At 38.0% G+C, this 144,179-nt stretch overlaps 1 protein-coding gene across 1 annotated transcript; it reads right to left on the bottom strand.

Annotated features, from left to right (window-relative positions):
• Nucleotides 1-33,691: 33,691 nt before the first annotated feature.
• Nucleotides 33,692-116,269, bottom strand: BARD1 (BRCA1 associated RING domain 1). Its single transcript, XM_082689109.1, has 11 exons — nucleotides 115,979-116,269; nucleotides 104,316-104,372; nucleotides 99,044-99,192; nucleotides 85,505-86,439; nucleotides 76,710-76,790; nucleotides 74,815-74,987; nucleotides 54,978-55,086; nucleotides 48,953-49,085; nucleotides 48,308-48,400; nucleotides 37,039-37,136; nucleotides 33,692-36,014 (listed from the first exon to the last, which is right to left on the bottom strand). Exons 1-11 carry the CDS (start codon nucleotides 116,119-116,121, stop codon nucleotides 35,682-35,684), a joined length of 2,304 nt encoding a protein of 767 aa, XP_082545235.1. The 5' UTR covers nucleotides 116,122-116,269; the 3' UTR covers nucleotides 33,692-35,681.
• Between the last annotated feature and the right edge of the window lie 27,910 nt (nucleotides 116,270-144,179).

Raw genomic sequence — 144,179 nt, 5'->3', positions numbered from 1 at the left:
ATTAAATACCTGTGAATAAGATCATACTTAATGGTGAAAGACTGGTTTCCCTTTATGATCAAGGTAAGTATGTCCACTCTAGCCACTTCAATTCAACACTGTAATAGCATTTCTACCTAGGGCAATCAGGCAGTCAATCAATTAATCAGTCATTATAAAAATGAAAAGCATCCAGATGGAAAGGAATAAGTAAAACGTTCTCTATTCACATATAAAACTATCTTGAGTATAGACAATTATAACAAAGCCACAGATAAACTATTAAAGCTAAAAAATGAGTTTAAAAAGGTTGCAGGATACAAAAGCAGTATATAGAAGTCAGTTGTATTTCTATACCTTAACAGTAAAAAAATGAGGAAAGGAAGTTAAGAATTACATTTTCCATAACATTAAAAGAAAAAGAACTACTTAAATATAAATTTAGCAGGGAGGAGCAAGATGACAGAGGAGTAGGAGACCTAAATATCATCGGGTCCCAGGAGTTCAACTAGATAGTTATCAAAGAATTCTGAACACCTACAAACTCAACAGGAGATTAAAGAGAAAAACAGTATTTCTAGGAACAGAAATTGAGCACTTTTTGGAAGGTAGGATTTGTGGAGAAGTGAATCTGAGGTGATATCCAGGAAGACAGACCTTGTGGGAAGGGCTGCCTCCTGGCAAGCAATAGAGCAGTGGAGCACAAAATTGGAATTCTTACAAGTCTGCTCCACTGAGGGACATCATACCAGAGGCTAAGCAGGGGATAGAGCCCTTGCAGGGACAGTGTGGTCTCAAGACCCACAAGGGTCACAAAAAGACCAGGGGTGTCTGAGTGTGGCAGAGCTCCTAGGTATCAGAGCAGGAAAGCAGCTGCAGAGACGGAACTGAGAAGTGGGATTTCAGCTCTGGATTACTTTAAACCGTGATCCAAGGTACAGTCAGATGATTGCTCTTCGAGCAGGGACCCCACAAGTGGCAGATCCAGGGAGAACCCACTCTTTACTCCTCTGAGGGGAGCAGTGTGGGAGTATACTGCAGGAATCTGCTGGGTTTGGACACTCCAAATGGGGCCGTGGGCCAGAAACAGAAACTCCCGGTCACAGACCAGGTTAGCATGGAATGTGGCTGGAAACTGGGAGGTGGGAGTGATTGAGAGCTTTACCCTCCCAAGGGAGGGACCCCAAGTGCTCAGCTCCTATAGGGCCAGAGATTGGGAAGCCACCATTTTCATACTAGTCCTCCAAAGTGTATGGAAAGCCTGCAGTGAACAAAAACTCCCAAAAGTGAACCTAAGCAGATTACTTGGCCTGGTCCCTGGCAAGGGCAGTGCAATTCTACCACAGGCAAATACATTTGAGAATTACTGCAAGAGGCCCTCTCCCAGAAGATTAGTATGAACAAGTTCAAGAATCAATGAGAACTGTGGAACTCCAGAGCTAGGAGAATGCAACACATAGAATTCATGGCTTTTTTCCCATGATACTTTAATCTTTCAAAGTTAAATTTTTTGGATTTTATTTTTTTCTTATTCTATTTTTTTTAGTTTTCCTCTTTCCTATTTTAACCTTTTTTAACTATTTTAATTTATCAATACCCTTTTAAAACTCTTTTTACATTTTCATTGTTATAGTCTTATTCTTTTTTTTTTTTAATATAATTTTTTATTTTTTATAAACATGTATTTTTATCCCCAGGAGTACAGGTCTGTGAATCAGCACTCACCAAAGCACATACCCTCCCCAATGTCCATATAGTCTTATTCTATCACTTCATTGTATTTAAGATTATTTTTGTTATAGATATAAGTGTTTTTTTCTTTAAAATTTTGGGATACAGTTTCTTCAACAGATAAAAATATATCTTAAATCTAGCACATGGCTTTGTTCTAGTCCCCAGCCTGATCATATTCTCTCCTTTTTTTTTCTTTTTTTCAACCAACTTCTTATCATATCAATTACTTTTTTTAAGAATCTTTTAAATTTTCATCCTTATAATCATAGTCCATCCCTTCATTGTGTTTACCCTTATTTTTGTATATATACTAGTTTTTATTTCTTTATATATGGCTCTGTTCTATTCACCAGATCATTATATATATATATATATGTATATATTTTTTTTTTCCTTCCATCTTTCTTCCTCCCTCCCCCTCCCTGGTTTTGGGTGTTTTGGGTGTCTTCCGATTTGGTTATATTTTTCTGGGGTTGCCACTACCTTTTAGTATTTCCTTCTCTCATTCATCTACTCCTACCTGGATAAAATGACAAGGTGTAAAAGCTCACCAAAAAAAAAAAAAAAAAAAAAAAAAAAAAAAAAAAAAGAGGCAGTACCAATGGCTAGGGACCTAATCAATACAGACATTGGTAATATGTCAGATCTAGAGTTCAGAATGTGGTAGCTGGACTCGAAAAAAGCATGGAAGATATTAGAGAATCCCTTTCTGGAGAAATAAAATCACTTTCTGGACAAATGAAAGAACTAAAATCTAACCAAGTTGAAATTTAAAAAAAGCTATTAATGAGGTACAATAAAAAATGGAGGCTCTTACTGCTAGGATAAATGAGGCAGAAGAGAGAATTAGTGATATAGAAGACCAAATGACAGAGAATAAAGAAGCTGAGGAAAAGAGAGACAAACAACTACTGGACCACAAGGGGAGAATTTGAGAGATAAGTGATACCATAAAATAAAAAAATATTAGAATAATTGGGATCCCAGAAAAAGAAGAAAGAGGGAGGGGGCAGAAGGTATACTGGAGCAAATGATAGCAGGAAACGTCCTTAATTTGGCAAAGGGAAAAAGCATCAAAATGCAGGAGGCACAGAAAACCCCCCTCAAAAACAATAAAAATAGGTCCACACCATGTCATGTAACAGTAAAACTTACAAGTCTCACTGACAAAGAGAAAATCCTGAAAGCAGCTCAGAACAATAGGTCTGTAACACACAACAGTAGAAATTTAGATTGGCAACAGACCTTTCTACAGAGACATGGCAGAGCAGAAAGGGCTGGCATGATATATTCAGAGCACTAAATGAGAAAAACATGCAGCCAAAAATACTATATCCAGCTAGGCTGTCACTGAAAAATGGAAGGAGAAATAGAAAGCTCCCAGAACAAACAAAAATTAAAGGAATTTGCAAACACCAAACCAGCCCTACAGGAAATACTGAAAGGGGTCCTCTAAGCAAAGAGAGAGCCTAAAAGAAACAGACCAGAAAGGAACAGAGACAATATACAGTTAACAGTCACCTTACAGTCAATACAATGGCACTAAATTCATCTCTTTCAATAGTTAACCTGAATGTAACTGGGCTAAGTGCCCCAATCAGAAGAAACCAGGTATCAGAATGGATTTAAGAGAAAACAAAACCCATTAATATACTGTCTGCCAGAGAGTCACTTTAGACCCAAAGACACCTCCAGATTTAAAGTGAGGAGGTGGAAAACAATTTACTGTGCTAATGGACATCAAAAGAAAGCTGGGGTGGCAATTCTTATATCAGATAAATTAGATTTTTAAGCCAAAAACTCTACTAAGAGATGAGGAAGGACACTGTATCATACTTAACGGGCCTGTCCAACAAGAAGACCTAACAATTTTAAATATCTATGCCCCAATATGAGAGCAGCCAATTACATAAACCAATTAATAACAATATCAAAGAAACACATCAACAATAATACAATAATAGTAGGGGACTTTAACACCGCCCTCACTGAAAAGGACAGGTCATCCAAGCAAAAGATTAACAAGGAAATAAAGGCCTTAAATGACACACTGGATCAGATGGATATAACATCACATATATTCAGAACATTCCATCCCAAAGCAACAGAATACACATTCTTCTCTAGTGCACATGGAATAGATCATATCCTGGGTCACAAATCAGGTCTCAACCAGTACCAAAAGATTGGGATCATTCCCTGCGTATTTTCAGACACATGCTGCACATGTCTGCATATTTTCAGACACAATGCTCTGAAACTAGAACTCAGTCACAAGAGGAAAGCTGGAAAGAACCCAAATACATGGAGGCTAAAGAGCATCCTATTAGAGAATGAATGGGTCAACCAGGAAGTTAAAGAAGAATTCAAAGAAATTCATGGAAACAAATGATAATGAAAACACAACAATTCAAAATCTTTGGGACACAGCAAAGGCAGTCCTGAGAGGAAAATATATAGCAGTACAAGCCTTTCTCAAGAAATAACAAAGGTCTCAAATACACAACCTAAACCTACACCTAAAGGAGCTAGAAAAAGAAAAACAAAGAAAGCCTAAACCCAGCAGAATAAGAGAAATAATAAATAATAAATAGCAGAGCAGAAATCAGTGAAATAGAAACCAAAAGTATAGCAGAACAAATCAATGAAACTAGGAGCTGGTTCTTTGAAAGAATTAACAAGATTGATAAACCCCTGGCCAGAACGATCAAAAAGAAAAGAGAAAGGACCCAAATTAATAAAATCATGAATGAAAGAGGAGAGATCACAACCGACACCAAAGAAATACAAAACAATTACAAGAACATATTATGAGCAATATATGCCAGCAAATTTGACAATCTGGAAGAAATGGATGCATTCCTAGAGACATATAAACTACGACAACTGAACCAGGAAGAAATAGAAAACCTGAAGAGACCCATAGCCAGTAAGGAGATTGAAGCAGTCATCAAAAATCTCCCAAAAAACAAGAGCCCAGGGCCAGATGGCTTCCCAGGAGAATTCTACCAAACATTAAAAGAAGAATTAACTCCTATTCTCCTGAAACTGTTATAAAAAATAGAAATGGAAGGAAAACTTCCTAATTCGTTTTATGAGGCCAGCATTACCTTGATCCCAAAACCAGACAAAGACCCCATCAAAAAGGAGAATTACAGACCAGTATCTTTGATGAACACAGATGCAAAAATTCTACGAGAATACTAGTCAATAGGATCCAAAAGTATATTAAAAGTATATTCACCAGGACCAAGTGGGATTTATTCCAGGGCTGCAAGGTTGGTTCAACATCTGCAAACCAATCAATGTGATATAATACATTAACAAAAGAAAGAACAAAAAACATATGATCTTCTCAAAGATGCTGAAAAAGCATTTGACAAAGTACAGCATCTTTTCTTGATCAAAACTCTTCAAAGTGTAGGGATAGATGGTACATACCTCTATATCATCAAAGCCATTTATGAAAAACCCACAGTGAATATTATTCTTAGTGGAAAAAAAAAAACTGAGAGCTTTTCTGCTAAGGTCAGGAACATGGCAGGGATGTCCATTATCACCACTGCTATTCAACATAGTACTAGAAGTATTAGCCTCAACAATCAGATAACAACAAAAAATCAAAGGCATCCAAATTAGCAAAGAAGAGGTCAAACTATCACTCTTTGCAGATAATATGATACTGTATGTGGAAAAAACAAAAGATTCTACGCCAAATCTGCTATAGCTTGTACAGGAATTCAGTAAAGTGTCAAGATATAAAATCAATCCACAGAAATCAGTTGCATTTCTCTACACCAACAAGACAGAAGAAAGATAAATTAAGGAGTCAATCCCATTTACAGTTGTACCCAAAACCATAAGATACTCAGGAATAAACCTAACCAAAGAAGCAGAGAATTTGTACTCAGAAAACTATAAAGTATGCATGAAAGAAATTGAGGAAGACACAAAGAAATGGAAAAATGTTCCATGCTCATGGATTGGAAGAACAAATATTATGAAAATGTCTATGCTACCTAAAGCAATCTACATGTTTAACATGTTCAATGCAATTCCTATCACAATACCATCTTTTTTTCCCAAAGAAATGCAACAAATAATCCTAAAATTTATATGGAACCAGAAAAGACCTCGAATAGCCAGAGGAATGTTGAAAAGGAAAGTCAAAGTTGGTGGCATCACAATTGCAGACTTCAAGCTCTATTACAAAGCTGTCATCATCAAGACAGTATGGTACTGGCACAAAAACAGACACATAGATCAATGGAATAGAATAGAGAGTCCAGAAATAGACTCTCAAATCTATGGTCAACTAATCTTCAACAAAGCAGGAAAGAATGTCCAAAGGAAAAAAGACACTCTCTTCAATAAATGGTGTTGGGAAAATTGGACAACCATATGCAGAAACATGAAACTAGACCATTTCCTTATACCACACACAAAAATAGACTCAAAATGGATGAAGGACCTCAGTGCGAGAAAGGAATCCATCAAAAATCCTTGAGGAGAACACAGGCAGCAACCTCTTCGACCTCAGCCGCAGCAACATCTTCCTAGGAACATCGCCAAAGGCAAGGGAAGCAAGGGCAAAAATGAACTATTAGGATTTTATCAAGATGAAAAGCTTTTGCACAGCAAAGGAAACAGTAAACAAAACCAAAAGACAACTGACAGAATGGGAGAAGATATTTGCAAACGACATGTCAGATAAAGGGCTAGTATCCAAAATCTATAAAGAACTTACCAACTCAACACCTAAAGAACAAATAATCCAATCAATGGGCAGAGGACATGAATAGACATTTCTGCCAAGAAGACATCCAGGTGATGTGGATTTTCATGTGTCTGAAAATGTCCTCCACGTCAGGCTCCAGCATCAGGGAAATACAAATCAATACCACAATGAGATACCACTTCACACCAGTCAGAATGGCTAAAATTAACAAGTCAGGGAATGACAGATGCTGGCAATGATGCAGAGAAAGGGGAACCCCCCTACACTGTTGGTGGGAATGTAAGCTGGTGCAACCACTCAGCATGGGGGTTCCTCAAAAAGTTGAAAATAGAGCTATCCTATGACCCATCAATTGCACTACTGGGTATTTACCCTAAAGATACAAATGTAGTGATCCAAAGGGGCATGTGTAACCACCCAAATGTTTATAGCAGCAATGTCCACAATAGCCAAACTATGGAAAGAACCTAGATGTCCATCAACAGATGAATGGATAAAGAAGTGGTGTGTATATATATACAATGGAATACTATGCAACCATCAAAAGAAATGAAATCTTGCCTTTTGCGATGACATGGATGGAACTAGAAGGTATTATGCTCAGTGAAATAAGTCAATTGGAGAAAGACTATTATATGACCTTCCTGATATGAGGAAGTTGAGAGGCACATTTGGGGGGTTGGGAGGTAGGAAAGGAACAAATGAAACAAGATAGGATTGGGAGAGAAACAAAATATAAGAGACTCTTAATCTCACAAAACAAACTGAGGGTTGTCAGGGGGAAGTGGTAGGGAGAGGGTGGTGGGGTTATGGACATTGGGGAGGGTATGTGCTATGGTGAGTGCTATGAAGGGTAAACCTGACAATTCACAGACCTGTGAATTAATATATGTTAATAAAAAATATGTTAATAAAAATATTAACTAATATTTTATATGTTAATAAAAAATAATAATATTTTTATTATATGATAAATATATGTTAATAAAAAAAATCCTGAGGTTGGCAGTTCTGAGCAGGTATAGGCTCTCCACAATGTCATCTGGGATCCACAATCATTTTGGCTTCCTAGTCCCTGATATCTGGGTGTCTTCCTTGTGTAGCAAACCTAACCACTTAGAACAGTAAGATGAAAGAAGACAAGAAGGCTCTTGTAAAGCACATACTTCTTGTGATTGACCATTAGTATTTAATCACACAGCTAACTGCAATGGACACCTGGAAATGCAGTCTTTTAGTTAGGCTAAAAGATTATAAATCTATACTAAGGAAGGAGAAGAGAATGAATTATAATAGGCAACAACTAAAATTCTCTGCTATGAAGAGCAGGTGTAACAATAATCAAAATTTCTGTCAGCCCACCAAGTCTAACCAAACAATGAGCATAAACAATTTAAGTTTTGGGGGTGCCTGGGTGGCTCAGTCAGTTAGGTATCCGCTCGACATCTGCCTTCAGCTGGAGTCATAATCCCTGGACCCCACATCCAGCTCTCTGCTCAGCAGGAACCCTGCTTCTCTTTCTCCTTCTCTCCTTCTCTCAAGCTCCACACCCAGCTCTCTGCTCAGCAGGAAGCCTGCTTCTCCTTCTCCTTCTGCCTGCCACTCCCCCTTGCTGGTGCCCAATCTCTCTCTGTGTCAAATAAATAAATAAAACCTTTAAAAAAATATATAAGTTTTTTCTTCTGTTTTAATGTACTGATGGTAAGTACTCTGCAGCATTTACACATATTTTTCCAAAGCTATGTGCCACATCAAAAAGTTACAATGTTTATTTGTTTGTTTAGAGAGTACAAGTGGGTGGGAAAGAGAATCTCTAGCAGACTCCATGCTGAGTGTGGATTCTGGCAGCAGGGCTCAGTCTCATGACCCCGAGATCATGACGTGTACCAAAATCAAGAGTCAGATGCTTAACCGACTGAACGACTCATGTGGCCCCCCAAAATCATAATGTTCTATGTATATGAACCCTGTTTTAAATCAATAAGCAATGAACAAGGATGTTTTGAAAAAGCAAGTAATCTAAGTAATGGCAGAATCTGAAATAATGTTTAGGATGCCATGACAATTTCTCACCAAACATGGAGAATTGTCTCCCCAGCATGGATTAAAGATGGCTATAAATTCTTCAATCCTTCATTCCATTGAGATGTGGGCTTTATTTCCCTTCCCCTGGATCTGAACTGACCCTATGATAGGCTTCAATCGATAGAATGCAGAATGATAATGTGTAACTACTGAGACCAGACTTCAAGAGATTTTGCTTCAAGAGAACTTTCTTCCTTCACTGCTTAAAATACTACTCTCTTTTGGAAGTCAGCTGGAATGTCCTTAGAAGTCTAAACCAAATCTAAGTTGAGAGGCCATATGGAGAAGAACAAAGACACAAGGGGGTTCTGTAGTCAATACCAACTGCCAGTCATATAAGCAATTTGTATTAAAGGACCCAACCCAGTCAAATCTACAGTATCTGCAATCTCAGCTGATACCATACTGCACAGAACCATTCAAGTGAATCTAATCAAGCCCCAGCTTCATGAAATATGACCCAGTTTTTAAGCCAAAAGCCAATAAGTTTTATTACAGTGATATGTAACTGACACACATACGCCCTCCCATGTTAGATAAGTGGGAAAATGCTATTTGGTTTTGTCTTAAATTTTAAAATTTTGTTGCTTTTTAAAATGATTCTTAAACTTGTTTAAATTGGGAAAACTTATCTTCATGAATCAAAAACTGTGTCTTCTCATCTTTCATTCTATAGAGCCTACATATGACTAGTAGTAGACCTGGACATCAGGTAAATATTTACTTAAGAAACAATGCTTTTTCACAGATACACATTTATAATATCAAAAGTAAATACAGTGTAAAGACTTTTTTTTTTTTTTCAAAGATTTTATTTATTTGTCAGAGAGAGAGAGAGAGAGAGGGAGCGAGAGCGAGCACAGGCAGACAGAATGGCAGGCAGAGACAGAGAGAGAAGCAGGCTCCCTGCCGAGCAAGGAGCCCAATGTGGGACTTGATCCCAGGACGCTGGGATCATGGCCTGAGCCGAAGGCAGCTGCTCAACCAACTGAGCCACCCAGGCGTCCCGAAGACTTTTTGATTAATGTAAAAATCTTAATGAAAGGCTTATTCTTTTGGAGATTATTTTGAGGAGAATGATGTTTATGGATGGAATGTTTTCCTTCATTAAAGAATCATAAGAAAAAAGAAAGGAAAGGTAGAAGAAAGAGAAAGAAAGAAAGAAAGAGAGAGAGAGAGAGAGAGAGAGAGAGAGAAAGGAAGAAAAACAAGGAAAAAAAGAAAAACATTCTTGGTAATCACTTACCATCTCTATGTTAGTCATACTGAACTGACCTTTGCTTTCTGACTACTCTTCAGAATATATTTCCTGAAATCTTATAGTCTTTTGCAAGTTTACAAGTTCATAGCTAAGTTCTGATTTCACATATTTTTATTACACTGTAAAGAACAAAACTTCAGACTACATACATATTTTAGATCCCTTTCCTGTGATTACTTTGTGAACTTAATATTCTATCCCACTTAAACTTCTCTTTCTAATTCTTGAAGGAGATACTGAATCCATTCATGATTGAGACTCCAATGTAAAGATTAATCTTGATTGCAATTTGTGATTCTCCTATACCACAAAGATTATATAATTATGAATAACTCAAGAAAATATCCTTTATATTCTGTTGTAAAAAAATTATGAGCCTTAGAAATAAAACATATTCATTGAATGATATCTCCTTATTTAAAAATGTAAATAAGATTTTTCAATAAATAACTACTACCTTAGAATCATATGAAGAAAGAATAATCTAAGCTATTATCAGACCTGCATCATAGTTGTATGTACAACAGAAATATTCCATAATTTTAATAGAGTAGAAGGCATTTATTAAAGATATCATTCATTTGATTTACCTTGGGTTACATGGCATCTATAAAATATTTCAAATTTAGATAGGTTGTAAATAATTTGACAATAATATTATAATTATTGTAAATGTATATCTTGGAACTGGAGAACTTCTGGAAGTACAATTCATCTCTAAAATAGCAGACTTATTTGATGTCAAAAACCCTTCCCATTTCTTTTGACAGCCAATAACTTTGTCTGCCTTGGTCAAGTACATCTATCAGCTATTTTCCCCCCAAAAGAATAAACCTGAATTTAGAAAAGCTAGTATGTTGTCAGAAGCCTCCTAAATTATAATTCCTTACATCTACAGAGGACCTAACAATTTACACATGCATTATTACTTGATATACAAAGCCACTCTGGGATAGTAAAAGACTACTTTTTTTTGACATAGGTCAAAAAATGAGACTCTGAAAGGCCTTGTACTGGTTGACAGTAAATGGCCCAGTGGGATGTCAACCCAGAACTTTGACTCCTGGTCTAATGCTGTTGCTACTATATCATGCTGCTTCAAAACACAAAATATACTTTAGCTTGAGGGATTGATAGCAGAACCTACAACTGCTGACTTGAAGAGGAAAGTGTAAATTTATTTTATGTGATATTAGAAATTATAAAATACTGTAAAGGACAGGGATATAAAGTGTGGTTATTGAAAAATGAGACTTTACAAAAATGGTGCTCACAAGAATATATATTTCCTTCCCATGTGTCTTATGATTCACATCTGTTTAGTGTACTCACCAAAAAAATGAATTTTTCACTACCACCTCCTCTGCAGAACCAAGGTTGCTACAGAGAACAAAACACGTGCTATCTTTTCTCATGAATCAAAAATATTATTAAATTCTGATTTTAGAGTCACCATGGTCAGCAATGATACACAAGTCAAAAGGAACCCCTCATTATTAAGAAGAAATGTTTTCAATGCCATGTTCTTAATATATAAAATAAACATAAATAAACATAAATATTTGGAAAAATTTTCTATTTCAAATTTGTATAGGAAATACTTAAATTTGTTCTGGTAGAGACAGAAATGCTTGATATCTTCAGTCGTGGATATGAGAGTATGCTCTGAGATAAGAGTGGTAGTCACCGATCTTATTATCAAGAGATGGGTGATTTAATTTAATACATCCTTGACTTTTATGTGGCAGAAATATGTAGCAAAGCTCCAAGAAATTGAGGAACATTGTACTGACCCAACCATGCCTAGCAGCGATTTGAAATTAGGGAGAGCAGAATCCTTCAAGCCATAGAGTACATCTACATAAATACCAAGAGTTTCTGTATGATTGCATCAGTTCTTATCTTAATAATAGCAAAAACCCAGCAGCTGAAGCCAGCAAACTCCATCAATGCCACAGTGAAACTGGCTGTACTCATAATGCAAAAAACAAATACGCCTATCTTTCTCCGAGGATAATGACAACTCAAGCCTATAACATTAAAAACTTGGTTCTGGATTTTTTGCAAAATCCAGATAGCCCCGCACTTAAATATTTCTCCAAATTGTTTAATGTTCTTTTTTCACTAGATGGGACAGATTTTTCCTCTTTTATGTATTTTTATTACTAGTATATTTTACCTAGTAAGCAAAAATCTTCTCTGAAATGACCCATATTATGAAAGGATAAAAATGAATTTTATAAGATCAGAGGCAAAAAAAGTATATACAGGCCACTGTCCTCTCTCAAATGCAGGCATACTAAAATCACATTACTTTCATATTTTAAAGCATAAAGGGGAAAAACCATAGTTATCTATTTCAGCCAGGCCATCAGCGATGAACTTGGACATTATTCTACATGGGTTATATTTCTGTTTCATCCATCTTGCATTGGAACTCTTGAAGATTCCTTTATTACTTAACCTCTCAGAGCCTGTCCCACTTTAAAAATGGACAAAAATAGTAGTGAGGAAATTAAGGCTGCTCTGAGAATTATTTAGCACATGTGAAGCAATGAAAATGGTGTCTGGTCATGGTAGGGCATGCAGCAAGAAAGCATTCACTGCTAGGATCACTACATAGTCCTAGCTTTAAGGAGGTATGTAAATTAGATCACAGTTCTGTAAAAAGAGCCAAAGGATTATTGATTTTCACCAGAAACAAAGTAAAAAATTTAGCAATTATTTGATAGCTACATTGAGTAAATGTTGAAGTAAAACCCAAAATCTGGGGAGAAGGGTAGGGAAGAAAGAATGAAAACCAATAATTTATAGGGAAAATTTTTTAAAAAGTATTATTGCTCTTACTAAAGTAGGCTTTGGATAGCTTTACAAAAGTAGACAATTCCAAGAGTCCTGTGAAATACATTTTCCTCTTGGATGACAAAGCTAGAAAATGAGAGTACTGAAGATCAGATATTTGAGACTGAATGTCACTGAACAGATGACAATGGGTACAAAAACAAAGCAAAGCAGACAAATGGTAGTATCAAGGTAAATGGAAGTCTGGCAAAAGCAAAAAAAAAAAAAAAAGTAAGTAAATGACAACACAATCTTCTGTTCAATACATAGGAAAAAGATGGAGGAAATGAAACAGAGGAACATGGGGTGGGGGGGAAGAGACAGGTCAACCATAAAACAGACTCTTTACTAAGGAGAACAAACTGAGGGTTGCTGGACAGGAAGTGGTGGGGTGGAGGGGAAGGTGGGTTAAATCTGGTTAAATCTGTGATGGGGTGTAAGGAGGGCACTTGTGATGAGCGCTCAGTATTGTAAGCAAATGATGAGTCACTAAATTCTACCCCTGAAACTAATATTACACCATTTGTTAACTAACTTGAATTGAAATAAAAACTTAAAGAAAAGAGAGAGATGGAGGCAGACAACTTATAATAAGAAAAAAAAAACTATTAAAAATATCTGGTGACAGAATGGCAAGAAGAAAACACTCAAATATAAAACAGAGAAAAAGGAAAATCTGATAATCAGGAGGGAAAAACTCTGAGCTCCAGTTCTGTAGCACTTTTGCTTACATGTGATACAACATTTTAAACAAGACAACTGAAGTAGTGTGCTATTTTTAGAGATCCTGAAGATCACCTACAAATGGAAATGATTTATAAAGGAACAAAATTTTGGAAAAGGTTCAAAACAAAAGGAGGAAATGGCTCAGGATCAAGATTCTAATTCAAGATTTCCTGACATTCAGCACATGCTGACAATTTTAGTTGGGATGGTCCCATTAAAGACAAATTTAACTCTTAAATTCCTCTTTTTTGTTTTATGGATTCCTTTCCTTCAAAATTTATTATATGATATTTAAGATATTCCATAGAGATAACCACCTGAATATGATATTTTCTATAGATTATTTACTATCCAAAGTAGGCTCAGTGACTTATTGTATAGATGAAAAGTCACAAGATGACAAGCTTATCTTTCAGTAAACAGGCTTATCTTACCTGCCGATTCTTTCTTTTTTAAAGAGGTATAATTGACATACAACACTATATTAGTTTTAGGAGCAGAACATGATGATTTGATACACACACACACATAGAAATGATCACCACAATGAATCTAGTTACCATCCATCTTCATATGGTTATATACTTTTTTTCTTGTGATGAGAATTTTTAAGATTTATCCTCTGGGCGACTTATAAAAATGTACTACAATATTATTAACTATAATCACCATGCTGTACATTACAACCCCATGACATTTATTTTATAACTGGAAGTTTGTACCTCTTTACCCATGTCATCACCCCTCAAACCCCCTCCCCTCTGGCAACCATTTTGTTTTCTATATCCATGAGTTTTGTTTAATTTGTTTTTAGGTTCCATATGTAAGTGAATTCATGCAGTATTTGTCTTTCTGACTTATTTTACATAGCAAAACACCCTCAAGGTCCATCCATGTTATCACAAGTTGCAAGATGTCATTCTTTCTTACGATCAAGTTATATATATATATATATACATATAGCCTTTGATGGACACAGGTTGTTGCCATATCTTGGCTATTGTAAATAATGCTGCAATGACCTTAGGGTTGCATTTATCTTTCCAAATTTGTGTTTTTATTTTCTTTATATAAATAGCCGGAAGTGGAAATCATACATAGTTCTATTTTTAATTCTTTGAGTAATCTCCATACTCCTTTTTATAGTGGCAGCTCCAATTTGCATTCCTACCAATGATGCACAAGGGTTTCTTTTTCTCTATACCTTTTGTGAATAGTCATTCTAACAGATGTGATGGGATATCTAATTGGAGTTTTGATTTGCATTTCCCTGATAATTAGTGATCTTTTCCTGTGCCTGTTGGCCAACTGTAGGTCTTCTTCAGAAAAATGTCTACTCAGATTCTCTGCCTTTTTTAAAATCTTTTTTTTGGCTTTTTGCTGTTGAGTTGTAGGAGTTCTTTATATATTTTGAATATTAACCACTTATTATATATATGATTTGTGAATATTTCTCCCATTCAGTAGGCTGCCTTCTCACTCTGTTGATGATTTCCTTTGCTATGCAGAAGCTTTGTTGGAGGTGGTCCTGCTTGTTTATTTTTGCTTTCATTGCCTTTGCTTTTAAAGTTAGATCCAAAAAATCACTGTCAAGGCCAATGTCAAGGAATTTACCATCTGGTTTTTGTTTGTTTGGTTGGTTGGTTGGTTTTGGTTGAGTTTATATTTATAGGTCTTACAATCAAGTCTTTAATACATTTTAAGTTAATTTGTGTGTATAAGATCGTCTAGTTTCTTCTTCTTCTTCTTCTTTTTTTTTTTTTTTTTTTTTTTTTTTGCATGTGGTTGGCCAGTTTTCCTAATGCCATTTATTAAAGAGACTATCATTTTCCCATTATATATTTTTGGCTTCTGTGTCATAAATTAGCTGACCATACATGGATAAGTTCATAACTGGACTCTCTGTTCTGTTCCATTGATCTATGTGTCTGTTTTTATGCCAATACCATAATGTTTTTGATTACTACAGCCTTCTACTACAGCTTGAAATCAGAAAGTATGGATGTCTTCAGCTCTTTCTCAAGATTGCTTTGGCTATTTGAGGTGATTCATGCTCTACACAAGTTTTGGGATTATTTATTCTATTTCTGTGGAAATGTTTTTGGAATTCAATACATGTGGCATTAAATCTATAAATTGCTTTGATTAATATGAATATCTTAACAATATTAATTCTTCCAATCCATGAGCACAGAATCTTTCCATTTCTTCAATTTCTTATATCTTTTTCAATTTCTTCTGTCAGTGTTTTATAGTTTACATCGTACAGATCTTTCACTTCCTTGACTAAATTTATTCCTAGGCATTTATTATTTTTTATATCATTGTAAGTGATATTATTTTCTTAATTTCTCTAATAGCTTATTGTTAGTATATAGAGATACAACAGATCCTTGCATTCTGATTTTGTACCTGGAATATGTACTGAATTTATTAGTTCTCAGTTTCTGTGGGTAGTCTTTAGGGTTTTTTATATACAAAATCATGTCATCTGCAAACTGTGACAGTTTTACTTCCTTTCCAATTTGGATGCCTTTTCTTTTTCTTGTCTAAGTGCTCTGGCTAGGACTTTCAATACTATGCTAAATAAAAGTGGTAGGAGTAAACATCCTTGTCTTGTTGATGATCTTAGAGGAAAGATTTTCAGCTTTTCACCACTGAGTATGATGTTAGGTGTGGGCTTGTCATATATGGCCTTTATTACATTGAGGTACATTCTCTCTATTTCCACATTGTTGAGTTTTTATCATAAATAAATGTCGATTTAGCTAAGGGACATTTTAGGGTCCCTGGATTTTTTTTTTTTTTCTTTCTCTAGGGCTAGCAGAAGAGGAAGTGATGCCTTACGTCTTTCTTGAATTTTACCCAGCATATTCCCCTGGCCTCAGTATAAAGGGCTGGGACCTGCAGTAGAGGCATGTAGGGTATTTTCCATAATGATGATTTCAGCAAGGATGACCTCATCATCACATTCAGGGATATTTTTTTCCCCACAAACCTTAGGGGAGGGCCACCCTCAGCTAAATCCATCTTTGTGCCTTCAGTTTCTCCCTCTAGGGAGCTCAGGAACAGGTGGACTGAGTTATAAATTTCTGTATATTATATAGACAGGTATGGCTGGCTCCTCACTGTCTCCCTCCTTCTCACGTGAAGGAAATAAAGGAGGAGCCTTCGGCAAGAATGCCCACTTGCCCACAAAATTCACCCTCCAGACTACTCTGTAGGCATAGGTCCCCACATGAGAAATATGACACTTCAAATCCTCAGCCTTTTTCTAAACTAAGAACTAGTGACAGCCAGGGCACAAGCATATTCCTTGCACCTTCCCTACATCTAAGAGAATGCAGGGGAAAATTGTAATAAAAGCTGGACCTTCCCTCCAGAGACTTTTTTAGTCCTTTTGTATTCCATGAGAAGTTGTTTTTTAGGGGAACAGGAGGTCGGAAAAACTGCATTTCAGAAATGCTGTCGTAATGGTTTTTAACACTTTTATTCATCTTACTGGCGCTATTTTGTAGGATAAGGAACAACGCTGACAGGTTTTGTGGGAAATTTTTTAAACACTTTTTTTAAAAATCACAGACTTCTATTTTTATGTTTTAACATTTTCTTTCTTTTTTTTTTTTTTTTTGTAACTGGAACCACGTAACAAGTATGGGGAAAATTGTGCCTTGTTTCAACAGTTTTGCTAATTTTTAGGCTGAAAGATGAAAGATGCCTAGAGTTTACCTTGTAGTGAATTAAAATCAGTATTTCTCTTTAAAAGGGGGTAGTGCACCTGACTGGCTCAGTCTGTTAAGTGTCTAACTTTTAATTTCTGTTCGGGTCATGATCTCAGGTTGTGAGATTGAGCCCCAGTTCTGTTGGTCTCAATACCCAATATGGAGCCTGTTTGAGATTCTTCTTCCTTTTCTTCTTTTCTTACTGTCCCTCCTTCCCATGAGCATGTATGAACTCACATACACACATTCTCAAATAAATAAATAAATAAAGTTGAATTTTGTCAACCTTTTTTGCATCTATATAATTTTTATCCTTCATTTTGTTAATGTGGTACATCACCTTGATTGATTTGTGGATGTTGAATCATCCTTGCATCTCTGGAATAAATCTCAATCATGATGTATGATCCTTTTAATGTATTGTTGAATTCAATTTGTGAAAAAACTATGTAAAGAATTCTGTTAGGACTTTTTGTGTCTATGTTCATCAGAGACATTAGCCTGAAATTTTCCTTTTGTTGCAGTGTTTTTGTATAAGTGTAATTCTGCCCTTGTAAAATGAGTTTGGGAGCATACTCTTCTCTTCAGTGTTCTGGAAGAATTTGAGAAGGATGGGAATTAAATCTTTGAATGTCTGGTAGACTTTAAAAGTTAAGTTGTCTGGTTCTGGACATTTATTTGTTGGGAGGTTTTTTATTATCGAGTCAATCTCCTTACAGGTAACTGGTCTATTCAGATTTTGTATTTCTTCATGATTCGGTCTTGGGAGATTATATGTTTCTAAGAAATTATTTCTTCTAGGTTGTCAAATTGTTCATATATAATTGTTGAAAGTAGTCTTTTAAGATCCTTATCTGTGGTATCACTTGTAACTTCTCTTCTTTCATGTATTTATTTAAACTGTCTCTCTTCTTGGTTAGTCTAGCTAAATGTTTATTAATTTTGTTTATCTTTTCAAAGAACCAGCTCTTAGTTTCATTGATTTATTCTATTGTCTTTTAAGTCTTATTTCACTTATTTGCACTTTAATCTTTGTTATTTCCTTCCTTCTACTCACTTTAGGCTTCATTTGTTCTTTTTTGTTGTTATTCCTTTAAGTATAAAGATTGTTTCATATTTTCTTGTTGTTGTTGGATTTTTTTGTTTTTTGTTTTTTGTTTTTTGAGGTAGGCTTGCATCCTATGAACTTTCCTCTTTGAACTGCTTTTGTACAGATTTCAAACAATAAACTTTTGAGCATCTGTATCTCATAGATTTTGGTATGTTGTATTTCCATTTCATTAGTATCAAGGTTTTTTTGATTTCTACTTTTATTTCTTTATTGACCCATTGGTTACTCAGTAGCATGTTGTTTAGTCTCCACATACTTGTGATCTTTCCAGTTCTCTTCTTATAATTGATTTATAGTTTCATACCACTGTGGTCTGAAAGAAATGCTTCATATGATTTCAATCTCAAATTTATTGAGTCTTGTTTTATGGACTAACATACTGTTTATCCTAAGAATGTTCCATGTGCATTTGAGAGAAATGCATATTCTGGTGCGACTGAATGGAATGTTTTTTATCTATGAAGTCCACCTATCTGCCACTAAAGGCAGATCCTTCTTTATTGATTTTCTGTCTACATGACCTCTCCATTGATACAAGTGGGGTAATCATGTCCCCTACTATTATTGTATTGCTGTCAATTTCTCCCTGTAGATCTGCTAAAATTTGCTTTATTTAGGTGCTCTTATGTTTGAATACATAAATATTTACAAATATCATATCCTCTTGTTAGATTGACCCCCTTTATCATTAAGTAATGCCCTTCTTTACCTTCATTACAGTCTTTGTTTTAAAGTACACTTTGTTGGGGGCACCTGGGTGGCTCAGCTCATGATCCCAGGGTCCAGGGATTGAGCCCTGCACTGAGCTCTGTGCTCAGTAGGGAATCTGATTCTCCCTATCCCTCTGCCCCTGTTCATGTTCTCTCACTCATTCTCTCTTTCAAATAAATAAATAAAATCTTCTTAAAAAATAAAATAAATTCTACTTTGTCTGAAGTAACTAGAATTACCCCAGCTTTCTTTTTGGAATTTTTTTTTTTCTATCCCTTCACTTTGCCTGTGTTTCCTTACATCAGTAGTGAGTATTTTATAGGCAACTTATACAGGAGTCTTGCTTTTTCTTTGTTTTGTTTTTTTATCCATTCAATTACTCTCTGTCTTTGGATTGTAAAATTTAGTTCATTTACATTAAAAGTAATTATTGATAGGTACGTACTTATTGCTATTTTGTTGTTTCCTGGCTGTTTTATAGTTCCTCTCTTTTCCCTTCATCTTCTCTTGCTTTCTTCCCCTCTGGTTTGATTTCTTTAATGCTATGCTTAATTTCTTTTCTCATTATCTTTTGTGTGTCTGCTATCAGTTTTTGTTTGTGGTAATCATGAGGCTCATACATAAGATCCTATCTAAACAACAGTCTATTTTAAGTCAATAGCAACTTACTTTTTTTTAAAGATTTTATTTATTTATTTGACAGAGATCTCAAGAAGGCAGAGAGGCAGGCGGGGGTGGGGGGGGGGAGCAGGCTCCCTGCTGAGCAGAGAGCCCAATGTGGGGCTTGATCCCAGGACCCTGGGATCATGACCTGAGCCAAAGCCAGAGGCTTTAACCCACTGAACCACCCAGGTGCCCCAGCAACTTACTTTTTATGAAGGAGCTGCTCAGCTAGTTTTCAGTTTTTTTTCAGAGGAATTATCCCATATGTAGCTGTAGACTCAGTGTGTTCCAGGAGGAGGTGAATTTAGGATCTTGCTAGGCTGCCATCCCGGACCATACCCTCCACCTTCTGCATACCTGCCAATTCTTAAGAAATTATTATAGTGTAATATAACAAGACACAAAAAATTATTCTAAATATTTAATTAGTCCTTTCTTCCTTTTTCCTCAACCATGGTTATAGGAAATCAATAGGTTTCTACTTGATATTCCACTCCCCAAAATACCCAGTTGGTCATCAATTGGCCTTATCTTTTTGGGGGTTATTACTGATAGCTCTTTCTTAGGCTTTTTAAAATTCCCCATTACCTCCCCTACATCTAGATGACTTTCATTTGCCATTTAGACAACCTCCTATTAATACTGCCTTTATTTCTAGGTTACAAAATTTATAAGTTTTAATAGTTCTACCTAAAGAAAAAAGTGCCTGGCCAAGAAACATTAGATTGAAAGACTTGCTGCTTAAAAGATTATCCATGAAGTACAGATATTTTGTATATAAAGTACTACAAATAGAATCAGTGGGCTTATCAGGGTAGGAAATGATTCAATCATTCAAGGGCTCAAATCCCATTCAGAAAAGAAACTATGTGTATGTTCTGTTGGTAAGTTGCCCAAGACCCACATGACTAATCTTTTTTTTCTTTTTTATCAAGCATTACTATCAAAGGGCCACATTACACCATTTTAAATAAGGGTACTCCCAATTATTTACAAATGGCATAAGTAATCTAAACATACTTTTACTAACTATATGTAAAATGTATAATTATATATGACTACATATAAAAGGTATTCAAAAGAATGAGTATCTGGGCACCTGGGTGGCTCAGTGGGTTAAAGCTTCTGCCTTCAGCTCAGGTCATGATCCCAGGGTCCAGGGATATCGGGCTCTCTGCTCTGTGGGGAGTCTGCTTCCTCCTCTCTCTCTGCCTGCCTCTCTGCCTGCTTGTGATCTCTGTCAAATAAATAAATAAAATCTTTAAAAAAAAAAAAAGAAAGGTATAAGTATAAATGGTTAAGACATGGGTCCACTGTCTTCACTTTCTTGGGCTGAAAACCACAGAGTAATCTGACATAACACTCAACACAATATATGGCAAGTGAAAATGACTTCCTAGGCAGAGGAAGCTCTAAACCAAGTGCCTGCAGATGGGCATAGACAAGAAGGGAGGTGCTGATTCACACCTTGAAACCCCACTCTGAGGGAAAATAATTGCCATCTAAGAATTATTTATTAAAGCAAAGTCACAGGTAATAGCAGAATGAAAACATTTTTCAGCCAAAATATATGCAAACTGTATTTTTTCTTGTGAAGGTGCTGGAGGATATGCTTAATCACAATATAGGTGTAGAGCAGTAAATAGGGGCCCTCTCTTCCCCCAATAGGGAAGAGAAGCAAAGGGGTTTCCTACAATCTGGAAAAGCAGGGGAGTCACAAGATAAAAACTTTGCAGATTTCATTGGTAAGCAGTCCACACTATAGAGAGAAGACAGAAGCATTTAGGAGGTATGTTTCCAGGAAAAAACAAGCCAATCTATTACCTAGTTTTGTCTAGGAGAAATATTAAATTGTGAGACTTTTTTCAAAGATGTCAGAAAGTAGTTGAAAGTAGTTGAAAATGTAGACATGCATTTGTAGTTCAAACCTGTAGACAGAGGTTTAGAAACTGATAAAAAATGTAAGAAGAACAAAAAGGTTTACAAAAAGGAAATGCAATCACTACAAAAAAACATGGAGGAGCAGGGACTATAGTCATCCATAGTCATCATTGTGAAAGCCCTGAGAAAAAATTTATCTGTTTGGAATAATTTAGAAAGGAAAGAAGGAATCTTAGAGTGGAAAGAAGAAAAAAAATCAGATACCATAATAGGAAATCACAGTCGTTTAAAATACATTAATCAAAAGAATGCAGTAACCCATACTTTCTTATGTAGAAGGCAAATACCAGTATAAACTACAAAAAGAGTACAAAATGATTATTTCTGAAGAGAAACTAAGAAAGATGTACAAGAGAGTGAAGCCTTTTAGTCTAAATCTCCTAGCACTATTTCACTTTTTAAACTATGTATACAAATTACTTTTCTATAAAATAGAACATTTCAAAGTATCAACAACTCATTTAAAAAACATTTTTTTATTGGTACGTGGGTGGCTCAGTCAGTTAAGCAGCCATCTTCAGCTCAGGTCATGATCCCAAAGTCCTCGGATAAAGCCCTCCACTGGGCTCCCTGCTCACTGGACAGCTTGCTTCTCCCTCCCCTTCTGCCTACTGCTCTACTTGTACTCTCCCTGTATCTCTCTGACAAATAAATAAATAAAAATCTTTAAAAAAAAAAAAAGCAAACACATTTTTTACCTTAAAAAAAGAATACTTCCTTTAATGACTATATCTGAATTCGTAGAAAACCAGCATGAATATTAAAATGATGCCTTTTTTCCAAAAGGTGGATGAAATAAAGCTGGACAGCTTTAACTAATGTTTAAATTATCTTGAGATTAAATTTGCTAGCTTAGCAAATTAAACACTGATAGCAAAAGACTCATTTTCTATTCATGGCTTCAGCAAGCTGCATTTCCTATTTCTGACTTGTCTTCTTAATTAAAAGAAAAAATAAAACTCTCTAATAAAATACTGATAAAGTGTCATTCTTGTGAAAGACAAGAAGTGTCACTCAAGGGGAATCAAAAAATGCTTAGTGAATATCATGGTGAATACTAAGTCATCCCATCCTAAAAATGAGTCCCAGGTGCCCTTCCAAAAAATACTTGATCATGTACAGAGCAAACAATGGTTGCGTCTTCTCCCAAGCAGGTGAGGTAGACTTGTAGAAGTATGTTCTGGCATGGAAAAGCCCAATCGTGTTCAGGTTTTTACCAACACATTCCTCCTGCACAGGTCACAGGTATGACTCACCGAGAACAATGCCTGTGAAATCTTTACTTTCTATTTTACTTCTTTACTTTTTTGACTCTTCTAGAGCTCAAGCCCCTTGAGGGTTGTAGCCATGTCTTATTCACCTTAGTTGTTCCAAGTAAGCAGCACAGCTTGATACCCAGTAGTTTCCCAATAAAAATCCAATGAATCACTGTAAAAATTTGTTAGTAAATCAGTATCAGACTCTGAACCTCTTTTGAAAATGTAAAACCCAATCTTTTTTTTTTTTTTTTTTAAACAAAACTCAGCATGCCTGGGTGGTTCAGTGGGTTAAGCCTCTGCCTTCGGCTCTGGTCATGGTCTCAGGGTCCTGGGATCGAGTTCCACATCAGACTCTCTGCTCAGCGGGGAGCCTGCTTCCCCTCCCCCCGCCCGCCTGCCTCTTTTCCTAAGTGTAATCTCTGTCAAATAAGTAAAATCTTTTAAAATTAAAAAAAAAAAAAAGACAAAACTCATATGTGCAACTGCTAGTGAATCTTTGCACAGCATTTTGCACCTGGGTGGCTCACTGGGTTAAAGCCTCTGCCTTCAGCTCAGGTCATGATCCCAGGGTCCTGGGATCGAGCCCCACATCGGGCGCTCTGCTCATCAAGGAGCCTGCTTCCCTTCCTCTCTCTGCCTGCCTCTCTGTCTACTTGTGATCTCTGTGAAATAAATAAATAAAATCTTTGAAAATAAATAAATTAATAAGAGGATACCTTCTGAAAGTCAATTGCCTACTCTTTGTGCTTCTGTCACATATCTGCAAAAGAAGGGTCAATAGGAAAGAAAAATCTTTAGATTTCATTTATTTTTAAGAATGTATTAATTCCCTTTTAAAATAAACATCACACTTGCTAATTATTACTTCTACTGTCCAGAAAAATAGTCTGAACTTACTACCAGGTATCAGACTTTAGCTCTCACAGGGCAAGGAAATGATTATTACAATGAGAATAGTGATATTACTGCACCTGCATCATCTTCTACTTCAAGTTCCACATGCCTCAGCTTTAAAAATGTAGGTCTTGGGAAATCAGACACATTATATATATTACACGGTCACATTTACACACACACACACACACACACACACATTCTGCACTGCATTAGGTACCTGAATCGAAAATATAGTTTCACAAGGAAATTTTCAACAATAAATGGTGCCAAGAAGTGCCTTGCAACTGTGGTAAGTACAGACATAAAAATAACCTAGAGGGGTGCCTGGGTGGCTCAGTGGGTTAAAGCCTCTGCTTTCGGCTCAGGTCATGATCCCAGGGTCCTGGATCGAGCCCCACGTCGGGCTCTCTGCTCAGCGGGGAGCCTGCTTCCTCCGTTCTTTCTGTCTGCCTCTCTGCCTACTTGTGATCTCTGTCTGTCAAATAAATAAATCTTAAAAAAAAAAAAAAAAAAAAAAACCTAGAAAGCATTTTCAAATACATTTCTCCTTTCTACACCTTCCCTATCTTGAAGTCTTTCCTTTTTGTTATTTTTGTTATTGTTGTTGTTCCTCCTCCTTTAACTCCCAACTGGGAGGACATGGTCTGCCAGTTGAGAATCATTTCTGTACTGAGCCACAATTATTGACTGGAATATGTCCTAAACTCCTGGCATGCTGTGGGGACAGCAACAAACATATAAAGGTCACCTACATTTTTAAGACATGGTTCAGTTTGGTGATGAATACAGCCTAGCTGATAAACCAACTTCACCAACTGATGTGGCTGCCTGAAACCAAAGTTGAAAAACATTTTAAGACCCTTTTTGGATTCAGAAACAGATGTAGTAATTAGGAAGGTCTGTTGAGGTAGAAGTAGGGGCTGCAACATATTTGGGATAGATGCCATCTCCCCTTCTAGATGTCATAGGCCAGTCCACTAAGTTCATTCAAGGTAAAGATCACAGGCTCCTTTAACAGCAAACACTTCAATTTACTTGAAGGAGTAATTAGGTTGGGAGGCAGTTTGGCAGGAAGAAAGGAACACATGTGCTTCATCTGGGCCCTGCTAACAATGAGCTATATGATCTAGTTTCTGGGCCAGTTTCCTCATCTTAACACAAGCAAAGTGATCTCTGAGGTTTCTACCAAAAGGTCTAAGATTCCTTTTTTCCTTTTTCTTTTTCTTTCTGTAGTTTCTAACCCATGAGAGCAGGAGTGTTTAAAACTTACATTGAAATCTCATCAACTCATGAAAATCACAGCAATCAATTAAGGTTCATTTTCTAATATTTGTACTTTAAGCATAACCAGAGGCCTTAATTTAAATGGGTAGGGTGTGCCCTGCATTTTGTAGAGATGGTAATGACAGATGGTGACTTAGTTTGACATTTTAAAGAAAACTTCCTCCTTCCCCCAGGAACAAAACTTATCATAACAATATTTATACAGATTTATCTATGATTGAAACATTCCAAATATGAAAGAGCAGGGATTTAGTTAAATTAGTATACATCTTGTTGATAGGCTACCATACCATTATTGGAAATTATACACGAGAATGTTTAATTATACGGGAAAATATGGGAAGTAAAAGTATATTTGGGGTTTAATCCTTTAGGTATAAAAGCTACATGTGTATGAGCTTGAGGAGGAAAAAAAAAAAAAAAAAGACAAGAATGTTTTTTCTGGGTTATAGACTAACTCTAGATGTCCAAAGCCAAAGTAAGTGAATAAAGGGTTACATATCTCTAGTGTGGAAGCCAAAGCAGTCCTGGTATCCAAAATAAATGTATGCATAGGATGAAGCCTAAAAAAAAAAAAAAAAAAGTTAGCTGAATGGGTAGGAGAGGCCACACAGATGGAGACACTTCACTCAGTGATGGAGAGAGAAGTGAAGAGGTGAAAAATTAGTCAGAAAGGCTGGGTCCTAGTTGTTTAAGACTAAACCCAGCATAAGAAGAGAAATAATAAAGATTAGAGTAGAAATCAATGAAACAGAAATGAAAAGAAGAGTAGAACAGATCAACAAAACTAGGAGCTAGTTCTGTGAAAGAATAAATAAGATTGATTAACTCTTGGACAGACTTAACAAAAAGAAGAGAAAAAGGACCCAAATTAATAAACTTATGTATGAAAGAGATCAAAATGAACACCAAAGAAATACAATTAGAAGAACATATTATGAGCAACTATATGCCAACAAATTAGGCGATGTGGAAGGAATGGATGAATCCCTAGAGAAGTATAAGTACCAAAACTGAAACAGGTAGAAACTGAAAACCTAAACAGACCTATAACCAGTAAGGTAATTGAAGCAGTCTTCAAAAATTTCCCAACAAACAAGAGTCCAGGGCCAGATGGATTCTTAGGGAAATTCTACCAAATACTTAAAGAAGAACTAATACCTATTCTTCTGAAGTTGTCTCAAATAATAGAAATGGAAGAAAATCTTCCAAACTATTTCTATGGGGCCAGTATTACCTTGATCTCAAAACTAAGCAAAGACCCTACCAAAAAGGAGAATTATAGACCAATATCCCTAATGAACATGGCTGCAAAAATCCTCACCAAGATACTAGCTAACAGGATTCAACAATACATGAGAAAGATTATTCACCATGACCAAGTAGGATTTATTCCTGGGCTGCAAGGGTGGTTCAAAATCCCTAAATCAATCAGTGAGATACACTACATAAATAAGAGAAAGGACTAGAACCCTATGATCCTGTCAAGAGAGCAGAAAAATCATTTAACAAAGTACAGCATCCGTTCTTGATCAAAACCCTTTACAGTGTAGGGATAGAGGGTACATACCTCAATATCATAAAAGCCATATATGAAAAGCCCACAGCAAATATCATTCTCAACGGGGGAAAACTGAGAGCTTGTCCCCTAAGGTCAGGAACAGGTCATGGATGTCCACGCTCACCACTGCTATTCAACATAGTACTAGAAGTCTTAGCCTCAGCAATCAGACAACAAATAAAAGTCATCAGAATTGGCAAAGAAGTCACACTCTCACTCTTTGCAGATGACATTATACTCTATGTGGAAAACCCAAAGGACTCCACCCCCAAATTGCTAGAACTCATACAGGAATTCAGCAAAGTGGCAGGATATAAAATCGACACACAGAAAGTGGTTGCATTCCTATACACTAACAATGAGACTGAAGAAAGAGAAATTAAGGAGTCAGCCCCATTTACGACCATATCCCAAACCAAAAGATACAGAAAAGGCAAAGGATCTGTACTCAGAAAACTATAGGACACCCATGAAAGAAATTAAGGAAGACACAAAGAAATGAAATAACATTCCATGCTCATGGATTGGAAGAACAAATATTGTTAAAATATCTATGCTACTTAGAGCAATCTATAGACACAATGCAATTCCCATCAAAATACTACCAACTTTTTCACAGAGCTGGAACAAATCATCCAAAAATTTGTATGGGATCAGAAAGGACGCGGAAGAGCCAAAGGAATGTTGAAAAACCAAACAAACAAAGCTGATGGCATCACAATTCCAGACTTCAAGCTCTGTTACAAAGCTGTAATCATCAAGACAGTATGGTACTGGCACAAAAAACAGAAACTTAGATCAATGGAACAGACCTGAAATACTGGAAATGGACCCTTAACTCCATGGTCAACGAATCTTTGACAAGGAGGGAAAAATAGCCAATGGAAAATAGACAGTCTCTTCAACAAATGGTGCTGGGAATTTTGGACAGCCACATGCTGAGGAATGAAACTGGCATCTCCTTACACCACACACAAAAATAGACTCAAAATGGATGAAAGACCTAAATGTGAGACAGGAATCCATCAAAATACTAGAGGAGAGCACAGGCAGCAATGTCTTTGACCTTGGCATCAAGAATTTCTTGCTAATTCTAGGAACAGAAAATCAACCACATTCTGGAAAATAGGACATGCAGAGAAGTGAATCCAAAGCCATGGGAACACAGACTGCAGGGGCAGAGACCAGCTCCTGGCAAGCAGTTGAGCAGCAGAGCACAAAATCATAATTCTTAGAAGTTTGCTCCAGTGAGGGATGTAGCTCCAGAGGCTAAAACAGGGTGGAGCCCTCACAGCAACAATGTAGTCTCAGGACCCATGAGGACACAAAAAGACCAGGGGTGTCTGAGGGTGGCAGACCTTCCAGGTATCAGAGCAGGGAAGCTGGCTGGAAAGACAGAGCCGAACTATGGGCTCTCAGTTTGGGATTGCCTTAAACTGTGATCCAAGGCACAATCAGACCACTGCTCTTTGAGCAGGGACTCCACAAGCCACAGATCTGGAGACTCCCTTCCTTCCTCCTCCGGGAGGAGAGGCATGGGAGTGGACAGCAGGAATCTGCTGGGCTTGGAGATGCCAAAGGGACCATGTACCAGAGATAGAAGTGCTCAGTCACAGGATGGGTGAGCTCAGAGTGCGTCCAGAGACCAGGGAGTTGGGAGGGGTTGACTGCTTTTTTCTGAACACGCATTGAGGAGTGGAGGCCCAAGCTCTTGGCTCCTACAGGGCCAGAAATTGGAAGGCCACCATTTTTATTCTCATCCTCTGAAGCTCTGTGGAAAGCATTCAGGGAACAGAAAGCTACCTAGAGTGAACTGGAGCAGATTACTTAGACTGGCCCGTGGCAAGGGCGGTGCAATTCCACCTTGGGCAAAGACATTTCAGAAGCACTGCAAACAGGTCTCCTCCTCTAGAAGATCAGCAAGAACATCGGGCCAAGACCAGGTTCATGGATCAATGAGAACTGCAAAACTCCAGAGCTAGGGGAAAGCAAAACATAGATTTCATGACTTTTTCCTCATGATCCTTTAGTCTTTCAAAGTTGAATTTTTTAATTTTATTTTTCCTTATTCTATTTTTTTAATATTGCCTCTTTCCTATTTTAACATCTTTTAACTATTTATCTTATCAATACCTTTTTAAAAATCTTTTAAATTTTTCATTGTTATAGTCATCTTTATCCTTTCATTGTATTTAACCTTATTTCTTGTATACATATAGGGTTTCTTCTCTTATAAATTTGGGATACAATTTCTTATAATAGATCAAAATACACCCTAAATCTAGCATATAGATTTGTTCTAGCCTCCAGCCTGATCATTCTTTCCTCTTTCTTTCTTTTACAACCAACTTCTTATCAATTCCTTTTTTAGAATCTTTTTTAATTTTCATCATTACATTCATATTCCATCACTTCATCAAGTCTACCCTTATTTTTGTATATGTTTTTTCATTGTTTAAAATCTGGGGAAATAGTTTCTTCTAACAGAGAAAAATATACCCCAAATCAAGTGTATATAAATTATTATAATATTAACTATATATTATATATAATTATTATATATAAATTACATATTATACTATATATGATATATATGTATAAATATATTTTTTCTTTTTCTTTTTCTTTTTTCCCCCTTACCTCTCTCCCTAGTTCCAGGTCTCTACTGATTTCGTTAGTGTATATTTTTCTGGGGTCATTGGTAACTTTTAGTATTTTGTTCTCTCATTCATCTATTCCTACCTGGATAAAATGACAAGGTGGAAAAAAGAACAAGGGGCAGTACCAATGGCTAGGGACCTAATCAATACAGACATTAGTAATACGTCAGAACTAGAGTTCAGAATGATGATTATCAAGGTGCTAGCTGGGCTAATAAAAAGCATGGAAGATATTAGAGAATCCCTTTCTGGAGAAATAAAATCACTTTCTAGACAAATGAAAGAACTAAAATCTAACCAAGTTGAAATAAAAAAAGCTACTAATGAGATGCAATAAAAAATAGAGGCTCTTACTGCTAGAATAAATGAGACAGAGAAGAGAATTAGTGATACAGAAGACAAAATGACAGAGAATAAAGAAGCTAAGTAAAAGAGACATAAACAACTACTGGACTACAAGGGGAGAATTCGAGAGATAAGTGATACTATAAAATGAAAAAATATTAGAATAATTGGGATCCCAGAAAAAGAAAAAAGAGAGAGAGGAAGGTATACTGGAGCAAATGATAGCAGAAAACTTCCCTAATTTGGCAAAGGGAAAAGGCATAAAAATGCAGGAGGCACAGAAAACCCCCCTCAAAAACAATAAAAATAGGTCCATACCATGTCATGTAACAGTAAAACTTACAAGTCTCACTGACAAAGAGAAAATCCTGAAAGCAGCTCAGAACAATAGGTCTGTAACACACAGCAGTAGAAATTTAGATTGGCAACAGACCTTTCTACAGAGATGTGGTAGGGCAGAAAGGGCTGGCATGATATATTCAGAGCACTAAATGAGAAAAACATGCAGCCAAAAATACTATATCCAACTAGGCTGTCACTGAAAAATGGAAGGAGAAATAAAAAGCTCCCAGAACAAACAAAAATTAAAAGAAATTGCAAACACCAAACCAGCCCTACAGGAAATACTGAAAGGGGTCCTCTAAACAAAGAGAGAGCCTAAAAGAAACAGACCAGAAATGAACAGAGACAATATACAGAGTTAACAGTCACCTAACAGGCAATAAAATGGCACTAAACTCATCTTTTTCAATAGTTATCCTGAATATAACTGGGCTAAGTGCCCCAATCAGAAGAAACCAGGTATCAGAATGGATTTAAAAGAGAAAACAAAACCCATTGATATGCTGTCTGCCAGAGAGTCACTTTAGACCCAAAGACACCTCCAGATTTAAAGTGAGGAGGTGGAAAACAATTTACCATGTTAATGGACATCAAAAGAAAGCTGGGGTGGCAATTCTTATATCAGATAAACTAGATTTTAAGCCAAAGACTATAATTAGAGATTAGGAAGGACACTGTATCATACTTAAAGGGTCTGTCCAACAAGAAGATCTAACAATCTTAAATATCTATGCCCCAATATGAGAGCAGCCAATTACATAAACCAATTAATAACAATATCAAAGAAACACACATTGACAATAATACAATAATAGTATGGGACTTTAACACCGCCTTCACTGAAATGGACAGGTCATCCAAACAAAAAATCAACAAGGAATTAAAGACCTTAAATGACACACTGGACCAGAAGGATATCACAGATATATTCAGAACATTCCACCCCAAAGCAACAGAATACACATTCTTCTCTAGTGCACATGGAACATTTTCCAGAATAGATCATATCCTGGGTCACAAATCAGGTCTCAATTGATACCAGAAGATTGGGATCCTCCTACCATATTTTCATACACAATGCTCTGAAACTAGAACTCAATCACAAGAGGAAAGCTGGAAATAACTCAAGTGCATGGAGGCTAAAGAGCATCCTATTAAAGAATGAATGGGGGGTGCCTGGGTGGCTCAGTGGGTTAAAGCCTCTGCCTTCAGCTCAGGTTGTGATCCCAGGGTCCTGGGATCATGCCCCACATTGGGCTCTCTGCTCAGCAGGGAGCCTGCTTCCCTTCCTCTCTCTCTGTGCCTGCCTCTCTGCCTACTTGTGATCTCTGTCAAATAAATAAATAAAATCTTAAAAAAAAAAAAAAGAATGAATGGTTCAACCAGGAAGTTAAAGAATTTAAAAAATTCATGGAAACAAATGAAAATGAAAACGCAACTGCTCAAAATCTTTGGGACACAGCAAAGGCAGTCCTGAGAGGAAAGTATATAGTGATACAAGCCTTTCTCAAGCAACAAGAAAGGTCTTAAGTACACAACCTAACCCTATACTTAAAGGAACTGGAGAAAAAACAGCATTTCGTTACTTTTATTTCATCATTTTATGAGGCCAGCATTACCTTGATCCCAAAACCAGACAAAGAGCCTATAGAAAAGGAGAATTACACACCAATATCTTTGAAGAATGCAGATGCAAAAATTCTCACCAAAAGACTCGCCAATAGGGTCCAGCAGTACATTAAAAGGATTAGTCACCACAAACAAGTGGGATTTATTCCTGGGTTACAAGGTTGTTTCAACACCCAAAAATCAATCAATGTGATACAATACATTAATAAAAGAAAGAACAAGAACCATATGATACTCTCAATAGATGATGAAAAAGCATTTGACAATGTACAGCATCCTTTCTTCAAAGTGTAGGCATAGAGAGTACATACCTCAATATCATCAAAGCCATCTGTGAAAAACCCACAGCAAATATCATTCTCAATGGGGAAAAACTGAGAGCTTTTCCCCTAAGGTCAGGAACTTGGCAGGGATGTCCACTATCACCATTGTTATTCAACATAGTATTAGAGGTCCTAGCCTCAGCAATCAGACAACAACAAAAAAGGCATCCAAATCGGCAAAGAAATCATTAATTCTCACTCTTCACAGACGATATGATACTTTATGTAGAAAACCCAAAAGACTCCACTCCAAAAGTGTCAGGATATAAAATCAATCCACAGAAATCAGTTACATTATGAACAGCAAGTCAGAAGAAAGAGAAATGAAGGAGTCAATCCCATTTACCATTGCACCCAAAACCATAAGATACCTAGGAATAAACCTAACCAAAGAGGCAAAGAATCTGTACTCAGAAAACTATAGAAAGAAACTATAGAAAGAAATTGAGGAAGACACAAAGAAATGGAAAAATGTTCCATGCTCACAGATTGGATGAACAAATATTGTGAAATGTCTATGCTACCTAAAGCAACGTAAATGTTTAACCGACAGAGCCACCCAAGCGCACCCCTCCGTCTTTGTTTTAATAGTTTTTTAAAGAACTTAGTTTTCATTTATAATGTGCTCATACATGAAGTGCACAACTTGTAGTTCAAACAAAATAGTGGCTTACAGTTATTAAATAAAATAAGCACCACTTCCCACCATTTTGTGTTCTGGTTAGAGAATACACATTTGTGGCTGTCATGAGGTCCACGAACCTTCAGATCACAACGGACTTTTTCTGCCCCAACCCAAGGAAGTAATTACAGCTAATGTGCGATGGGACCACCCCTCCCTGCATTTTCTTATTCCCACAGAAACATCAAACCTCGAAAAAGATAATCTTCACCTGTGCAGAGGTCACTTAATCACCATATTCACAAAGCAGGTTCAAAAGAAATCAAGACAGGTGGAATAAATGGTAAATCTTTTCTATAAAAATCTCTTAGGTGAATCACCAAAACCATCTCACATTGCTTATTTATCCTCAACTCACTCATAATTTTAATATGGTTCCTGGGTTTCATTCCTTAGCAAGTCAAAAGAAAAAAAAATTAGATAGGGTGAAGTATTAATGGAAATAGGTAAGTGGGGATATCAGGGGGCTCAGTTAGTTAAGCGGCTGCCTGGGACTGAGCCCCACATCAGGCTCCCTGCTCAGTGGGGACTCTGCTTCTCCTTCTCCCTGTGACCCTTCCCCTGCTCGCTGGCTCTCTTCAAATAAATCAGTAAAATCTTTAAAAAAAAATTTTTTTTTAAAAGGAAATAGAAAAGTAGCTTTAAATTAGCAGCTGCCAAGGGAAGAAGCTACAAAATGCAGGCATTAAAAAGCAACCAGGTGACATTGTGGACAAGCTGACGACCCTCTGGCTTTAATGGAACCTTCCCCTGCTCGCTGGCTCTCTTCAAATAAATCAGTAAAATCTTTAAAAAAAAATTTTTTTAAAAAGGAAATAGAAAAGTAGCTTTAAATTAGCAGCTGCCAAGGGAAGAAGCTACAAAATGCAGGCATTAAAAAGCAACCAGGTGACACTGTGGACAAGCTGATGACCGTCTGGCTTTAATGGAACCATGAAGGAATCACTGTGTAGTCAATGACCCTCCTAATGATGATTCCAAACTATCAAGGTTACATTGTACTCAGACAATTTATTTAAGGTGGTAAAGTATCTAATATAGTTAAGAAATATTTCTATCCAAAATGAACTACAATGTGTTAAGTGTTCCAAAAGATAAGCTTTTGTTAGCTCAAAGGTCTCCTCCCGGGTCTTACGGAGTCTTACTCTTCCATAGCCCAGAATAAAAGTAAACTACTTCTATAAGAAGATACACAAATACAGAAACACAAATAACTTTAATGATTTATAGTCAAGAAAAGGGAAGCTTGAATCTGTGATTGAAAAAATGCAAACAGTTACAAGCATACCTACACAGAAATTATAAGGTTCAAGAGCTTAACATCAACCAACTGCTGTCAAAATAAATATTTAAAGAAACACAAAATAAAACCGCTTAATTGTGGGGGACAACAGGGAGGGGGAACATAAAAGGAAATGAATGGAGACCAGGCAGCAACTCCCAAAGTTATTTTACAAACAGGAGTCCACATCAGAGGAACAGACACAAACCTGTCTAGGAATGTGACCGATGAGACAACAGACAGTGACCAGAAGTCAGTTATATATCAAAAATGGCAACCGAAATCCGGAGAGCCCTGAATTATTTAATCCAGACATTATCTAACCCCTCGGATTTGCTTGGCGCTCTGGTGTTCATCATTCTCCATTAGAATGAAATGTGGGACAAACACATTAGTGGTTGGAGGGGGCTGCAGAACTAATCCACCCACGAGGGTTAGGGTCCACAGTGTATCAGTGCATTTATATAATGTGTTTCTTGATATGGAAACGTGACATGTTAAAGAAGGAACTACAGTTAAGATTTATTTTGAAATAATCAGCAGAATCTCAAACTTGGAAGTAAATGAATCTCACTGTGTTCCTTCACTTCAGATTCTCATCGGGTACTTCACAAATCTCCAGCCTCAGGGACCTAACGTGGCAGGTCCCACAGTGTCTCCCTTCCCATGTTTCAGAAGTATATTCAGTTTCCAGGAAGACTTATTAAAGAATTCTTCTTACAAATATTTTTAAGTGAGCTCATTTATCTTGTCAATTCATGCACAGACGCGGACACTCCAATCAGAATAACCTCCCCAGGACTCCCCGGCTCGGGCGCGCCTCCTATTCTGCAGCCCTGCCAGCCATGGGATGAGGAGCCCTTCCTACTCCTGCGTTTAGACTTATTCTGATAGCCTTTTGTACCACCTGGACAAAATCTGTTCTCATCAGATAATCCCCAATTTCTGCCTCCACAGCAATCTAAAAATGGAAAATAAAAAGCTTCACAAAAGAAGAAATTAAGACCTTCCAAAACAATTATTTTAGCAATATGTAGTGAGGTCTACCAGCAAAAGGACTGGCCCCTAATTTAATTAACATCTGATCGACAATTTACTAGTCTGGTGAGACCTAAGGAATACTGATACTAAAATGTGTTAGAGAAAATGCTCTACGTATATATACATATACTGTAGATAATAAACACAGTCATAAATTGATAATTAACTGTAAGCAAGTATATACAATAAAAATAGGTACCACGAGTCCAATGTTGATTTTCACCACCAAGGAAAAATGCTATGGTTTAAATCATGATTTCTTGATGACTACATGAGATAAAAAGGGATAAAAACGTAGGAACTAAAATCCACGTAAATTTTAAGAAACTAAACACAACATAAGATGAAGACAACTGTAGATAGAAGAATTTAACACCTATGGTGGTACATTCAGACCAGGTACTCTACTACAATAAAGCCAGAATCAGTTATTTGACAATATTCTTTGTTTACTAAGGATGGCAAATACTTTTGCTCATGGCAAGCGTGGACTGTTTTCATCAAAGAACATATTAAAAGGCTGAGATAGTAACGATACTGCTTGTATTTTAACCAATAGTTCTGGTACTCTCTCATTAATCTTTGATAGCTGATTATTTGAATAAAAAGACATGATGAATCAAAACATACACCAGTTTTAAAAAGAAAAATCCTTCAAAGCAATCTCAGCATCTAAATGGTAAACACAGAACGAATTCCAATTCTGGCATGGTAGGTTTTGTTTTCTTTCGTTTGTTTAATTTAAGGAAAAAGTATGTATGAACGAGTCTACCGATTTATAAAAACGTGAATGATCAAAACAGTGCAATGGCTGGGTTCTCGCACCATGTGAGTTCAATCTGAAACATTCATCTGGTACAATATTCAGCTGTCAAGAGGGAGCAGCTCAAAGGACATCACACAATCGATAAACCAGCTGGAAGGAGCCATCCAGACTTTGCCCTGCCGAACCCTCTCTGGGCGATGATTAGACAAATCTTCGTAGATGATATACTGTGTGCAGAAGCGCTGATCGGAGTCCGGTCTCGCATGATACGCAACCGTATTGATGGTCTGAGTCACGTCACTGTCTGGCTTGGGCTTTCTACTGAGGACCTGGCCCCCAGCTGCGGCGACAAGCTTAATAAGGTTGTCCTTTGGATGGTGTTTGAAGGTTCCCCCAAAATAGAAGTAGCATCCATCAAACAGCTTTGGCAACTGAAATAACATGAAAAGGCTCGTTAAAAGCAGATCAAAATATTTTAAAACACTGCATATGAATGAGGAAAATAAAGATAAATAGTCATGAGCTGTTAAGAAGCTGCAGGATCAACTGTATTTCAAGTACAGTATTTAGGTCAAGAAAAGTACTTATGTATTTATAGGTTTCCTTGTTATAATTTTTCTCCTAAAACTCAGTCATCATTTCAGGAACTTTATACTCCTCAGATTTTAGGTGTTAGGGGGAGTGTGTATGTTTCTGATCCACACACACGTTTTAAAAAGCAAACAGAAACTGTTCATCGAACTTTACAGAATGTTATCACATTTGGGGGGACTCAAAGCCCACAAACTCCTAGGGGATCTGAAATGTGCTTCAGGGATACACAGCTATAGTTAATAAAATTATACGCGTAACATCATTTCTGTGGCTGTTGCCCCAGTTCTGTCCATACTTGCTCAGGTCCCTACATGTGACCAACCTCGAGTTTCGAGGACAGCCCTGGTGGGCACGTGGTCTCCAAGGTTCCAGATACATCTTCCCTGGGGTCCAATATACTATGAAGGCATGGTCAGGCATCCAATTAGCTATGAGATACACCACAACTGCCTTTTATGAAAAGTTTTCTTTGTCCTTTCTAATATATATACACACACAGGATAATGGAATATTATCCATTAAAACTGCGATACGTGACAATACACACATATGGAAACTAAACCCAAGCAGCAGCCGTAAGTCCTCTTTCAAGTTACTCTCTGTATCTGAGACTTACCTCAGATTCGGAAAGGCTTATGGGAAGGTTCAAGATGCCAACAATCCATTAACAGAATGAAATTATCACCTTCTGGATTCTACTGCTCATTGTGATCATCTCTCAGAATCAAGTGCTTGAAACAAGCACAATTAAAATTTTAATCAGTCACCTGTACTTGCTGAAAGGGCAAGAGACATTTTTCCTGATGGCGATACTATTAAGTTACAATAAGACCAACGAAAGTAGTATCAAAACACAAATACCAGCTGCTCCTTGTTGAGCCTGCTTCGCTGTGGTCCTTCAGGAATCTCGTATTTTTCCTCCCGTTCACATGCTTTTCTCTGGAGACATGTTTTCACCCCTAACAAAAAACAAGGATAAAAGCAAAGTAAGTATCAAGTGAGTATTTGTTTCTCACTGAAACAAGTAAATGACCTAGGCGATTTATTGTAACTATTGTTCTGAAACAGAAAAAGAAACCTTACTTATGCTAAAACAAAATGGTAATAAAAATGGTTTTCCATATTAATATAAGAAATCTTTCCTTCAGAGAACTGAGCAATGAAGTGCACTGAACACTAATTTTAGTTTCTCTTCTGAAAACCTAAATCAATATGCTATTTCACATGCAACCATAAAAATCTAAATTTTTATTTATAGCAATGACAAGAAGGAGGGTGCATCAAAAGTCCCTCATATAGTCCAGCCCACAATGATTTAAACTTGAGGGCTGATCTGCTGCGCTGCTCGTTTCCAGAGTCCTAGGTCTAACCTTCTGTTAGTCTCTAAAGTGAGCTGACAAAAGGAAAAGTGTTTCCGCCCACAGCACCTAGCTCAGACGGCCACCCAGCAGAGACTCAAGAGTGCTTGTTAAATGTTAAGCAAAGCTTGGGACACGCTTGGAATTTGACAGGTACACAGCTGAAGTCTCCAGTCTAGAGATGACTTGGTGAATATTTCAAATGCTTTAGAGCTGCTTCAATAGAGATGTTCCAAGATACTGCTTAATATATAAAAGTCGCGAGATTTTAACTGTATTCTCCATCTCTCCAGAAGCAGAGCTTTGTCAAGAGACTCAATTTATTTATTCTTAACTTGGGACTGTTAACGCATACTCAAATTCAACACTCCAACTTGGGATAGCTATAATTCCTTATCATGTGATTCTTAATTTGTTAATTTTGCTTATGTTTTAGTATCCCTTTCCTCCAATGTTTTTAATACAAAAACCGTATTTAGCCAAGTTTGTTATGCTGAACTTCAGAATCTTATTATTCTAACTTATCATAAACACAATTGTTCTGTAAAAATTGCTGGGTTTCTACATGTAATAAAAACTGCATCTTAAAAATACAATTTTTAGGGGCGCCTGGGTGGCTCAGTGGGTTAAGCCTCTGCCTTCGGCTCAGGTCATGATCTCAGGGTCCTGGGATCGAGTCCTGCATTGGGCTCTCTCCTCAGCAGGAAGCCTGCTTCCCTTCCTCTCTCTCTGCCTGCCTCTCTGCCTACTTGTGATCTCTCTCTGTCAAATAAAATCTTTAAAAAAATATATATATATATACATATATATATATATAAAATTTTTAGTAACTGCCCACTGTATAAAAAACTGTCTTTCTAATGGATCTCATATTAAAATATATACTGTATACTGAAAATGAGTCTCACTATTTTTGAGTAGGTCTAAGTATCATACCAGACACAATGCCAGTGTGCGTACATTGCATCATATGCTGTTTCTAATATTTAAAACCAAACTAAAAAAATTAGCAGTCCAGCTCAGTCATGGACTTACCTTAAACTCATTATTTTACATGTAAATTCTTATTTTTACTTTTTATCACTTAAGCATGTAGTCCCCTTCCTAAATCTCCTTTCCTAACGACACTCGCAGAGCATTCATACCAGTATCTTTAGATGAATGAACATGACAGCATATAAAGCCAAGGACTGAATACTCCTGTAACTACTGTAACAAATGAAGAGCAAATGTCTTAATCACAGAAATAAATGGGCTGGGCTTATGCTTGCTGCTTATCCATTTTACAAATTCATTTGGTTAATTATTTAAAAAAATAATTAAAAAACCATATTTAAAAAAATCCTGGCGATATGCTGCTATTAGCTTCAGTCACCAGATACAGGAACGAGAGAAGTGTAGGATCTGACAGTCACAGTTAGGGCAGCAGTTCCATGGGAAGACGCCAGTGCTTCTACTGCGTAACTGCCTCAAGTCATAAAATTTACAGCTTTATAGCAGTTGTTCAATAAATTTCTATAGAGTAAGAAAGAAAAATCCGGTGCTCTAATTAGTGCGTTGAATTAAGAATACATTCTTCTGACATTCTCTTATTCTAAGCAACAATCTGCCAACTCTGTCTGTGCTAATTCATTATCAAGAAGAAAGAAAATAAAGCATTTTTCCTTCTGAAAATTAAGGAACAGTGTGTAGGTCTTTAAAAACATGCTTGAATGGTGACTAAGTGTTCTGTTAGTTGCTGTCATAGCATAGAAAACATCAAGAATTTTTTGAAGCTTTAGGAGTGACCTCATCTACTCCAAGGGTTGTAATTTCAGTGCCCACAAAGGTAAAACGTGTTATGTAAACATATAAGGAACACGATTTCCAGGGCCAGGAAATCATGGCGACTGTAACCAATAGGAAAATGAACCTCATACATAAAGACACAAAACATAAGGAAAAAAAAAGACACAAAACGAAAATGGTTTACTGGACTGAGCTGTCCACCTAAATTGTATTTACTTTGGCCCTTAGACTACCAATCTGAAATGCCCGATGCTTCATCATCTAATCAATCTCTTCATTTCAGATAAGAAACTTAAATCTTTTTTTTTTTTAAGATTCTATTTATTTATTTGAGAGAGCAAAAGCAGGAGCGGGGGAGGGGCCGAAGGAGAAGGAGAAGCAGACTCGGTGGACCCTAAGCAGGGAGCCTGATCTGCGACTCGATCCCAGGACCCCAGGATGGTGACTTGAACTAAAGGCAGACGCTTAACCAAATGAGCCTCCTTGGTGCCCTGAAACTCAAGTGTTAAGAGATCTAGTCAGTTTTCTCAGTGACACAACTAAGAACAAAAACTCAGATATCTTCAACTCGTAGATCAGTTTTTTAGTCTTTATTCTTCTTTAATCTTTTTTCTTTATTTTATTAAAAAATAAAGCATCTAAGGAAATGTCAGGTATTCTCTAGTCAGATTTAACATATTATACCTCTCTTACAATAAGTCCCATAACCATTCAATAGACAACTAAATAGAAGGATCTTCATTTTTAAGAGATTAACAAAAAAGTGTACCAAATGGCAAGAACTGGCGAATGCCGTGGGAGAGGAGGTGTGGGAATAACATGCATTTGGCTTTGTCTTAGTGAATCATTAAGTTTATTGCTACTCTTTCTCAACACTTACTTATTGACATTTATGATAATTACATATCAATTCATAACAATTTTCTAGTGAACCTCTTTTGAGATAAACTACCTTGATCTAAACAAGTTAAAGAAAAAAAAAAGAAGAAGAAAAGGATAAGATTCTTTCTTTCTTTCTTTTTAAGATTTATTTATTTGACAGAAACAGCAAGAGAGGGAATACAAGCGGGGGGAGTGGTAGAGAGAGAGGCAGGCTTCCCACAGAGCAGAGAGCCCAATAGGGGGCTGGATCCCAGGACCTGTGGTGAGAATCTGAGGCCAAGGCAGAGGCTTAAGCGCTGAGCCACCCAGGCGCCCTGAGGAAAATAGAATGCTTTAAAATAAACTTGCAACAATTTAAATGTGATACGTTAACATCATCAATGGACTTGAAAGAATCTACCTGCCAAAACATTACCAAATTAACAAGTCGAGATAATGGATGGTATTTTAATATTTTATTTACTCAACAGAAGTTAAACTGTAGCAAGAAAGTTCTTAAATCTATCTTCCATGTTAAACAGAATATCAGAACTTTCATAATATTCATTGACATAAAGTAATCCAAAGTAAACATACACTTATAATCCTTAGTCTCTATATATATATCAATTTTTAAATAGGCCATTTTCCACCAATTAAAAGATACTTCTTAAAACTTAACCAAAAATGTTTTATTTGTAATATTTATTTACTAAAGTTGGTATTATTCCATCATCAGACACTAAAACAGCTTAGCAGAAAGATGGATACTTTTTCTCTCTTTTGAAGAAGTCCAAAGCATATGCAAGACCGCTTACTGGCTTTTCAGCTAATAATTTCCAAACCAAAATGACTTTAAATGAACATGCTATGTTATTTATGTAAACACAGATTTCTACATATGCCAGAATGATACATACATTAAAATGTGTGGAGCCACTATCCTTGTAAAAAAGTTCATATCCTTTCTTCCTTTTCACATGTTCCATTATGTTTTGAGATTTTGACGGATGCTATCACTTTGCAGAAATATAGGAATGAATTACCTCTTTTATTAAAATTCAGACATTCTTTTAGCCCACACATATTCCTGATCATGTCTACCACTTCAGGTAAGCTTTCCTTTGGCCCTGATTTATTACTTTTTTATATACAGGTAAGGAGCCCAATTCCCAAAGTACTGCTTAACTCCAAGTCATTAAAAGTAGCTCTGGCTACCTTAGCAAAGCCTGGAATTTTTGCAAACTAATGCAGCTTATGAATACTGGGCTACAATAATTTTTTAAAAAGAAGCTTGTACTACACAGAAAGGTATTCCTTTATCTTAAATCTCTAGTAACCACTCTTACCTCCTACACCTTGTAATAGCACATATATCAAAAAATGTGTATTTTCTTGAACTGATGATGTTTATGAATCTATACTAATCTTAACCACTTTTTTCTACTTTTAGAAGGGAAAATATAGTTTTAAATCATGGAAATGGGAAGGAGTAGGAAAACTGGTTCCTAAATCCAGTTACATACAAATGACTATAAAATACAATGAAGATGGAATAAAGCTTTAAAACGAAAATCTATTAAATGTCCAAAGTGGGAAACTAAACTTCTATGGAAGGTCACAGAATCTACTCACTTTTGTCAAAACCTAGAGCAGTAAATAAACCCCTATTTTAAAAAACTGCTATTTTTCTGAAGCCACTGGCTATCCATAATTGAAATAGCACTGAAAATCAAAATTAAATATCACTCTCAGCCAACACCTAAGTCCCAAATAAATAAAAATAAAGAATCAAATATCATTCTATGTCAAAATCAAAAGTCCTAACAAATATATCATTGATCCAAACCGGGTATTTATGAAGCTCAAAGTAACAGCGTATTAGTAAAAAAGACATTGAGAAATTCCCCCTCTGATTCTATTAAAAATGAATATCCAAGCTGTACAAAGAAAATAATTTATTTTTTAAGTGCTTTTCTATTGGACTTTTTAGGGAAAGAAGCTATGATATCACTAAACTTTAGAAAAAAGAAAATCATCACAGGAAAACTTTCAGAACAGTGACAAAAACAAGGGAAAAACAACTTACACTCTCCCTGAAATTTCTGAAAACCTGGCACTGGTACAAGAAATAAGCCCAATATTATGAAATGCCACAGTATAGAGTGCAAAGACAATGAAATGAAGGATGAAAATATAAAATAAAAGCTAAATGTATCACTCATGCCATCATAAACTTCTAGACTAGGGATATCAGAAAATGCTATCACAGTTCATTAAACTTTGTAATTCTATATAAATACCATTAACAAGTGGTTATTTCTGGCTACTTTTTAAGCTAGTATTCCAATTACAGACATATTTATATATAATATATTTCTTCATAGGACAGTATGCTGAATTCATTTTACTCAATGCATATTGAAAAGCAGATCAAATTCTACCACAAAAAATATATTACATGCTGTATTGGGGTGGCTGGGTAGCTCAGTCGGTTGAGTGTTTGACTCCTGACTGGCTCAAGTCATGGTCTCAGGGCTATGATCTCAAGGTTGTAAGATCAAATCCTGCCTCAGGCTCTGCACTCAGCCAGGGTCTGCTTGAGATTCTCTCCCTCACCCTCTGCCCTTTCCCCTACTCACACAAACTCTCTCTAAAATAAATAAATATATTTAAGTATATAAATATATATTACAGGCTGTATCACAAGATTTTATTAGGCAAAATTTGGGTATCGATTCTAAAACCTCATATTATGAATAATGCCAATATCCCTTTTATTTTTTTAAAGATTTTATATATTTATTTATTTATTTGAGAGAAAGAGAGCATGAGCGAGCATATATAAGCAGGGGGAAAAGCACAGGGAGAAGGAGAAGCAGACTCCCCACTGAGCAGGGAGCCCAATGTGGGGCCCGATCTCAGGACCCTGAGATCATGACCTGAGCTGATGGCAGCTGCTTACCTGACTGAGCCTCCCAGGTGCCCCCAAATAATCCGCTTTTTTAGAGTTGTGGTTCAAGACTAAACTTCTTTCCTTTTTTTTTTAAACGCCCCAAATTTTTCCTTAATATAATAATTTAAAAACTCGTATTTGGTGTTCTTTAGTCATACATTTAAATTTTAAGTATGTATATCAGAATTTCTGTTTTGACTGGTAGAACAATCATCACAACAAAACATACCTGCTAGGTCTACAGAACTATACCCAAAAGATTGGGTGTATCTGACTACAGCAAAGCACATACACAAGTGCTAATTCCCATATAAAGACTGAAGTCCTTAGCCAGCCAATTCATCTTTGGAAAGTTGGAAAAGAAGACAAACTTTCTAAATATCATGACAGCTTGAGAAGCTGAGTTTCTTCCTAGAGCACCTGGATTTCATTTAAAAGACACATGGGGTGTTTTCGTTTTTGTTTTTGTTTTTCAGAGAGAGAGAAAGAGCAAGCGGGGGGAGGGGTTAGGAGCAGGGGTGAGAGAGAATCTCAACTCCACCCTGGGCACAGGGCCTGACACATGAGCAGGAGCTCAGTCTCACAACCCAGGTGAAATCAAGTCAGATGCTTAACTGACTGAGACCCGAGGCACCCCAGACACACATCGTTTTTTAAAAAATGTCACGAAACAGGCCTCTGCTTATCAATCCACCCGTGTTTTGTCTTAACTGTCCTTTGCCTGTATGCATTCACTCATTTAGATAACGTTAAAAGTGAAGAGATAATTGTTTTATGCTTTTTAAAAATTTCAACAACCCTGTTTTTTATAATACTTTTTGTCTTAATAATTATCACATAAAAATATGAAGTTTTTCAGAGAATATAATTTAAACATTTCTTAATTATTTCCGATTTAAGGTTATCCCCCGTATGTCCTGCTATCGGGAATAACAATGAAAATAACTTTTTTCTTTCTTCTGTATTTCTTGCTTAGGACAAATCCTCAGAAGTGGGACTATTAGATCAAAAGATTTTTTTTTTTAGTAATTCCTACAGAATCTTTTGTGAAGGATTTCAGTAAACATGAAGTTGCCTATCAATTTTAGTTGATAGAAATGCTTTAGTATATTTATTTTCTTAAAAATTCACAAACTCTAAGTAGAACTAAATAGATTCTATTCTATTTTATTGAATAAAATTTAAAGAAATATATTTAAGTATAAGTCTGTTAACCTAAATATGAGGTTATTTATAATATGAGAGGATAAGGATTGTCTTAGGTTCCGTCCTCCTCAACTAAAACAGAAACAAAAAAAAACCCATCCTATTTGGCACTTCCTCACCTCAAAGACACCAGTCCAGAGTAAAATGTTTGGCACATTCCCATGGCAATGCCCTCCACTGCTAAGGACTTTCAAAACTTCTCCAGCAGCTAAACTTAGAGGAGAATGGGAAAGAGGGAGATATTATTAAAGAAAAGATGACAGCCATCTGCTCTCCTCTTCACATTGAGATGAGAAGTGAAGAGGCAGAATTAAAAAAAAAAAAAAGAAAGGTCAGGCTAGAGGAAATTTTGAAAGCAGTGTACTAAGAGGAAAGGTCAATAGAAGCTATGTCCTCTTTTTGAAGGTTAGTTTACATGTTTAGGATGTAGTTCCATCGTATTCACACTCTAGAAGGTGAATAAAAATCACTTATTCATGTATCTTCTATTTTTTCATTCTAATCATGTCTTTAATTACCCAGATTCACCCTTGTACGATGATGGTTCTAAGTTGCATGTGACAAATTAGCACCAGAACCAGGACTTAAGCAGGAGCTCAGCTTTACATTTAATCTTAAAGGCACTTTCCTATCTGTTATCTCCCATTTCTGTAGAATATGTATAAAATAAGATGAAACAAATGGCTGGCACAACAGTATAGGTAGAGCCTTGTCTCAGAATCTCCACTGGTCTATCCACTAACTGCGACACTGTAATATACTCTTCACATATAATGTGGGAAAATAAGAGACAGTAACCAATTAAGACAAAACATGGTCAAACAGAGAATTTCCAATAGCTAAACTTAGAGAACTTAGAGAACTGTTAATTTGTTTAAATTCATTTGATTTGTTACATTATTTTGGTAATTATCTTCAGAGAAAAGTTTAGATAGAATTTCATCTTCAACCTACTTGGCTTATGGAACGTCCCATGAAAAGATAATACTGAAGTTTCCATATAGTTAAACAAGTCAGGATTTTGTCTACTGGCAAGCTAACTGCTATCTTCAACCACAAGACCTACTTTTAATAAATCCTAAATCTTTACAATTAATTTTGAAAGCTTTGGTCCATCTCATGTTTCTTCAATACACATTATTTGTTTCAGAAAGTTCTGAATAAATCTGAACATTAAAAAAAAAATCAGGGCGCCTGGGTGGCTCAGTTGGTTAAGCAACTGCCTTCAGCTCAGGTCATGATCCCAGCGTTCTGGGATCGAGTCCCACATCCGGCTCCTTTGCTCAGCAGGGAGCCTGCTTCTCCCTCTGCCTCTGCCTGCCATTCTGTCTGCCTGTGCTTGCTCTCTCTCCCTCCCTCTCTGATAAACAAACAAACAAATAAATAAATAAAGAATCAAACTGACGTGTCTGATACAAAAACAAAAACAACAAAGTGAGAAATATATATTAGGACAGAAAGTATTTGCAGTTTCTTGTCTTCTCTTGATAAACCCAGTGACTATTTACAGTAATTGTCCCAAACCCTGACCCTACTTCTCTCTGGATTCTTTGTTAGAAAGTACAAGAATATGAACTTTTAAAGAGATCTCATACGACAAGAGCACTGGGTGGCTCAGTGGGTTAAGCATCTGTCTTTAGCTCAGGTCATGTTCAAAGGGTCCTGGGATGAAACCATGTGAGGCTCCTGCTCAGCAGGGAACCTGCTTCTCCCTCTCCCTCTGCCTCTGCCTGCTGCTCTGCCTGCTTTTACCCCCCCCCCATCTGTGTGTCTAATAAATAAGTAAATAAATCTTTTAAAAAATAAAAAATTTTTAAAATTAAAAGAAAAAAAGAGATTCCACACATCCTGGAGGGTGTTATTCACCACTGAGAGCATCCCCAAATAGCACACTACTGAGTCAGCTTGAGTCCATCGTGATTCTATAAAAATGACAGGCCAAGCCATTAAAATGATAAAACTTCCATTTCCTAAAGAAGGCAGATTTTATGGAAATGAATCATGTAGCCTGTATATTTAACCAGATACAAGTTAAGCATATTCACAAGAACAAGACTTAACTGGCAATGCCTTAACATTCAAAATTTCACATGCCTTCTTTATTGTTAAGACTTTGTTATTACGAAAATCTGTTCCTTCCCATAACCACTGGCAAAGCCTCTGGAGTAGGTTCGGTGAAATAGCATCTACAGTCATAAAACCAAATGTTTTAAACACTGAGACCTAGTAAGACTTACCACAGATTAAAAAGGGAAAAGAAATTCAAAAGTAAGAATGAGACAGAAGGGGAAACTTTTTTTGGGGGGGGGGATATGTACATAATCAGTCAATCCGACAGCTTATCATACTCCTTGAACTGGTGGTCATAACCAGGCCAGACTAATCACAGATAGGATGATCAGAGACAAATGACAGTGCTGGTCACAGACTTAGCTGGATCTAACCCAGCAGTGGAGACGGGCATCACAAGGACAGGAGTAGTTGCATTTAAAAAGGACATGAATACCAAGTACTAAAGGGAAACTGTTCTACAAACCAAATTAATTTCAAACTAGAGATCAAATTAATAACAATTAAGATCTTGATAAATCAAGTATTTCTACCATAAAAACTTCAAAGCACAAAGCCATAACATGGAGTTTTTAAAAACTAATTCTAATCCAATCTTTGCTTCCTAAAAAGAACATTTCATTAAAAATACTGGTTATCCTTTATTAACTTTTTAATTTGGAATAATTAATCACAGGAAGATACACAGAAATGTGCAGGGAAGTCCCATGCGCCCTTCTTCTGGTGTCCAATCTAACTCCCTATATGCAGTTAGATCACAGGATCAAAACCAAGAATTTGACACGAACACAATCCACTGAGCTCCTTCAGATTTCATCAGTTATACATGCACTCTGGTCTGTGTGTGCACACAGGCATGCAGATCTGTACAGTGCAAACACATACGTAGCCCTGTACGATATAACCACCGCCAGGATCAAGATACTCACCCCCATCATCACAAGACCCCTGTGCACCCCTTTATTGCCATTATTTTCTTCTAATAATTAGTTCAAAACACAGGTATACCCACTGTCCAATTTTAGCCATTGTATGCAAAGCAGATACTTTAGCTAATGACAAATAGGAAATAACCCTGTATGAGCTTTTTCTCTGAAGTCCAAAGTGAATCCAAGGATAAGTAAAGCAAGTAAGTGAGAGCAGGGAAGGTAAAAGGCAGTTCTCAGAGTAGTGGTGCTTGACCATCAACAAGAAGCAGGTAAGGACAATACAGCTGCAGCAGAGGTGTGGGTAACAGCCGGTGTAATTGCTCCAAATCAGGTTAGTACAAGGCAGTCTAGACTTCCAACAGTTTCCAAAAATACACTGGATCAGCTAAGAAAGCATACACAGTTTTTAGAAATCATAAAGCGAGGGGTGGCTGGATGGCTCAGGAGGTTAAGCATCTGACTCCTGGTTTCAGCTCAGGTCATGATCTTAGGTGGTGAGATCGAGCCCCAGGTCAGGCTCCACACTGGGCATATAGCCTGCTTGACTCTCTCCCTCTCCCTCTATTCCTTCCCCACCCCTAAAAAAAAAAATCATAAAACAAAAGCCTTAAACTATTTCATATCATAGTAGTATATTTTAAACATGTGTTTATTAAGTTAAATATATCGTAACAATGATATGTATTGCTTAAGCTTCAAAGTCTACTATATAATACATTTATTCTTTATCAAAATAGTTCATAGTGTATAAAAAAAGACTTTAAAAAAGACTAAAAAGCATTTCTGTGGTCACATCAAGAACATCTAGATGGTACCAATAATAGAAGCTTTTTCAAAATGCAGTGACTAACCAGAGGTTAAAAAAAAAAAGGTCCTTAAATAATTATTGGCAGTAGAGTACCACACAAAATGAAATTAGTCAACTTAATTCATTCTGTCATTCTCCCAAGTCCAGTACTTACATTCAAATTTTAAGATCCAACATCCATTGAGAATCCCAAGCATACATTTTAGGGTACTTTGAACTGTATCCCCAGGAACAATGACATGAGTCACTAGAATACAAAAAAAAAAAAAAAGAGAGAGAGAGAGAGAAAGAGAGAAACAAAGATATAAACCAAAATAATTCTCCAACTATTATAATCTGTACCTCATAATCTGGATTTTCTTCAAAAGCAACAATCTTTATACTACTTTTTAAATTTAATATCATTCTCCATCCTAGCCAACAACATGAAAAATCAGATCATAAACCAAGAAACTTAAAGCCATATTAGCAAACATATTTTTCTCTTATTTTCAAACTGTAACTAAGAATTAAAGCGTTACATTGCACACAATTTATTTGTCATGAGTGAACTCAAAAGTTTGCTTTTCTGATGCAGTTCTGTCCCAAAATATGTGCAAAGCTTTAAACTTCTATTTCCTAACTAAATTGGGCCTATAAGTAGTTTATAACTATAAACACATTTTTGACATATTACAAGATTCAAAGTATACTGCCGATCCCCAATGGTTAAAACATATAAATTATCAAGGGAGGTCTACAAAGGCATTACTTATTTAAAAATTTTTTGAACCAAAAGTAAGTATATAAATCTCCTCACCTGTATTGTCAAATTCAGCACATTTTTTAGCCTTAAGAATTGCTGCAAGCTCACTGAGCATTTTTTGCTGTTCTGAAGAAAGTCCACTGCCTATAAGCACAAGAGGTCCATCCCTACGCTGACCAGTGTTCGTCTGTTAAAGGAGATACCACAGAGTTAAAAATCATTTAAAGACTAGAGAAAGATATTAAATGACTTGCACTTGATAGAAGCTTGAGACTCTGTTCTTATCTTCCTTTATCTAGTAATTCCCCACAATTTCCATCAAATTGTCACTCAGAGCCTTAATGCTCAATACATTTTATTAGTCCTTTATTTTTTCCCCAATAAAACGCTATTTGGAATAGCAATCTAAATCCAGGGCATCTTGTTTTCTTGATTCTACATCGGATCTCTGTAGGGTTTTACAACTTCATTCTGTCACTAGGAAGCCTTTTTTTTCTTAAGTAACCCAAAACACTAAAAAATATCAATTCCCTATCTCCCCTCCACTAACTTATTCCACTAAAGTTAAAACTCAGTTTGGTCTTTTTATTTTAAACTGAGATTATGTGAAAAATCAAAGAACACTAAAGCTTCTAATTGCACTGAGCTCAAAAATCACAAACAAACTCTTAACATCAAAATAGCTACCTACTAAAACCAAGAAAATTAAAAGAGACAAGGAAATACAAAAGTTAGATCAGATTCACCAACAGTAATAACTCAACATAGCTCATGAAAAGTAAAGAACCGCTCTAACAATGACCAATATTTTCACTTGAAGAGAAAGATACAGAACTTACATGAGACAACGAGAACAAAAATAAAGAGAAGACACCAGTGGGTAGAATTTGAGATTAGAAGTGAAAGATTCAGGATGCCTGGGTGGTCAGTTGGTTAAGCTGCTGCCTTCGGCTTGGGTCATGATCCCAGCATCCTGGGATCGAGTCCCACATCGGGCTCCTTGCTCAGCAGAGAGTCTGCTTCTCCCTCTGCCTGCTACTCTGAGTGCCTGTGCGCTGGCTCGTGCTCTCTCTCTCTCTCTCTGACAAATAAATAAATAAAATCTTAAAAAAAAAAAAAAAAAGTGAAAGATTCAAAGAAACAATGAGATGGATAATACCTCCACCACCAGCCAACAGGACTTAACGAATGGAATTGGAATGAGAGTTAGCCACAAGCTACCTGATACAAGACAAGTAATGACCCAGCAAAGAAGAAAAGAAAAAGCAAATCATCATCACAGTATTAGAGGACAAAAAGCCAAACATAGTACTGTAATTTTCAAATAAAAGACATAGGGCCCTCTGACATGTGTGACTTTATATGCAGAGGATTTTTCTGGATTGTCAAAAGCTCTAAAGAACACGAGTAAAACACTGAAGGTATGATCACTAGCACAGTTCAACATCTAGATTCAAGAAAATTTTGTATTTAAATATTCACTTTACATATCAGAGTAGTGATGATTCAGTCTGATGCCCTACAGTGAAACATCTAAGTTGTTTAGCTACATCTATAAACAGATCGAACTCATTCACTGAAATCTATTGATGGATTCTACTACTTATTAAGCAAGTATGTATACAAGATTTTTTTTTAAGAGATTTCTATAAAAGGTTTTTTTTAATGGCAATATTTAGCACTTAAAAGTTCAGCTTCCTGAATTACTTATTTATATAAGGTTCAAGGGGTAAAGGTTTTACTGGACAAGTTTACACACATTTACATCATATTTCTATATATGTATCTTTCCTATTCTCTAAGTTGTAAGGTGATGTAACCATGTCTAACCTAAACACTAAATATTCCTTAAGATGGAAATAGTGCGGTACACTTTACGGATCATCATCACTAAATAATAGTAAAAAATAGTAATTCAAAAATTATAGTTATAATTATACAAGGAAGTGCCACAAAAATAGCTCTAAATGCAACACATTGCTTTCTAATTTATATAACTCTACTTCAGCTAAATGAGTTCTCTGCACAAAACACAAGAGTGAAAAGATATCAATTCTAAATATAGCATATGATACTATTTCCATCAACCCCAGAAAAAGCACCAAAGTGGGTCAAGCATTTTCCTATCATAGTTTCTACATTTGAATAAAAAATAGAAACTGGCACTAATTTCTCATAGTTAAGAAATACTATTTAGAAAAAAAAAAAAGCAAACGGCCATCAAAGCTACACATTTGATTTGGAACAGGAGGTAAGGGGTGGGCAAGGAATTTGGTTAGAATAAACAAAGATCTTAGGATCACGAGGTTCAAAAGATGTTCAGAAAATATCCCATGGGTTCAGTACCTTGATTTTCTAGATATTTGTTACTATGTAAAATGACATTAAATAAACTTTTTTATAAAAAAGATTTCATTTATTTATTTGAGAGAGGGCAAGAGAGAAAGAATAAGCACAAGCAGGAGGGCAGGCAGAGAGAGAGGGGAAAGCAGGTTCCCTCCCGAACAGGGAGCCTACCAAGGGGGCTTCATCGCAGGACCCTGGGATCATGACCTGAGCTGAAGGCAGGTGTTATTAACCCACTGACTGATAGATTTCAGACACCCAGTAAGTATTTGTCAGATACGTGAACACATTTACCATCATGCCTGCATTGCTGTTTCTCTTAGAGCTGATAAACATTTCTCAATACCCATGCCATTCTCTTAAGGCCCTGAGATAAGGAGGTACATTCGAAGAAATAAAAATTCAGAGTCTTGGATCTTTTGGTATCTGCGCACTTGGCTGTGGGGATGTAAGAACGACAGAGGAAAAAATCCGATAAAATAAAATATATTTTGCCAGATTAGGGGTACGGGAAAAGAAAGGTTGGGAGGACAGGAAGGCACTTTGGCATGTAAGCTATGGCAGTACAGAGCCCTCCCTGATAAGACTACCCCAGGGTTGGATGCCCTGTGTACACCCAGCTCCTTGCAACTGTTCCTGGCAGAGAAGACAGCCAGCGTAGAGGACCTGGAATCGGAACGTGTTTGGTGGATTCAAGAAACAGTGAGGCAGCCCAACGTGGCTGAAAAAGAGGGAGTGAAAGGGAGTCTGGCAGCAGCTGAGGGAAGAAATTCCAGAAAGACACAACCCTTTCAACTTAGGACTTCCATCCATTATTTCTTCCTTAGCCAAGAACCTACCACCACGATAGTAAGGAAGGATATTCTCTGGCCATGTCCGTGTGACATGGGGAAAATATAAGTCTCTTACATTTAATAAAAACACAACGGTAACTGGACAGTCGAACCGAGAGGAGGATAACCAATTTCCTCTTCTCTGAAAGACAGCACCATTTTCACAGTCCAACAATCCCATAATGACATCCTTATTTTTGACACATTTAAAACAATTCTTCTCCAGTTTTTCATAAAAGCAACACTGACAAATGACAATTTGGTTCTTAGTTGTATGTTCTGCCAGGAGAGTCCAAGTCCAAATGAATAAAATAAATGCCAATTTATTTTGCCATATTAAGTGTGATGGGACTGAGGGGGTACTGACCTAAGATATAAGAAACTCAAGTTCTAACTGATCCATTCAAATAAAAAAAACAAACTTGCTTTTTCTTTTTTTGTAATGGCTCCTCAACCATGAGCAAATCAGACTAGGTTTCAGCGTTCTCATTTGTAAGCTAAGAAAATTAAACTGCTGATTTCTACATTCTCTTTCAGTTCATTATCAAAATGCCAGCTTGGTGCCCACTTGCAGAGCTGACATCCAGGAGGAGGAGGAGACAGAGAGGTCTCAGGGTACAAAGGTAACTGACCTGCGACAGCACCTACAGCCCTCTTCCGTACCTCGGCTCACCTCCTCATCCTCAACAATGAGATCAATCACTGTGCCACTGCCCTCACTAGACAAGACGTGCAGGGCCTCTGCGCACAGACCTCAACTCATGCCCTTCTCTCATCTTCCCCTGTCTTGTTCGTTGCAAGGTGCCCATCACACGCCTCTTGAAAACCACTTCTCTCCCTGCCCACATCACCCGACCCTTCCACAGCAGGGCTCTGACTACCACACAGCTTCACACCCCGTCGGCCAACTGCGAGCTGTCCTCTGCACTGGAACTCACCGAGACTGCCCCACTGAGTAGGGCAGTAATGTCCAAACTCCTCCTCAGGGAACCCAAAGCCTTTTACAATCTGATCCCAACCTTGCTCTTGACCTCCGGTTCCTCTCTCATACTACACCTTGTGCTCCTCTCACACTCAATCTAGTTTCTCAGATTTCAAAGGTCCTTTACACCTTCTTTTCTTTCAGCTGTTGCTTCCTTAAATGTGGACGGCCATCCCCATTTTGCACACCTGGTCCCAGTGCGGCAAGCTCACTGGATCCACGCCTCACTCCCTCCACGCTAACAGAATCCCAGTTTTTACTGATATATCCGCTCTTCAAGGACTGACCCCGTCTTCGAAGACAAGGTATATCAACACCAATTGTGTGACCAGTTCTGACCAACAATACATAAGGAAAGTCCAGTAGCAGGCTCCTGGGGAAGGTTTCAGACACTCGACACTGTCCCATCTACAACCAACAACCATGGCAATCATCCTATAACCACTGAGGGGAGATGAGCTCTCAAGCTGACGATGGTAATGCAGAAAGACAGAAAGAAATTGGGTCTCTGCAGCAACCATTTAATTGCTGAACTCACCAAGGAAAGCTCTCCTCTACTGAGATTATCTTTATACAAAATAAAACACTGCCTTGAGGCATTTGAGTAAATGTTTTGTTATCTGCAGCCAACATTCTATTAGACACCTTGCTGAAACTTTTACAAGTTTACATGCCTTCTCTGTCACCTTTTCTGTGAAGCTCTTCTGATCCCTCCTGAAGCCAGCTTCTTCTTTCTCTGTAAATCTATTGTACGTTTTTATGACTTCTATTATAAATTTACTTCAGTACATAATGAACTTTTTTCACATCTATAGTCCCCACTAAACCATAAGTTCTTAAGGAATAAGTTCTTTCCACTTTCCAGCTTATAGCTCTTTCCTAAGCTACAGACACCAACCTGTTCAACATGCTTGCAGCCTTACAGACATAAAATTGGCAGAGAATTACTGATTTCTTTCCCCACACCTGGAAACAACACCGGCATCTGCCCCACGGCTGAAGTCACACCAGCTCTATTTACCCACACTGCATACAGAATCCATCAGAAAGTGTGTTGCCATTATCTCAAAAATATACACTAAACCTCATCACTTCTCACAATCTCCACTTGTTACCTCAATCCAGAGGATAATATCCCTTCTTGTCACAGTGCATCGGGCCTCCACAATCGTCCTGGTTCTTCTGCTCTTCTCCTACCCGTCTCCTTACTACAACGCAGCCAGAGTGAACTTTCTACAACTTACATCGAATCATGTCATTCCCTTGCTTTAAATCCTTCAGTGGCCTCCATTACTCTTGGACACTGACTGACTAGTCGCCAGCAAGTATGACCTTCTCTCTAACCTTTAAGCACACCAAGCTCATCCACAGAGGGACGACAGGGAACACTATAGGGAACCCCTTTCATCCAGACAGATGTTTCCCTGGATGCCTCCTCCTCCTCATTCAAGTTTCAAATCAAACAGCTCTGTGCAGGCCCTCCCCAAGGACACAGCTAAAGCAGAGCCTTTCCTGGAGTCCTCAACCTCCGCTCAGTTATACTCTACAAAATCTCCAAACCACACATTTATAAGTTCCTGAGATTATTCCATTTATATAGGCTTACATATTGACAGTCTCGCCCTTTTTTTTATCTCTCCTGACAATGTTTGCTCCTTAAGACTAGGGCTCCATCCATCACATTGGCTGCAATGTGAATGCTCCCTAAAACATACAGGGGGCTCCACAAAATACTTGTTTGACTTAATCTGATTATAACTGTCTTTGATTGAATTCACAATTCCTAATACAAAAGAAGTGTTCAATAATTGTTCGGTGATTGAAAGTAATCTGCTAACTGGAAATTTTCCTATTATGTTCCCTTCACAACCAATTTCAATAAAAGACATACATTTCCCAAAGTCTAATCCATACTTACTACCGAGCAATGGCGAGTGGATGATGAGTCATTCTTCTCTGGTAGCAACAATAGTGATTTCATATTTTCACCGTCTGCATAATCCACAGGCCGCAAACCAAATATGTTACTGGCAAAAATAAGTGCAGATGGGTTTAAGTAAATAAAATGTGTGACTTGATTTTTAACTAAATGGATGCACCAGGGGAAGAATTTTTTCAACCTCCTTAATAATATACAACTTTTCCTAAAATAAATGACTCCGAATTCACACAAAGCATAAGGCTCAAGTATCCCAAGCTGCTGAATTCAATGGAAAAAAGTTGTGAAATTTCAATTTGACATCAGACCATTCTAGGAGTATTTTTAATTGAATAGATTGTTAGATACACATGAATTTTTTTACAACTCTGCATGCTTCTGTATTCATATTCACATTTATAATATAGCTTCATAATCATTAATCACCAAGGGAAAAATGCTTTCAAATGCAAATAAAAATAATTTACCATAGCTATTATAAGCTCTATATTCTAGATAAACAAATGCAGAAATTAGATAAATACACAGGACAGACATTCAGATCTGCAGAAAGAAAAGCATGTCACATAATAAATAAATGAATAAAGCAGAGAGCAGGGCACTTTTAAAATTAACTTTAATACATATGTACATTGTATAGTAATCAAGCCATCTAGAGAATCAACTGGTGGTTTCGGAAAGAAGTGGACACAGACTTCTCAGCATGTACTAATTCACAAGTCACAGAATATATTATGCTGGAAGAGAATTCAGAAACAGTACAAATCTGCTATTTCATAGATAAGAAAACAGAAAGAACAAAGTTCCAATGACTTGACTAAAAGCTGTGTCTTTCTTGTGTATTCCAATAATGGTCAATATTGGCCATGATTAGTTTCTTTTGTCTACTCTTCCACTTCCTTTCATATGGCTTCAGAATAATTTAAAATATACAAAATGTAATTTATTATGACAAAAAGTTTCCTAAAATGACCATTTCTTTTATGAGCTTTTATGGTTTTTAAAATTATGGTATATCCAAGTAAAGGCTGTTAAAGTGCATGTGAACATGCAATGTGTTCAACAGGACACAAGACGATGAACACGGTACAATGGTACAATAAACGATCAACATGGTCCTTCTACACAATACCACTTTTTAAAACTATACTGAATGTCCAGAAAAAGATCTGCAAGGGAACAGTGGAAAGAAGAGGAAGGAGGAAGGTGTCAACTCTGATGCTGTGTGAACGGCATAGAGATGAGGGACAGAAGCACCAATTTGACTTGGAGACAAGGTCAGACCTTGGATAAAGTGGTTTTGATGGCAGAGCAGGAAGAGATAGCGAGTGCATGAAGCAATAAACCACAGTAACTGTTTCTCTAGTGAGTGCTACTCATAACTATCAGTTTACTCATTCCTCTTGGGATGTGCCCACAAATATCAATAAATCAGTACTCTCAGATTTCCCTTTAGGCCTAGGTTCAAGAATTTGCAACCTTTCTCTGGCAACGGTCCTTCTCCAGCCAAGAACTGTATTATGTTTCGCTTTCTGGTTTACAACAAAGTGACAAGCTATTGTGCTGGACTTGGTATCTTTCCAAATTCCCATACATTTGAGCAGACAATCTCAGTTTATTTCCAAATGCAGCTGATTTCATCCATTATCCTTGATCCTTCTTAATTCCATTCTCTTAAATTACTGTGCTTAGAGGCCAAATATACAACCCCCTCACACATATATTCTGCGAGTATGCCAATCAAAAGAGAAATCCGAGATAATTAATCAATATTCTAGGTCTTAAACCACCAAGCACAAAAATGAATAATCAACAAAAAAGATATCACATTATATGGCATCAAAAAAAAATCACAGTATACCAAAGGACTTTTTAAAAAATACAAATGTAAATCTCATACTTCAAAGAAACAAAATGTCAGAGCCTAAGCAAGTATGTTCATCAACAGTAACTACAGTATACTTGTTTTACACAGATAGGAATAAGTCCACTATGACAGCACAAAACATCATTAATGAAAGTACTTCCCAAAAGTACCATCAGTAGCCAGTGGGTTTCAAACAAAAAGTAACCAATGAAACAACAGTCTGAACAAGTGAGATGCTCCTACTGTCTAAAGTTTTCCTTCATAAAATGGCTGGCAGGATTCTAGTTTACATTTCGAGTCCTTACACACAAAGCTCACTATCTCATACAGTCTTCAAACATGCGCTTGGGCTCCTGCTTATACACAGCCCGCTAAACCCTAAGCCCTCCTGTATTGTTAATGAACTGGAGAATGGCACAGACAAATGCTACAGATGGAAAGATATTCAGTTAAACCTCAGCCCTGCATCACAGGAGATGGAGCCTATTAAATCCTGTCGTGTTTCTGCTCTGTTGTGGACCACTGAAATCTGAAATGAGAATCAAGTTCTTATGTGGCACCTTCCAAACCCCACAGCAAGAGGAGACAGGGCGTACGATTTCTCCTTTATCACATGGGCACAAAAAAGTCGCACGACTTTTTTTCCCCATAATGATAGATTTCAATGGACTAACACTTTCTTTAGACTTCATGTAAAAAACAAAACAAACAAACAAACAAAAAAACGGTTTTAAATGTACATACTGAGGGGTGCCTGGGTGGCTCAGTCAGTTAAGCAACTGCCTCATGGCTTCGGCTCAGCTCGTGATGCCATGGGAGGGGAGACTGCCGGACATTCTCTCCCTCCTCGCACTGGCGCTTGCTCCCCCTCCATCTCTCACTCTCTCAGGTAATGATATCTTTAAGCAAATAAATACATAAATAAATGTACATACTTAGCTTTACCTTCTTTTTTGCAAAACGGTAACATTTGGAAGAAAAGTCACATGCCGTTAGGTGCACAGAAGACTATCGATGTGACTGATTATTAATTGAAGATAATGAGAATAACTTTGCTCACTAGGGTTCTTTTTGATTACTAAGACTAATGGGAAGAAGTTCTTGTTAAAGAATTGAACTGTTGTGTTTAACACTGCAGCTTAACCCCAAAGGCAAGAGTTCAGAATACAGTATAACCGTTTAGTGTCCTTTTTACTCAAGAATATGGTAGAACCTGCCCCTAGCTAGACCCAAGAGAAGGCTTACCACTCAAAAAGGGGGGGGGGGTATGGACAAATTCAAATTTGCACATACACATACAGAGCATCCAGTCCCAAACATTCATGCAAAAAGGCATTTTTATTAATACTAAACCTATCACTCACGACAGGCTACCAAGACAGTTCATGAATGAAATCCTTCATGAATTCTATAAAATTGCAAACACACAGACTTTAATTTTTCAAGTCACTTGGCTTGCTGTGAAGCAGGAAAGGCACAGAAATTCAAAAGAGCAACTTTTTTTTAAGCTATGAAACAAATTATGTTATAGCAGATTAATTTTTTTAAAAATTAACTAGGGCAGTGGGACAATTAACAGGTCCAACGGTCCATGTAATATTTTCTAATTACAAATTCTACACCCTTGCAAAAAAACTGTGTTAATGTCAGAACAAGTACCAAATTCTAAGCTTTATACATCTCTTAAAAAAAAAAAAAAAAAAGCATATGCTATTCTCCATATACTCAAAGTGGTTCTGATGGGATGAAGAATTTTTTTTTATGTTTGCGGGGGATGAACTGAAGGCAGAAGAGGGACAACCACTGAGGTTTTAGCCAGTCACCAATATAAATATTCTCAGACAAAAATGAAGCACAGATGATATGAACCTTTTTATCTGAGGTTGAAACAGAAGTCATTTTCCCTCTTGCATAATGGACTTTTATTTTAGTGCATAAGAAGGAAATTTTTCATGTAAAACCCAAGTAAAATCAGAGTTAAGTGAAGTAATACTGCATTCAAATGCAAAATTTTATCTTTAAAAGTGGCAGAGTTTGCAGAGCCGAAACCCCAAGCACGTAAGAAAGTATTCTAAGTGGAGAGTGATGTAAAAAACAGTAAGGTGTTAGATTAACATTAAATCTAAACAAAAGATCAAGTCTGAAGTAGATACATATAACCTACTATATCCATATTCCCTCTATAATCTTAAAGACTTAGGGTCCCAAAATCTTGCAGTAGGAAATTCATAGTTCAGGTATCATAGCCTCCACGAGAAAATACAGGACTGGGTGACTTCACTGGTGAATTTATCAAAGTCCTTGTGTTTTTTAAATTAAACAGTGAAGATGATAGATAATATGAATGATAGTACTGTATGTAGTTAATTCCTAGTTACCTTGTCTTGCCTTACTCGTAGGTTTCAAGATTTCCCTGCATCAGTATTCAGTAAGATGCTTTTAGATTCGCTTAGCTTTGCAATAAATCATATTCCATTCTTTCTTTTCCTATACCTGGCCTTCCATAGGTATTTAGAGCCTAATTACATTTCTGAGTTGTTGACTCTCTCCATATCCTGAACTTCCAAAAAGATTGTTATTTTCACATTTTAAAAGTATTACCGGTGCCTGGATGGCTCAGTGGGTTAAAGCCTTTGCCTTCGGCTCAGGTCATGATCCCAGGGTCCTGGGATCGAGCCCTGCATTGGGCTCTCAGAACATATCAGAATATATAGCTTTCTAATCTGGATCCCTTAGTCCTCATATACAAGCTTTGCTCCCTTCTAAAGAGAACCAAAAATAAATCCAAGGCCGGATTTCTGTCTCAGATTTTCTTCGTCCTACTAGGGCTAAGTTACAAAATTTTTTACCCCTCTCTATAAGTTTGCTTACACACAACTGAAATAATTCAAGTTAAATTCTTATAGTAGCATAAAACGTATAAAGCCAATCAAAAAATATCAAATGTTGGGACGACTGACTGGCTTGGTCAGTAATGCATGTGACTCTCGATCTTGAGGTCTTGACTGCAAGCCTCACACTGGGTGTAGAGATTACTTAAAATATATATATATTTTTTTCTATATTTAGTATAATATATATACATATATATATAATCTATATTTGGTATAAGGACATACGTCTTCCATCAAACATGCTTTCAAGAGAAACTACATTAGCCATGACTTCCTTATGTCTGTAAGTGCAATGAAAATCAATGGACTCAAGATAGGTTTATATGCCTCCTTTAGCTTACAGGGTCCTCAAGGATATGGAAACAAAGACAGTATTTTTTTGGCATTCAGTACTCAAGAGCTATCACAACATTTGACTAAAATATACAGAGGCAGACCCAAAGCTTTATAGATTTGAGATACTCTGCTATACATATGAGAAATATAATAAAGACAGTAATTTCCTCAAATATTCTGTCTCACTGGTGTGCCCTGTGTTAAGAATCAGTAAGATGATCTTCATGGGTCTTCTCTTAAAAATCATAGCCTTAATGGTGAGTGCTGTGAAATGTGTGAGCCTGATGATTCATAGACCTGTAGCCCTGGGGCATTATATGTTTAAAAAAAAAAAAAATTCAAGTAAAAAAAAATCATAGCCTTAGATAAAACTGCAAAATAGTTTACGGGGACTGTTTAAAGACAAATTTAATGAGATAACAAAAAATCCATCTTCTCTTTAAACCTGTATTCTACTATTAATATATTACTACTTGAGAGTGATAACTACTAATAACAAAACTGGAGAAATCTCCAAATATTATATACTATGCAAATTATAAAACTGACAGTGGTGTGCCAAATGGAGGGACAGTTTATTTCTGAAAGGTATTCCATTCATGTTCGAGTAACCAGAAAAGGTAGAAAGCATCCTTGATTATCTTTAAGGAAGTGCAGTGGGAGACTGGGAAGATGGTGAAGTAAAAGGATTCTAAGATCAATCACCTTGTCTCATGGATACAACTAGGTAACACTCCTGTCAGTGTAAATAACCCAGAAAACAACCCAAAGACTGGCAGAACAAACCCCACAATGAAAGACAGAAAAGGGGTTAAGAAGAACAGAGACTGGGTGGGAGGCTAATCAGACCATTGCATCCCTGAGAGGGAAGAAGCCATGGGCATAGAGGAGGGAGAAAAAAATAAGACTGTCACCAGGGAGCTCACACAGGAAAGACAATTCCCCATAACATTTGATTCTGAAAGTGAGATCTTATAACAAGAGGGAGTTAAAGCCTAAAATTTTAAAAATCAGCCAACTGGAGTCTGGGAGAGCACAAAGGGCATTAGAAGTAGAGTTCCCACCCTTAAAGAAACATAATGAACAGCCAGGGGAGATAAAGCATAGAAGCACCATTTTAAAAACCATTGGGGGGGGGGGGACCATCTGGGGAATACCAAGAGTTATTTACTCATCTCAGAGTGGAGGGAGTTTCACAGGGAGACTGCACCAGGAACAAAGGAGTCATTTTTCTCCCCTGCCACCAGGCACAAATGAACTGCCAGCCACGTAGGGGAAACAGCACAATGCCAACATTCACTAACTTGTTTTAAGAAGTCCCGCCCCCTGGAGCCCATCTTATCTCAATCTCAGCCCCTCCAGAAGACCTGTGCAAGCCTTGCCAACACCATCTCCCTACCCGTACTCATTGCAGGGCCTTGGTCTGAGGAGTGGTGGAGAGCCCCCATGGACTACCATACACCCTATTAAAACTACGTACCTCACCCTAGCTAGGGACCCAACAGTGCCCACAACTGCACTACAGATGACTAGATTTGAGGGGAAAAGTAGCCAGGAAACAACATCAGGGTTCATGCTACATACACAGGAGACACTCCAGAAGGGCCAGGTTCTGGGGAACAGGGAACACTGCAGTGCAGGGCACTATAGGACCTCTTCTTCACAAGGCCACTACTTTCAAGAGTAGGAGACACAGCTGATTTCCCTAACACACACAGACAGACAAAGAAAGTCAGACAAAATGAGGATACACAGAAATATGTCCCAAATGAAAAACGGGACAAAACCACACAAAAGACGTAACAAAAACTGATATAAGTAGTATGCCTGATAGAGAATTTAAAGTAATGATCATAAAGATACTCACTGGACTTGAAAAAAGAGTGGAGGACATCAGTGAGACCCTTAATTAAAAGATAAAAAAGAACCAATCAGAGATGAAGAATATAATAAATGAAATTAAAAATACACTAGGTGAAATAAACAGCAAGTTAGAGGAAGCAGAAGAATGAATTAGAAACTGGGAGGTCAGAGTAATGGGAAGTAATCCAGCTGAGCAGGTGAGAGGAAAAAATTGGGCAAAACTAAAATAGACTAAGGAAATGCAATGTCCATCAAGTGTAATAACATTTGTATAGATACACCAGAAGAAAAAGAGAAAAAAAGGAGGCAGAAAATTTACTTCAAGAAATAATCACTGAAAACTTCCTTAATGTGGTGAAGGAAACAGATATCCAGATCCATCCAGTGGGCACAAATATTCCTCCAACAACATCAAACCAAGAAACTGCACACCAAGACACTTAGTAATTAAAAGGGCAAAAAAAAAAAGGTGGGGGGTACCTGGGTAGTTTAATTAGTTACTCAGCCAACTCTTGATTTCAGCTCAGGTCATCATCTCAGGGCTGTGTGATCAAGCCCCTAGTTGAGTTCAGCACTCAGCGTGGGGTCTGCATGAGATTCTCTCTCTCCCTCTTCCTCTGCCCCTCCCCCTGCTTGCGTGAGCATGCACTCTCTCAATAAATAAATAAATAAATAAATAAAATCTTTTAAATAAAATAAAATGGCAAAAAGTGATAAAGAGAGAGTTTGAAAAGCAGCAAGAGAAAAGAAGATAGTTACATACAAGGGAAAACCCCATATGGCTGTAGTGGATTTTTCAGCAGAAACTTTGCAGTCCAGAAAGAATGGCATGATAAATTCAAAGTGCTGAAAGGAAAAACTCTGAAGCCAAGAATACTCCATCCAGCAAGGCTATTATTCAGAATAGAAGGAGAGAAAAGGAGAGATTCCTAGACAAACAAAAGCTAAAGGACAAGTTCATAACCATTAAACCAGCCTTATAAGACTGTTAAAGGAAACTCTCTCAGTGTCAAGACAAGACCACAAGTAAGGGTAAGAAAAGTAGGAAGAACAAAAGCACTAAAAATAAATCAATCAAGGGAATTAGAAAATAAAGTAATATAAAGTATAATATCATATTCCTAAAATGGGAATGGGGGGGAAGAAGGATTCAAACTGAAATGACCATCAACTTTATGCAGACTACTATATACAAAAGGTATTACACACAACCTACTGGTACCCACAAATAAAAAATCAGTAATAGAAATACAAAATAAAAAGAAAGGAATTCAAGGGTATCACTAAAGAAAACCATGAGAGAAGAAAGCAAGAGAAGAAAGGTTCAGAGAAGAACTACAAAAACAACCACAAGACAGGTTAACAAAACAGCAATAACAAATACGTACCTATCAATAATTAGAATGCAAAAAGACTAAAGTCTCTAATCAAAAGATGGAATGGGTGACTGGAATGGTTTAAAAAAACAAGACCCATCCATATGCTGCCTATGAGAGACTCCTTTCAAACCTAAAGACAAATGCAGATTGAAAGCGAGGGGAGACAGAAACATTTATCATGCCAGTGCATGTCAAAAGAACGCCAGGGCAGCAATACTTGTGTCAGACAAAATAGACTTTGAAACAAAGATTGTAACAAGAGATAAAGAACATCATATAATCATTAAGGGGGCAATGCAACAAGAAGATAAAGTGATTGTAAATATTGATGCATCCAACATGGAGGTATCCAAATACATAAAACAGTAACAAACATAAAAAAACTAATCAATATAGTGATACAATACTAGGGATTTTAACACCCACTTACGTAAATGGACACATGACTGAAACAGAAAATTAACAAGGAAACCGTGAATGACAAACTGGACCACATAGATTTAACAGATATATTCAGAACATTCATCCTAAAACAGAATACACATTCCTTTCAAATGCACAAGGAACATTCCCGGAATAGGTCACATAGGTCACAAGTCTCAACAAATTCCAAAATATCAATGTCATACCATGCATCTTTTCTGACTGTAACAAAATGAAACTAGAAATCAAACATGTGAAAAAAATTAAGCAGAAATACAAGGAAGTTAAATCAAATGCTACTAAATAATGACCAAATCAACCAAGATATCAGGTAAGAAATCAAAAAGTACATGGAGACAAATGACAATGAAAACACAATGGTCCAAAACCTTTCAGATGCAGCAAAAGCAGTTCTAAGAGGGAAGCTGACAGCTATATAGGACTAGAAAAGAAGAAGCAAGAAAGCAAGAAGCAAGAAAAATCTCAGATACAAAACCTAACCTTACACTTAAAGGAGCTAGAAAAAGAATATATAAAATTCAAACCAGCAGAAGGAAAGAAATCATAAAGATTAGAGCAGAAATAATCTATACAGAAACTAAAAAAAAGAACAGGTCAATGAAACCAGGAGATGGTTCTTTGAAAAGATCAACAAAGGTGATAAACCTGTAGCCCGACTCATTAGAAAAACGAAACAAAGAGAAGATAGGGCTCAAAAAAACACAATCACAAATGAAAGACAAAAAATAACAAATGACACCAAAGAAATAAAGGATTGTAAGAGAACATTATGAAAAATTATATGCCAACAACTGGACAACTACTGATAACTAAATTAAGGTCACAGGATACAAAATCAATGCACAGAAATCTTTTGCATTTCTATGTACTAATAATGAAGCAGCAGAAAGAGAAATTCAGGAAGCAATCCCATTTACAACTGCACCCCAAAAAAATCCATTTATGATAAAAACCCTCAACAAACTATGGTTAGAGGAAGCATACCTCAACAATAAAGGCCTTATATGAAAAACCCACAGCGAACATCATATTCAATAAGGCAGAAACTGAGAGGTTTCCCCCAAAGGTCAGGAATAAGTCAAGGATGCCCACTCTCACCACTTCATTTGTATTCAACATAGTACTAGAAGCCCTAGGCACAGCAATCAGATAACAAAAAGAAATAAAAGGCATTCGAATTGGTAAGGAAGAAGTAAAACTTTTGCCATTTGCAGATAACATGACACTATATATAGAAAACCCCAAAGACTCCACTGGAAAACTACTACTTTATACTACACACAAAAATAAGGCCAAAATGGGGTGCCTGGGTGGCTCAGTGGTTTAAGCCTCTGCCTTCAGCTCAGGTCATGGTCTCAGGGTCCTAGGATCGAGCCCCACATCGGGCTCTGCTCTGCAGGGAGCCTGCTTCCCCCTCTCTCTCTGCCTGCCTCTCTGCCTACTTGTGATCTCTCTCTGTCAAATAAATAAATAAAAATCTGTAAAAAAAAATAATAAGCTCAAAATGGATTAAAGACCTAAATGTGAGACATGAAACCACAAAAATCCTCTAAGAGATCCCAGGCAGTAATGTCTCTGACACTGGCCATAGCAACATCTTTCTAGGTAGGTCTCCTGAGGCATGGAAAACAAAAGCAAAAATAAACTACAGGGACTACAGCAAAATAAAAAGCTTCTAACATAGCAAAGTAAACATCCAACAAAAAAGGAGAACCTACTGAAGGGGAGAAGGTAATTTGCAAATAACCTAACCAATAAAGGGTTATATTATCTAACTATATCAAGAACTTAGATAGCTCAACACCAAAAAACCCCAAATAATCCAATTAAAAGTGGGCAGGAGACATGAACAGACATTTCTACAAAGAAGACACACAGACGGCCAAGAGATGTATGAAAAGATGCTCATCACTGATCAGCAAGGAAATGCAAATCGAAACCACAATGAGGTACCACCTCACACCTGTCAGAATGACTAAAATCAAAAACACAGGAAACAAGTGTTGAGGAGCATGTGGACAAAAAGGAACCCTCTTGCACTGTAGGTAGGAATGCAAACTGGTGCAGCCACTGTGGAAAACAGTGTAGAGGTTCCTCAAAAAATTAAACATAGAACCATCTCACAATCTGTAATTGCACTACTATTTACCCAAAGAATATGAAACACTAATCTGAAGGGAGACATGCACCCTTATGTTTATGGCAGCATTACCTGTAATAGCCAAACTATGGAAGCAGCCCAAGTGACCATCGAAAGATGAATACAGAAGATGTAATGTGATACACACACACACACACACAAATATTATTCAGTCATTAAAAAAAAGAAAATGATCATGCCATCTGCAAAGGGCATGGATGGATCTAGAGTATCAGGCTATGTGAAATAAGCCAACACGAGAAAGACAAATTCTGTATGATTCCACTCACATGCAAAATTTAAGAAACAAGCAAACGAACAAAGAAAAAAAAAAAGAGAGACAAACCAAAAAACTATCTCTTAACTAAAAGGAACAAACAGATGACCAGAGGAGAGGTAGGTGGGAAGACGAGTAAAAGAATGCACTTACCTTGAGGAGCACTGAGTAGTACATGGAATCACTAAATCTAAAAAACTACTATTTTAAATTTTTAAAAAAGTGTAATTTTTTTTAAAGATTTTATTTATTTATTTGACAGAGAGAAATCACAAGTAGACAGAGAGGCAGGCAGAGAGAGAGAGAGGGAAGCAGGCTCCCTGCTGAGCAGAGAGCCCGATGCGGGTCTCGATCCCAGGACCCTGAGATCATGACCTGAGCTGAAGGCAGCGGCTTAACCCACTGAGCCACCCAGGCACCCATAAAAGTGTAATTTTAATATCAAAATCTGTAGGCAAGATTTAATAAAAGATTATCTTTTATTAAAGATAAAAACAGATCATTTCAACTTATAATTATAAATGCAAAAATACTAAATAAAATTCTAGCAAACTGATGTAAAATATTTGTTTAAAGAATAAGCACACTGGTAGATCACATCCTTGGTCCTAAATCAGAACTAACCGGTATCAAAAGATTGGGATCATTCCCTGCATATTTTCAGGCCACAATGCTCTGAAGATAGAACTCAACCACAAGAGGAAGTTTGGAAAGAACCCAAATACATGGAGACTAAACAGCATCCTTCTAAAGAATGAATGGGTCAACCGGGAAATTAAGGAAGAATTGAAAAAAAACATGGAAACAAATGATAATGAAAATACAACAGTTCAAAATCTGTGGGACACAACAAAGGCAGTCCTGAGAGGAAAATATATAGCGGTATAAGCCTTTCTCAAGAAACAAGAAAGGTCTCAGGTACACAACCTAACCCTACACCTAAAGGAGCTGGAGAAAGAACAAGAAAGAAACCCTAAGCCCAGCAGGAGAAGAGAAATCATAAAGATCAGAGCAGAAATCAATGAAATAGAAACCAAAAAGACAATAGAGCAAATCAACGAAACTAGGAGCTGGTTCTTTGAAAGAATTAATAAAATTGATAAACCCCTGGCCAGACTTATCAAAAAGAAAAGAGAAAAACCCAAATAAATAAAATCATGAATGAAAGAGGGGAGATCACAACTAACACCAAAGAAATACAAACTATTATAAGAACATACTGTGAGCAACTCTACGCCAACAAATTTGACAATCTGGAAGAAATGGATGCATTCCTAGAAACATATAAACTACCACAACTGAACCAGGAAGAAGTAGAAAGCCTGAACAGACCCATAACCAGTAAGGAGATTGAAACAGTCATTAAAAATCTCCAAACAAACAAAAGCCCAGGGACAGATAGCTTCCCGGGGGAATTCTACCAAACATTTAAAGAAGAACTAATTCCTATTCTCCTGAAACTGTTCCAAAAAATAGAAATGGAAAGAAAACGTCCAAACTCATTTTATGAGGCCAGCATCACCTTGATCCCAAAACCAGACAAGGATCCCATCAAAAAAGAGAGCTATAGACCAATATCCTTGATGAACACAGATGCGAAAATACTCAACAAAATACTAGCCAATAGGATTCAACTGTACATTAAAAGGATTATTCACCACAACCAAGTGGGATTTATTCCAGGGCTGCAAGGTTGGTTCAACATCCGCAAATCAGTCAATGTGATACAACACATCAATAAAAGAAAGAACAAGAACCATATGATACTCTCAATAGATGCTGAAAAAGCATTTGACAAAGTACAGCATCCCTTCCTGATCAAAACTCTTCAAAATGTAGGGATAGAGGGCACATACCTCAATATCATCAAAGCCATCTATGAAAAACCCACCGCAAATATCATTCTCAATGGAGAAAAAACTGAAAGCTTTTCCGCTAAGGTCAGGAACACGGCAGAGATGTCCATTATCACCACTGCTATTCAACATAGTACTAGAGGTCCTAGCCTCAGCAATCAGACAACAAAAGGAAATTAAAGGCATCCAAATCGGCAAAGAAGAAGTCAAATTCTCACTCTTCACAGATGATATGATACTATATGTGGAAAACCCAAAAGACTCCACTCCAAAACTGCTAGAACTTATACAGGAATTCAGTAAAGTGTCAGGATATAAAATCAATGCACAGAAATCAGTTGCATTTCTCTATACCAACAGTAAGACAGAAGAAAGAGAAATTAAGGAGTCAATCCCATTTACAATTGCACCCAAAACCATAAGATACCTAGGAATAAACCTAACCAAAGAGGCACAAAATCTATACTCATAGTAGAAAACTATAAGTACTCATGAAAGAAATTGAGGGAGACACAAAGAAATGGAAAAATGTTCCATGCTCCTGGATTGGAAGAACAAATATTGTGAAAATGTCTATGCTACCTAAAGCAATCTACACATTTAATGCAATTCCTATCAAAGTGCCATCCATCTTTTTCAAAGAAATGGAACAAATAATTCTAAAATTTATATGGAACCAGAAAAGACCTCGAATAGCCAAAGGGATATTGAAAAAGAAAGCCAACGTTGGTGGCATCACAATTCCGGACTTCAAGCTCTATTACAAAGCTGTCATCATCAAGACAGCATGGTACTGGCACAAAAACAGACACATAGATCAATGGAACAGAATAGAAAGCCCAGAAATAGACTTTCAACTCTATGGTCAACTCATCTTCGACAAAGCAGGAAAGAATGTCCAATGGAAAAAAGACAGCCTCTTCAATAAATGGTGTTGGGAAAATTGGACAGCCACATGCAGAAAAATGAAATTGGACCATTTCCTTACACCACACACGAAAATAGACTCAAAATGGATGAAGGACCTCAATGTGCGAAAGGAATCCAACAAAATCCTTGAGGAGAACACAAGCAGCAACGTCTTCGACCTCAACCGCAGCAACATCTTCCTAGGAACATCGCCAAAGGCAAGGGAAGCAAGGGCAAAAATGAACTATTGGGATTTCATCAGATCAAAAGCTTTTGCACAGCAAAGGAAACAGTTAACAAAATCAAAAGACAACTGACAGAATGGGAGAAGATATTTGCAAACGACATATCAGATAAAGGACTAGTGTCCAAAATCTATAAAAACTTAGCAAACTCAACACCCAAAGAACAAATAATCTAATCAAGAAATGGGCAGAGGGCATGAACAGACATTTCTGCAAAGAAGACATCCAGATGGCCAACAGACACATGAAAAAGTGCTCCATATCACTCGGCATCAGGGAAATACAAATCAAAACCACAGTGAGATATCACCTCACACCAGTCAGAATGGCTAAAATCAACAAGTCAGGAAATGACAGATGCTGCCGAGGATGCGGAGAAAGGGGAACCCTCCTACACTGTTGGTGGGAATGCAAGCTGGTGCAGCCACTCTGGAAAACAGCATGGAGGTTCCCCAAAATGTTGAAAATAGAACCGCCCTATGACCCAGCAATTGCACTATTGGGTATTTACCCTAAAGATACAAACGTAGTGATCCAAAGGGGCACGTGCACCCGAATGTTTATAGCAGCAATGTCCACAATAGCCAAACTATGGAAAGAACCTAGATGTCCATCAACAGATGAATGGATCAAGAAGATGTGGTATATATACACAATGGAATACTATGCAGCCATCAAAAGAAATGAAATCTTGCCATTTGCGACAACATGGATGGAACTAAAGCATATCATGCTTAGCGAAATAAGTCAAGCAGAGAAAGACAACTATCATATGATCTCCCTGATATGAGGAAGTGGTGATGCAACATGGGGGCTTAAGGGGGTAGGAGAAGAATCAATGAAACAAGATGGGATTGGGAGGGAGACAAACCATAAGTGACTCTTAATCTTACGAACAAACTGAGGGTTGCTGAGGGGAGGGGGGTTGGGAGAAGGGGGTGTGGGGTTTTGGACATTGGGGAGGGTATGTGCTTTGGTGAGCACTGATTCACAGACCTGTACTCCTGGGGATAAAAATACATGTTTATAAAAAATTAAAAAAAAAAAAAAAAAGAAGAAGCACACTGGGGTGCCTGGGTGGCTCAGTAGGTGAAGCCTCTGCCTTCAGCTCAGGTCCTGGTCTCAGGGTCCTGGGATCGAGCCCCGCATCAGGCTCCCTGCTCAGCAGGAAGCCTGCTTCTCCCCCTCCTCCCTGTTTATGCTCCCTCTCTCGCTGTCTCTCCCTCTCTGTCAAATAAATATTAAATATCTTTAAAAATAAAGAAAGAAAGAAAAAAAAGAAAGAATAACCACACTATATTAAGTCAAGCTTATCACAGGAATACAACACGGTTTAACATTTTAAAATGTATTAATGACATCAACAAGCAAAAGGTCTAAGATTATCTCAGTTTAAGTGAAAATTCATGCAATAAAATATAGTCTTGTTAAAAAATAGTAAAATAACTAGAAGATCTTTATTTTTAATATTGATTGTAATGCTAACTGTAAACCTACATTCAGTATTTCTTAAAAAATGAAAAGAGAACAACTATGCTATCACATTATTTTATAGTATCCTAGAAACTCAGACAAATGCAGTAAGAAATTAATAAATGATAATCCAACCCTTAGAATTAGGTGTTAGCTAGCTTTCCTGTATGTCAGAAATAACAAGCTCTATTTATTAACAGAACAGCCAGTTCACCAGAGCAACAAAAGAATCAAATACCTAGAAAATCTCTATAAATACTAAATGAAATTTATTAAATCGACTATAATCCATACCCTTACTCAATTTCAATCACAACCCTAATAAGATATTTCTTAACACCGTGTATCAGACTTCACGTGTAGGAAGCAGCTGATAAAAAGAGTAAACTCCCTCCCTCAGCCACCACTGTCCCCACCACCACTTCAGCTCAGACTCCCCTCCCCGGGTTAGTGGACACGCCTCCCCGCTGAGCTCCCAGCTCCTGTGCAGGATGAACCTTTCAATGTAAAATCTGAACCCTCTGGCACACGGGCTCTCTCTGCCTCTGCCACCTTCTGCAGCCTCAAGGGGTCATCCTCCTCCCTTTCACACCAGTCTTACTGTCACTAACCAAAGATCCTAGAACTGAATGGACAAATGGCCTTGGCTACCGTGTACCTCAATATCCACCAACTCCTTCTGAAAAGCCTACCCTCCTATTCCTCGTCTTCAAAAGTCAGTGGAAGTCCTCCTTCCTCTAGAAAGCCTTTTACGAATGCCTCTAGTCACATGTAAAGCCCCTAATCTAGATTTTCACAGACTCTTGTGCACTGACCTAGGAAGGCATGTGTCACAGGGCTCTGTAATCACTGCTCTGTCTGTTCACGTCACTAGAAAACAAGGAGCAGATCCAAGAGCGGGGGATGAGGAAGTCAAGGAGCAGTGGGGAGAGTCTGAGAACACCTAACAGGATGTCACTGAAGACCCAGGAAATGAAGGCATCCAAGTAAGAAAACTCCTTCAACCTCGAAAGAATGAAGATGACTACAAAAATGTCTGTTACAGAGCTGGAGATTTTCCCTTAGAAACTCAGAAGAAGCAACAGAAACTCTACCCGCCTACAACTTCGATTAGTCAAAGTACCAAGCCATCAAGAGGGAAGGACAGAAGAACAGCTTTCACACTTTCCCGTTCCAACCCTTCCTCCTTCTTTCAGGGATAGGAGGAGTCTAGTCCTGGTTATTGAGAGAAGAGTTCCATTAAGAGTAAGAGACATATACAGAAATAGAAGTATAAGCAGAGAAAATTAAAGTAATATGCTTGCCAACTCAGATTCTAGAGTCAGAGATATTAATGGCTTAAAATGAACAAGAGCTTTAGGCAAAAAAAAGAAGAAGAAATAAAGAAAAAAAGTAGTAAGAAGTCCATATAGTGCCCTGGCCTCCTCCCCAGGCTCTACTCTTAAACGGAGAAAGTCAAGAAATGAATTCCATCTATTGTCACTTGTCAGTACTTAAAAGGACAATATACAGAACCCTGGCAGCAAGAAAAACAGATCTTAAAAATGTCAAGGCAACAGAAATGGGAAGCCATGAGCCCACGGCAGGTAACATACTAGGCTGCCCAATGGACAAGAGACTAAGGACTCTGCCCAGGGAGCACACGTCATTTACTCTAACATCTGCCATGAAGCAGTGCTACCACCCCGGAAAAGGAGCAGCTCCCGGAACGTGGTTTCAGACTTTCACTCCGCACTTAACAGTGATCAGGGAGCAGAAGGAGGCAATTCTTGGTGCTGTCAGACCTGACCCTTTTTCCAAAGGGAGGAAAACATACACCATCTTTTCACGCATTCAAACACTTAACTCATTTCCACTACAAACGAATGTGGGTACGACTATGTTGGGCAGCAGGCATGATTTAGAAAGGCTGGAATAAAAACTGCTGGAGGCCCAGGGGGATGGCAGCAAGAGCAGCAAGAGGAGGCTGGAGAAGCCGGTGGTGCCTCACCGCCCAGGGCCTTGGGAACCACGTGTTGAAGTTTACTCTAAAAACTTTAAGAGGTGCCAGTGAAGGGTTTTAAGCAAGTAAGTGATCTGGCCAGACATCTTTTTAAAAGTTCTTGGGTTGCGGTGTGGGGAATGAACAAAGAAAAATAATCTGAAAAGGAGGAAACCAGTTAGGAAACTGGTAAAGCCGATCAGCTGAACAAGTACTATGAAATAAAGCAGTGAAAAACACAGCCAATACCAGAGAATGATGCCCACCAGTCTGGAAATGAAGGAATAATGGTATTTAGAAACCGATACCACACACTCTCACAGCCCAGGTGAACTCTACGGCTCTATTTGCACTATAGCTGCCCCACTAATCTCCACCCGATGTTATCCCCAACCTCTCACCAGATAAATCCTCTTCCCCCACTACCCTACACTTTATCAACCAGCTATCCAATTCAGTAGCCACCTGGCCCATGTGGCTATTTACATTAATTAAAGTTCATTTTCAAATTTAGTTTCTCAGTAGCAACAGCCACAGCTCAAGTCTTCACCAGCAGCAGATGGCTAGTGGCTACTGAGCGCCCGGCACAGAGAGAGAGCATTTCCATCGCTACAGAAAGATCTTACTGGATGGCGTTTCACTACAGCTATACCTAAATCTGCCACTTCACTAGGTAAGCCTATTTAAAAACAACACATTCATCGGAGAGGCACCTGTGAAGGCAGACTCGGCTCACTGTCTCATGCCCACACCTGGTATATTAATAAGCTTCACGGTGTAGTGAAGAATCATGGTGTACAAACCACCAGATAGGCCCTGTGTTTTGGCTCATTAATCCTCACTATGCTCTGAAGAAATAGAAAGGCAGCAGGCATCACACATGTTTTATAGGTGAGGACACCAAGGCACAGAAATTAACCTGCCTGAAGCTATAAAGTCAATAATGGAGTCACAAATAAAAGCTGAATTCCCTAACGCCCTGACCAGTGCTCCATTCATTAAAGTAGTCATGGCTGATTTAAGAACCCAAAGATGGAAACTATTCAGTTTCACCTGACCCAAACAACCATTTGCTTTAGCAAATGGCAGGCTATACCCACAGGAGGGTCATACCTATTGGTCCACGTGCACGTGTCTACACACACACATATAGACAGATGATACGTGTGTGCGCATACACACATGCAAGCCAGAAAAACAAAAATATGGAAAAATGGTCCCCTTGAGTATGCCCCAACAATCTCACCATCTGTGATAGAAAATAAAGATATTAGACCCACTTTCTGAAACTAACAGCATCAAGGTACTCCTGCATTATTAGTTTTTCAATTATGCTATAAAAAAATTACAACCTAAAAGCTCTGCATTCTATAATTCTTGTTTGCCTCTGTAATCAAAGTAAGCGTGACTTTTGTGTACTCTTTCCAAACCTATATAAGCAACAGGGACATGAAGAGGCAATTCTTCTATTTCCATTTCAACTCCCTCATTAACTGAAAAGAGTAAAATAATATATAGGGAGACATGAACCAAGTTATAGATTAAAGATATAAAATCCATATACGGCAATTGCTCTTGACAACAGCAATTTTAAAATGCAGCCGCCAGCATTTGCTAATGCATCTCTGTGCCCTGACACTGCAAAACAATTTACCCCGAGATTCATTTGACTGATGTGGAAAGTCTAAGAAATAACTTGAAAACACTTGCCCGACATCTGAATTCTTACATATTTTAACTATATATGCAGAAAAAGCATTAAAGAAAAAGAATTTTTAAAACAAATCTAAAGTACTGGGAAGCATACAAAATAGTTATTTCTGTGCTTCTAATTCTTTTCTCACTAATAAGTATGACTCAATCTACAGAATATAACTAAGTGAATTTATGCAGAAAAATCAAAGCTTACGAAATTAATTTGCCAATCATTTCTAAAGTAAAGAAGTAAGTCTTCCTCAAAAATGTAAGTATTCCAAAGGAAAAGGGCATGAACGCTGATTTTAAATAGAGACTATAATGGTCACGTCTAACCTCGATTGTGAAAGGCAAGAAAGAGAGCCACCCATCTGGGTCTCCGAGGCTGTGTTCCGTCACAGTCTTGACTCAGGAGTACAAGTCAACTGAACAACAGTGTTTAGGCTGAACGACTTACACAGCATTCCTGGAGGCTCCGTAGGAAAGTAAGAGCTTGACTATATCCAAGTGTCCGTTCTTGGCAGCATCATGAAGCGGTGAGTCATTCTGATAGCCAGTGGTGTTCACCAATGCCTTATGCTGGAGCAACAACTCCACTACCTTCAGGTGCCCATGATTGCAGGCTTCATGCTAATTAAGTAGTAAGAAAAGAAGGGAGAAAGGTGATAAGGAAGAACGATGTCTAGTATCATAATAAAATTGCACTTTAGAAAAGTAAATGTGAACTTCAGTCAGTAAATTGGTTCCTACCTAAAAATTCATACAGACTGTAAGTGTTGACCCAGAGTAAAGCCCTGTTAATAATCTTAACGATCAGATACATGATGATCAAGATCTATGCAACTGATGGAAAAAGGGGTTATTTATCTGAGCCTTTGGTCACCTACATTTTTTTTAAAGAAAATGTAGTTGACCAACTCTATATATGTATAAACCAACTCTAGTTCCTGAACTCTTTGACAGTAAAAAATTACAAACAACAAAAAACTCAAAGTATTTAACAACTAGATCATTCATAAAAAGTGAAATTTTCCATGGCCAAATAGCATTCACTAAATCAGGTATTTAGCCATATGCTAAGTGGGGCACCCACACATATATAGAATGACCCCACAAAGTGAATATCCAGGACAAGACAATCTTCTCTATTTGCTGAAGCTACAGATTACTGTATGGCTGATGTCAATAACAGAAATAACAGGTAAGGACTCAAAAAGAATGAATAATGTAACAGGTAACAATGCAATATTCAAGATGCCTCACGTGCAAATCTTTCCTCATGTCTAATGAACTGTTAATGAAGCCACAATGCTGTCCTCCCATAAATCTCTAGCATACTGTGCTTTTTATGTATATCTATTCAATTCATAAAAAGAAATACCACATGAAATGTCTGTAAGGTCTATTTCTAGCAGAAAGGAAGCCAAATCAGACATTGGGTCCTCTAATAAATCACTCATCAAACTTCACTACAATTGGCCTTACTGGCTTCAGAAAACAAAAACCAAAACCAAACAAACTAACAAACAAAACACTGACCTTTCTCTGAAGAGGTTAGCCAGCCTGTGGAGTCAAAAACAACAAAGTGACTTTGATCCAGACTAAACCCTCCCAGCTTAGAAAGTTGGGGAGAAGTTATTATACACAACTTTGAGCCTTTTTGATACCTGGCCTAATGAAAATCTCCCAATTTCTATGATAAATTCCAGGGCATGGGGTAAGTGTTTACCTCCTCTACTGATATCACTACAGCTGTCTTCCAATTGCCCACAACAAGCCCAAATAGCATTTGCTTCCATGAATTTGTGCCATAGTCTTTTCCAGACTATACTTCACATTGCATCTTTAGTAATAATGAAAGATTTTTTAAAATGTTTCATGTAAGCCAAGATTTTCTACTACCCCTCTATATTTGCAATTAGGTAGGTATAAATGAGGCTATAACAGATCCTCAGTAAGAATCACTGCCTTGTGATACAATCCTATACCCTGTTCCTCTGACGTCTCTTTGTTCCAAGAAATCTGGTTCCAATGACATGCAAAGTGGCAAAAGGGAGCCTCGTGTCGGTTATAGCAGTCACCTCTGTATGTTGGCTACATTAAGCACTATAGTGTGACTCAATTTCTAAATCTAAAGGTAGTCAGTGAAAAGGTAGCCAATTTCTTACCTGTCACAATTGAAAAGTTAGATGAAAAAATCATCACTTTCCCTTACTTGGTGAAAATATAAGTTCTTCAGATTAAAAAGGGAGTGTATATTGCAGAAGATAATATATAGACAACTACATAACTTTAAGTATAGTAACAATAAAACACAAGCAAAATGAGAATATAAAACAAATAGGAAACTACCAATGGTGTCCATCCAGCATGGTCTTTAACATTTGGGTCACTTCCATTTTGTAAGAGGTACTCAACAGAAGGTATGTCGCCCTAGTAGAACAATGAAAAAACAAAAAGAAATTAAAATCATCAAAAAAGAAAAGAAGATACTGAGATTCAGGTTTGGTTTGAAGATTCAGTCTTCTTAAAGATAGAATCAAAATTAAATCTTTTCTCTAATGCCTACTACTCATGAATCATAAGTAAGAAGTAATATATGGATGAACTATTCTGAGGTACCAAGTCATGAAGTCATACAGTCCAACCTTGAATATCAAGTACAAAATCCCTGCGATTAGCAACCCTTATCAAAAGTCATTTCAAAATACCAAATAAAGGGCACTAGCCAAAAATCAACTGATGATAATGAAGTACTTAAAGTCATCACTTCATTTGTGAAAAACATCCTTTTTGAGCATGCATCAAGTACTGTTTAAAGCAAAATTACGGCTAAGAAGGTTACTCAGCTAAAACTGTTAAAAATTGTTTTCTTATTGACAGCTACTCCATTTATCCTTAATACATCAATTCAGTTTATATTCACTTTATTTGCTCTTACTTTTCTAGGCAAAAGCATGGCTTATTTTCTCCAAATACTTCTGACACAGCTTACTCTGAAAAAGGCTGACTAAGTTACATATGGCAAAAGTTACACCTATGACAAAGCTGTGTTCAACTGGTTTTATGAAGAGTTTTAGGGAGAAGGACATCTCTCTTCTCCCACTCCCAGCCCCAATATTCTTCTGAAATGAGTTTTTCCCCTACTGGCTGGATTATCTAGAAATCATTAAATCTCCTAAAAATAGTAACCTTTATTTGCTTGTTTTGGGCTACCTCTCAAACACAGCAAATCTTAAGATGATAGCTTACTTAGTTTTCTACTGAAAAAAAGTAGACTTGCAACATACATCTTTATGTTCCTAAATTTTTAAAATGACCCTAAACACTTAATGGATCTAAAAAATAAACATTATATATGTTTCAAATCAATTGCCTAGCTTCAGTTAAAAAAACATTTTCCCACAGAATCTTAGGGGTACAAATTCTATACCTGTAGCACAAGTTAACATTTAGTTAGCAACATTCACTCTATCTTCAAGTCAATTCCAAATAAAACTAGGAACATCTGTCAAGATACAAATTTGAATTTTTAAAAAAATTTTATTTATTTATTTGATAGAGAGCAAGAGAGGGAACACACGCAGGGGGAATGATAGAGAACCAGGCTCCCTGCGGAGCAGAGAGCCCAATGCGGGGCTTGATCCCGGAACCCCAGGATCATGACCTGAGACAAAGGCAGACGCTTAATGACAAGCCACCCAGGAGCCCCTTGAATTTTTTTAAACAATCCCATGAATCGTTTCTCGGCCTTTTGGCTAAGATCAAGTGAAACAATTCCATGAATGTAGAGGCAGAGGAACTGCCAGAACCGCATACATTCATACATTTCCAACCATCAGATGAACGTATCCATCGCCACACACACACACACACACACACACACACGCACACACACACAACACAATAAGCTCTTTAAAAGATTTCCTCATTCTAACTCTACACAGTAGTCACGAAAACCTATTAACCTAAAGAAGTCCATAAAATAATATAAACACAACTATGGGATGAAGAATCACGGGGAAACAGTCACACAGAAATAGTGACAATCTAAAGACTCTTGTCAGGTTGCTAGACAGTGCCTTTTTTTCTTTTATGTCACCTTGTCATACTATCAAAGTGTCTTCTGTTAACAAACCAACCCTAGACTTCCCTGAAACACATACCCAGCATGCAAACTGCTTGTTATTTATACCCACCCTGCTTTCTCCTCCCTAGTACTTAAAAGTCTGTCATAATTTCATTGTTCTACTTTATGTAAATTTACGGTCATGCACATAAATAAAATTATGAAAATTATAGATAGAGTCCACACCAAATGATTAAGCTTGAACCAGTATGAAGTTTCTGGAAAATAAATTAACTTCTGCTTCTGATTTCTTTAAATTACTGTCTTTGCTAACAGAATATTTTCTGAATAATAAGTACTCACTTTTAGACTCCCCATAACTTAAAAGGATTATTGAGATTTTCTTAAACCACAGCAAGAAAAAAAAAATCATCTAAGGAGTTTTTCCTAATGCTTGTAAGAAATTTTAAATGGATTTGGTATTTTCAAGAAATACCTAAGAGGCTGAAAATAAAGGGAGATGTGTACCACAATCAATTTTCTTATTGCTAAACTTTTGTTCAAAAAGATCCTTCACACATCCATATATGTTACAGCAGTATAAATTAACTTTCCAAACACATACACACACTGACACACACACACTATTTTCCTAATTATAAAGACCAGTTCTTCTAAAATACAATTAAGAATATTTTGATAAAAATGGTACCCGACATTATAATAATGACAACTTACCCCAAATGGTTAAGCTTTTCCACATAAATGAACTAATCAGCTACCTAAAACTTCTAGATATTGTTAAAAAATTGTTTTTAGTCATGTAGAATGAAGCTCTAAAATATATTAAACACTTCCCTGGCTTCTCAGACTTTACTGAATAAAATAGTTTCACAGATGATTCTGACAACCTAGTCCATGATGGTTAAGTTCCCGATATTAAGGAGGTTCAGTATTATAAAAGTGGTAAATGACAGAGGGAGAAATGGATACTGAATCTAAAAGATGTTCTAGAAATTAAAATCTTGAAAATATGCTGCGAGTTAGCGTGAGTCCTTTACTACTTTCTCAGGAAGGTAGCATGAAGGACATGTAGTAACATGACTTTATACACAACATGAATGCCTTAAAATTCAATGAATTACAAAGGCAAATCCTAAAGGAGACTCCTCACAAGGGATGTTCTCTCTACCCAGGAGATTCCCATCACCTTTGTTAAGTGTATCATGCCTTGTAAGTTGCCTTCAAAATATGATTCATTATGTCTGCATCAAAAGTGTATCATGACATGTCAAGGTCAAGACTTTTTTCAATTCCATGATAGATTCAATGCTGTGGCATGAATTATGAGTAATCATTACCATTTTAAGAATCTGCTAGAAATCTGAGGATGTTTACTCCAGCAACTACAAATCTTTAAGGAAAGGTGACAGAATAAAATAACAAATCAAAATTTTCTCTCTGTCTAAAGAAATACCAAATACTAAGTTTTTAAAAATGGAATCAGAAGAATAAATAACGAGTGTTTACTGTAGTTTCTACTTAGGTGGAACACTTTCTCATAAAATCTCACATTTATGACATAATGTTCTCAGTAGCATTTTAACTATAGGTGACATTTACATTCAAATACACCTAGAAACACAGGCAATAAAGAGAACTGACTGGATCTCGACTTATGTTCTGGTTAAATGAGAATGTGCACAACATCCCAGACATCCTATTAATGAATATTCTGCTTGAAATTCCACAGTGTAATAAAATGAAAGTATAAATAAGGAATTCAAGAATAATCCTCTGTGGGGTTGGCATCCAAACAGTGCTGAATGTCCAAAAATTAGATGGCTCATCTGTAAATCCATGATTCTAAGGGAAAAAGGATTTGAGAAGTAATCATACAAACAGAATCTGCCAGCAACAGAGTAGCTGTCTACGTTCAGGTAGCCTGAATTTAGGCAGACTGAATATTTACTAAGACCCTTCTGTTGCCAAGTACAGAGGTTATCAAGATAAATAAGGTAATAGATGCCTTCCATTAGCCCAGAAGTCCACTTCCAGGAATTTATCCTAAAGATACACCCCCTCACATATGAAACAAAGATTGCTTACCACAGCACTGTTCATAAAAGCAGAAGAATAGAAACAAATGGGCATCTATCAGTAAGGGACTAGTTAAAAATAACATAGAAAAAATTGATAAAAAGCAATGCAACTATGAAAATATACAGAAACCTCTGTCCTAATATGAAAGCATTCGTTTATATTTACATAAAGAAATTCACAAAGGACACACAAGTTTAAGAAAGGTAAGGAGGAAAAAGAGCTTGCCAGTAATAGGGTGTCTAGGGGCCAAAATGGAAGTGAAGTTTTCTACTACAAATACTTTTATTCTTATTTTTAAAACATGCGGTTATTACTCGTATTTTGAAGTTAAATTTTAAATGAGAATATGCTCTAGGTAACCACACTATTTGAGTCATGCCATAAGCATAAAGCTAAATGAATATAAATGCAAACAAAATAATGTCACCATAGAGAAGAAACGAATTCTGGGAATTCTGAGACTTATTAAAAAAGGTAGGATGTAAACTGGATTTTGAAGGTTGTGTACAAAGAGCCAGGAAGGAAAAAGGAAGCATGTAAAGGAAAGAATTTAAGAGTCAGAGAAAAGAACATTAATAGCATTAATGAACGTACCTGAACAATTCATAAAACTAAAGTTCAGTGTGACAAGAGAATGGAATGGGCTTCAGATCATGACGACATAGAAAATTTGCTCACTTATTCATCAAATTCACCTGTAATGTTCCAGGCAATGTTCTAGATCTTGAAGATAGAACAGTGAACAAACAGAATTCTTGCTCTCATTCTAAAGAGAAAGGCAGGAGACTAAGAGATCTATAATCATGTTGGGAAATAACAGGAAGAAATATAAAACAAGCAGGGCTGCTACTTTAGGCAAGCTAGGAAGTCTCTCTGACATTTGAGCAGAAGCCTGGAGGAGGATGAATGCGCTGGGCTGTGTAGGCCATGGGAAGGACTGTGGATGTGATTTTCAGTGGGCCAGGAAGTTACGGTAGAGGAACAGAGAATGACAAATTTTGACTTGGATCAAAATTTAGGTCAAAATTTATTCTGGCTTCCATATAGGGATCTGAATACAGGAAGTGTACAGGAAAGCAGGACAAGAAATTAGGAAGCTACTTCAGTGGTGATGGTTAGAATAATCACCCCCCGTACCCCCGCAAAACTGTCTGTGTCCCAACCCCCAGAACTTGAATATGTTATACAAAAGGGACTTTGCCATGTGCTACAGTTTCTACTATATTTTAGGGTAATGAGCTTCGATGGGGAGATTCTGCTGCACTGTCCGGGTCACCCCAGTCTAACTTTAGGAGTTGTTTAGAAGCATCTGCTGTTGCAAGCTTTGAAGACAGGAGAAGGAGGGGACACAAACTAAAGAACAAGAGAATGGAGGCACCTGGTTGGCTCAGTCAGTGGAGCATGCAGACTCTTGGATCTCGGGGTTGTGAGGTTAAGGCCCCATATTGGGTGTAGAGATTACTTTTAAAAAAGAGAGAGAAAGTGAGAGAGAGAGAATGGCCCTCAGCAGAAAGTCAGCAAGAAACAGGATTTCAGTCCTCCAACCACAAGGATCGATCCAGTTCTGTGCAACATCCCAAATAAGCAAGAGAACAGGTTCTCTCTTAGAGCCTCTAGCATGTAACACAGTTGACAAACTGATTTTAGTCCAGTGAGACCCATACTGGCCTTCTAATCTACAGAACTGTTGAAGAAGGAAGAAGAAGAAGAAGGGTGAAGAAAGGAGAAGAAAGAAGAAAGAACAAGAACAAGAAGAAAGAAAAATTAATTTGCTTTGTTTTAAGTCACTAAATGTGTAGTGACTTGCTATGACAGCAACAGGAAACATGAGGTCAGGGCAAGAAAGATAAGTAACTTCCACTAAGGTAGTAGCTGTGGAAAGGTTATACCCAAGAAAGATGCCAAGAGACAGGTGCGTGGCAAGGTACTGAAGAACTTTTATCAATGATGTTGGCAAGATAGGAAATGATTCTGCAAAGCTATACCTGCAGAGGAGAAGCTAACTAGCTTGGACAACTAGCCTAATATAACTGCTGGGGGGACGGGTCCTCTACCCTCAGTACACGCACCAAGCAAGTGCACTCGTAGAAGCTGACTGGAACAATGGAAATGGCTAGTCTACCGAGACACTCTGGGGAAGAACATCAACAACAAAAATCTACCTCTGACAGCAAAAACTGGTACTGCCCCTGATCTGGCTGGGCTGCCTGAAAGGTCATCAGATCTACATTCCATTCAGCCACAGTAAATCTTTCCTCTTCCCCTGCTCCTTGTTCCATTTTTACTATCTGAACTTCAGGGCCCCCTCAAATCTTTTCCTAAAGTAGGTGGCCACAAAACATGAATCGAGATAGCAGACTCACAGTATGTGGTTTTCTAGGACACACAGATCATTCATTCTTGCCTGCAAGTGAGAAACTAGGGCAGAAAGTGAAATGAATACTATTTATAAAAAGATAAATATCCTGATAAATCCACTGGAATTTTTCCCAAGTATTTGTTCTATCAAAATCAACCTGGGGGCACCTGGGTGGCTCAGTGGGTTAAAGCCTCTGCCTTAGGCTCAGGTCATGATCCCAGGGTCCTGGGATCGAGTCCCACATCGGGCTCTCTGCTCAGCAGAAGTCTGCTTCCTCCTCTCTCTCTCTGCCTGCCTCTCTGCCTGCTTGTGATGTCTGTCAAATAAATAAATAAATAAAATTAAAAAAAAAAAAATCAACCTGAGTGGGGGGTTTTCATTCAACTCATTAACAAATTTTTAAGAGAGTGCATCTTTGTTAAATAGTAACTTAAAAACAACAGAAGTCCGTTAGCTTTTCTTAAAAGTACTGTATCAGAATCTGCCAACGAATGACAATAACAGTATTTGCTAAAATTCAAGAGAATCAAATGGGTAATTTTAACACGGGCAATACTCTTCCTAGATAAATAATCCTTCAACGGAGAAAATTTACAAGATAGCATCTTTTTTTCCCCCGGTCTTAAAATTCTGTGTCTTTTTTCCATTGCTGAGGCCTAGGGTAGGAAAACTATGGCCAATAGGCCAGACACACGATTTTACACGTCAAATTTTATTGGTTTACATACATATTGTCTATGGCTGCTTCTGAACTACGGACAGACAGGGCAGAGAGGAATAACTGTAGAGCCCGTATGTCCCATGAAGCTGAAAATGTTCACTCTGCCCCTTTAAGAAAGAGTCTGTCAAACCATGGTCTAGCTCCTAGAGATCTTCATTATTAAAGATATATTAATATTATGGTTAAAAGAAAAATTCTCTACCAATGAAAACGGAAGCTTGCCTGGTGGTCTGAAAATAATTACCAGAAAGCAAAATGTAGAAACTAAAGCAGTCTACATTCTTATGCATTAGTCAGAAAAATGAAACAATTATTATTATTCTAGCTACTGATGTCTAATGAAGCGTTTATAGCATTAAAAAGTTAAGATTACAATAGCTTATGGGCATATATATTAAATATAAAACAAGCAGGACAAAAAATATAGTCTGATTTTTTAAATTAATGCTTTGCAAAAAATAAACTAAAGTGTAACTGGGACAAACTGAAAATTCAAGTTGTTCAAAGGACATGTACGTAGAAACTAGCTGTTTTCCTCCTCCCTGGTATCAGATATAGAATATTCTTTATTCACCATTTATTAGAATATAAAGCAAGGACAAATAAACAAATAAAAATAAAACCCTAGGGGTGCCAGGGTGGCTCAGTCCATTAAGTGTCTGCCTTCAGCTCAGGTCATGATCCCAGGATCCTAGGATGGAGAGTCCCCACATCCGGCTCCTGCTCAGTGGGGAGCCTGCTTCTCCCTCTTCTCCCTGCTCCTACTGTCTCTCACTATCTCCCTCTTCTCCCTGCTCCTACTGTCTCTTCACTATTTTTGTCTCCCACAAATCAATAAGTAAACTCTTTAAAAAACTAAAATAAAATAAAAAAATAAAACTCTTAACCATTGGGGAAACTCCTTTTTGTGATTTTCCCTTTCTCCATACAAAAACATAGAAAGGCCTGGACTCAATGTCTTCTCCACGTTCTTCCCTGATGTTTCATGCTGCCTACCAGCTGTCTGTGTGGGGATCTCCAATGGCCTCCAGTCTCCCGAAGTTCTCTATCCATGCATAAGACCCAAGGATTTCCTGTGAATTTACTAACAGATCATAAAAGCTATCCAAACTCAGTCCTAAGCTCTCATATTTTATTTTGGTAACACTTGCATGAGATCACAAAGTCTACGAAGCTATGGTGCTAACAGCTGCCCATATGTACAGTTCTTGAGTCGGTTGCAAAGATGAACCCTTGCAAGTATATCTCATGCCTGACAAATGGGCTACGTTCCCAAAAATTCACATTACCAGTGTTAAGGCAGTAAATAAAGAGAGGTAACTGTAATGAGCAGGCTCGTAAAAGAAAGGGCAGGCTGTGGGATACAGACAAAGTCCCTCATGGTCAACCACGGGGCCATTTCTGAGAGTCAAATGTCCGAGTCATTGGAAAAATGTACAGACCACATCTTTCAACCCTGCAAATCCGGGCAGTGCCCACTACAAGCATGCGCCACACGCCAAGTCTGTGGCCTCCCACACAGTCCCTAGCTCTCTGGCTAGGTAAAGATATACAGCCAGCAATAACCTGCAATTGTCTATATTCATGAAGCAAGCAGGAGAACGTGGTGAAAACTCAACAAAACCATTAAGGAATAGACAAATGAAAGCCCTTGGCAAAGCAGAAGCTGAAATACTGAAATATTCATTTTCTCCTACAAGATCATGCTCCTCGGGCCCAGGGGCCACTGCTCTGAGGTGGGGATGCAGTCCCTGCGAATTTTCTTCTCTGGTTCAAAGCATCACATGTGGTAGGCTAATTATCCTAGTCATCTTACGTTATTGTCTCTAAGCCCTGCAGAAATTGCTTTATGGCTGGTCTCACCCCCAAACTGTATTTCAGGGTAAGCATCCTACCTTAATTGAAGCAATATGAAGCAGAGTCTCTCCTCTATGATTTCTTTTCACAGCCAGAAGGCTAGTGGGTGACAGCTTCGCGGCTGAGGGGCTGGACATCATCCGTCTGTAACTTGGGCTGTTCAGTGCGGACGGTGGTGTACCTGGGGAGAGGCTCGTGGACTCATCTGATGCATTACTGTTTTTCCTCCTCAGAGTGTCACCAGCTTTGAGTTTGCTCGAGGGTGGTAAGGAGCAGCCAGGCAACGGTTTGTTGTCTGCAAGCACTATGCGCTGTCTGCTGGTGCCAGGAATGCTGCTCCTGCATCGCTTAGGGACGGGACTGGACGGTCCGCTGCGACGGCCACGTCGCCCACTGGGACCTGACGCACGAGGATTCTCACAGAGCTTCTTCTCGGGAGTCACATCTTCACTCCTGCCCTCCGCTTCTGGAGAGTCTATGTGCTCAGCCAACGGTAAAGAGACTTCAGTGAAGCTGCCACAACCCTGTGATTCCGCAACAGAGCCACTGGCAAGTAAGTCTATCTCACCATTTGTCCGAGGACTAGCGATGACGGATGGCTGGCTGCAGAAAGACACCAGCTTCTCCTTCAACTCCTCTTTGGAGTCAAGTTCACCATCTTCTCTCTCTGTCTCTAAGTTCCATTCTTGGTTGATTTCAGCTAAAGTTTTCTTTTTTTGTTTTTTTCTAGATCTTGTAGAAGCCTTTTTAGCCCTCTCACAAACACTTGTTGGGGGACTTGCAGAAACAAATTCGTACATGGAGGCCTGCCGAGCGCCCTCATCATTTATCACCTGAGGCTGGGTTTGCACTGAAACTTTACTCACAACGTATCGCACCTTCTTACTTCGAGGACTGAACCACATTTTTATTGAATTCTTCTTATTTTCTGCATCATTAAATAAATTTCCCCTAGATGTGTCTTCTTCCAAATCTGATAGAAAAAAAAGAAAAGAAATCTGTTACGTGAACTTAATCTCCCCCATCTTGAGCTCCAAAAGAATTGTTTATTTAGTTCTCCTAAGTTGTATCACATTTCCGTACCTCTTTCTCCCTTCCTAGACAGTAAGTTCCTCAAGAGCAGATATTCACTTACTGAACAAATATTTACAGAGTCCTACTTTAATTCCAGACAACATTCTAAGGACTGGTGATACAACAGAGAACAAAACATGGATCTTAAATTCCACTGGGGATGGGCAGAATATGCAAATAAATAAGTAGAACATACAGCATGCTGACAGTAGTAAGAACCATGGAAAAAAGATATATTGGATGGACAAGCAGGCCAATGTGGGATTTAATAAGCAGTAGTCAAAAAAATGTAAGACTTGTTGATGCTTAATTTTTTAAAAAGACTTCTGGAAAACAATGAACACACTACAATAATCAGTAATTCACTACAAAAATCAATAATTCACTACATGGCTAAACTAAAGGAAAATCATATGATTTTGTCAACAGAAATGGGGGAGGAGACAAAATCCAATAACCATTTATGATTTTAAAAAATCACCAAGTTAGGGATAGAAAGGAAATCTTCAACCTGATGAAGGATATCTACAAAAATACACAGAGCTACTATCCCCCTTAATAGCAAAGGACCACAATTACCATTTTGTTCCTACTATCAAGAACAAGGCATAGATGTGTGTTCTCACCACTTCTATTCAGCAACATAGAGAAAGGTCTAGATAGCACACCAAAGTAAGAAAAAGATATAAAAATTAATAAAAATATTTTTAAAAAGATACAGAAGGCACAGAGATTATACAGGAAGATATAAAACTGTTCATATTTACAATTGACTTGCATCACTATATAGAATATCCCAAAGAAATTTTTTTTTAATTTAATAAAACTAACAAGTAACTTTAACTTACCAAGGTCACAGAATACAAAGTCAATATACCAAGTTCAACTTCAACTATATTTCTATAGAACAATGAACAAATGCAGAATGAAAATTTCTTTAAATTGGTAGTATTTATAAAAGTGCAAAAAAAAACAAAGTACTTAAAGTAAATTTAATCAAGTATGTACAAGTTATGAAAATTATAAAACACGGTTCATGAACAGAAGACTCAAAATTGCCAAGATGTCAATTCTCACCAAGAGATCTACAGACTGTAATGTAATCCAATGAAAACTCCAGGCTTTGTTTTGTAAAAACAGACAAGCTGATTCTAAAACTTACATGAGAAAGCAAAGGAGCTATAATATGGAAAGCAAAAGACCTGGAATAGCCAAATCCATGCTGAAGAACAACAAAACCGGAGGACTCACATGATTGAACTTCAACTGACTTCACACAAAATCAATCTGGGGGATTAAAGACAATGGTCACAACTCTTTAGGTCCACCTAATATAACCTCAAGCTTTGTAAACCAGAATGAGAATGAATGAACTACAACTACATATTCAAATATATTCTTGAGCAAAAGAAGCCAGATACAAAAGAATACATAAAAACAGCTAAAATGGATCTGATATGTTAAGTCATAATAGTGATTATCCAATAACATTAGTAATTATTCAATAACTCCCCTGGGGAAAGGAGTTAGTGACTCAAAAGGGGCAAGAGGGACTTCCAGAATATTGTTGATTTTTTTCTGGGTAAGTTCAGCCTGTGAAAATTCACCAAGCAATAGTTATAATGTGTATACTATTAAGAATTCTTTTAACTCTTTGTTAATAACCAGATATTAAAACACAAAGATTCAGTAGAGCTTAAGAAAGAAAAGAATCACTGCTCTAAGTAGACCAGGTGCCACATTTGTGGGTGAGTATTCTTGTACAAACACCTAGCTGTGTTAGCTAAGGTCATCAAGGAAGGCCTCTCTGCAAAGCTCTCTTTCGAGATGAGACCTCACAACAAATGACAAAGGGAAACAACCACATAAGGATCTAGGAAAGTGGTTCCCAAGTACAAGGAAGAGCAAGTACCAAGGTCCTAAGTTGGAAATGATTTAGCACATTCAATGGACAGAAAGCCACTGTGGCTGGAGTATGGAGAAGGAGAAAATGGAGTCCAAGAGGTAAGCAAAAGCGTTCTGTGGAGTCAGCCTCAAGTTTTACTGCTGGTGTTCCTCCTTCCATCAGCTCTGAAGTGGGAAGGCTTGGGACTGCTCCACCTGCAGTCACTCCCTTGGTAACCTTACATCTATCTATCGATAGATACAAGAACAACTTCAAATGGGTACATAGAGCCCAGACCTCTCCCATGACCTCCAGACTGATATTCAACTGACTACTAAACAGCTCTTACAAGCAAGTCGACTCCTAGTAAGCATCTCACATTGAACATGACCAAAATGAGTTCCTGATCTCCGTCCTCCCAAACCTGCTCCTCCTACAATTGTCCCCATCTCAGGAAATGACACATCATCAATCAGGACAAACACTTTAGAATCAAACTTACCTCTGTCTCTTTCATAACCTATATGCAAAATGCAAGTTCTATAGTTCTACCTGCAAATTACATCCAAAATCGGACAAAATAAATCCAAATTCACTTACTGCCTCCATTCCTGCTAACATGGTATAAGACACCATCAATTTGCACTAGATTATTATAATAACCTCCTAAATCATCTCCCTGATTATGTACTTACTTTCTCCCCTGTAAGTGTATTCTTAACACAGCAGTCAGTGATCCTTTTATAATTGGTCAAATCATGTCACTAAAACCTTCCAGACTTCCACTTGACTCTGAATAAAAGCCGAAATGTTAGTAGCCGTCTAACAGGTCAGAAACAACCTGATCTTCCACTACCTTCCTGATTCCATTTCCTGTTCTCTCCCTACTCCATTCAAGCCACTGGATTTCCTTGCTGTTTCTCAAACCAATAAAATGTTTTATGTAAGTTAGATGGCATGACTACATCTGTGTTTAACAAGATCAGCCTTGACTGGAGAGAAAACAGATTGGAAGAAGGCAATGGGTAAGAGGCCAAAGTAGGAGTATAAGTAGAAGATAACAGACTGGGAAGGTGGTAAAAAGGGAATAAAAAAGAAAAAACCAACTCTTCATGAAAAGTATTCAGGAGATAAAATTTACAGAATTTGGTGATGAAGTGAGTATAAGACAGTGGCAGTGACAAAGATGATAAGATGATTCACGTGTTTCTGGCTTACACCACTGAAGGCACACACAAGCACTGATGTGGGGGACACAAGCTGCCAGGGACCCTGAGAAACCTGTATGTTACTGCAGGGCATGGCAAGAAGACAAGGTCCTGGCTGCTCTTTACGCAGGCCACTTTTCAGGGCTGTGTTCGCAGCAGTCCTGAGGGATGTGGTAGTGGGGAAAAAAAGCAGGCCTATTTCTGCTTATTGTGCAAAGTCAATTCCCCAAGGTGAGAGTTCATTTCCTATATTGCAACCAACTGTATGTGCAGGAATCCATGATGAGGCCTTTGCCAATTATGATCAAAGATGAAAAATTGCTAAATAAAACATGAGCAAATCAAATCCAGGAATTTCCAAGGCAATACAGTAAGATACTTGCAAATTTTAAATGTATATACCCTTTCACAAAGCAATTTCACTTCTAGTCATCTTTCTTACCAAATTTTGAAAATATCCACACATGTACCTGCAAACATAAATGTGTAAGAATGTTAACTGCAGCAGTGTTTGAACAGCATAAATTAGGGGGAAAAGTCAGTGTTCATCAGTCAGCAATCAGTTAGCTATGGAGCATTTAGACTACAAAATCTTATGTGGTCACTGTATTTGTCAATGGACAACCCAAAGATCTACAAGACACTTTTCTACATAGCACAATCCCATTTGTGTTCTAAAAGTTCTACTGCATTTATGTCCAAATATTTTCATAAATTCATAAAAGTAAAAGGAGAAAGTTAAACAATGAAAACAGTACAAGAAAGGGATTTTCTACTTTTCAGCTGAGGAAAAAGGGTAGAGGAGGACTTTCACACTATTTTATATACACTTTAATATAGCTTAATCGGTTGTAAAAAAGAATGCTCTCTTTTATTTCTTATCTAAATTAAACAAACAGAAAACAAAACTTGTTTAAGGTTATAAACTTGGTTCCTGAAAGAGCTGGGATTTGAAGCCATAGCTATTTTTACTAAATAAACATTAAAACTTTTCACCAAGTATACCCTATATGTGGATATTGTAATGAAAGTATATTTGGTCTTCATCTATGGCTCCCAGTACAGAGGTTCAAAAACCCTAGTAATTTCCTAGAGAATCCATACGGGTATCTTTTGTTTTAAGTATTTAGTCACATTTCCAGGGCCTAGAGTAGTTCCAGAGTAATAAAGAGGAAATGGGTGTCTTCTCTTATGCATCACAGTTTTTTCAACTGCACCTAAACTCCCGTTAAGGAGATGACTTCTGGAGTCCCTCTAAGGATGGGGGCTGGGTGCCCAGGAAACCAATCAAGATCCGGGTGACAACTTGCAGTTTCACCCTCAACCTCCAAGAAGGGAGAAGAGCTACATGTTCAATCAATCACCAAGAGCCATGGGTTTAATCAATTGTGCCTATGAAAAACCCAAAAGGAAGGGTTTGGAGAACTTCCACACTGGTGAACACATGGAGGTGCTTAGCAAGTGGCACACCCAGAGAGGGCATATAAACTCCACACCCCTTCGCACACTCCTTGACCTACATGAAATCTCTTCTATCTGGCTGCTCCTGAGTTATCTCCATTTATAATGAACAGTAATCTAATAAGTAAAACATTTTCTTGAGTGAGCCACTCTAGCAAATCAATCAAACCCAAGGATGTCATGGGAACCTCCAATACAGAGTCAGCATCTGAAGTGGGGTGGGGGGTGGGGAGGGGAGTCTTGTGGGACTGAGCTCTTTTTTTTTTTTTTTTTTTAAAAAACCTCACTGTGTCTTCCCCCCACCAAAGATTTTATTTATTTATTTGACAGATAGAGATCCCAAGTAGGCAGAGAAGCAGGCAGAGTGAGAGAAGGAAGCAGGCTCCCTGCTGAACATAGAACCCGATGCGGGGCTCGATCCCAGGACCCTGAGATCATGACCTGAGCCGAAGGCAGGGGTTTAACCCACTGAGCCACCCAGGCGCCCCGGGGATTGAGCTCTTAACCTGGAGCTCTGACATTTATCTGCAGGCAGGCAGTGTCAGAATTGAGTCAAAGAAATTGTAGGAGACCCAGTCAGTGTCACAGAATGGCTAAATGTGTAGAAAACCTACACAAACGACATCAGAATGAAACAGAGGAAACATACAGGCAAAGTGAGCTTTTCTTCAGACTATGTATATTATAATCTCTATATGGATTGTATTTGTTTAGACCTACCAATCTTGCCCATTAACAATGCTTACGAAACAGTCGGTGAGTGAGCTGTATGGTGATCTACTTTCTGATTCTGTCAGGGATTCCCCTTTCAAGCTGTCTTATTTTGTTTTTGCCTTTAAGCCCATTCATTTCTCTTTAAAAAGCATTCCCTAAACATTCTCTCCTCCCACTGCACACGGACAGGTAAAACCAAACCAGGTCTGCCCTGCAGAGTGGTGAGCACGATCAACGGTGCTCAAAAAATACTGATGAATAAATTATCCGATATCTGTTCTTAAACCCTCACAAGTATTTATATGAAAGGTTAGATTTTTAAGGCCTAGAAGAAGAAAACTTGAGAATCATACATTCAATTCTCTCACGTAAAGATGAGAAATTAAAGTTAAAAAGAAAGAGGGAGGTCGGCCTCCCAATCCAGCGCTCCTCTCCTACACGAACTGGGTTACCAAGAGGCTCTTTCAGTCAAAGAGCGAGCCCAGGAACAGCAGGTGAAACTCGAAAACCACCACTTTTCAGGAGTAACAAGGCCTGACAAATAAGTTCCTACTGCCTGATAACTCATTCTCCAAATTAACACAGACTTAATCTCCTTTGACCAACTAGAATACTTAGAATATGTTTCATTCGTCCGACTGAAAAGAAAAAGGAAGCTATCGGATTATGTTTTTCTCCTGAGAAGTCACTCTTCATTCAAGATGAAGAAACCCTTTATAAGCCTTCACTTCCATTACAGAATCTAAAGCAAAGTTTTAATGAACTTAGTTCTAAAACTAAGTTTCTTTAAGAAGAAAACGAATGCCATCTTACTCCTAAGAACTGGTAACATCTGCTGTGTAGGAAATAAATGTGTCTGATGCTACAAAGGTGTTATATAAAATTGTCAAGTATGCTTATTCCTGAAAAGTTTTAATATTTAAGAGATAAAACATAATTTTAGTTTCATTTTTCTTATTTGTTTCTGGGAACACATTTTTTCTCAACATCCTCATGTCTTAAAATCTCAACAAGGAAAAAGGACATTATGAAATATTATTTTTTCATTCCTTTTGTGTCTTTTATTCACACAAAACACTTATTTTATCAGTTTAAAATTATTAATACACCAGAGGATTAGTAAACTACAATCTCTCAAATCTCTCAAGTTCAAAATTGATTCTTCTATTCCTCTTCCACCTCATTATTTCTTGAGTATAAAACACCAATCTTTATAAGTAGATTTGCCAAGCAAAGACAGTAATTAAAACAGGCAAGAAAAAATTTTTAAACAGTGGATTATAAAAAAACAAATAATTGATATTTAACTCTGTAGAAATTTCATAGACCTTCTACTCTGCCTAGCAAAGAAATTCAGTCAAACTCCATTCTACTCCAAAGAAGCCATCTCTTCCTCCTGGGACAGATGGAAGCATTACAAGTAGCTAGACAGGGAGCCAACAAACCCAGCTGGAAGCAGGAGCGTGTATCTGAGTAAGGTCAGACTCTGGGACACCCTTCTTATGTCCCAGCTGAAAATCAGCTGATCCACAAAGTGTTATCAGGTCAGGATCTTGAAAATAAAAATAATCAGAATGAGGTATCCATTCGCACAGAGACTTTGTGTCTAATTTCTAACAAGGTCTTTTCTCTGCGGTGACCCACATATTTCAAAAAACAAGTCATTTGTGATATATAATCTCGAATCTAGAAGAAAGGTCAACATGAAATGTTACCAGGATTGCTTTTTTAAGACTCAGGATTAGAAAGACTGAAAGGTTAATCCTCTGGTAGTCTGTAAAAACTTAAATTTGATGTTCTAAAATTTATTTTAAAGATAGATGATGACATTTTCAATTAAACACAAGTCAAATGCTGAGGTCTTTAATACTTACAAAATTTACAAAATGTAGAATAAGGCACTTAAAGGAAAATTAAGGCTGCTAAGTAGCAGCAACACACTCAACTGACTAAAAAAAAATCTAAAATCTAAAATTTAAAAAAACAATTTCATAGTCGGGTGTACCTGGCCCTTAGAAGTGAATGAGAAGAGCATATGTTCGTGTAATTTATATGTACACAATAATTGACTAATCATCTAGTAACAATGCATACACTCAGGAAGATTTCATGTTGACCTTTCCTCTAGATTTGAGATTATATCAGAAATGACTTGCTTTTGAAATTATGCTTCTTGTCCTAACTAAGCAAGGACCACAACAGCAAATGTGATTGTAAATCCTGGATTTTACACAGCATATCTAAGTTAAGACCGTAAAAAGCAAAACCACCACCCCTGCTGGAACGTAAATCATATTACTAACAGCAACAACAATTTTTATGAGTGAATGCTTCGAAGCACGATAAATTGTCATATTCATTCCATGAAGAAAAATGCTGGTCCCTCCTCTACATAGTAAATTTCTTAATGATGACATTTTAAAAAATTCTATTCTCTGAATATAAATATTTCTCAGACAACCTTACAAAACATCAAGGAACAGAGATACACATGTTACTAAGGAGCAGCTTAGCCAAGTTTTTTCTTAAAATTTAATAATAAACCACAGAAGAAGGAGGCAATTAGAAAATGTGATTTAGCTATCATTAATCTACATCAAAGGATTATAATGATGTACATTGTGTGCCTTTCAAATTATTCTCTATTATAGGTTTCACAACAGAAGTTGAGAAATCTCTTTGACAAACTAGTCCCTTATTAAAAATCAAAGGGAAGTACTTTGCTACCATCTGTGCAACATTAACGCCTTCACTGAAGAATGATTATTTTGTAAGTTAAGAAGTATTCAGTTCCATTTAAAAAAAAAAACAACAGCAACACTACTATTCAAATGTTCATCTTCATCTATTATAAAAAAGTCATAGCATATATGAAACACTATGTAATTCGCTCCAATAAAACAAGCATCTCTCCGGAAACCAGGAAACAGAAAAGGAAACTGTGATGCAATGAAAGCATAATCAAAGTGCTTTTTCCTTTTTTTTTTAACTGCATCACCACCGACACATTCTTCACAGAGCCTGACCAGCACCTGCAAGGTCTGATTTAATATGATGGGATGCAATATAAAATATAAACTTTTAAATTTAACTCTATTAGTAGAAAACAGATTATGTTACAAAGAATAAGGTAAAATTATCCATAAATGGTTGTCAGAAAAATTTGTGACCGACAATCTTCTCTCTTTAAAGTACACTGAACCAAGGAAAATCTGTTCGAGTATTTAGAAGCTGATTTTAAAAAGTATTACTATAAACCAGGCTTCTTTATCTCCAGTATACCATATACCATGTCCATGATTTGACAAGTTCTTCCTAATTACCCACCTTAATTATGGTAATTATATATTTTATAGTAAATGCAAGGAACAAGGTTCATTTGAAAGGTAAATTGTGAACTACAGGGTTTAAAAAAAAAAAGAGATGTAGGAGATATCCAACCATCCCGCTTAATTCATCATCCTCAACACCCATTTAACAGAATCATATTATTTTTAAGCCAGACTTTAATACCTTTATTTTATGAGAGCCATTTCCAATTTCCTCATTATAAAGAGGAGAAACCATTGTTTGTCCCCAACTGGTTGTACCTATTCACCTAGTAGCACACCTTATACTGCTTTAGTTTTACAAGTACTTGCTACATAAATTAACATGAATTACTACAGCAAATACTGAACGCACCATAAAGACAGTGCAACACTCTCCAACTCAAATGCCCTTTGAGGCTGGTTTGCTTTGAGGCCCTCAGAGGAAAAGCTGATAACAAGGTAACTGGTAAGCAGACAAGGCTCTGCACCATGTAATTTGCAGATCTGGACAGAGATTTTTATTTCAATATGCTTATTCTCTAGAATAAGAATTCTCATCTTCTGTAAAAGGAACAAAGGAGGATGTTACCATTAGAGAACGAATGGTTGAAACCAAACCCCAAGAGTTTGTTTTAAAACTGTTTTAATTAAGTTTAGTCTTCGGGATAGGAATTAAGCCTTAGCACTGCCAATCTGTCCCAATTCCACAAATATAATGAACACCTAGACTCCTCACGAAAGCTTTGAGCTAAATGATAAACAAGAAACTTCCAGTGTGACCTCCCTGCATAACCTAAGTCCTCAATGTCCTCACCCACAGAAAAAGGGATTCAAGATGACCTTCCTGCTCCTAAAATTCTGATTATATGTTATCCAAACTGAAATGTCAATTCATCTTAAAATAAGTAATGTTGGGGGTCCCTGGATGGCTCAGTCGTTAAGTGTCTGCCTTGGGGTCAGGTCATGATCCCAGGTCCTGGGATACAGTCCCACATCGTCTGCTCTCTGCTCAGTGGGGAGCCTGCTTCTCCCTCTCCTCCCTCCTCTGCTTGGGGACCCTCTCTTGCTGTCTCTCTAATAAATAAATAAAATCTTAAAAATAATAATAATAATGTTGAAGCCAGAACTGCTAAAGTCTGTAAGGACAAAAGTAGTTGCTACTCACTATAATGAGAAAATGAACACAAAATGGCTTTCAAAAAATTAATCACTGAATTCCCTCCCCAAACTCCACGTCTATTTTGGGTTTTTTTTTTTTTAAGATTTTATTTATTTATTTTTCAGAGAGAGCAAGCACAAGCAGGGAGGCGGCAGGCAGAGGCAGAGGAAGAATGGGATCCCGGGACCATGGGGTCATGACCCGCGCGGAAGGCAGCCACTAACTGACTGAGCCACTCAGGCGTCCCACCACATCTATTTTTAGATGAGAAAGACAGCATTCTACAAGGCCTCAGGCACCACACAAAATCTTGTTCTAAACCCAATGATTCTCCTAAATATCTTTAGTAATGATGCAATGTGGATGCATTTCATAGTCCGAGTCCGCAAGATATGAAAACCATACTAAAAATTTAAACATCACTAACCACAATAAAATTTCTGGAAAAGCATGTTCTTCTCTGCACTCCAAAGTACCGTATCGGTACCCCATTATGCCATAATTCACTACCCATCAAGAGTTACCCTATCTCCTTTTGATCAGCATTAAAAATGTCACTTAAAAAAAAATGTCACATTACTTGTCACAGCTTAAACTGTATTCCTCACAAATTCATATATCCAAGACCTACTCCTAGCAACTGACAACGTGACCTTATTTTTGGAAACAGAGTCATTACTGATGTAATTAGCAAAAATGAGTAGAGTGGGTAGGACTCAATAATTCAATATGACTGATATCCTTATAAAAAGAGGAAATTTGGCACAAACAAATACAAGCAGAACACCACGGGGACACAAAGACAAACCAAGCAGAGAGGCCCTTCCCTCACAGACCTTAAAAGCACCAACTGTACCAACACCTAGGTGTAAAATCCCTAGACTCCACAACCGTGAGACAATAAACTTGTATTTTTTTTTTTTTAAAGATTTTATTTATTTATTTGACAGAGAGAAATCACAAGTAGTCGGAGAGGCAGGCAGAGAGAGAGAGAGGGAAGCAGGCTCCCTGCTGAGCAGAGAGCCCGATGTGGGACTCGATCCCAGGACCCTGAGATCATGACCTGAGCCGAAGGCAGCGGCTTAACCCACTGAGCCACCCAGGCGCCCAAAAAAATTGTATTTTTTAAGCCACCCAGTTTGTTACTGCAGCCCCAAGCAAGCTAATATATTACCACACAGCAACTGGAGAAGAATCAAATCAAAACATCCCAAAAGAATTCTCAGGGTAGCACCCCAATGTCAATGCATGGCCAACATTTCTAATACACCACACGTCTTTAAGAATCTGATGCAAGCCATTCTCCCACAGACATGAACATTCTTCATGCTGTACACTTAAATAAAAAGTTTCAGGGCACCTGGCTAGCTCAGCTAGTGGAACAAGTGACTCTTATTCTTGATCCTGGAGTTGTAAGTTTGAGCCCCACCCTAGGTGTGCAAGTGACTTAAAAATTAAAAAATCTTAATAAAGAAAAAAAAAGTTCAATCCTACCTCTCCACCCCCAACATGCCAAAGATGCAGGAACTCTCTTTAGTCAATGGTATTTGTATGGGGGGGGGGGGGGAGATCATATACTGAACTTTTTTAATTAGAAAATAAACACTACCACCCCTACCTCTGAGTAAGAAGGAAAATACAGATGAATAATGCAACTATTCCTCTTTGTGTTCTTAAAAGGATTTATAACACGTATTATATTTTCAAAAAGGTAAGTATTTTTTGAACTCTGTGTGTGTATACTTACACCTGAGAAGTAAGTAAAACTTTATTACCATAGCACATTTTATCCTGAAAGAACAGAGTCTAATACAATGATCAGATGAAAAAAACTTTTCATAGGTAGACTATGTAATTTAAATTCTTTTTAAAAATATGGTCAATCTGGTCAGATCTGGTCAATAAGACTCAAAGTATTTGTCTTGTTTATTTTGTCTAATCAACATCACCTTTAGTAGCTGACAATAACACATCGTGTCAGACATCTAAGATCAAAACATTTAAAAACAGAAATTCAGCCATTTTATATAAACAATATCAATCATTCACAGCATCCTGCCAGTCAAGAAAAGGTTATCCTATAGACATAAGCAAAATGACAAGCTCTGGTCAATAAAAGGGTAATTCTAACATCTAATTATGAAGACTCAAAATGCTTTACTTTCTTTCCCCAGCTAATTAGTTCTCGGCAGAAAGCACAATGGGAAGATACATAGTAAATACACAGAGTCTAAGAACAATGTGAAAAACTTTAACCCCCATTTAAATAGAAAAGAAAATCAATATTAGATTTTTGCTCTTTCAAAATGTGCTCATCTAATTAATTCAGTCTGGAAAAGGGATGCACACAGAAAGTTGTATTCTATCATGTAAAAGTGTATTTAAGTGAATTTAAAGACAAATTTCTTTTCCATGTATGTTACCCAGAAATTACTATAACTGTAATTCTTACAGTTGTATAACTATAAAAACAGGCAATGCAGGTGGTGAAAGCATCTGGACTAACACTCAGAAGAAGTGGGCTCTGTGTCTCCTGCTCCTGGTACTAACTACACATGTGACATTAGGCAAGATCATTTAACCTCTCCGGACCTCAGTTTCTCTAAGTTATCTCTAAGTTATCTGTCACTTCTCAAGGTAACTGTAAACTGTAAATCTTAAAATTTGAAATATGTCATCAGAATTCTTGATAGATGTTTACATTTTTATATGATCAATATGAATTCATCAGCTCTTTAAGGAAGAGAGTCAGTGATGGTTCTCACCTGAAAGCTTATCGTCATGTAGCAAATTCCGAAGCTTACTACAAAGCTGGATCATGCTGTCCAATTGTCTATTTATCTTCACATCTTGTATCCAGGCTGGGGTGTAACACACTGGACACCCGGTTCCAATGCAGTCACTTACACAATTACTTTAAAAAAGGTTAAAAGAAAAAAATACATATATATGTAACATGTATATCTATATATCTCAATGCATTCAACAGAATCTCAATTCCAAAATATACGCATAAACAGACTTTGAACAGAGGTAAATGAAGCAAAAGTTGTTTTAACAAGCAATGGGCAAACATAATTTTTTTTTTAAATAATGTTTCTGAAAGAGTCTAATACACAATCTAAATCTAAATTTCCTTAGGAAAATTAATATTAAGAGGCTTTAATTAGCCAGACGTTAGTCTGCATAATTTTTCATGCAAATAAATCTATAAATCTATAGCTTCTAAAGGGTAAGAGTACATAAAGGGACATAAATAAACACATTTACTACCAAATGCATAACAGCCATGCATCTCAACCTTTCGTATCTTAAATTTTAACACTGTGCTTCATGGAACAATACTGCAAAGACACCAGGAAAGGTATTTTTTGTTTTGTTACCGACAAGTGTCTAAAGGCTTTAATGTGGTTTCTGAGAAAAGATACCTGGTTCTTTCAGACACTTTTATAGCCTGTAGACTCAATTAAATTACCACAGGTTTTCTGCCTAGTAGTTAAATCTCAAATCCTTTGCATATCTGAAGATATACATAAACTCTTATTTAAAAAAAAAAAAAAAGAATTGGGATTGGGAGTGGGGTTCATAATCCCCCCACCAAAGCTTATCTCTGGATTCAGAAATAAAAAACCTAAAAATCCACTCCTTAGCCTCACCAGAGGAACTCCAGCAAGACTGGGAACCTAACAGTGATGAAAGCCACATCTCCCCCAAACACCACATTCCTTTCCACGGGACCTACTCATTTGTAGGCACAGAGGATTCTTCTAATATCAGCTCCTTCCAGAAAAAGCTTGTGGCATTTCTACTCCGCATCCCAGATTCTGGCATAATTCTGATGCAAAGTAACATCAATAAATGTTATAGAACAAATCTGTAAACCACAGTAGAGCTAGGAGAGATTGCACTCAATAAATGAATAAATGTCAAATTTCTTTCCTCCCTTTTTTTTTGGAGAGTGTGTGCAAGGGGTTGCTGTGGGCAGACAGAGAGGGAAAGAGAATCTTAAGCAGACTCCACACTCAGGGGGCTCAATCTTACAACCCTGAAATCATGAAATGTCAATCTTCTGTAGCAAATAAGGGAACTTCTTAGAGTTTCTTTGCTTGTAACTACAAGCAAAGAAAAAACTTTAAAAAACTTAAAACCCCACATACAAACTTTAAAAAGTTAAAACTTTAAAAACTAAAAACTTAAAACGCCACATATAAAAAGGGAAACTGATTCCTCAATTTAACAGTTACAATCCACTCGTTCAGAATCATTACCTTATTTACAGATGAAGAAAATGAGATTCAGTTAGGTAAGACACTTATGTACTACCACTCTGGTACCCAGATCAGTCTATTTTATACATTCTATAATATTCATCTTTTAACTGTTCTCAAATTATTTAGTAAACATAAATCTAGAATTCTGGGGACAGATGTAATTTCTTAGTAGATCTGTATAACTCAGTAAGTCAATATTTTCCAGATGACCAAAGCATGACATCAGAAAATCCTGCTGGGTAGGGGCGCCTGGGTGGCTCAGTGGGTTAAGCCTCTGCCTTCGGCTTGGGTCATGATCCCGGGGTCCTGGAATCAAGCCCCACATCGGGCTCTCTGCTCAGGGGGGAGCCTGCTTCCTCCTCTCTCTCTCTACTTGTGATCTCTCCCTCTCTCTCTGTCAAATAAATAAATAAAATCTTAAAAAAAAAAAAAAAAAAGAAAGAAAAAGAAAAAGAAAAGAAAATCCTGCTAGGTAAAAGACCCATTCAAAACACAGGATAAACAAGTGAAATTTAATGTAACAGATACCAAAACTCATCATTATCCTCTTAGATTCCACAAAGTAACAAATCTAAAGGAACAAGCACTTGCCAAATAATGGTGTAGTATCAAAGAACATCCACAATTACCTGAAAAAACTAAACACCCTTCCTTTTTCTAGTTACACACATGTATAATACAAGATTTTCCTCACATGCTGCAATCAAAAGAATATATCACAACAGGCTGATTACATAACCAGGTGTGAGAATCTACTGTCTTTTATACAGCAAAACAATAAAGAGATTTGCATAAATAGAAGTGTCACTCTTCTCACTAGTTTTTCTTTGGTTTATGGTTATTTTTCCTTAAAAAAGTATTACTTATGTTACTACGTAAAGAGTTTATTATTGCTGCTTTTAACTGAATAGTTTTTGTTTTGTTTTGTTTTGTTTTTAAAGATTTTATTTCTTTATTTGACAGACAGAGATCACAAGTAGGCAGAGAGGCAGGCAGAGAGAGAGGAGGAAGCAGGCTCCCTGCTGAGCAGAGAACCCCGATGCGGGGCTCGATCCCAAGACCCTGAGATCATGACCTGAGCCGAAGGCAGAGGCTTAACCCTCTGAGCCACCCAGGCGTCCCTGAATAGTATTTTTTTAAATGTCTCGGTTTCACACAGCAAATATACAAACAAAACTGCTCTGGGGTCCTCAATTTTTAAGGGTGTAAAACGATCCAAAGCCCAAAAGTTTGCCTATGTCTGCCTTAAGTTTTAAACAATTTCTATCTTAAAAAGAATACATGGACTATTTTTATCGGGGATTGGCAGAAAAGTACCTTGAAACTACCACAACATTGTCAATGCCTGAAGATCAGTGCCCCTTCAACCCGCCCCCCCACCTCTATGCTTCAACTAGATTGGTATATATCAAACCATCTTTTAAAATTGCATGATATTTATAGCATTGCTCAACAGTTTTACATAGCTTCAAATCTGCAAAGACTACAGTTTCCCTAATTCTTGGCATCTCATAATCAAAATGAACCAAAACTGCACTGAATCTATTCTTTCCTGTGTTCAGGTCATATAGAGATGACGACCTTCTCTTTAAGATGTTCCCATGCCTATCTTAACCTTTCACTGAACATTTTAAGTCACAAACCCTTTCAGAACCGAATAAAGGCACAGATCTCTCTCCCACTCAACAAACACACACACACATACACACACTACCTACAATTTCATGGAGTTTGATATGCTCCAGCAGATTTGTCACTGATATATTATATACAGTGCGTCCATCAGCTAGAACAAAATCAATCTGCTTACTAGCAAGTGAGGACAGGAATGGGGCATCATTTAATAAGGGGATTAAATGATTAAAAGAACTCATGGGAGCCTTTTGGAGAAGGTGACATATGAGCTAAAATGTAACTGATGAAAAGTCAGCCTCACAAAAATTTGGCAGTACATTTTAGATGGAAGAAATAGCAAGTGCAAAAGTCCTGGGGAAGTTGTAAACTCAGTATGTTTAATGAACTAAAAAGAGAAGATGGCTGGAACAGGGTGAGCTGGCAGGAAGTATAGTTAGAGAGGCAGGTAGGAATTGGGTCCTGTACAGGTTCTTCCAAACTTTAGAGCAAAGAGTGTGGATTTTATTCTAACTGTAATAGAAGCCACTGGAGGATTTTAAGGAGGGTAATGATATGGATGTGATTTATATTTTTAAAAGACCACTGATAAGAATGCAGAAAATGGGGAAGGGGACCAGTTATGAACTTATGACAACAATCTGAGGAGAGATAATAGGATAGTGGCTTGGACCAAAGTGTTAACAGTAGTAAATATGGAGAAAAGTGAGGAAAAATTCAAGATTCAAGACACATTTTGAGATGGAAGTGACAGAACTTAATAAGGTGGGAAGGAAGGAAAGAGCAATTGGGTATTACTTATGGTTTTTGCCTGGAGTAACTCTGCAATCAGTGGTGCCCTTTATGGGCACAAAGATCACCGAGACAGGCACCGTGGAAGGGGTGAGTGTCCAACAGACGTGCTCTGCATATGTCAAGTCTGAAATCCTTTGTCACCCTCCAAATGGAGTTATCAGGTAGGTAAAGGTACTATCACCTATCCCACCCTCCAGCTGGATATGTCCCATATATCAGATCCACGTTTCCAGAAAGAAAATTGCAATCCCAAGCATAATTGCTTCCCACACATCCCCAGCCCGCGGCAGTCACACAGTAAATTATTTTCATTTTGCTTAAACTTCACATCACAGTTGCTCATGCCAGAAAGTTACACAGTCGTAACTGAAATCATGAAAAAACTACTCAAAGGAGGCTATATTAACCCTGTCTCACAATTAAACTAAGACATTTGGTCCTTGAATTTATTTCTCCAAATAAGAAATAGAATGAAATGAAAATCTAGTATTCTAATCTATAAACCAGAGCTTTCCTACTAAAACATGGATCTAACTTCATAGTAATTGTACGGCTTAAATTGTGTCCCCCCAAAAGATGTTGAAGTCTTAATGTCCAGTACCCAAGAATGTGATCCTGTTTGGAAATAGGATCTAAGATGATCAAATTAACATGAGACCATCAAGGTGAGGCTTAATCCAACATAACTAGCATTCTTACAGAAAGGGCAAGTTTGGACACAAGGACAAACATGCACACAAGAGAGAATGCCGTGTCAACATGAAGGTGAAAATCAGAGTGATAGCTCTACAAGCCAAGGAATGCCAAAGACTGACAGAAGACAAAGATTCTCCACCAGGAGGTAGAAGATAATCACAGAACAGAGTCTTCCCCACAGCCCTGCCTGTCACCTTGCTCTCAGACTTCGAGCCTCCCAAACTGTGAGACAATAAACTTCTGTCATTCTAAAGCACCCAGTCTTTGATACTTTGTTACAGCAGCCCTAGAAAACCAACCCAGTAACTACAAGAATTAGATTTTCATAAGTTGGAAAGTCTAGACTCAAAAGTAACTGGAAGGAAAAAAGAGACATACTTCAAACACACGACAGGTTTTCCTCCCCAAGCTTTGCCAAGTACTTAGTAAGCTTGGCAACTTTGGACAAGCCATCCCCTTTGAGTTCTGATGCTCTTATTTGTAAATGAAGACAGTTATAAGAATCAAAATGAGCGAATGTACAGTGAGATATCTGCAGTTTACGAGAGCTACATACACATAACGCAATGTTATTAATATGATTACATGATGATGAGCTAGTAAAAACTGTAGTTATACTAAGTATCAAATCATAATTACTTACCTACAGAAGATGTGCTCACACCCCCCTAAACACACAGGCTCCCTCAGAATATGAGTGCTGTTTAAAGAAAGGAAAACAATCAAGACTTAGGTCATTGTTAGATAAACATTTTACACCCAACATTTCATAAATCCAGTGACTTAGGTCATTGTTAGATAAACATTTTACAGCCAACATTTCATAAATTCAAGGCCTAACACTAGCATATTTCTCTTCCTCAAAGCAGAAGGATGTATTTATTTGAAAGGCTGTGGTACCCGATTAAATACTGTATCATCACACATCTGCTGGACTCAAATAGCTACTACCAAACTCGGTACAGAGTGTAACATTTTTTATAATGCACATACTGGGAAATCAAAGAAGCAACTTTGTGCCAGGATCTCTATACCTCCTACAGGCAAAACCAACCACAGGCTGCTTCTTTCAACTACCAAGATATAGCTTCACTTAATGATGCAAAGTACAGACCATACATTTCAAAGTAAGGCTTAAAAATAGAATGACCATATATTATCCATATGAGAACATTTCTGCAAGTGAAAGGGCATGATAAGTGAATAGGACACTGGGACCCAGGTATAAATCAGGGCTGACCCAGGAAAATCAGGACATCTGGTCACTCTGACCCTAAGAATTCACGGTTTCCCATACAAATACATTGGTTTCTGGCTATTGTTAAGTGGCCATTTACATTTCATCAATGCCTTGTCAAAAATACAGACATTCTTTCAGTTTACAGTTGGTTGACTGTTTCGTACTTTAAGCAACTACAAATAGGAATCTTCAGGTTGACATTGTGCAGACTGAATGAAATTCATGGCATTAGGGGAAGAAAGATAGAAATACAATTATTGTCCATCAAAATACCTGTTACCTTTGATAAGCTTCTGTAAGTAACAGTACTTATTAATAAACACATCAAAAAAAATAAAATAAATAAACACATCAAGTCATTATTTTCAGGGGGCATAATGCAGTGAGAGCAACAGGAAAAATAAGGCTCTCAAAGGATGTATATTTTTTGTGCTTGGTTTATTACACTAACCTTAGGACCTTAAGGTATTTACACCATTATTATCCCATTACCTCTGTACACATTACCACATATCAATAAAAACAGTTTTCCACATTTCTTCAAAGATCAAAAGTATCGTGCTGCACATTTTAATAGATCCGAACATTAAAGTGAAATTGAGCTTTCAGAAAGAATGCTAAAAACAGAGTACACATCTACAATGTTATCCTCAAGATACCAAAAATGGTGTTCACTGACATTATAAAACCCATTACTTTTTTAAAACTCACAATATCTGATTTTTCTATCACACTACACAGATCACAGCGCTAAAAATATGACTTGTGACGTGCCAGCCACTTTTGTGATTCTGGCAAATTAAGATGATCTCTGCTCCAACGATCATGCTCCTCTTGCAATTTTTGTTCATGATCTCATCTACCAAACCTCGTCTCTTATCTCCTAATCAAGTGTGTTGAATTCTACTTCATTACAAGCTCTGCTCTACGATCTCGGAAGTGGTGGTGTTTCACCTCCCCCATCATAATAATTCCCTGTATCTCTTCATTCCATCACTCCGACCAAACCTCCACCTTCAGGTCGCTCTCCACCTCGAGAGACCACCATTCAAGTCACTAGCTCCTTGGATTCCCTAGGCCACACCTTTACCACCACCCTATTTCCACTGACCTCTTAGACACTCACAGATGCCAATCTATAGTGCCAGATAGGCCCTGCTCATTCCTCTCCTAATCTCAGGCTATGAATAATAAACAGACAGAGAGGCAAGATAACTGTACAAAGACAGAGAGGCAGGAGTGCCTAGGTGGTTCAGGCAGTTAAGCGTTGGACTTGATCTCAGCTCAAGTCACCATCTCAAGGTCATGAGACGGAGATCAGCCTTGGGTCTAATGCAGAGTCAACTTGGGATTCTCTCCCCCACTCTCTCCCTCTGCCCCTCTCCCTGCTTGCTCTCTCTTAAGGAAAAAAAGAGAGAGAGAGAGAGATGATTGGATCTCTATGATTTTAGTTGGTAGTTTCTTCACCTTTGTCTCTCTACCAAAGTAGCACATTTTATTTTCAGTGAGTAAACAAATGAATAAATGCTATTTGAAACCATCTCCATGCTCTGAAATTCCATTAATGTGACTGGAGACGAACAGTGTGAGTGTTTCACCACCTGAACCCATTCCTACCTCTTCATCCATAATCCTAACCCTCCCTTCAGGCTCAGAGGAAAACATTTCCTGCAGTCACTCTTGCTTCTTAAAATGCGCTGCTCCATCTCTCCCTAGATCCCTTATCTTCTGTCTCCTAAAGTGGTCTCTTCTCCTCATTATAGCCACCTTTCTTCTTCCATCTGCCTAAACATGCACAAGTAGGCATTCTCTCCTCCACCCGAAAAAACAGCACTTTGTTTAGCTCCTGCCTCTAACTCTACCTCCTCCTGCCCCTGCTCTTGCCGAAAGATGGAAGGTCCTAATAGAGGGCTCCACAGTGTTCACTCCGTCTCCTTACCTCCCCAGCTTTAACTCCCAACAATGCTGAACCTGCTCTCCAAAAGCACTTTCAGGCCTCATTCTCCCTCCCCCTTCTGTGAAGGAAACTGACCTCAACTTTCTTCCTGAAACCTTTCCTTCAGTTGAGTCTTAATTTTCTTATAACACATTTTCTGCCTATTTTAGCATTTTGTTAACTGCTTCTTTCCCATCTCTCCATTGTAGGCTTTTCCCCATAACACAGTCCACAGACTTGTGGCTTTCTATCATAGTACTCTACACTCAGTGCCTTGATTCTGTTTCTAAACTTAAATGTCCTTTCGAAGATGACTCTGAACGTTTTATCTATGGTTCTGACCCTTCCTTCCCCTAGCAATGAGATGCTACAGTTTGATTAGCAATTAAATCTAGTATCTATGAATAACTGATCAATTGTACTGATTATTCTAATTAGTGAGCGAGAATATATTTTGTTGCTGTTAATAGATAAAGAACAACAGTGGAGGAGTGATGGAGAAGTATGTGCCCGCGAGCACAGGGGAAGGAGCACGGACAGGGGTGTTATAACCAAGCCTGGGCGGGGACCATGTCAAGTCAAAAGAACGTTAACGTACAGCTCAGAAACACAGATCCAGAGGGTGGCAATGATCTACGTCAAAGCCAGGCTTTCTGACAATGCCTAGAGCTTGCTTAGCTGAGAAGATACTTCTATTACAACCAGACAGTTTCTATCAAAATTTTAAATGCACCTACTTTCAATTCAACTTTTCCCCTGCCAGGAATTTATCCTTTAGAGATACTCAGATGCTTACAAAACTGAAACTTCAAAACATCAAAGCTATCTACTTAGGATACCAAGAGAGTCCAGAGATTAAGAAATAATAAAACTAAAATGTCATAAATGTATACACATAAATATGTGTGTATATATGTGTATATATATATTTTTTAATTTTTTTAAGGATTCAGAAGAGCATAATACATCTCAAGGGTAACAACAAGGGATGCCTGGCCTTCAAAATAACGACTGAAAATTATTTTGTACTACAAATTCTAACCGAGTCATCTTCCATACTAGAAAGTTAATAGATAATAAGAAAACTATCTTTTAGAGGAAGAAGTTAGAAAGTGGATAAATAAATGTCTAAAATGGAAAAATTAAAGAAGTAGCAATAGACACATGTCATTTGGAAATGCAGACGTAAATCTTGGAAGAACTAAGAGATGAAAGAGGCTATTTCTAAAGTATAGATGAAGCAAAAGAATGTTTTTATTGCCTTTGCTTTATTGACTTTGTTGACTGTGTTCATGGATAATTTTAATAAAAATTTTTAAAATGGAAAGGCTGATGGAAAAGGATATTCACTTTAGCACAGATTATAGCAAAAGACCAGAAACAATCTAAATTTTAATCAACAAGAAAATGTTACATTGTCATGATACACCTCCTGATACCTGACATCTTCCCAGCTGAGGCATATGCTGCTTATATAAATACAGACGACCTCTTATTAAAAGATCACAAAAAATTGATCATAGTGGGTCCTTAAGGAAAAGGATTCGGGGGGCGCCTGCCTTAGGCATCTGCCTTAGGCTCAGGTCATGATTCCAGGGTCCTGGGATCAAGCCCCACATCAGGCTCCCTGCTCAGCAGGAAGCCTGCTTCTCCCTCTCCCACTCCCCCTGCTTGTGTCCCCTCTCTTGCTGTGTCTCTGTCTGTCAAATAAATAAATAAAATATTTTTTTTAATTAAAAAAAAAAAAAAAAGAAAGAAAAGGACTGGGGCTCACCTGCCATTCACTTATTTAATGACCACCACATACACTGATATTTTAACGCACGTATTAGTTTCAATTTTTAAAAACTTAATATTAAGAAGTTCTTCACAACCCAGTAACTTCAAAGCAGGCAACCTTTTCTTTACTGCTCCTCCACAAAAACTCTGCTCTCAACTCTGCTCTCTGTAACATTCCTCAAGTAATACCCAATGTCCAAAACCAAGCTCAGGATCGCTGAGACTACTCTTCCCAGCCTAGAATACCCTTCCTCCCTTCTACCCCCAAAACTATTCAAGTCCAACACATCCAAATACTATGCAGGATGATGTAATAAAAACAACACTAAACAAAGTTTAGGCACAGAAATTCTTGGATTTCAATTTCCACACCATCACCTATGCAAAATCTGTACCTTGTGCCAGATGTGTAAGGACACAATGTTGCCTGCAACACAATCTGTATATTAAGGGGCTTATAACTGAACAAGGTGATTTTATAAGCAAAGTTAGTATATGACTTCAGAAAAGTATGAAATACTCTATAAAGTTCCAGAGAGATGGCATCTCGTTGGAGCTCTGGAAATCAATGCTGAAAGAGAAATATTTTCTCTTTTATCTGCTTGATTCCCTATTTTCCCTGCTAGTCTCCAAATAGACTGTAGCCCTACAAACGAGAAATCTGGACTTTTATTTTTTCTGCGCTCCCCAACCACACTATTACCTCCCTAGCATGGTGCTATATGAACAGCAGAATTTCGATAAATCCTTAGTGAATGAAGCAAATGGAAAACTACATGCAAAAATGAATTTATATTAACAATTCTATTTTATCCTTACCCTATTCTTTGTTTGATATACATATATATTAGAAAGAAAAAAAATCCAAAAGAATAAGAAAAGACATTTGCATGGTAACAGGATTTCTGTACCTTGAAAATTCAGCTACTCTACTTTTTCCCATCTGTAGTCATATTTCTGCTACTTTACATGTAGTCGATTTGGAGAGATTGGCGTGGCCAGAGGATTATAACTTAGGGAAGAACTAAGTAGTAAGAAAAAACAATTTTTAAAAAAATATATCCTACTGAAATAAAAATTTCTTTGCAAAGAAAAAAAGCAAAGTAAATTCAGTTGAGATTACAATACTGAGGCAGACCTATTTCTTAACAGAATGGCTCCCTAAGCTTCTATGAGATAAACTGCTATTTAATGATAGGCAAAATAGCTAGCTACCACAGTGCTCTTACATTTTAGAAAAATGCCAAGTTATTTTGCCAAGTGTGCACCAACACATTTGGTTAAAAGGCTCTCTAAGCCAATTAAACAATTTCTTTTATCTATCTTTAGAATAAACAAAATTGTTATCAAGTAAGGCATATGAATAATGACACAGAGCATCTTATTTCTGTATATTTTGTATGCCAGATTAAATCACATGGGAAAAAATTTTTTTAAATCAAGTCTGATTGTTTAGTGTTGATAAATGCTGAATAAACCAATGAGCCAATATAGCAAAAGCCAAATGGGCAACAAACTTCTACTAACAATTAACTATAATAGGACCTACTGTTATGAGACAGATAAGCCACAGAGAATATCCTGTACATCTGACTCAAATAGTACTGGTTGACTCTGTCCTCTCTTCCCCTTCTTCCAAAGCAATCACTACCTAAGTAACTGTCCTTAAAGCTTCACTTCTTCCACCTAATGTTCAAATGTTGCGTTTCAAGGCTCGGACACAGTCGTTCATCTTTATATTCGCTTCCCTGCTCACTTCTAGAAATAGGACTTAAATTACCATCTACATGCAGATGACTGTCAAGTGTGCTCCCAGCCTGAAATCTTTCCTCTAAGTCCCAGACCCATATAACAATAACTCCACTTGTAAGATGATCCCCTATACTATAGGAACAGGTGCTCAATGTCTCTATAGGAAGGTTCTCTTGGCAGTCCCAAGCCCTATATAATACCAGGCATGTGTAGGCCTGTGATAGGTCTGTTCTAGCCCTAACTCCCAGAGGCAAAGACCTTTGCCTTCTACTTTTGCCCTAAGACCTTAGTCATTGTTCACTCTGGGTAATTAACCCCAGGAACCTATGGAGGATTCTTGGTGAGCAAGTGAAATTAACCAGGTCTTTCTAGTATTTCCACCTGCAAAGGCTCCTCAAATATGATCCTAACTTAACCTAGATTCTTTGATACACTCATTAATTTAACAAACACTAAGAAACTATGTGTTCAGAAATGTGAACCTGTCTTTACGAAATGTGTACCTGTCTTTATGAAATGTGTAGTATAACTGAAGGCAACAGGTATCAAAGAATCAAAATACCACATGAGTAAGTAAATCCCACCATTAGGAAGGATATGATACAAGCTGAACACCAATGATTTCTGCCCTTTTCTGGATGTATGTTAAACTTCAAAAGAAAGTTTTAAATGACGATTTACATCTAGTGGAAACTAATAATTATAGAATCTGCAAACTGAAAGGAGTCTTAGAAAGCACTTAGTCCAGCTTCCTCATTTTATAGATGAGGACACTGGAATTACAGGAAATTTACACGAATTGCTTCTCCATAGGAACTATGCAAATCAACTGAATAGTGTGTTGTTAGGCCACTAAACAGGGTCTAATCTGACCCTTTCTTAACTTTGCCCACCTGACTCCCTTTCTTTTATTCTACATTACCTTTTAGCATACTGTGATTAGCACATTCCACCTTTCTTTTCTATGAAAATCTTTCCAAGACTGCATTCAACTTTCCTCTACTGGCACCATCCAAGTACTCTTCCCTGCATCTCTTTGGTCCTCATGATAATTTTCCCCGAACTCTGCATGCATTTTTATCCTTTATAGTTAAGCATTTGCTCCTTAAGGGTGGAAAATGTCTCACCACAGCATCACTAATGTAGTGCCTCAGTGATCGCTTGAGGTCCTAATGAAGAATCAGCATCAGAGCAAGCCAAAGGAGTAATCATCCCATTTAAGGATCATTGGCCTATTAAAATGCTTCTGAACATTCAAAACTAATGAAGGCAAAAGCTTAACACTGGGGTCAGGAAATCTATCCTGTATTTTACAAACATTCATACAGCACTTAGAACATAATAGGCACTGCTCTAAGTATCTTATAAATATTAACTCATTTAATTCCCATAACAACCTTATAAGATAGAAACTATTACTAATTCATTTTGCAAATGAGAAAAAGCATACAAAGATAAAATAATTTATCCAAAATCACTGAGCCACTATTTGAAGCCAGTGTTCAAAATCAATGCTCTTAAAAACTAAGCTATGCAATAAACAAAAACAATCCTGACTGCCTTTAAAATGACAAAAGATTTAGAAAAATAAAATCACCTACCCAAAAAAAAAAAAAATCACAAGATCACTATTTTACTTTTTACTAAAAGTTGATTTAAAACGTGCTAGAACTCCAAATTACATTGTAGTAGAGACCAAAGCTCCCCCACCCCCCCGCCACCGCCCCAAATGGCAAGAGGTACCTAATTATTTTAATTCACAAAACAGTGTCATATGACTCTTGGGCTTTTAACACTACAGCTCCTATTATTTTTTTCCTACTTCCTTTAGGAACACATTATTACTAACTATGCTTTCTGTCAGCTTCTCAAATGATATGTTCTTCCTGTCTCATTTTTCCAAATCTTTAAATAGCTTCTATCTGGTTGTGAGGCTTGGACCTAACACAAATGTCACATCTGGCCTCTTGAAAAATTCCATCCGCTTCACCTTGGAGCCACACTTATGTTAAAGGTCAAGAAAGGATGCCCTGTAATGTAGCCAATCCACCCTCACTCACAAGTAATGCTTCCTGCAAAATAGATCCAATATGCTCCACGAGACAGGTGACACCTGGGAACACAATATAGATGACAGCTGCAAGCTGAATGTGAGGGTAATCGGGGTAATCACCAGCCCACTGGGTAGAACTTTGAAACTCTGTAAAAGGGCATACTGACACACAATTTCAAATAATATGACACTACTATGAATGGTGGATAGCAAAAGCAAGAAGCAGACTGTCCAGAGTTGCTCCTTTCAAGCAATGATATCAGGCGGATCCTAGGAAAAGGCAGCGGTGGAAACAACGGGTTTGGGGTCTTTTCGTTTTTTTCCCATGCGTAAGGAGAAACTGGCTACCCTTTATTCACTATGAACAGTGCCAAAACAGAAAGACTCATGGAGAAGAACATAAAATCATTTCTAAATATTAAGTCTCAATAATTAATAAAAAATAGAATAAATATTAAGTCTCATGTGATATAATATATACACTGAGAACTCATTTTAACAGTTTGGAAAACCATAGCCTATGCACCAAATCTAGTCAGAAGACTGTCTTTGTACAGACTTGAGCTAAGAATGCTTTTTGGGTTTGTTTTTGTTTAAAGATTTGATTTGAGAGAGAGAGAGCACTTGTGTGCTAGAGATCAAGAGCAGCGGGGAGAGGCAGAGGGAGAGGGAGAAGCAGGCTCCCCGCTGAGCAGGGAGCCCTAGGCAGGGCTCCATCCCAGGATGCTGGGATCATGACCTGAGCCAAAGGCAGACCCCTCAACAGACTGAGCCACCCCACCCATGTGCCCCTGGTTTGTTGTTGTTGTTGTTGTTGTTTTAAAGATTTTATTTATTTGAGAAAGAGAGAGAGAGCATGAGAGGGGAGAAGGTCAGAGGGAGAAGCAGACTCCCCGAAGAGCTGGGAGCCCGATGTGGGACTCGATCCTTGAACTCCAGGATCATGACCCGAGCAGGAGGCAATGGCTTAACCAACTGAGCCACCCAGGCACCCCCATGCCTCTGTTTTTAAGGGCTGCAAAAAAAAAAAAAAAAAAAAAAATGAATAGGAACAGAGACTGTGGCCAGCAAAGCCTAAAACAGTTACCGTAAAAGACTCTTTACAGAAGAAATTTGCAGAGCCCTGGGTTAAAAAATGCAAAGAAACTGGTGAGTGTAGTGATTCCATCAGTGGTTCATGTATTAATTTTTTAAGAAAAATCACTGGAGTTCACTATTATTCTCCAGCCAACAGAATGAACTGCATTCAAAGTCTGCACCTATAAAAAGTCTGATGTCCACTTTCAGTCCTTTGGCTCTTCTTGTCTTCTCACTTCAGACAGAAACTGGAAAAATATGTGGAAGGGGATAAAAAGTGGAATTGGCTGTATTAGATTTTAGGACAACCTGTAGATTATTCTTATAAATCACATACTTTGTTTTGCCTGAACCATTCAGGAAACAGGCTATACCTCTTTGTATTTTTATAAAACAGCTATTATTTATCACTTATCCCATGACAACCACCATACTCAACCCTTCACATGTATAATTTCATTTCGTTTCTTCCCTCCTACAGAAGGTTAGTGTCCTAAGGATTGAGGTTTTTGTCTTTGTTCACTAATGAAGTCCCAAGGCCAAAAGAGCACTTTGCAGGGGCACAATAATCTTTTTTTTTTTTTTAAGAGTTTATTTATTTATTTGACAGACAGAGATCAAAAGTAGGCAGACAGGCAGGCAGAGAGTGGGGGGGGGGGACAGGCTCCCCGCTGAGCAGAGAGCCCGATGCAGGGCTGAATCCCAGGACCCTGGGATCATGACCTGAGCCGAAGGCAGAGGCTTTAATGCACTGAGCCACCCAGGAGCCCCGAATATCTTTTATTATTAAGGGAGACTCATAGGTGGATGAGTTGAGCACTATTATCACTCAGATGGGGAAACTGAGGCAACGAATTTGACCTGGGCCATTGTGTCAAAGCTGGAACCTGAACTCAGGCAGCCTGACTCTCCAGCCTGGGTGAAGTACTATGATGCCGGCTGCCCTAATGTCTTCCATACAGAAACCGCACGTGAATGTCTAACTTTTGTTAAACTATGAAGATGTGATTATAATTGCTTCATTATAGCAACTAGCAGAGCCAGTTTTAAATTTCTTATTCTCAAATGGATGACCTGTGTTATGAAAAAACATACACAACTCAGAATGTCTCCATGTGTTCTAGCAAAAGTGCCACTTTTCTAAGAGGTGCGATGATTTTTTGAAGTTTTATAAAACAAAATGTAAGTGCAAAAGGTCTGTAACAGTTAAGTCCATTTCTTTTTGTTGTTGTTGTTAAGATTTATTATTTGAGACAAAGAGAGAGAGCGAGCAGGGGAAGGGACAGAGGGGACAGGGAGAGAGAATTTCAGACTCCCTACCCAGGGCTAGATCTCAGGGCCCTGAGATTACTGATGCCAGCCAAAATCAAGAGTCCTACCCTTACCCTACTGAGCCACCAGTTAAGTCCATTTCATGTTTAAAGAAAAAGCTGCGGTGTTACTTGTACTTTATGTATATCAAATTTCTACTGGTTGGAGATCAGAGGGAAAAAAACACAAATCAAAAGAAAGTCCAAAAAAGAAATACAGTCAGGAACAGCTACAAGCAGGCAGAAAACCTGCCTGAGTGGTACTGATGCAGAAATACTGAGCTGTCCACACAGCGTGCCCTCACTCAATCACTGCTTCTGGAAGAAATGAAAAAGGTGACAAGTCCTTTTTGCGTTTTATAAACCTCCTTGGTGTGTGCAGTACGAAAAGCTACAGGACAAGAAGCATGGAGGACCAGTCATGAAAATGATTGCCTCCAGATATAATGAAAACCTGGAAGTGAGAAGACTCCCAGGGTGCGACAGCATGAAGGAAAATAAGTAACAAAAAATGATAATAAACAGCATCTGTAAGAGCTGGAACCCCGAGCCGTCCAGGCTTTTGACGAAACCAAGGAAAGGAGAAACTGAACGAGAAATGGACGGGCGGCGTCATCCCACTGCTATCTTCAATCTACCTCCCACAAGGGTACCCAGAAAGAGCTGCCACGGAGAAGCGGTCAAAGGGCCAGCTCAGCGACGAGCGACAGCGGCCGCCCACTCAGCAGGGCCCCGCAGAGGCGCGGCGACTGCTCGGGTCCCGCGGAACCCCGCGCCGGGCAGGACGCGCGGACGTCTCAGCCCCGCCCGCACCAATTCCAACCCCGGAGGCGGGGCCTGCGAGCCGCATCCTTAGCCACGCCCCCCGGCGCGTCTCCGGCGCGTCTCGGGCCCGCTCAAGTTCGAAAACTACCACCTTAGTTGGGTTTGGTGAGGAAAAGGCAGGAGAGCCGCGCGGGAAGGCTGTGAACGGGGACCAGGGAGGTTCGATAACTAAAACCAGACCCCAGGGGAGGTTGGACTCTGCTCGCCGGCCGACTGCCCCACGGCAAGGGGAAGAGGGATCCCGGGGCCTGAAAAGATCCCCGACCCTCCCCCGAGACTGGGGCGACCCCTGCCCCCCGCCCTCGCAGCCCCCCGCCGGAGGGTCCGTCTTTACCAACGCGAGCAGCGCAGCAGCTTCTCCAGCCGGTCGAGCGCGGCGCGGCTGTGGGCCCAGGCCCCGCGCCCCTCCGGCTCCATACTGGGCGCGGGACCAGGCTCGTTCCCGGAGCGGACCCTGGGCTGCCGGTTCCCCGGCATCGCCCCGCCTTCCCGGCAAGGGCACCTCAGAGGGCTGGAGCCGCGGCAGGCTCGGGCAACGACCGAGACGCCGCCGGCCTGCGACCCGACCCCAGCCCGAGCGGTCCCCGAGTCCCGGCGGAGGGACGCTGGGGGGTGGGGTGGGGGCGGGGCCCGAGGGGCGGGGCCGCAGAAACGCGCCAAAAGCCGGGGCGCGCGGGACCGGGAGGGGTGGGGCCTGCGGTGGCGGGAAAGGGGGCGGGTCCAGACCGCCCGGAGGGGTGAAAATGAGAAAAAAATGCACGTCCTTGACTTTCCCGAACCCTTGGCTCTAGGGACCGTTGGCAAGGCTTAAGGGATGGAAAGTCACAAACCGAGGAATTTTTGGTTAAGAGTCATCTCTAAGGAGTGCTGTTTCGGCTGCCGGAAAGCTTGGAAGAGTTTTGATCATGACACTGAATGTGCCGCCTTCTTCTAAAAAAGTAACTTTCTCCTCCCTTCCACCTTTTCGAGGCTTTTTGTTTTGTTTGTCAAAGCTGTGTCTACCCTCCACATAAGAATCCTTCATAGACCATCATATTATATGGACAACAGAGGCAGAGAACCCTTCACCCTCCCCACTCAGTCCACTCCCAGATCTTTGCATCCCCCACCCCAACACTTACTCTCAAATCTACCCATTTCTGTCTTCACCTCAGGCCCTTTGTCTCATTCTCACCTAGATGGTTCCCAAAGCCTTCTGGCTGATATCCCTGTGTCCACCCAAGTCCTCTCCAATCCTTAGGCTACACTGTAACCATCTAAAACATTTCGATTGTGTAAGACTGATGAGTCACAGACCTGTACCCCTGAAAAAACTTAATACATTATATGGTAAAAGTAAAATAAAACAATAAAATAACATTTCCAAATAAACCCTTGGTTAGTAAAAGCCGAATGGACAAAACTAAGTAAAATCTTATAGGGTATAATAACATGGTAAACTAACCCAATTTTTAAATATAGTAATTCAACAATTCTAAATATTACTGAAGACAAATGTAATTTTTTTTAAAGATTTTATTTATTTATTTGACAGAGAGAGATCACAAGTAGGCAGAGAGAGGGGGGGAAGCAGGTTCCCTGCTGAGCAGAGAGCCCAATGTGGGGCTTGATCCCAGGACCCTGAGATCATGACCTGAGCCGAAGGCGAGGCTTAAACCACTGAGCCACCCAGGTGCCCCAAATCCAATTTTTTTCTTAAACTCACAGGTAATCATGAAATTGATTGTTAACCCTGTTAAGCCATTGCTTACTCTTTGCAGAGCCTCAGAGAAATCAAACTCTAGAAATGCTGAACTTGAAGAGATGCTATGGTGTGTGTAATGGAGTAAATTGGGGATTTCAGGAGCCAAACAGTCCTATTTATAATCCTACTTCCTCTACTATATAATTATGTGATTTAAATCAAGTCTTAAGTTGTCTGAACATTAGTTTCCTATAAGGTGAGAATAATATTTATATTTTGTAGATCTGGAGAATTATTGAAGGAGATAAATGTAAAATCATCTACATCATAACTACTCAACAGTAGCTAATATTAATATAATTATATATGTGTATATATATATATATCCATTTCTGTTAATGCTTCATTTACCACAGAATAACACTAAATTTTTTTTAAAGATTTTATTTATTTATTTGAGAGAGATTACATGTAGGCAGAGAGGCAGGCAGAGAGAGAGGAGGGCTCCCCGCTGAGCAGAGAGCCCAATGTGGGACTCGATCCCAGAACTCTGGGATCATGACCTGAGCTGAAGGCAGCAGCCTAACCCACTGAGCCCCCCAGGCGCCCCAACACTAAATTTTTTTACCAGATGCTTTTTTAATTTTTTTTAGATTTTATTTATTTATTTGACAGAGAGATCACAAGTAGAGGGGGAAGCAGGCTCCCCGATAAGCAGAGAGCCCAATACGGGCTCTGACTCTGAAATCATGACCTGAGCCGAAGGCAGAGGCCCAACCCACTGAGCCAACCCAGGCGCCCCATCAGATGCTTTTTTAATTAGGGCATAATATGTGATGCTGTAAGGGCCTATTTAGCCAGAGCAGCTCTATCCGGTTAAACAGTGATTTTGTTGTTTATGCGGTAAAATTTAAACTGACCCTGCCCCACCCCCCAGGGGAACTTACTTAAAAGCAAGTCTGGGAAACCAGTAAAATATAGTCGACCAGTCCCTGATAACAAAGAGCCCAAATACAAGGCCGGGTCAGGTCAGGTGGAGACAGCTGCCCAAATTCAGGAATGAGTCGGGCCAGGTGGAGTCATCCAATCAGTGGGGCGCGGGCGCGCATATGGTCTCCCTAGCTACCAAGGAGTGTGCGGCTCAACCACAGCGCCTTTGCTCTAAAAAAGTTAGTCTGTAAGGCAGGGAGGGGTCGCCCTCTCTGTAAGAGGCGGTTCTGAGTGGTTGGTTTGATTCTGATGCTTGGCGCGAAATAAAGCTTTGCTTCACTTTTGCTTTGTATCAGTCTCGCTCCTTTGATTATGGACCTAACAATGCCATGGTGGCTCAGTCATTTAAGCATCTGCCCTCAGATCAGGATCAGGTCCGGATCCCAGGGTTGTGGAATCAAGTCCCATATTGGGCTCCTTGCCCACCAGGGAGCCCGCTTCTCCTACCTACCCTCCCCCTGCTTGTGCTCTCACTCACTCGCTCTCCTGCACACTCTCTCTGGCAAATAAATAATATCTTAAAAAATAACTACTACATAATGTAACTGATGAGAGTAAATGCAAGTTTCACATTTGGGTAAAATGCTATAAGGACCAAACAGTTGTCACTGGCCTATTTGTGTGGTGCTGATAAATGAATGGCGATACAGGGGCAATGATAACATTAGTTTGTTTTTCTTTCCTCTGCCATTGCCCCAGTACCTCTCCCCAAATCTCATGAAATTCCCAGCAGCTGTTTGATGGTGGCCGTAATAAACTCATCAAGAGAATAAGCAAGGTTATTCCCCTTCTGCAACATTCCCTCCCACTTCCTTCCTTCCAGCCCTGCCCTGTCACAGTGCATATGGCTGACAATTTACTTGCTAAATTCCAGTATAATTTGCACAGTGTTATATTAGTTACCAGGTGTATGATATAGTGATTCAGCAATTCTATACACTCAGCGCTCATCACAATTAGTGTACTCTTGGGGTCCTGGGAGGCTCAGGTCATGATCTCAGGGTCCTGGGATTGAGCCCCATGACTGGCTCTCTGCTCAGCAAGGAGTCAGCTTCTCCCTCTTCCTCTGTCTGCCTCTGTTTCTCTGTCAAATGAATAAATAAAATCTTTAAAAAAAAAAAAAGGCCGTGTACTCTTAATCTCTTTCATTTATTTCACCCATCCCCCTACCCAAGTGCCCTTTGGTAACTACCAATTCTTTAGATGTAAGAGTCTGTTTCTTGATTTGTATTTTTTTTTTCCTGAGTTCATTTGTTTCTTAAACTCCACATTTTTAAAATTCCATTTATTTATTTATTTATTTGACAGATCACAAGTAGGCAGAGAGGCAGGCAGAAAGAGAGGTGGAAGCGGGGTCCCTGCTGAGCAGAGAGCCCGATGTGGGGCTCAATCCCAGGACCCCGAGATCATGACCTGAGCCGAAGGCAGAGGCTTAACCCACGGAGCCACCGAAGCATCCCTAAATTCCACATTTGAGTGAAATCATGGTGTTTGATTTTCTCTGACATGCTTATTTCACTTAGCCGAATACTCTCTGGATCTATCCATGTTGTTGCAAATAAAAAGATTTCATTATTTTTATGACTGAGTAATGTTCCATGTGTGTCTGTGTGTGTGTGTGTGTGTGTGTGTGTGTACATCTTTATACATTCATCTATGGATGGACAATTGGGCTGCTTCCATATTTTTTTTAAGTTTTTTTTAATTTATTTGATGCAGAGACATCACAAGTAGGGAGAAGCAGGCTCCCTGCTGAACAGAGAGCCCCATGCGGGGCTCGATCCCAGGACACTGAGATCATGACCTGAGCCGAAGGCAGAGGCTTAACCCACTGAGCCACCCAGGCACCCCGGGCTGCTTCCATATTTTGGCTATTGCAAATAAAGGGTGCATGTACTTTTTTTTTTTTATTAACACATAATGTATTATTTGCCTCAAGGATACAAGTCTGTGAATCATTAGGCTTTCACACTTCACAGCACTCACCATAGCACACATCCTCCCCAATGTCCATCACCCAGCCACCTTATCCCTAACCACCCCCCCCAGCAACCCTCAGTTTGCTTCATGAGATTAAGGATCTCTTATGGTTTGTCTCCCTCCTGATCCCATCTTGTTGCACATTTTTCCCTTCCTAAGCCCCACAACCTCCAGCCCTGCCTCTCAAATTCCTCATATCAGAAAGATCATATGATAATGGTCTTTCTCTGATTGACTTATTTCGCTTAGCACAATACCCTCTAGTTCCATCCACGTCATTGCAAATGGCAGGATTCGGGGGGTTTGATGGCTGCATAGTATTCCTGTGTGTGTGTGGACACCACATCTTCTTTATCCATTCGTCTGTTGATGGACATCTAGGTTCTTTCCATAGTTTGGCTATTGTGGACATTACTGCTATAAACATTCTGGTGCACGTGCCCCTTCAGATCACATTTGTATCTTTGGAGTAAATACCCAGTAGTGTGATTGCTAGGTCATAGGGTAGCCCTATTTTCAACTTTTTGAGGAACCTCCATACTGTTTTGTGTTCTTTGGGTTAAATACCCAGTAGCAGAATTACTGGATCATATGATAATTCCATTTTTAACATTTTGAGGAGCCTTCACACTGTTTTCCAGAGTGACTGTGTTGCACAAGAATGAGACAGGGTTCTTGTCTCACAGAGTAGAAGAACGAATCTCACAGACACAAAAGGGTGAGGTGAAGTGAAAGCTTATTAAGTGAAGGTGAGAGCTGAAAGGAGAGGAAAAAGCTCTCTAGAGTGAGAGAGGTCCTGAGTGGGTTGCCACTGAGGGCTTTTAGTGGCAGTCTTTGATTGAGAACTGACTGGAAAGCTTGTGGCCTGGAGATTCTTGGGCTGTCTTGGTTTGTTCCCTTACCTCTTGTTCCTGCTCTGTCTCAGCATCTCCACCTTCCAGGAATAGCTTCAGAGCCGAGGCCAGCCTCCTGCCTAGACCTTAACCACTTCCCTACTCAAGGGACAGGACCTGTGGGCAGAAGGGCTGTACTGGGACTGTGAGGAGTGCCTGATTGTATACTTTTTAATTAGTGGGGTTAGGGATAGGGCAAGATCCAGGGAATCTGGAAGCAAAACTCTCAGGACCTTCAGGGGCCAGCTGCTGCCAAGATAAGTTTACTTTTAAACAAGAAGGCACCAAGGCAGCCATGAATTCCTTGTGGAAGGTCCCACTCTGCCGGTTTCGGGTATCTTTCAGTGGGCTGCAAGCTGTAAGGAGATTTTAAGCTACATTTCTTTTGTCTTTGTTTCCCACATCGGCTGCACCACTCTGCATTCCCACCAAAAGTGCACGAGGCTTTCTTTTTCCCACATCCTTGCCAACGTTTGTTATTTCTTGTGTTTTTGATTTTAGCCATTCTGACAGGTGTGAGGTGATATGAGATTTGTGTCTTTGAATCAACCCTTACTCTCAGCCCTAGATCCTGAATTTCAAGAGCCAGTTCTTTCTCCCATGAGCACTTATATGTGTGCGTAAAAGATGGGCAACTGATCCAGCATGAGGTACAGCAAGAATACGTAAAATCCTGAAATTCTGCCTCCAGAGAAAAACCACCTAGGAAAATCCAGTCCATCTACAGGGTCTTGGTAAAACCTTAGCTTAGGGCACTCGCAATAGCTTGTCTTCACTTTAAAAGGGACTATAGGTCTTAATTCCTTTTCCGTGTGCCCGCAAGGACCTCCCAAGGACATTGGAGTTTAGGTGCATTGCTCTGTTTTCTCCCAGTCTTCTGGCTCAGCAATATTCCTCAGTACTTTGGGCTCTTGCAAAATTATTCAGCCTTCCTCCCAAAGAACATTGGAGTTTAGGTGCGTTGCTCTGTTTTCTCCCACTCTTCTGGCTCAGCAATATTCCTCAGTACTTTGGGCTCTTGCAAAATTATTCAGCCTTCCTAGGTCCTACAGGTCCAACTCAGGATCCTATAGGCATTCTCAGGCAGATAAATTGGCTTGCTGGAGCCTGTTTTCCTCTCCTTCTCTCTCCCATGCCCTTCCTCACTGCACTGATTACCATCTGTAGTGCTGCTCTCCTCAGAGGCTTCTGGGTCTGGTCTCTTTTCTGATCTGCAGGCTCAATATAACAGTTTGTTGAAAACAGTCTAAATGCTAATTTTTTTTCTTCTGTTGTGTTGTGAAGGATTTCACAAAGTAGTAAATCTTCCTCATATTCACTTGGATAAACATATTTAACAAGCAAAACGGGACAAACATAACACCAAGCCTCTCCTGCCCTGGCATGGGAAGCTAGCTCCCCAATCCAGCCATGTACACTAATACTTCTCTGGCTTTTAATTATGGTGTCAGGCAGTGAAATCAACCGCTTGGACTCTTCTATGTACATTCTCTTTGTCACATATAAAATTTGGTTTGCAAGGACTTCTATGAAACCTAGACTCCCCCCCCCCCCCCCCGTCAAGCTTTATTAATTGAGAACAATTAATTAGGAACCACTGAATCTGGTAATTGGTGGCATGGAACAAACCACCCTCAGAGCATTGAGAAGTGTGGTCTGTGCTCTCTACATTGGACCGAACCAGCCTTCCTACGTGAAAATGCTCTTAACCTAAGTTAAAGTCATAAGCTCTGTGCTGTTTTTTTCTGGAATCCAGTGTGGAATAATGATTAAATGCACAGAGCTCTGGAGAGAAGCAGAATGGGGTTAGAGACCAAGTCCTGCCATTTCCTAGGACGGTCCCCAGGGGCCCATTGTTTTAACCTATTTTGGAACTTAGTTTCATCTTACATAAATTAGAATACATGTATACCAACCTCACTCTTGTAGGGTTGTTATGAGAAAGGAATTACAAATCATGAAAAATGTTCTAAACCAGGAACACTGCACAACCAATGGAAATCCCTTCACGCTGGATGTGCACTGTGCTTTAATACATATATTTGCAATAGGCTTAATTTACAACAAACACCCGATACATTTTCCCAATTTTAGGACTAGTTTTAGCATTTTTGAGTTGCACTAAGCCAGTTATCCTTGCTTTAAAATTCTCTCCGGACAGAGGACATATTCTGAGTAAGAAGGAGCCAGTCCTTTCACGACTACTGGGGCAGAGATACTTGCCGTAAGAATTCCTTTGCAAATAAGACACAATAAATCTGAAGGCAGTTTGGATTTTGTTCAAGAACCATAGTCTGTTTTAGTATCATCTCAAATGAAGTATCCACTGGCTTCCTAACACCATCCATGGCATGATGTTAGGACTAGATAATAAAAAAAATCTTTATGGGGGCACCTGGGTGCTCAGTGGGTTAAAGCCTCTGCCTTCGGCTCAGGTCATGATCCCATGATCCTGGGATCGAGACCCGCATCAGGCTCTCTGCTCAGCAGGGAACCTGCTTCCTCCTCTCTCTCTGCCTGCTTTTCTGTCTACTTGTGATCTCCATCTGTCAAATAAATAAATAAAATCTTTTTAAAAAAAATCCTTATGGTTTTTGTTCAATTAACATGACAACATTTGACAACATTTTGTTCATTTTTTAAGAGCAAATATCCTCAGCAATGAAAAACAATAATTTCATTCTGTGTACTAGAGACAGTTTATAAGAACCAAACAAAAACAGATATGGCCCAAACTACTCAGCACCCACCACTCAAAACCAGTGCGGAGCTCTTCTTGGTCGGCACAGTTGGGCTACATCTAGTGATCAAGTTATTGGTTGCAGTGGATTCCACTGAACTGTTTTGACATGCTGCTCTCTCTGACTTGCACATAAGGATACAATCTCAAAGTCACGTAGACCTTGGCGTTTACTGAAAAGTTACCCAAGTCTCTAGAAGCATCTAGATATTTCCAGATGATGTTTGAAAGCATGTTAGCTCTGTTCTTGAGGGCATCCACCAGATTTCTGTCACAAGATCGAAAGTAACTAGTCTAAGGACATAGTTACATTAATACAGCCGTGGTTTTAAAGGTTTGGGTGTCTTCTGTACTGCCTGATCATTTATCAAATACAGTCTGACACAGATATTTCACTGGTCATTGTTTTTTGTTCGATAGATTTGAGAGTTCAACCCATTCCACTGCCTTTTATTGCTTGCTATTTTTAAAGAGACACCTCAGTAGAAAGCCCCTTTTTCTGTACAGTGTAATTACTGAAGCACATAAAGCGGTTATAGCAGGAATTTATCACTTTCAGGTGGAAATACTCCCGGCCAAATAAAAGATAGAGTAGGAATGCCAGAAGCAATTTATAACAGGCTCACTGACATTTTGTGTTGAGAAGCTGTACCACTGAATAAGCGTCAAGTCATAAGTCTCTGTAAACGTGATTAAAGCAAGCAAGTTACTCTTTAAGGGGACACTAAAAAAAAAAAAAAAAAAAAAAAAACCTCTGTGATGCAAAGCAGGAAAATTCTGTTGACAAAAATCACCAAAAACAGCTGTCAGTAAAATTTACAAACAGCTTGTTTTAAATTCTGTTGAATTCCAGCAGCTGTTTGTTTGCACATAAAATGTTCACTTAGGAAATGAGCATTGGCCCTCATTTGGGTGCCATTGTGTTTCAAAATTTTGTAATCAGCCTAATCAAAATTCATACAATAATTTAAATTTCTTTCAGCGGACAAGTAAGAGGTAGCTAGTATATTTAAGTATGCCTTGTATAGAGTATGTGTTCAATAAAAAAAAGAAGAAATGAGTGAATGACTATATACCATTATCCCTGAAAGCAGTGGTCATCACAAAGCTTTATTTTTTTTCCATCTATCTATCTATCTATGTATCTACACTATTTTGGAAATTATGTCTTGTTCATATGGGATTCACTTTACTACTATTGGTAATAACCCTTCATACCCCTTTAGCAATGCTTTCTAGAGTATTATAAAGCTGAATTAAAATTGAGTTACTATTGTAAAGTCACTCTCTGTGAGAGATACTTAATTAAATCTCTCCTCACTTCTTTGCAAATGTCTTCATTTAGTTATTTTTCTCACTATCTCAAAAAATAGATTATATAATTTTTTCATCTGTGAAATGGGAATAATAGAAAATACATTGTTGCTGTTGTACGAATACAAGCTAATACACTCAGCAAAGTCATAGTAAGTTCTTCAAAAATGCTAGCATTTATTACTGCACAAAACACCTCTAGGTTCAAGAATAATAAAATGATAGGAGTTTTATTCTTAGGTAATAAGAACCACAGTATCTTAATGTATACTCAACTAGACAGGAATCCAGTGTGTTTCAACTTTTAAATGTATCTGTGCCCCCCCCCCCAACAGCTCTCTTTCTATTGATCTGTCTATATATCTATCCATTTATCTGTGCCATTTTTAGGTATCAGTTTGGAAGATTGGGAAATTGAGTCAAACCAAAAACATTACCTAAAAAACAACTGTAATACTTCTCATTCTTAAGCCAGACATACACAGTGATAATCGTACCTTTCCCTGAATTACTCAAAACATTAACAAAAGTAGATTACATTCATTTTAAACTTCCAGAGAAGAGTTTATATAACCCAGATTTATCATAAAACCCTAACATCACCCCACCGTGTTGACATCATTATCTCTCCATTTGACAGGGGAGGAAAAGGGGCTTCATGGTGTTAAATTCTAGTTCCTCCATTCAGAGAATTGACCTTCTAGTTACAGACAAGACTAATGCGAGAAACCATACAAATAATATAAGACAGACTACAATTATGTTCAATTATGTGGTGTACATACAAGTATCACAAAAGGTCAGGGGAGACAACACTTAGAATTGCTTAATGAATATTCAAGAGATCAGGGTTAGGTTTGTAGGAGATGTGAAAGCAGGAGTTAAGTCTTAGAAGATGAGAGGTTTGAAGTAGCAGGAGGGGAGGAGAAAGACTATTTCGGATGCGAAAAATTCCATGAACACAGAGACACAAATGACAGAGGAACATCGGGACCAGTTTGACTAGAGCAAAGATACTTGATTGAAACCTATGAAATTACTGTTTTTCTAGGTCAAAAATGGTTGGATAGCAGCGATTCCATCTGGTTCCACCTAATACATATTAGATAGCAGTGATTATAGACAGTACAGAGCTGAATGCAATAAACAACTCCTAGCATTTAGGGAGTCATCAGTGAAAAGTCACCTTTCTGAGAGGAAAGCTGGCAGGAATCAACAACTAATGGCTGAGATTATTCTCTGCTCATTTACATACCCTAAGAGATTTGGAAATCTGCTACTTAGCTATTCAAAGAAAAGCCCCAGTAAAAAAGCAAACAGTAAAATTAAAAAACTAAAACATTTGTTTTTAAACTTGCCTTTTTGGGGCAATTTGAGTCCGAGAATAAAATTTAGTCACATTGCTGATAATAACCCATATTTATATAGTTTTGGCACCTACCAGCAGTGTGTGATAGCTGACTTGTACGGGCTCACAAGAGCCGGTATTAAATTTGCAGAAAATTTACTAGCTGTTTGTTAAACGTAACCACTGTTAAAAACCATATTGTGTCAACTTAGAATCAAATATATTATTTCTTAAAGCAAATGTAGTAAATATTAAAAACTCATATACTTCCTGAATATTTTACTACCTTTCTTATCATCTATCCTCTTAATGGGATTTACACTGTTTGTTTTTTTTTTTTTTTTTTTTTTTTTGTCTCTCTGGTGGAAATACTCCAGTATATAGGGTGGTATCATCTTGCCCATTTCTTGCCAACACCATTGTCCCTTGGTGGCTTGAAGTCAACCACAGTGAGAGTATTTAGAAGTATCTACACCATGGAGATTGGCCAGTGCTGCAAATTAGGGTCTGATACATTGTTTTGCCGGTCGTGCAGTCTATACCTAGATGAAGAAGGTGTTAATAATGCAGGTGACTATGTCATGTCTGCAGCTCTTGCACTGTGAACAGGCACACGAAGCTGGATTCTTGCAATACTCAAAACATAGGCAGCAAACAGTTCACTCACATCACTGACAAGTTTCACTTCCGTCTAACTCATGAATTTCACATGAGTATCAACCAGCACGTGTGTTGGAACTACACTCAGAAAGCCAGCTGCCCAGCAAACACCAGCAGATCGGTGCATCGACCTGTTACATCAGATCTGGTGTCTCTCCTGCCCGCTCCCCTGTGGGAGTCTGCAGGCTGTGATTCACATATTACTCACAGACCCAGTGCCATCATCCGTGATTCTGCTCTGAGGCCGAGCCCCACAGTGATTTCCGCTGCCTGGCATGCTCCAAAGTCTTAAGATCTTCATGCCTTTGGGCCCCCCAACACTTCCAAGCCCGAAAATGCTGCCTTTGGAAGGTATTCCATGTCAACACTGTTGTACTCATACAGAATTCCTATTCCCATACTTTTTTGTACTTATGCTGAACTAATTGAGTGTTACATGGTGCCCTCAGTATCTCAGAATTATTGTATGAAATTGGCTTTTTTTTGTTTTGTTGTGGTTTGTACACTCACATCACACGCCTATGATGGCCTTATCTGGAGGAATGCCTGCTACCCTTCTCTGCCTCCTTTATGTTTTTCTAGCAGGTATCACTTATGCTAATGCATTATATATTTAACTGATTTATCTAATTTATTATCTGTCTTTCCTTAGGGAATGCATGTGCCAAGGGATTTTTGTCTACTCATTGCTCTATCCCCAGCACTCAAAACAGCTCCAGGGCCATAGTAGATACTCACAGGAATGAATGAATGAATGAGGACAAAATGAAAGATTTATGCTGTAGTCAGAGTCAGCTTGGCCCTTTGATGTGGCGGGGACCATTATTTGTGGGCCAAACTTGCTCTACTTTCCCGGTGCTTAAGATAAGTTGTTTTCCCAGAAATCTCTAAATCAGTTGTGCCTCACAATTTGTCTATGACTGAATTCTTCACTCAGGGGGGGTGGGGAGGGGGATGCTGCTTAGATTCCCCTCCCCCACCATCCATCAACCATGACTACTGGTATGTGACTGGAACATTATAATAGAACTGTCTGAAGAAAAACAAAACCTATGAGTGTATAAAATCAGAATGTAAAAAATACCTTTTTAAACCAGATTTTGTCTGTGGAATGATTTGGGAAAGTTCTTGATGAGATGCTTGGCTGAGAGGGGTAGTAGCAAAAGCTAAAGTAGCAATGGACAGTGTTTAAACTACTTTCCATGGGACAAGGAGAGAGAAATTAGGTTTAAGGCTGGGAAGGAGGAAGAGAGAAGAAAAGGAGAAGGGGCAGGGAGAGGAAGCACCACTGTCATGAGACTCAACTTACAAACAGAAAAGGCAGCCGGGGACACCTGGGGGGCTCAGTTGGTTAAGGGTCTGCCATAGGCTCAGATCATGATCTTGGGGTCCTGGGATGAGCCCAGCATTGTCCAATTTCCTGCTCATTGAAGAGACTGCTTCTCTCTCTCTCCCTCTGCCTCTCCTCCCTCTCCCAAATAAATAAATAAAACCTTAGAAAAGACAGCCAGAGAAAAGTCCCAGGAGTTGGGGTCTGAAAACTTCTAAGAACAAGTTTTTAACTCTGGAATGCTTTTAGCTTGATATAGGATTGCTATGGAAACAAACCTGAAATCTATGAATTTATGGGGACTGGCTCCCTTGAAAATGCCATCTAACCGATGTAATTGAGTGTAAAGGTGAAGATATTTCATGTCTGAACACATAGGTCTCTTTGGTGCAAGTGAAGAACCTGTACACATTATTGTTTACAGATCAGAGCCAAAGCACATCATTATGTAGCCAAAAAAAAAAAAAAAAAAAAAAAAGAAAGAAAGAAAAGGTGTGTACGGGAGGAGGAGTTAGCAAATTCAGATCTTGAAATAACTGAGAAAGTATGGGGCACTTGGGTGGCTCAGTCATTAAGCGTCTGCCTTCAGCTCAGGTCATGATCTCGGGGTCCTGGGATCAAGCCCCATATCAAGCCCCATATCGGGCTTCCTGCTCAGTGGGGAGCCTGCTTCCCCCTCTCCAGCTCCCCTGTGCTTGTGTTCCTTCTCTCGCTGTGTCTCTCTCTGTGTCATAAATAAATAAAATCTTTAAAAAATATATATGAAATTATTAACAAAGATGTTAAGAGCTCTGAATTGTGAGAGTCTGGTTTGAAATCTTGTCTTTTGTTTTACTTCAGTAGGGCTAGGTAAGAAAGGCTCCTGTTTTTTTGTTCTTTGTTTTTTGTTTTTTAGGTTTTTTTTTTACATATAAGATACTGCCTGCCCCCCTTCCCCCAACAAGGGGAAATATTTTGCTCCAGAGCAGGATGGGCAAAGGCTGTGGGGCTAGAAGGTGTTTCACATTTCTATTGTCTCACTCTCAAAATTGTCCAAACAGCCCAAGAATTGTAGGCTTTTCCTTCCAGAGTAAGAAATGACAGTTTTTGTGGGGAAAATATATTACCAGAAATTTTTTCTGGTCACATTATCTTCTCAATAGAGTTCTATTTTCACACTCAGTGACTTGATGTCAAAGATTTTCACATCTTTCAGGCTTATTGCTTTCGGTGAATGTGGATGCTGTGATAGCAGTAATTATCAAAACTGAGAAAGAACAGAAAAAGAAAAAAAATGCCCTTTGTTTTCCAGCCATTTTTATTGGCTAAGAGTATTTAAAACTAAAGGAAGAAATATGTATATGTGTATATATATATCTATATATTTTTTTTTTTAAAGATTTATTTATTACTTTAGAGAGAGAATGTGTGTGCGCTAGGGAGGGGCAGAGGGAGAAAATCTCAAGCAGACTCCCCACTGAGCACAGAGCCCAATCATGACCCCAAGATCATGACCTGAGGGGCGCCTGGGTGGCTCAGTCGTTAAGCCTCTGCCTTCAGCTCAGGTCATGATCCCAGGGTCCTAGGATCGAGCCGGGCATCGGGCTGCCTGCTCAGCAGGTAGCCTGTTCTCCTTCTCCTTCTCCCTCTGCAGCTCCCCCTGCTTGTGTTCCCTCTCTCACTATGTCTCTCTCTGTCAAATTAATAAATAAAAATTTTTTTTTTAAAAAAAGGAAGAAAGAAAGAAAGAAAGAATTCATGACCTGAGCTGGAATCGAGTCATATGCTTAACTTGACTAAGCCACCCAGGTGCCCTGAGAAGAAATATATTTTTAAAGTATACAGATTTTTGAAAGAATTCACAAGCATCTATTTGGGAGATGGGGAGCAGGAAGGAGAAAACAGAAGGGATGGGATAATTGCTAATGAATAGCCAAACAAAAGACAAAAAAAAACAGCACAGTGTTTTTGGAGATACAAGATACATGTTCCTGCCCTGGTCTCCCATGTACTAATTTTTTTTTTTTTTTAACCTTAGTGAAGCCATTTAATACATCTTTCCACTCAAAATCTCATGTGCCAAGTGGTCCTTGAGAGTTTATCATAGGCCAGTCCGTACTTTAGGTGCTGGGAAAACGGGTGAATGAGACCAACTATCCTTGTCCTCATAGAGTTTACAATCTGTGCTTCCCTTTTATCAACTCCAAAATTGGGAAAATAATAATTGCCTTCTCTTTGTGTTGCTGTGAGAATCAAATGAGAATAGCTTATGTTAAAGCAGTTTGTAAACCATCCCTGTGAGAGCTTATTATTATACTTCTCTATGTCCAAACTCAAATTAAGAGGTACTTAGCCAACCCCACATTTGTTAAAATTAAAACAAAACCATTAACTTCAATTGTCAGTGCACAATTGCCTCTGTAGAGGAAAATACCTTCTTTAAAAAAAAAACCTGTCAAGGTTTTGGCCAATTCCCATTATAATCGACAGACAATGCAGCTTGCTTTGAAATTTTCTTCTATGTTTCATTTCCAAGTAGGAGTTAAATTTCCTTTCTTGAATTATAGGGTGCCAGAATAAATGGTTGAAACATTGGGTGAGAATCACAAAAATCTAACTTATTCTGAATCTGAATCACAGACCAAAAAAAAAAAAAAAAAAAAAAAAAAAAAGACACCTTTCTTTGAAGCTTTGAATAGAGATATTCTCAGATGACAGGGTATTGTTTATTATACAATATCAGTATAACACAGTAAAAAAAAAAAACTAAGGATAATTTTTAAAATACTGAATTAACTATTCCATTCACTCAGAGAATAAATTTAACATCAAATCAAACACAAAGATAGCCCTATATCCCCTCTTCTTCTCATTTAAATTTTCTATCTCTTTAAGTAAAATTACAACATTCACATGTTCACAGATCAAGCAATCTTGACAAGCTCAGCTTCACAAAGTGTTTTATAATCATTCAAAAATCATTAAGTATTACCTGAAATGAGTGTTTCTTATATTTCAAGTGTTATTTGTTGATAAGCATACCCGATCTGAAGCTGTGGCAGTACCGATTTTAAACAGTATTTGATCCATTAGTTTTCTAAATAAAGTCGCCATTAACTTTTGAAAACAAAGGATAACAGTATAGACCTCATAAGACAATAAAATAGAAAAATACATCATCTTCCCTTCCATAAACTGAAATATGTTTGCAGTCTTTGTCAATAAATCAGCATGTGTGTGCATTTCTCTGTTGTGCTGTCCTTAAATTTACAACCAAGTAAGCACAGAACAAACCTCTATACATTACAACTAAGAGCAAATGTATATGAATATAAGAGCACATACATACAAATATATTATTGTAGTAAGTTATAACATTAAACTGGCTCATTCCTAAATTCATACGGTAAGAGTTACAGATTCTAGAAATAGGGGAAAGGGGTTTTTTCTGCAGTAAATTATCGCCGACAGTTGGACATTGCAAAGTGCAAACAACTTGGTCCATGCAAGCATGAAGAATAAACAGATCACTAAATTTGGTTTATGCAGTGTTTAAGCACAGGCAAAGCAGTCTATGCCTTTATAAGGCAAATGTATTTTAAAATCAATTTGTAATGTGACAGAAAGCCAGCAAAATAGTTTCAGTAGGGGTATGATATACTGTGATAGTTTAGTTCTATGCAAACATGAATCAAGACCTCTGTATCCTGTCAAGGCAACAAAAAACCTAACCTTGCTAAGGGAGGAATATGAATTCCAAACAATGTGCTTCTTAAAGGAAAAACTTGAGGTGAAAAATGGCACAAAGGTTTTTTGGAAAAGAAATACAACCATATTCCAAGTAGATATTACTGAAGCCTCTCTATTTTCACGTACCTTAACACAGCATCTCCATCTTTGTGGACTATGATGTACCAATGGCTTATTTATCAAAATGCCGAGAAGAAATTTTGCACCAAAATATAGCACTCGTTATTTTGCAGGGTTTGGTATGTTGTTGTTGTTTTAATGTAGTGAAAGTTAAAAACGTTCATGCTTGTGAAAATCAGTATTTTAACTTCCTGAAATAAAAGTACAGGAAAAGCAACATCAAAATTGTGAATTTGTGGGACGCCTGGGTGGCTCAGTTGGTTAAGCAGCTGCCTTCGGCTCAGGTCATGATCCCAGGATCCTGGGATCGAGTCCCACATCGGGCTCCTTGTTCCGCAGGGAGCCTGCTTCTTCCTCTGACTCTGCCTTCCACTCTGTCTGCCTGTGCTTGCTCTCTTGCTTGCTCTCTCTCTGACAAGTAAGTAAATAAAATCTTTAAAAAAAAAAATTGTGAATTTGTTTTTAAAATAATAAACCTTTTTGTATTGCTTTACAACATGACTTTAGAGGGGATAACAGCTCCTTGCTACAATACATTACTCATTCTCTGTGTAAATGAAATCAAGAATATCATGAAATGATTTATAAAGTTTATAATCACCATTGATGAACCACATTTTACCTAATGTCTATATTTTAAATGAAATATATAATAAAATCCTGTATAAAGCATGTTCTTGTAAAGAATCATTTCACATTTCATATTGCAGCTTATCGCTAAAGAGATTTTCATTAAATAATCTCTGCAGACCAATTGTATGGTATCTGAAGAATATAATTTGCAAGTATTGATAACCTCTTAAGGTTAGAATTCAACCTATAAGGTACGCCTAATATTTCTATTATACCTCCATACTAGAACTAGGGGTGACCAGTATTAATTACCTCTGGTTCAGTAGAATGCACCGGGAGGGTAGGTACCCATACTTCTTACTCCTCACGGATATGGATGTTCTCTGCTGAATCATAATGAGCAAGGCAGTCCAGTAATATTTCCTTTTTCAATTACTGATGCATGAAAGAAACTGAAATTTTATTCTGGCAATGGTATTCTCCGATACTTGCAATTAACAAAAAGAATATATTAACTAGGAAGAGATTCAGTTTCAAATCCCAACTGAAAGGGAAGAATGTGAGATATTTGTTTCCACATATGGCAGAAGAGTAAGACAGAAGGCCCCCTGGGAGGCTGTACCTGTTTCATTTGTTAAAGCCTGGCTTTCATGCAGGAAAAAAAAATACATTTATTTATTTATTTATTTATTTATTTATTTATGGTCAGAAATCTATTTGGAAAATCCCTAAAACATACCTGTTTACCAGGTGAGCAATGAAACCATTTAAAAACACAGCCTCCTAATGTCCAAGACATTCAAGGGAAAGCATAGAGGAAAGGAGGGGCAAACACCTTAAGGTAGGCCTACACGTAGGAGGCAGGACAAGCAAGAGGATTAAAAGAAAAAAATAAGAATAACCCATAAAGGGAATATAATTTAGGCTTGAAAAACCTTATTTTAAACAAAAATTTGGGAATCTAAGTGAATAAGGAGGACATGAGACTACGAAGTATAACTGATTACATTCTGCTTTTGAAAAGACTCCCCTTGGGGTGCCTGGGTGGCTCAGTGGGTTAAGCCGCTGCCTTCAGCTCAGGTCATGATCTCAGGGTCCTGGGATCGAGTCCCGCATCGGGCGCTCTGCTCAGCGGGGAGCCTGCTTCTCCCTCTGTCTCTCTCTCTGCCTGCCTCTCTACCTACCTGTGATCTCTCTCTGTCAAATAAATAAATAAAATCTTTAAAAAATAATAATAAATTTAAAAAAAAAAAGAAAGAAAAGAAAAGACTCCCCTCCAGCTCTGAAAGGTTAATGCCTGAGAACTGGGAAGTTCACAGATCTAGAACATCTGCCCCCAAAAGATGATGGCATTTCAGAGCAGGTACCATTACCCCTATTCCTCTCTTTTTCAGGTTATTGAGATTTGAAATGGCCCAGCTCATTCCTTTCTCTGTTTCTGCCCTAAAGGTTCTCATGATCTGACACTTTGGTAGGAGGAGAAATCAACTGAAGGTAGATCCTAACCCTGGGGCCAAAATGTCTTCATAAATAATGAAGGACAAGAAAGGAAAAAAGAGGAGGGAGGGAAGGAAAAAGAGGAAGTGTAAGAGACTGGATGGACCTTTAGCTTGGAAAATGAAAAAGAAATTGTGAAAATAATCATATTTAACAACATTTAGTTTACAACTTGTCATTGTATATTGATTTTTGGAATGAACAGAGAATGAGCCAAAATTTCATTGCTTTGAGGCATAACGTTGCAAACAAATGTTTTTGATAATAAGATGTCTTCAATTCAATTCACCTTTCCCCACAGGTCTCCCTTAACCCTTTAGTGTTGAAAGAATTCTCTTGAAGCTCCTACTCTCTCATCACTCCTGCTGCTTTTGCCTTCTCCGGTGGTTGAGTATTAACATATGCATTTGCCTGGCAACCTAGCAGCTCTCCATTGTCACTCTCAGTGATTTTATGAAAGTTTGCATCTTGTGTAAGTTTTGCATTTTCACTTTGCCTTACATTATATTTTACATCCAACTGTCCAGATACTGATGCTTGAAGCCATGGGGAGTATTAAAGGCTAACATTATGCATAGAGAATTCTGTGTTCTTTGAGAGGGGACTAAATTTTATAAATTTTATAAATGGTAGTTTTGTATTACATATTTGTAAGAATTTTGTATTTTATATTTTGCTTTCCTATAAGATCTGATGTAAATCCAGAAATTTGATTATGAAAACTCAGAAGAAAGACCGCTCTGATTTCTGAATAATCAAGAATGGACTGTCTTTCCAAACATCCATAAATGACTAAATTTTTACATAAAGGAAACATACCCATTGAGAAACATGATTTTATTTCAACTTCAGAAATTATATCATGCTATTCTTAAGCCATAACAATATATTTTGGGAATATATGACTAGTCTTTAACAAGTCAGTTGTTCATCTTAAAATTTAACTTAAAAAAAAAAAAATCAGGGTGCCTGCCTGACTCAGTTGGTAGAGCATGAAACTCTTGATCTCAGGAACATGAGTTCGAGTCTCATGTTGGGTGTAGCAATTACCTTAAAAAAAAAAAAGGCTGAAAAAAATTGCTTACCCATTTGACTGGTGAGCTGTTAACAAAGAAAATCTTCTCTATTTTAATTGTTTTCTCTATGGCACTTTAAGTTGGTAAAAATTATTAGACAGTTTGTTGGGTTTGACTTTAATTTTGTTAAGTTGTTTGAATATGTAGGAAAAAATAACTATACGTTATGACAATTTGAAATGTAATTATAATCTTATGATACAATGCATATGCGCCATTGGAAAAACATAACATCAATATGAGACTTGTTGCTAGGAAATGAAGCTATCTCTACCGATTCTTATTTCTTGAAATTTTCTATTAAAGGGATGTATTGATTCATTTTGAAATGAAAGTTTCTTCAGATTAATTTGAATTTTCAAATCAAGTTTACACAATGAGTTAAGATGATAAAGCATATAAATCAAACTTAAGTCTATTCAATTAGGATGGATAATTTGGCAAAGTCCCATTTATATTTTTAAATTTCCATATTCTATTTTTACTACTGGTATAAGGATAAAACCATTATAATTCATTGTAAAATTCATTTGTTTGGCTTTGCAAAAAAAGATTTACTTGTGGAATAACAATCTTCATTGCCCAAATCGCTTTCCATTTGGTTGCATTAGAAGCTAAGTCAATGTTGGCCAAGAGGCAACTGGTATATGAAAAGTTATACTATATTTAATGCTTTTCTAGTCTAGTAATTTCCTCCATATTGTGCCCTTCCTGAAACATCCTTTTTAATCCTCTTTATTTAGAATTCTGTGAACTTCTCATTGCTTTGAAGTAAGGGCCACTTCTGAAGATAAACGTTTTGACTTCACTTTTTCTTTATTGTTGGCCACAAACATTCCCCAGCAATCATGAGAAGTGACCGCCATAGGACTGTTTTAGATCTTGGTCTACAGCAGGGACAACAAACTCTGTCTCACACATACTACTCCTCTCACTTTCTAATTAATGAGTAACAAAGAAGTATGACTGTGTAAGGATAGGTCAGGGAAATAATATAAACAATAATGTTGTCTTAAGAGAATTCTCAACTATTGTTAGTCTTGTTTTAAATAAGTTTTTCAATAAATCCAATTACATAGTAATTTTAATTCATGTAAACCAAAATTTAACAAGTTCTAGAAACTCAGTAGTATGTAAAAATTACCAAATGATTTGAAATTTCCCAAGAAGATTTTAAAAATTATATACTTCTCTAGAAGTACATGGAGGAAAAAAAAGATTATGAAAAGATTGGATCATGGTAGTTGTTGTATCTTTCCTCCAAACAATCTCTATGAAAACTGCAAACATTATCTGTCATTTTACTTCTCTGAAGCTTTCAGACTCATGACAATACGACAGAAATCAAAATATGGTAGAAAAACCCTGAATTGTGAGCCTGGATGCCAGAGTTTTAGACTGGGCTCCTGCTCACTAGAAGTTACAATACACATGAATTTAACTTTCCATTGAATTCCCTCATCTGCTTTGTTCCAGCTTAATTTGTCTACTTAAAGCATATTGCTGCTTAGTCTTGCATATGTGATTCTCTCACTTTGACTTGCTTCTGCATTTACTTTTACCCCCAAAAGTGTTTTTCTGTTCCTTTGTTCCAAAGAGAAGAGCCTTTGGTCATACAAGAAATCAATAAAGATATAAGAACTCATGGGCAATTTCCTCAAATTCAACCCACCTTCCTCTTTACCCTAAATGTTTAGTAACTCTTTTAGTTTTGTACACAGCCATAACTGATAGTGAAAAAGACTTAATGAATTTGAATAGTCTCCCTTGAATGTACCCTATCTCCTCAAATATAGCTATTTAGCGATTGTCATTATTCTGTAGTTCATAGAAGCATGGACTCTGTTCTCCTTTTACTAAAGAAATTATGCAGCTAAACCACCCACATTTGAGAAACTGCCTACCATTCCAAGATGCTCTTCTTTAGAAGACTTCTTGTAGGAAGTGCCCAATGCATCACAGGACCTGCTAATGCTTATCCCATAACAAGGGCTGGGGGGAGTGCCGTGAAAGCTCTGTCTAAAGGAGATGACCTCTAAGAATGCTTCAGGGTTGACCAATCAGATCCTTTCTGTGAGGGAAGTCAAAACTCAGGCTGGAAGGAGCTAAATCACCATGATGATGGGACAAGCAGACCAGAGAGATACTGTGTGCCAACAAATCTGATAGTCTGAGACAATAAACTGATACATGCATGGGACAATGAGATGGCACCTAAGAGCTGAATGCCATCATGCAATTTCATGCATGTGTCTATATTGCATTCATATTTCATGTCCTGAGTAAAGGCCAATTAAAGTAAATGCCATTTTCTCAGTAACGTAACCTGAGAACAGTGTTGGGAATACTGAGTGGTAACATACTGAAGTCAAGAAAAGCTTTTGCACAGCAGTCAGTACCACCATACTTGGGTCATAAGGAGATTGTGATGGGCTACACTGGCCCCCAGAAACAGATCCTCATCCCCAGAACCTGTGAAGGTTGTTCTACATAGCAAATGAGACTTTATAGATGTCATTAAGTTAAAGACTTTAAGATTGGGAGATTATCTGGGTTACCTAAATGTAATCACAATGTAATCATGAGACAGACAGAAGAGAAGGTGGTATATGATGATGATGCAAAGATAGATTTGAAAATATAACATTGCTTGCTGGGGTGCCCGGGTGGCTTAGTTGGTTGAACATCTGATTCTTGACCTCAACTCAGGTCTTCATCTCAGGGTTGTGAGTTCAAGCTCCATGTTGGGCTCCACACTGGACATGTTTAAATGTTACATTTTAAAAAATGTAATTTAAAAAAAATTTTTTAAATCCTAAATGTTTTATTTTTTTTTTAATGTAACATTCCTGACCTTGAAGATGAACATTGCTGAATCCTGAAGAGGAAGGGACCATGAGCCAAGGAATGCATCTCTAGAAACCAGAAAAGGCAAGGAAATAGATTCTTCTTAGAGCCTCCTGGGGGAGTGTGGCCTTGCCAAAGCCTTTGTTTCAGTCCAATAAAGCTGATTTTGGACTCGACTCAGAACTAACCGTAAGAGAGTAAGTATATATTGTTTTATGCCACCAAGTGTGTGATAAATTGGGCAGTAGGAAACTAATATTGGGGTGTATGTGATTTTCTATTTCTGAATATAACATATAGAAGAGGAGATACACGTTAAAGATTTTTTTCTCTTCATCAATAACTAGATTTATGTGTATATTTCATATAACAGTCAATGAATTGACAAACATTGTTTCTGGCCAAATTTTGATTAAGTATGACATGTAATTATCTTCACCTAACATAAATTCTTGAAATTATTAACATTAATGTGAATTGGCACGCTATGTACTAGTATTGTTGAGGTCAAGAAATGTATATGAAAATATAAAATCTGACCTGATACCTTTGAAATCTTTTTCTTCTTTAGTTTTACCAAAGTAGTAGCACAAATTATATTAATGTTTTAAATTGTTAGTTTTTACGATGTATGCTTAATTTGAAAGTTTGTTTATTTTCTATGTATATATTTATTTAAGTTTATAGGAGCTATTAACCTGAGGAGGGTAGGCTTAGCCTTATCTTTGTGTTTAAGTCAACTTCCGAGACTGAAACATTTTTTAAGCTACTATTTTAAAAAGCTAGTAGATTGGGAAACATTATTCAAAATCCTTGTGAGGCGTAGTAGGCAATGGCTTTCTATTCCACCACACCTTTAAAAGATAAACTGAGGGATATTAAAAATTTCTAGAATTTATTTGAGCAAAAAGTGATTCCTTCCAATCAGGCAGTGCCAAACCAGAAGTGGATAGGAGCCCTCCACCTCCAGGAACCAGGAGAAAGACTTACATAAAGAATGTGTGAAACCAAAGAAAAGCAACTATTTGATTGGTTAAAACTCAAAGCCTAGTTGCCTGCTTATGACTGGTTGTCCTTAGTGTTTTGATTTCGTAAACTTGACTCATTTATAGGCTTAGATTTTGGTTTGCTTGCATAGGCAATCCTGGCATTAGAGTCACTTCAGTCTAATGCCTCCCTGTTTAATTAATTTAACTGTACTTTCCCAATAAACTTCCAGTAACAGGATATATATCTCTTGAAGACTAAGAAATCTCATAATGCCCCTACTTAGCCACACCTTATTGTTAAAGGTATTCCCAGATACCTCTGCTCTGGGATGTAATTGGACAAATGCCATCTTTACAACAAATTCACCAGCTGGGTGAGTGAAGCATAGTTTTCGAAATAACTGGTTCCCACTCTGGTTAAAACTCTTGAAGTTTGGAGGCACTTGGATGGTTCAGTCAGCTAAGCAATGAACCACTGGTTTCAGCTCACTCCAGCAGTTTGTGAGATAGAGTCCCAAGTTGGGCTCCCCACTCAGTGCAGAGTTTGCTGGAGATCTCTCTCCCTTTCCCTCTTTTTGTCCCCTGACTCACACATTCTCTCTCCCTCTTTCTCTCTAAAATAAATAAATAAATATTAAACAACAACAAAAAAGGAACTCTTGTAGTTTGAATACACAAAGTTTCAGTTAAGCTGATATAAATCCTTGAGGCACCTGGGTGGCTCAGTCAGTTGGGCGACCAACTCTTGATTTTGGTTTAAGTCATGATCTTGGGGTCGTGGGATCAAGCCCCAGACTGGGCTTCATGCTCAGTATAGAGTCTGCTTGAGATTTTCTCTCCCTCCCTCTCTCTCTGCCCTTCTCCCTACTCATGCTCTCTTTCTCTCTAAATAAATAAATAAATCTTTTTTAAAAAGACAGTATCAATTCTTAGATGACAGTTTATGCAATACAAATTCAGTAAGTAAGAAACAACAGACAAGGAATGGATGATGATTGAGGTTCCAAAGGTAAACCCCTTCAATATATCTAAAAACTGCTTTGTCATTTCCTCCAGGAAGGCTTACTGGGTCCCCGGGGTCCGCTAGCATGCATGATGCTATTCCTTCATACTTTCAGGGTACCTATCCTTGCTATGCTGTTTCCCCATTCAGCAGTGTGGAGAAGGCAGGGACAGCTGTTTTTTATCACTACATCCCTACTGTCTCAAAGGCAGGTACTCCTTTCCCTCATACCCGCATACCTAGTATATAGGGGACACCCAATTAATGTTTGTTCAATGAGGCTAGTTTCGAAACATGCTATGTTCTTTAGGAGGAGCACTTTCTCAGGGGCTACTCAGCAAATGTCAAGCCTTTTAAACTATCACCTAGAAAAATCTGACACTGGCAACATTAACCTTTAGAAGCCATCTTAGCATTTATTTAAAGGCTATGTTTTGCAATGAATAACAGGCTATATAACACAGATTTAATAAAAATGTAAAATGGATTGAGAAATTATAGAAAACCATAAACTCACAGCTTATTACTCTATAGAAGAGAATGTATTCTCTGGTTAATCTTCTTCTATGTCCTAAAGATCTATGACCACTTAATCAGCCTTAGAATCCAGTCAAATCAATTACCACATGAGTTTTTATAGCTTCCAGACAGGAATATCCTTCATCTGCCCAAATCCTCATGTTCCCTTATGGATCTAGATTTCATTGCATCACCAGGTGAAAGCTTATTTTAAAAATGACATGTGCTTTCAGCAATTTGCCCTGTTAAAAAAAAAAAAAAAGGAATGGAAAAGTAGGGAGCTTTGAAATCATGAGCAGTACAATTGAACTTAATCTGTGTCTACTAAGGTTTTATCTATGTTCACTACTCTGTACAGTGCTGTGTGGTGTATAAAAGAGGCACAAAACATCAGACTTTATGCAGCCTTATGGCATAGTCATGTGAAATATTTAATAACATTAAAAAGCAAGAGTGTGATGAAGTGTCAAAATGAGATGCAAAGTCAGTGATTTTGAAAGATATCTGCAGGCATATCTAAAGGAGTTGGTCCAAGGTAGATTCAAGACAGAGCCTGACGGTGGACCACAGATTTGGGTAGGGCAACAGTAGAGATCTCTGAGCAACCATGGTAGCATGAGCACAATCATGAGCAAAGGGAGAAGAATAACCAATGAGGGGAAATTGAGAGGAGAAAAGGAAATAGAAGAAATTTTAGAAGGTCAAGACCAATGAGAAAAGTCAAACTGAAAAGTAGACATAATAAAATTTTACAGTTAAATCTGGGTCTGAGCTGACAGTTGAAGAAGAGATGCCATTATAACATTTTAATGTTTGCATTTGTTTAAGCCAGGTTTCTTTTATTTTAATTTTTTATTTAAATTCAATTTAATTAACATTTACTGCATTACTAGTTTCATTATTAGTTTCAGAGGCAAAATTTAATGACTCGTCAGTTGCATACAACCCAGTGCTCATTGCTTCAAGTGTCCTCTGTAATACCCAACACTCAATTACCCCATCCCCCCACTGACCTCCCCTCCAGCAACCTCAGTTTGTTTCCCATAGTTATGAGCCTCTCATGATTTGTCTCCCTCTCTGTTTTCATCTTATTTTATTTTTCCTTCCCTCCCCCTTATGTTCATCTTGTTTGTTTCTTAAATTCCACATATGAGTGAAATCATATGGTTTTTGTCTTTCTCTGACTGACTTATTTTGCTTAGCATAATACCCTCTAGTTCCACCCACATCATTACAAATGACAAGATTTTGTTCTTTTTGATGGCTGAGTAATATCCCATTGTATATAGATCCCACATCTTCTTTATCAATTCATCTGCCAATGGGCATTTGGGCTCTTTCCATAGTTTAGCTATTGTGGACATTGCTATTATAAACATTGGGGTACACGTGCCCCTTTGAATCACTATGTTTGTATCCTTTGGAGAAATAGCTATTAGTGTAATTGCTGAATTGTAAGTAGTTCTATTTTTAACTTTTGAGGAACCTCTATACTGTTTTCCAGAGAGGCTGCACAAGTTTGCATTCCCATGAACGTAAGAGTTCCCCTTTCTCCACATCCTTGCAAAGATCTATCGCTTCCTGATTTGTTAATTTCAGCCATTCTGACTGGTGTGAGGTGGCATCTCATTGAGGTTTTTTAGTTTTGTTTCTTTTAAAGATTTTATTTATTTATTTGACAGGCAGAGATCACAAGTAGGCAGAGAGACAGGCAGAGAGAGAGGAGGAAGCAGGCTCCCCGCTGAGCAGAGAGCCTGATGCGGGGCTCAATCCCAGGACCCTGAGATCATGACCTGAGCTGAAGGCAGAGGCTTTAACCCACAGAGCCACCCAGGCACCCCCCATTGAGGTTTTGATTTGCATTTCACTGATGCGGACTGATGTTGAACGCTTTTTCATGCGTCTGTTGGCCATTTGGATGTTTTCTTTGGAGAAATGTCTATTCATATCTTCTGCCCATTTCTTGACTTTTTTTTTTTTTTTTTGTATTTTGGGTGCTGAGTTTGATAAGTTCTTTTTATTTTATTTTATTTATTTGACAGACAAAAGATCACAAGTAGGCAGAGAGGCAGGCAGAGAGAGAGGGGGAAGCAGGCTCCCCAGTGAGCAGAGAGCCGGACACGGGGCTCCATCCCAAGACCAGAGTCTTAACCCTCGAGACCAGGACCAGAGTCTTAACCCACTGAGCCACCCAGGCGCCCCTGAGTTTGATAAGTTCTTTATAGATTTTGGATACTAGCCCTTTATCTGATATGTCATTTGAAAATATCTTCTCCCATTCCATAGGTTGCCTCTTAGTTTTGTTGACTGTTTCCTTTGTTGTGCAAAAGCTTTTAATCTTGATGAAGTCCCAATAGTTCATTTTTGCCTTTGTTTTGCTGCCTTTGGAGATGTGTCTAGCAAGAAGTTGCTATGGCTGAGGATAAAGAGGTTGCTGCCTATATTCTCCTCTAGGACTTTGATGGATTTCTGTCTCACATTGAGGTCTTTCTCCATTTTGACTTTATTTTTGTGTATGGTATAAGAAAGTGTTCCAGTTTCATCCTTCTGTATGTGGCAGTCCTATTTTCCCAGCACCATTTGTGAACACTGGATATCCACTGGATATTCTCTCCTGCTTTGTCAAAGATTAATTGACCATAGAACTGTAGGTCTATTTCTGGGTTCTCTATTCTGTTCCATTGATCTAAGTGTCTGTTTTTGGGTCAGTCCCATACTGTCTTGATGATTACAGCTTTGTAATACAACTTGAAGTCTGGAATTGTGATGCCACCAGCTTTGGTTTTCTTTTTCAACATTCCTTTGGTTATTTGGGATCTTTTCTGGTTCCATACAAATTTTAGGATTGTTTGTTCCAGCTCTGTGAAAAATGTTGATGGTATTTTGATAGGGATTGAACTAAATGTTAAGCCAGGGATTCTTAAACTGCATCTATGGAATCCTTAATAGTTTATGAATAACTTTCAGGGAGTTCACGAACATACTGACATTTTCTGCAATATATCATTCACATAGATATTTTTCTGAGGGAAGTATCCATAACTTTATAAATTCTTTTTTTTTAATTAAAAAAAAAATTTAAGATTTTATTTATTTATTTGAGATAGAAAGTGAGAGACAGAGCACGATCCAGGGGGCAGAGGGAGAGGGAGAAGCAGGGTCCCCGCTAAGCAGGAAGTCTGATGCAGGGCTCCATCCCAGGACCCTGGGATCATGACCTGAGCAGAAGGCAGAGGCTTAACT

The sequence above is a fragment of the Mustela nivalis genome (genome assembly GCF_964662115.1).
Source record: "Mustela nivalis genome assembly, chromosome: 11".
Lineage (NCBI taxonomy): Eukaryota > Metazoa > Chordata > Mammalia > Carnivora > Mustelidae > Mustela > Mustela nivalis.
Note: the sequence above shows the minus strand (reverse complement) of the source record. Positions and strands in the feature narration are given on the sequence as shown.

Excerpts from the sequence above, each read along its gene's own strand:
- BARD1 (XM_082689109.1), bottom strand. The coding sequence starts at position 116,121 with ATGCCGGGGAACCGGCAGCCCAGGGTCCGCTCCGGGAACGAGCCTGGT. Across the intron at positions 76,791-85,504 it reads TTCATATTGCTTCAATTAAG|GGCGACATACCTTCTGTTGA; the intron begins GTAGGATGCTTA and ends TTGTTCTACTAG. Across the intron at positions 55,087-74,814 it reads GGAGCCTCCAGGAATGCTGT|TAACATATTTGGTTTGCGGC; the intron begins GTAAGTCGTTCA and ends TATTTTTGCCAG.